This window comes from Rutidosis leptorrhynchoides, chromosome 8, assembly GCF_046630445.1.
Source record: "Rutidosis leptorrhynchoides isolate AG116_Rl617_1_P2 chromosome 8, CSIRO_AGI_Rlap_v1, whole genome shotgun sequence".
NCBI lineage: Eukaryota > Viridiplantae > Streptophyta > Magnoliopsida > Asterales > Asteraceae > Rutidosis > Rutidosis leptorrhynchoides.
The window spans coordinates 46,578,623-46,722,801 of NC_092340.1; the positions used below are offsets into that span (position 1 = coordinate 46,578,623).

Genomic DNA, 144,179 nt, shown 5'->3' on the forward strand with positions numbered 1-144,179 from the left:
CTGTAACATATTTATATTTATATTATAAATATAATTTTAATTTTAAATTTAAGTTTAATAATAATAAGGTATATACGAGGGTGTTTTTAATTCGGGTTTCAAACCGCTTTAAGCTAAGGAAATATTGAGTATTATTTGGGGTATTGTTCTTGAATCCAAGGCCAACCATACAGTCGTCTACCATCATTACGTCTACGCAATTTGCCTACAATATTGAATCGCAATATTGAACTGTGAGTTTATAGTCTCCCTTTTTATATACTTTAAATATTTTGGGCTGAGAATACATGCAATTTATTTTAAACGCGATAAGACACAAGTACATACTAAATTCTACACTGAGTTAAACCGAAAATCCCTTAGCTTTGGTAACTAGTAGCTGCCAGTACATAGGATATGGACTGGTGGACGCGAATAATTATATATGGATCCATAGGGCTTAACATCCCCGTCCGAGCTAGAGCGCTAGCCTTTTAACGGACGTATGTTATTTGAGTTTAAGACACGTTGGTTTACGTGTATTAAAACGAATGGGGTAATTATCCCTATAGCGTTAAGTTTAGTTACCAGAGTGCTCTGTTACGTAGAATCTATTGATAAACTTTTGATGAAATCTTGTGGTCTATCTTTATATATGTTTATGACTCGAGCAATTAAACCTATAACTCACCAACATTCGTGTTGACTTTTTAGCATGTTTTATTCTCAGGTCCTTAGAATGCTTCCGCTGTGATGTGCTTGTTGCCTGCATGGAGTCTCTCATGCTTTGTACAAAGTTTATTGCATTCAAAATAAAACTGCGTTGTGTAATAAATAATTGGACTGTGATGTCAACCTGTAAATTAAAGACTTATGTATTTCACGGTTTTGCTTATACCTAAGCACTCGCCCACATGTTTATAACTTTCTATGTTTAGAAAGTCACTTATTTTAATGAATGCAATATTTTATCAAAACATATCATATAGAAGTCAAAACCTCACTGTGGAATCAATGATTAACGTGCCGCGTCAATAGCGATTTTGACGGGTCGTTACAGAGACCGTCATACAAAAGTTAACAAAAGTCATCTCAAGAAGTCAACTTTGACAATTGATCAACAAAACAAAACGTGCTTTATATAGAAATTCATTTATTCGATTAGTAATATATAAAAATTCAATTTATCAATTTCATAGACAAGTTGTTTAAATATTAATTTACAGTTTCAAACACAATTTCAATTAACGTTAACCATAATTCAGTTGACCATATCTTTTAATCCGTTTATCGAAATCAAGCGATTTCTAAATGAAAAGTTATTATTTTTTCGATAGCTTTCAAACGACATGCATATCATATACTTTATATCAGTAGCATATGTATCAAATTTGTGATTCATCATAAACTATCTATAGACAAAATTAAAGCATACTAGCATGCATAAACATATATACTCGAGCACTAGACAGGGATACACTATTAATATATAAAAGATAAGATATGAATGCTCACTTATCAATATTGTGATTCAATATTGCAGGAAAGTACGTAGACGCAACGGAGATGATAAACACTAGGTTTGACTTGCAAAAAATACCCATGAACATTACCCATAACCGCCATAGCTACAACCCATAGTTACCTTAGCTCTATCCGCTCGAAAAGCTCGTTTGAAAATAATTCGCTCATGACCTCGTCGTAGTATTTTATGTATAATAATACTAATAATAATACTCCTAACTATAAGATTAATAATAATATTAATCTTAATAATAATAATAATAATAATAATAATATAAATAATAATATAAATAATAAATATAAAATATAATACGGAGTAATATAGATATTGATATGTGTGTGAGAACCAAACAGAATTCGATCGCGCTTTATAGATATTTTCTGAATCTGATGCCCATGCGATCGCATGGGCTTCTAGTGCAAATGCCATGCGATCGCATGGCCTGCCTGGACAGCTCATTTTCGTTTATTTTCTTGCTTGTCGACATATTAATATATATATATATATATATATATATATATATATATATATATATATATATATATATATATATATATAACTTATATTAATTATATATATTATATTATATTCATGTGCATAGTTGACTTGTAATTTTAGGTCCGATAACTTGTACGTTAACGCTTGACTTATGTCTCGTTTCCAGTTGTTTCGAACGTCCTTTCGTATGTTTAGAAAACTTGTACTTAACGTTTCGTGATTCATACATTTGTCAAAATATAGTCTTAAATTATCAATAAACTATATTACTTAAAGTGTATCTTGAACTTTAGAGTGTTTTGATCATTTGCTTCTTTAAATCATTTTCTCGTTATTTATCAAAGTATATTTAATAATATTGTTTTAAATCAAAACGTTTTATGACTAAGTTAATATTATATTTTATCACTTTGTAAAATATATATTCAAATTACGTTATTTAAACAAAAACATTTTAACAATCAATTCCTATTATATCTAAAAACGTTTTCGCACGTTTGAAATTAAATCAATAGAATATTATGAAATTTAGTTCTCCACTAACTTTTGTCTAAATCTCGTTATTTGACACTTTGTTCTCACTCGTATATTACTTTACCATTTATTCCGTATGCCATTAAAATGAAACGATTTCTTAAATCAACGTGGACCTCACAACAGAGGCTCGTAGTCATATCACAATGTATCTGATAATTCAATAATTTGATATTATCTTTTAATTCCTTTGATGAATATGTTAAACATATATTGAAACAAATACGTTCATGTAAAGTATTATACATCTAATACTTTGTTAACGTTTTCAATTATTATAACTATATATTGTATATACATATCTATATGTACATAAATATTCGTGAATCGTCGAGTATAGTCAAAAGGGTAATTGAATATATGAACATAGTTCCAAAATTTTCGAGACTCAACATTACAGACTTTGCTTATCTTGTCGAAATCATATAAAGATTAAGTTTAAATTTGGTCGAACATTTTTGGGTCTTCACAGTACCTACCCGTTAAAGAAATTTCGTCCTGAAATTTGATTGGGATCGTCATGCTGATAATAAGTATGTTTTCATGACTCATATGAGTTGAAAATTAGAGTTTTATCATCATTGAGTAATATGAATAAAACAATTCGTTTATGTGAAGAGTACGAGTGAAGCTATCGCAAAAGAGTGAAATGAGTAAATGCATGTTCGTCTTACCGTTGACGTAGTCACGGTGGATTTCCGGATTTCAAGGAATTTAAAGATAATCCTTGAAATCTATAAAAGATTTGATTCTCCGATAATCAAGGAAATTATGATCCTCTTTGATTAAATGCGGTAATCTGCCTCGATTGCTATGTCTGATATTTTGCTATAAATTAACCTCTTCCGTTTCATTTATTTTCACTACTCCTATAATCTTCTTCCTTATTTCATACATCCCAATAGATTGTAAAAATGCTAAATCCAGTCCTGATTCTTGACATTTTCCTGGCTATCGTATCCTTCATTCTTCTTTTTCATCTACCACCAGAGGAAGTTATTTTCTTCTACTATTACCTTGGGGTTATAATGTTTTTAATTCTCCTGTATCTTTACATTGCAATACGTATTGATATACACGGTTTGTAATTTATGTGTTGTTGTCAAGCTTTATATTTTCCCTTATATTTAGGAGCTCCATGCTTTTGTTTCTTCTTCCCGACTTCAAGTCAAGCGAATAATGGTCCAGAATTCGTAGGTATGGAGTTTCGAATGATCATAATATACAAAGTAGAATGGAAAGGTAATAACATGATTTGATTTGTCAAATTACCAGAATATTCGAAAAAGACCGAATCATCAAGAAAATATTTTCTTGATAGTTTAGTGGTTAAATAGAATGAAAGAGTTATGTAACATGGTTCATGATGAGGGTATGATCTATGAATCATCACGTTCCATTTAGAAACTCAGCATGACTTACTGTAATATAATCACGTTGATCAAATGTCATTATATTATACTAACTCATGCTTCAATTCCCAACACTACTTCAAAAACATTCATACTTTAAACTCGAAGGTTTCAAAATTTAGAAACTAAAACAGTTTTCTTTATGATATGATACAGATAACGCGAGGAGATAAATGATTTCAGATAAGAATAATTATGAAAATATCTTCAGGAATATCGAGGATATCTATAATGAAAGATACGATGATATCTTAGAATATCTAAGATCAGAGGATGATGAAGAATATTATCCGCAAGGGTTTTAAAGTAAGGAGTAAGGTATTCGCTAAAGACTTCAGCAGACACTGAATTATTTGGATTCTTTGAAGGCAGATTTAGTCGTTGTGATTTGTCCACAGCCTCCTTCATGGTTTGCTCAATCCGTTTTTCAGTTCCAAACCTTCTCTTTTTCTGAGCTTTGCCAACACACTATTCTTTATCATCAAACTTTTGACTGTTAAGTTCGTTTACGGTTTTTGTTGCTTCATCAGCATTTTTCCAAAAATTCGGAGAACTAGTTCGCAGTTTAGGGTGTTTTTCAGAAACTTCACATTCGAGGTGTGTATGTCTAGGAGATAGACGTTACATGTACATATATAACTGTTGGCGTAGAATTGCTGGGAAATTCGAGAATAATGATTGAAGTTTTTTGGTATGACAATTACCGTTACAAGATGCAGATGAGTACATGATAGGGTTTCAATGAATATAATAATTTTTCAGGAAGTTGAAGATCAATGATGTTGCTGGTAAGTTTACTGCTAATGAGGTGGAATATAAACGGTTCCCCGGTAACGATGACGAAGGGAAAACTTATATATCAAGGTTATAATGAGGCTTATTCGAATGAAAAATCGAAGTTAATTTGCTGGAGGTGTGACAAAACTGGCTACTTTGAAAAGGAATTGCAAAGTTATTTTCGGTAATAATAATGTCAAAGGATCTAGCACAGTTTTGAATTCAAAGTATGGCTTTGTAAGATGTGAAAATCTAATAGTGATATCTTCTGTTAAATCTTGACTCGGATTCTGATCTGTCAAAAATCAGAATGTGTAATCGAATTTGTATGAAAATGGTTGTTATGATTCTTATGGAAGAATATATATCGCTATGAATGTAGTGAGTATAGTTAATGATTCTTGAATCAAAATTGAAGAATGTATAGTGTAACATATTAATTGTGAACGTATATATTTCCTGGATATTGCCTACCCGTTAAAAATTTCACAAGTAATATTTTGTACAGAAGAATTTTACTACAGTCTTTATGAAAATATATATGTATATTTTCTTCGGATGTAATACGGATTTAATGAGTTAATATCATATTAAGCTCACTTGATTTTTGGCTGGATTTGAAATGAATAATCTCTAAAACATTAAAGATTTCATAATCTTCGCGGAGTATTTCACTAATGTAATCAATAATTCATTATTCAATTTTATTGATATTTTCTCGGTGAATCATGTCGGTGTTCATGAAACTCTTGCTAACTTCGCAAGGTACGAATGATGTTTTCTATAAAGTTTTGAGTACATCAAAAATGAAATAAATCAAACGTGTAATTGAATAATACACTTAGTTTATTATGAAATGGAATTTATTAAGTTGAAGTAGAGATTATAGTCGTTAAATCGTTAATGAACGATGTACATCATAGCATATTAGTAACATGAATTAACCGAGTAGTATCTACTAGTTATGATTCACACGTAATAGCTTAGTACAAAAAGATTTATTTTGATCTCAAAATTCATATATATATATATATATATATATATATATATATATATATATATATATATATATATAATATACATATAATTTCTTCAGGGGGAATGAGTTAATACTTCATAACTCGTTGATACAATATACGCGTTGTTGATTTGTGATGATGTTGGCGATTATGGAATTGGCGGAATTTGTAGTGCTACAGGTTTTGCCGGAGTTGGTGATACTGACGGTACTGTTGATGCTGCTGGTAAAACAAGTCTAGCTTGTAAATCGTGCACCATTCCGGTCAGGGTTTCTACTCTTCCTTCTATTGTTTCGGTCCACTTATCTAATTTACGGTTACGGCTGGAATAGATAATCTCTAAGACTTTAGAGATTACATAATCGCTGCAGAATATTTCTCCAATGAAGTTATGAATCAATACTTCATCGGTTATTGTTGTTGGTACTCCTTGATATCTATGGTGAGTATGACGATGATGCTCGAGGTACAGATTGTGATGTTGATGTGTAGAATGCGGATGTTGTTGTTGGTGGTGGTAATGATACTGTTGGTGTTGATGATGGTGATGGTGCTAATGTTGGTGGTGCTTGTGGTGCTTGTGATGCTTGCAAGTTGTGCATCATATTCTCTAAAGCAACCACTCTAGCACGAAGCTCATTAACTTCTCCTATTACACTGAAATGATTGGTGGTTCAGACGAGCGGGTGAATAAGATCTTTTATTCTAGAATTTGAAATAGTATATAATCGTGACGGGATACTCTGGAAATGAGAGAGAAAATGGTGCTTCGGACAGCTTCGCTGGTAAGTGCTTCAGGTTATTCGCCTAGAGGGCAATGTGGTGGATGGAAGGGATCGCCTTCTTCTTGTCTCCAATGATTAAGTAGACTACGAACCTGATAGTGCTCCAAATGAACATATATTTAGACGCAATATCCTTCCAATATGTAAAGATTTCAGTTGCAATTGTTCTATTTACAAGTGATATTCGTTTATATTAAATAAGTGCGAAGACAAAAGGCAAAAACGAAGATTCGAAGATAAAAACATCCAAAATGCTCAAACGTACAAGATACAATCCAAGTGGTTCAATTTATTGATAAGAAACGTCTAAAAATGACAAGAGTACAAGTTGCGAAACGCAAAGTACAAGATATTAAATTATACGAAAAGACGTTCGAAAATCCGGAACCGGGACCTGAGCCAACTTTCAGCACGCGACGCATCGGACCAAAAATTATAAGTCAACTATGCACAAGAATATAATATAATATATAAATAATTATATAAAATTATATAAAATTATATATATATTATATTATATAATATAACGTCGACAAGCAAATGGCCAAAAGTTGGTGAGCTGGAGTGCGTCGCTTCGCGATCTCGGAGCTGGAAGGTACATTTACTTCGCGATCTCGGAGCAGTCAAATCCCAAAATGCCTATAAAAGGCAACGAAGTCTGCCGAGTTTTAGACACCAAAAATAATAATACTCCCTCTGTAATAATAATATATATAATATATATAGTATAGGTTAGTTTTATATTAGTTAGTTTGGGTTATGTAACGGTTAATTTACGGGTTCTAAAGTATAAATTCTGTCCGTGTAACACTACGCGATAAATAATCAATGTAAGTTATGTTCTCCTTTTTAAATTAATGTCTCATAACTAAGTTATTATTATGCTTATTTAAATCGAAGTAATCATGATGTTAGGCTAAATATTAAGATTGGGTAATTGGGCTTTGTACCATAATTGGGGTTTGGATAAAAGACCGACACTTGTGGAAATTGGACTATGGGCTATTAATGGGCTTTATATTAAATTAACGATACCTCGTTAATTTAATATAAAGGTTACAATTTGACATATCTATATATAACCACATACGCTTAATCGGATACGATGGGCGGGATATTTATAAGTACTAATGATTGTTCATTTGACCGGACACGGGGATGGATTATTAGTTAATGGACTCGTTAAAACAGGGGTGGATTACATTCAAGGGTAATTGGTGTAATTGCTAATAAAGTATTAAAACCTTGGATTACACACAGTCGATAACCTGGTGTAATCATTAAACAAAGTTTTAAGACCTTGTTACAGTTCGAATCCCCAATTAGTTGGAATATTTGACTTCGGGTATAAGGTTAATTTGGCGAAGACCCTCGCACTTTATAATTATGACCGATGGACTACTATGGACAAAACCAGATGGACTTATCGAATAATCCAGGATAAAGGACAATTAACCCAGGGTAATAAATTAAATCAAAAAGTCAAACATCATGATTATGGAAGTTTAAATAAGCATAATATATTTTATTTTATATTTCCTCGTACTTTTATTTATTATCATTTTAATTATTGTTATTTATTTTATCGTTAGTTAAATATCGTCATTTACTTTACGCTTCGCTTAAAATATAAAATTGACAAACCGGTCATTAAACGGTAAACCCCCTTTTATATATTATTACTATGTATAATATATATTTTGTACAAATATAATTGTTTAAAAATATAGTGTAAAATAAGTCGTCTCCCTGTGGAACGAACCGGACTTACTAAAAACTATACTACTCTACGATCAGGTACACTACCTATAGTGTTGTAGCAAGGTTTAGGTATATCCCATCTGTAAATAAATAATTAAAACTTATGTAGTTTGTATCGCTTTTCGTACTAAAAATATATAGTATTTTCGTACCCCCACGCTACATCATCAGAACCCATCCCCAATTTATCCAGAATAGATGATGACTAATTGGTTGATCTATTCCGGTCACACTGCTTTTGGAGCTCGAGTGAAACTCCATATCGGAATAGCTGTCAGATTTTAAGGAATTTGAACTAGATATGTGATCGATCTTGTATAATAAGGGAAATGATTTTTGATATGAAATAGATTATAGGATTTAGATTGGTATTCTTTCATACATAATTTACATATGTATATATAATACCAAAATTCCATAAATCACGGAGGAATCTTTGGAAGATGTCAGGTAAAGTTTACAGTAATAGATATGTAAAGATATGAATTTGTCTGTACACTATCCATGCAATAAATGCAAGAAAGCGCATCTAGACTTAGGAATGATAAACAAGTAATGTTTGACAAAAATGACAAGCAAAACTCGGTAAAAATAGATACGATCATAGTCCAGACTCACTAATACATCCTAACAATTACAAGTTAAACACACTAATGCAAATTCTGGTTCCCTATGACCTCAAGCTCTGATACCAACTGTGATGGCCCGTCCAAATCCATTTGGAAGAATACATGATTCATCGATTTCACAGTGAGGTACTGACCTCTACATGATACATTTTGTAAACATTGCATTCTTTTGAAAAGGCACACCATAATTGAATATCAAATTCCAAATTTTTTGAGGTTTGATGATTTCTACATATAAACAATCACCGTAATTAATAGTTTACAATACTACATCCGTTGATAATGCAGTCAAAATAAGATACATGGTGATGATTTTGTGAATGCAACATTTTCTCGAATAAAGCATGTATGACTCCATGCACATAGCTTGTATAACAGATAAGCAAACAGCGAAAGGCTTCTAGGAACCTGAGAATAAACATGCTTTCAATTGTCAACACAAAGGTTGGTGAGTTCATAGTTTTAATGTTGCGCATAATCTGTATATAAAGGTGGATCACAAGATTTCAGTTGTTTCATCCAGAAACGTTTATCAAAATATTCTACAAGATTGAACACCCTGGTAACTAAACTTTAACGTCTATATATGAAATGACCCGTTCATATACATTATAAACGATTCACAATTGTTGATTACATCGCGAGGTATTTGACCTCTATATGATACATTTTACAAACACTGCATTCGTTTTTAAAAGACAAACTTTCTTTACAACGAAAGTTGACGGCATGCACACCATTTCATAATACATCCAACTATAATTGACTTAATAATAATCTTGATGAACTCAATGACTCGAATGCAACGTCTTTCAAAATATGCCATGAATGACTCCAAGTAATATCCTTAAAATGATCTAATGCACAGCGGAAGATTTCTTTAATACCTGAGAATAAACATGCTTTAAAGTGTCAACCAAAAGGTTGGTGAGTTCATAGGTTTATCATAACAATCATTTCAATATATTAATAGACCACAAGATTTCCGTTTATAAATATATGTACACTCGCAAGTATATAAAGTATTCTATAAGTTGTAGGCACCCGGTAACAAGCCTTAACGTTCATGTTTTACCCTATGAAGTATACCAGATCAGGTGTGTTTAAAATAACCTCGAAGTACTAAAGCATCCCATAGTGAGGATGGGGTTTGTCAGGCCCAATAGATCTATCTTTAGGATTCGCGCCTACCGTACATAGACAAGTAGTTTAATGTTACCAAGCTAAGGGTATATTTCTGGTTTAAACCCACGTAGAATTATTTTTAGTACTTGTGCCTATTTCGTAAAACATTTATAAAAACAGCGCATGTATTCTCAGCCCAAAAATATATATTGCAAAAGCAATTAAAAAGGGAGCAAATGAAACTCACAATACTGTATTTCGTAGTAAAAATACATATAACGTCATTTAACAAGTGCAAGGTTGGCCTCGGATTCACGAACGTATCAATATTGAGATTCAATATTACAGGAAAGTACGTAGACGCAACGGAGATGATAAACACTAGATTGACCTCACGAGCATACCCATGAACCATACCCATCACCTCCATAGCTATAACCCATAATTTCCTTAGCTTCGACTCATTCAAAAAAACTATTTTGAAATCACTCGGACAGCACTCCGTCGTAATATTTTATGTATACTAATAATATCTTGAAATAATACAGAGCAAATATATATATATATATATATATATATATATATATATATATATATATATATATATATATATATATATATATATATATATATATATATATATATATATATATATATATATATATATATATATATATATATATTGATTGAGAGAGTTTAGAGAAATATATTTTCAAGTTTCTATGAAATAATGAAACCTATTGAATTCTATTTATAATAGATTTTTGAATTATTAAAGTGAATTATTAAAATATAAATTATTAAAGTGAATTATTAAAGTATGAATTATTAAAGTGAATTATTAAAGTATGAATTATTAAAGTGAATTATTAAAGTATGAATTATTAAAGTGAATTATTAAAGTATGATTATTAAAGTGAATTATTAAAGTAAAGTAAAGTAAAAGTAAAGTCAAGATAAAGTTAAAGTATAGTAAAAGTATAAAAACTATATATGTATAATACGCGTATAAATATATATAATATTAATTTAAATCGTTATATATATTTAATGAAATAAAATATAAATATCATTATCATTATATTTATTATACTGGTTAAGTAATGAGTTGTCAAAAGTGATTCTAGATATTTATAAAAGTTATATACGTTTTAATAATAAAGTTCTTTTTAAACTGAAAACGTCTTTGTACGTTTGAAAATAGATTAATAGAATATTATGGAAACCAATTCTCCACTAACTTTTGTCTAACTTTCGTAAATGACACTTTTTGTTTTTATTTATAAATAGCTTTACAAATTATTCTGAATATCGTTAAGAGGAATAGATTTTCTCAAATCATAGTGGACCTCTCAACAGAGACTTGTAATCATAATTCAATGTTTCTGATAATTCAATCATTTAATATATATATATTTTTTAATTTCGTCGAAAATCATATTGAAACAAATACGTTCGTGTAAAGTATTATACGTTTAATACTTTATTAATATTCTCAAGTTATAATATATATATACATATACATATCTATTTATATATAACGGTTTATGAATCGTCGGAATTTGGTCGAGGTTATAATGAATGTATGAACACAGTTTAAAATTCTTGAGATTTAACTTAACAAACTTTGCTTATCGTGTCAGAATAATATAAAGATTAAAGTTTAAATTTGGTCAGAAATTTCCGGGTCGTCACAATATAATAAGTACCATTGTTTTAACATACATGCAACCAACATGTACAATACACGCAAACCAACGTGTACTAACCTCAAATAGCATACGTCTGTTTTATAGTTCAAACTAGAGTTCCTATACCTGGAACAGAAGGGGATGTCAAGCCCTATGGATCCATATTCCACTATTCGCGCCTACCAGTTCTTATAACCGGCAGTTACTAGTTACCAAAGCTAAGGAATTTTCGGTTCAAACTCGGTGTAGAATTAAGTATGTACTTGTATCCATTTCGTTTAAAATAAAGTGCATGTATTCTCAGCCCAAAAATATAGATTGCAAAAGCAATTAAAAAGGAAGCAAATGAAACTCACCTTAACAGCACATAAGGTCATTTACCAAAATGTGACCGAAACTCAGAATGCAAAATAACCGTAGATCTCAACCTATAGAACATATGTTGGTCAATACATGTCTAACAAGCTAGGTCTGGTCATAGTGTATCACAATCCTAATGCTCGAGACCGTCATACAAAAGTTAACAAAAGTCATCTCAAGAAGTTAACTTTGACAATTGATCAACAAAACAAAACGTGCTTTATATAGAAATTCATTTATTCGATTAGTAATATATAAAAATCCAATTTATCAATTTCATAGACAAGTTGTTTAAATATTAATTTACAGTTTCAAACACAATTTCAATTAACGTTAACCATAATTCAGTTGACCATATCTTTTAATCCGTTTATCATATTGAAACAAATACGTTCGTGTAAAGTATTATACGTTTAATACTTTATTAATATTCTCAAGTTATAATATATATATATATATACATATATATACATATACATATCTATTTATATATAACGATTCGTGAATCGTCGGAATTTGGTCGAGGTTATAATGAATGTATGAACACAGTTTAAAATTCTTGAGATTTAACTTAACAAACTTTGCTTATCGTGTCGGAATAATATAAAGATTAAAGTTTAAAATTGGTCGGAAATTTCCGGGTCGTCACAGTACCTACCCGTTAAAGAAATTTCGTCCCCGAAATTTGATAGAGGTCGTCATGACTAACAATGAGAATGTTATTATAACGATTATAGAGTTTTATCATGTTCAAGAAAAATGGATAAAATAATTCGATACTCGAAGCGTGTGAGTGAAGTTATCGTAAATGAATGAAATAAGATAATAGTGATTCGTCGTATCTTTTGACGTCATCACGATTGATCTTCGAAAAGAAAATCTTTGTAATCTATATTGGATTTGATTATTCGGCGATTAAGGAAATTATGATCCTCTTCGAATTAATGCGATAATCCATTTTGATTTCTCTGTCGGATATTTCACTATAAATCCACCTCATTTGTTTTCTTACAACTCACACCCTCTCAACTCATATTTTAAAGTATTTGTCAATATGCTTCATCCAGTGCTGATTCTTTATATACTCCTCACTTTCATATCTGTCGCTCTTCTTTTTCATCTGCCTCCGGAAGAATCTATTTACTTCTACTATACTCTTGGTTTTATAGTGTTTTTAGTTCTCCCGTGTCTTTATATTGCTATATGCATTGATATATACGGTTTGTGATTTCTGGGTTGTTGTTGGGTTTTATATCTTCCCTTATATTTCAAAGTCCTTGCTTCTTCTATAATCATTGTCATCCACAGTTAATGCTCTCTTCTATTTGCTATGATTTATTCTCCCATTTCTAGTTCGGAGCTTTGTCCCTTCGTTTCTTCTTCTTGCAATTAAGCACCGCTTGTAATGGTCCAGAATTCGCAGATATAAATTTCGGAATGAACATTGTTAATGTTCTAGGAAGGAAATTGTAATGGCATGATCTTGACTTGTCAAATTACCAGAATACCTCGGAAAAGGCCGAATCATCTAGAAATATTTTCTTGATATTTAGAGATCAAAGAGAATACAAGAGTCGTGTAACATAGTACATGATGACGTTATGATCTGTGAATCATCATGTTCCATTTAGAAACTCAGCATGAATTACTGTAATATAATCACGTTGATCAAGTGTCATTATATTATACTAACTCATGCTTCAGCTCCCAACACTTCTTCAAGAATATTCCTATTTTAAACTCGAATGTTTCAGAATTTAGAAACTAAAATAGTTTCTTTTATGATATAATGCAGATGGCACGAAGAGGTAAATGATTTTAGATAAGAATAATTATAAAAATATCTTCAGAAGTATGGATGATATTTATAATGAAAGATACGATGATATCTTAGAATGTCTAATATCAGAGGATGATGAAGGATATTGTCCGCAGGGGTTTAGAGTCAGGAGCAGGGTATTCGTTAATGACTTCAGCAAGTACTGAATCATTTGGATTCTTTGAAGGCAGGTTCAGCCTTTGTGATTTGTCCACAGCCTCCTTCATACTTTGCTCAATCCGTTTTCCAGTTCCAAAGCTTCTCTTTTTCTGAGCTTTGCCAATATACTATCCTTTATCATCCAACTTTTTACTGTTAAGGTCGTTTACAGTTTTTGCTGCTTCATCAGCATTTTTCAAAATTTCAAGAACTGGTTCACAGTTTAGGGTGTTTTTCAGAAATTTCTCATTCAAAGAATGTAAGTCTTGAAGGTAGACGTTGTGTGTATATGTAATTGTTGATGTAGACATGCTGCGAGGTTTCAAAATACTGATTGCTGATTCTCAATAATTGGTATGGCAATTCTTGTTATAAGGTACGAATGAGTATATGATAGGGTTTCGATAATTATAATGATTTTTTTTTAGAAAGTCAAAGATCAGTGAAGTTGTTGGTAAGTTTATTGCTAATGTGGTGAATATAAACGATTCCCCAGTAATGTTGGTGAAAGGGCAACGTATCTATCAAGGTTATAATAAGACTGTTTTAATTGAGAAGTCGAAGTCGACTTGCTGGAGCTGTGACAAAACTGTCTATTTTGAAACGGAATTGAAAAGTTATTTTAGCTAGTAAATGCCAAAGGGTCTAACACGGATACGTGTCGAACTATGACTTGGGTTTTGAGAGTTTTTTAGGTGTATAACTGTGGGTAACATGTGGTTGGATCATCATCTCGATTGTTCCTTAGTTGAAGTGTCTTCAGGAATTTCGAAGGGTTTGAGCACATATTGTAATCGTTAATACATATGATGTTCTAACACAGTTTTGAAGTCAAAGTATAGCTTTGAAAGATATAGGAATCTAAGAGTGATGATACTGGTTATATTTCGAATTGAATTATGCGATTTCAAAATCAGAATATGTAATTGAATTTGAATGAGTATGATTGTTTTGATTTATGTGAAAGAATGGATATTGTTGTGAAAGTAGGGAGTATAGTTGATGATTCCTGAATCAGTTTCAAAAAAATGTAATATATTAATTGTGAATTTATATATCTCTCGGGTATTACCTACCCGTTAAAAAAAATTTCACAATTAATATTTTGTACAAAAGAAGTTTATTACAGTCTTTATGAAAATATATGTGTATATTTTCTTTAGATGTAATATGGATTTAATGAGTTAATATTAAATTAAACTCATTTGTTTTATGGTTGGAACTAGAATTGAGTAATCCCTAAAATTTTATAAATTGCATAAGTATTTCTTCAATAATATTGAAATTATGAATCATTACTTTGTTATTTGTTGGTTTTTCGTGAAATTCTTGTGAACTTCGCAAGGTACGAATGATGTTATTTGAAAAGTTTCGAGTACATCGATGATGAAAGTGTAAAATCAAACATATATTCGAATAATACACTTGATTTATTATGAATTGGATTTTTATTGAATTGAGACAGAGATTGTAATTAACGATGGTTAAGTTGCGGACGAAGGACGTACATCATTGCATATTTGTAATATGAATTAACTGAGTAGTTAAGATTCACACATAATAGCTTAGTACGGGAAGATTTATTATGGTTTAAAATTTTATACATATAAAATATACATATAAATCTTTCGATTGGAAATGAGTTAATACTTCATAACTTGTTGATATAATATATTTGATTCGTAATGATGTCCACAATGATTCTTGAACTGACCGAGTTTGTGATGTTACATGTGCTGTTGATTCTGACGATACTGACGGCACTGACTGTGTTGATGATGCTACGGTCCTGTTGATGCTGTTGGTTAAACAATTCTAGCTTGTAAATCGTACACCATTTTCGATCAAAGTTTCTACTCTACCATCTCCGTTCACTCATCCGATTTACGGTCAAAATTAAATAATCTCTAAAATTTTGGAGATTACATAACTGCCGCAGAGATATCTCTTCAATGAAGTTTATGAATTAATACTTCATCGTTTGTTGTTGTTGATATTACTGGATATTTACAGGGCGAATGACGTTGATGTTTGAGATACAGATTGTAATGTTGCGGTGTGGGATGTGGATGTTGTTGTTGGTGGTGGTGATGGTACTGTTGGTGTTGCTGATGGTGGTACTGTTTATGCTGCTGGTGCTGCTGCTGGTGTTTGTAACCTTTACACCATATTCTCCAAAGCCACTACCCGAGCGCGAAGCTCGTTGACTTCTTCTATTACACCGGGATGATTATCGGTTCGGACGAGCGGATAGATAAAATCTAGAATTTGGTGTAGTATGTAATCGTGACGAGATACTCTAAAAATAAAAGAGAAAATGGTGTTTCGGATAGGTTCACCGGTAAGTACTTCAGGTTCTTCGCCAAGAGGGCAATGTGGTGGATGGAAGGGATCACCGTCTTCTTGTCTTCAATGATTAAGGAGGCAACGAACCCATCCCCAATTCATCCAGAATAGATGATGACTAATTGGTTGATCCATTCCGGTCACACTGCTTTCGGAACTTGAGTGGGATTCCATTTTGGAATCCGAGGGACTTGAACTAATGACGAATTCCATTTCGTACGATTGAATAAAGAATTTTTCGATATGAAATGATTTTCCGGCTATCGGGTGGTATTCTAATTATATAGAGCAAAAGGTTTCGTAGATTACGGAGGAATTTACGGAATATGTCAGGCAAAGTTTATAGTAACAGATACGCTAAGATATGAATTAGCAAATACGCTAAGATATAAATTTTGTCTATACACTATTCATGCAATCAATGCAATAAGATGTGTCTAGACTAAGAATGATAAGCAGGTAATTTTCGACAAAAATGATGAGCAAAACTTTTGACATGCAGACACGGTCGAAGTCCAGAATCACTAATACATCCTAACGACTATCAGTTAGACACACTAATGTAGACCTGGTTCGTTAAGACCACCGCTCTGATACCAACTGAAATGACCCGTTCATATACATTATAAACGATTCACAATAGTTGATTACATCGCGAGGTATTTGACCTCTATATGATACATTTTACAAACATTGCATTCGTTTTTAAAAGACAAACTTTCTTTACAACGAAAGTTGACGGCATGCACACCATTTCATAATACATCCAACTATAATTGATTTAATAATAATCTTGATGAACTCAATGACTCGAATGCAACGTCTTTCAAAATATGCCATGAATGACTCCAAGTAATATCCTTAAAATGAGCTAATGCACAGCGGAAGATTTCTTTAATACCTGAGAATAAACATGCTTTAAAGTGTCAACCAAAAGGTTGGTGAGTTCATAGGTTTATCATAACAATCATTTCAATATATTAATAGACCACAAGATTTCCGTTTATAAATATATGTGCACTCGCAAGTGTATAAAGTATTCTATAAGTTGTAGGCACCTGGTAACAAGCCTTAATGTTCATGTTTTACCCTCTGAAGTACACCAGATCAGGTGTGTTTAAAATAACCTCGAAGTACTAAAGCATCCCATAGTGAGGATGGGGTTTGTCAGGCCCAATAGATCTATCTTTAGGATTCGCGCCTACCGTACATAGACAAGTAGTTTAATGTTACCAAGCTAAGGGTATATTTCTGGTTTAAACCCACGTAGAATTATTTTTAGTACTTGTGCCTATTTCGTAAAACATTTATAAAAGCAGCGCATGTATTCTCAGCCCAAAAATATATATTGCAAAAGCAATTAAAAAGGGAGCAAATGAAACTCACAATACTGTATTTCGTAGTAAAAATACATATAACGTCATTTAACAAGTGCAAGGTTGGCCTCGGATTCACGAACGTATCAATATTGAGATTCAATATTACAGGAAAGTACGTAGACGCAACGGAGATGATAAACACTAGATTGACCTCACGAGCATACCCATGAACCATACCCATCACCTCCATAGCTATAACCCATAATTTCCTTAGCTTCGACTCATTCAAAAAAACTATTTTGAAATCACTCGGACAGCACTCCGTCGTAATATTTTATGTATACTAATAATATCTTGAAATAATACAGAGCAAATATATATATATATATATATATATATATATATATATATATATATATATATATATATATATATATATATAAATTGATTGAGAGAGTTTAGAGAAATATATTTTCAAGTTTCTATGAAATAATGAAACCTATTGAATTCTATTTATAATAGATTTTTGAATTATTAAAGTGAATTATTAAAGTATGAATTATTAAAGTGAATTATTAAAGTATGAATTATTAAAGTGAATTATTAAAGTATGAATTATTAAAGTGAATTATTAAAGTATGATTATTAAAGTGAATTATTAAAGTTAAAGTAAAGTAAAAGTAAAGTCATGGTAAAGTTAAAGTATAGTAAAAGTATAAAAACTATATATGTATAATACGCGTATAAATATATATAATATTAATTTAAATCGTTATATATATTTAATGAAATAAAATATAAATATCATTATATTTATTATACTGGTTAAGTAATGAGTTGTCAAAAGTGATTCTAGATATTTATAAAAGTTATATACGTTTTAATAATAAAGTTCTTTTTAAACTGAAAACGTCTTTGTACGTTTGAAAATAGATTAATAGAATATTATGGAAACCAATTCTCCACTAACTTTTGTCTAACTTTCGTAAATGGCACTTTTTGTTTTTATTTATAAATAGCTTTACAAATTATTCTGAATATCGTTAAGAGGAATAGATTTTCTCAAATCATAGTGGACCTCTCAACAGAGACTTGTAATCATAATTCAATGTTTCTGATAATTCAATCATTTAATATATATATATTTTTTAATTTCGTCGAAAATCATATTGAAACAAATACGTTCGTGTAAAGTATTATACGTTTAATACTTTATTAATATTCTCAAGTTATAATATATATATACATATACATATCTATTTATATATAACGGTTCGTGAATCGTCGGAATTTGGTCGAGGTTATAATGAATGTATGAACACAGTTTAAAATTCTTGAGATTTAACTTAACAAACTTTGCTTATCGTGTCAGAATAATATAAAGATTAAAGTTTAAATTTGGTCGGAAATTTCCAGGTCGTCACAATATAATAAGTACCATTGTTTTAACATTCATGCAACCAACATGTACAATACACGCAAACCAACGTGTACTAACCTCAAATAGCATACGTCTGTTTTATAGTTCAAACTAGAGTTCTTATACCTGGAACAGAAGGGGATGTCAAGCCCTATGGATCCATATTCCACTATTCGCGCCTACCAGTTCTTATAACCGGCAGTTACTAGTTACCAAAGCTAAGGAATTTTCAGTTCAAACTCGGTGTAGAATTAAGTATGTACTTGTATCCATTTCGTTTAAAATAAAGTGCATGTATTCTCAGCCCAAAAATATAGATTGCAAAAGCAATTAAAAAGGAAGCAAATGAAACTCACCTTAACAGCACATAAGGTCATTCTCCAAAATGTGACCGAAACTCAGAATGCAAAATAACCGTAGATCTCAACCTATAGAACATATGTTGGTCAATACATGTCTAACAAGCTAGGTCTGGTCATAGTGTATCACAATCCTAATGCTCGAGACCGTCATACAAAAGTTAACAAAAGTCATCTCAAGAAGTCAACGTTGACAATTGATCAACAAAACAAAACGTGCTTTATATAGAAATTCATTTATTCGATTAGTAATATATAAAAATCCAATTTATCAATTTCATAGATAAGTTGTTTAAATATTAATTTACAGTTTCAAACACAATTTCAATTAACGTTAACCATAATTCAGTTGACCATATCTTTTAATCAGTTTATCGAAATCACGCGATTTCTAAATGAAAAGTTATTAATTTTTCGATAGCTTTCAAACGACATGCATATCATATACTTTATATCAGTAGCATATGTATCAAATTCGTGATTCATCATAAACTATCTATAGACAAAATTAAAGCATACTAGCATGCATAAACATATATACTCGAGCACTAGACAGGGATACACTATTAATATATAAAAGATAAGATATGAATGCTCACTTACCAATATTGTGATTCAATATTGCAGGAAAGTACGTAGATGCAACAGAGATGATAAACACTAGGTTTGACTTGCGAACAATACCCATGAACATTACCCAGAACCTCCATAGCTATAACCTGTAGTGACCCGAAATTTTCCATGTTTATATATATTAATTGAGATTGATATTTACATGACTAAATGTTTCCAACGTGTTAAGCAATCAAACTTGTTAAGACTTGATTAATTGAAATAGGTTTCATATAGACAATTGACCACCCAAGTTGACCGGTGATTCACGAACGTTAAAACTTATAAAAACTATACGATGAGATATATATGGTTATATATATAGTTAACATGATTTTATTATAAGTAAGTATCTCATTAGGTATTTTAACAATGAGTTATATACATAAAAATGAGACTATTAAATTAATAAACTCGAAAACGATATATATAACGATTATCGTTATAACAACGTCTTACTAGGTACATATGAATCATATTAAGATATTGATACACTTGGTTAATTATGTTAAATGATAAGTAAATATATCATTAAGTGTATTAACAATGAACTACATATGTAAAAATAAGACTACTAACTTAATGATTTCGAAACGAGACATATATGTAACGATTATCGTTGTAACGACATTTAACTGTATATATATCATACTAAGATATATTATATATCATAATATCATGATAATGTAACAATTTAACATCTCATTTGATATAATAAACAATGGGTTAACAACATTTAACAAGATCGTTAACCTAAAGGTTTCAAAACAACATTTACATGTAACGACTAACGATGACTTAACGACTCGGTTAAAATGTATATACATGTAGTGTTTTAATATGTATTCATACACTTTTAAAAGACTTCAAGACACTTATCAAAATACTTCTACTTAACAAAAATGCTTACAATTACATCCTCGTTCAGTTTCATCAACAATTCTACTCGTATGCACCCGTATTCGTACTCGTACAATACACAGCTTTTAGATGTATGTACTATTGGTATATACACTCCAATGATCAGCTATTAGTAGCTCATGTGAGTCACCTAACACATGTAGGAACCATCATTTGGCAACTAGCATGAAATATCTCATAAAATTATAAAAATATGAGTAATCATTCATGACTTATTTACATGAAAACAAAATTACATATCCTTTATATCTAATCCATATACCAAAGACCAAAAACACCTACAAATACTTTTATTCTTCAATTTTCTTCATCTAATTGATCTCTCTCAAGTTCCATCTTCAAGTTCTAAGTGTTCTTCATAAATTCCATAAGTATAGTTTCATAAAAATCAAGAATACTTCCAAGTTTGCAAGTCTACTTCCAAGCTTTCTAATCCATTCCAAGTAATCATCTAAGATCAAGGAACCTTTGTTATTTATAGTAGGTTATCTTTCTAATTCAAGGTAATATTCATATTCAAACTTTGATTCAATTTCTACAACTATAACAATCTTATTTCGAGTGAAAATCTTACTTGAACTGTTTTCGTGTCATGATTCTGTTTCAAGAACTTTCAAGCCATCCAAGGATCCTTTGAAGCTAGATCCATTTTTCTCATTTCCAGTATTTTTATCCAGAAAACTTGAGGTAGTAATGATGTTCATAACATCATTCGATTCATACATATAAAGCTATCTTATTCGAAGGTTTAAACTTGTAATCACTAGAACATAGTTTAGTTAATTCTAAACTTGTTCGCAAACAAAAGTTAATCCTTCTAACTTGACTTTTAAAATCAAATAAACACATTTTCTATATCTATATGATATGCTAACTTAATGATTTAAAACCTGGAAACACGATGAACACCATAAAATCAGATATACGCCGTCGTAGTGAAACCGGGGGCTGTTTTGGTTTGGATAATTAAAAACTATGATAAACCTTGATTTAAAAGTTGTTATTCTGGGAAAATGATTTTTCATATGAACATGAAAGTATATCCAAAAATCAAGGTTAAACTCAAAGTGAAAGTATGTTTTCTAAAATGGTCATCTAGACGTCGTTCTTTCGACTGAAATGACTACCTTTACAAAAATGACTTGTAACTTATATTTCTGACTATAAACCTATACTTTTTATGTTTAGATTCATAAAGTAGAGTTCAATATGAAACCATAGCAATTTGATTCACTCAAAACGGATTTAAAATGAAGAAGTTATGGGTAAAACAAGATTGGATATTTTTGATCTTTTTAGCCACGGGAAATGTTTAACAAATATATACAAATCATATCCTAGCTAACTTATATTGTATTATACATGTATTCTAATATATTATGTAATCTTGGGATACCATAGACTCGTATGCAAATATTTTGACATATCATATCGACCCATGTATATATATTATTTGGAACAACCATAGACACTCTATATGCAGTAATGTTGGAGTTAGCTATACAGGGTTGAGGTAGATTCCAAAAATATATATACTTTGAGTTGTGATCTAGCCTGAGACGTGTATACACTGGGTCGTGGATTGATTCAAGATAATATATATCGATTTATTTCTGTACATCTAACTGTGGACAACTAGTTGTAGGTTACTAACGAGGACAGCTGACTTAATACACTCAAATCTTTAAAACATAATAAAAATGGTTGTAATTATATTTTGATCATACTTTGATATATATGTACATATTTGTATAGGTTCGTGAATCGATCCGTGGCCAAGTCTTATTTCCGAGGAAGGAAATATCTGTGAAAGTGAGTTATAATCCCACTTTTAAAATCTAATATTTTTGGGATGAGAATACATGCAGGTTTTATAAATGATTTACAAAATAGACACAAGTACGTGAAACTACATTCTATGGTTGAATTATCGAAATCGAATATGCCCCTTTTTATTAAGTCTGGTAATCTAAGAATTAGGGAACAGACACCCTAATTGACGCGAATCCTAAAGATAGATCTATTGGGCCTAACAAACCCCATCCCAAGTATCGGATGCTTTAGTACTTCGAAATTTATATCATATCCGAAGGGTGTCCCGGAATGATGGGGATATTCTTATATATGCATCTTGTTAATGTTGGTTACCAGGTGTTCACCATATGAATGATTTTTATCTCTATGTATGGGATATGTATTGAAATATAAAATCTTGTGGTCTATTGTTACGATTTGATATATATAGGTTAAACCTATAACTCATCAACATTTTTGTTGACGTTTAAAGCATGTTTATTCTCAGGTGAATACTAAGAGCTTCCGCTGTTGCATACTAAAATAAGGACAAAATTTGGAGTCCATGTTTGTATGATATTGTGTAAAAACTGCATTCAGAAACATATGTCGATGTAATATATTTCTATTGTAAACCATTATGTAATGGTCGTGTGTAAACAGTATATTTTAGATTATCATTATTTGATAATCTACGTAATGTTTTTAAAACCTTTATTGATAAAATAAAGGTTATGGTTGTTTTAAAAATGAATGCAGTCTTTGAAAAACGTCTCATATAGAGGTCAAAACCTCGCAACGAAAACAATTAATATGGAACGTTTATAATCAATATGAACGGGACATTTCAGTTGGTATCCGAGCGTTGGTCTTAGAGAACCAGAAAATTTGCATTAGTGTGTTTTATCGAGTTTGTTAGGATGCATTAGTGAGTCTCGACTTCGACCGTGTTTTTCTTTAAAAATGATTGCTTAACATTTTTGTTGGAAACTGTATATTATTAACATGTAAATATTATGTGATATATTAATCTTTTAACATGTTTGATATTGTGTGATAGATGTCTACCTCTAGCACAAATCCCATTGACTCACCTAATAATAACGAAGAGTCGAATATATATTGGAAAGATTCACAAGTTCCCGAAGAACCGGAAGAAGTGGAAACGGAACCGGAAGAAGAGGAACCAGAAGAAGAGGAACCGGAAGAAGAAGAGGTTCCGGAGGGGGGAATAGTAGGAACCACAGAAAACCGGTCAAATAAAAGAAAATCCTCAACCAATGGACCAAAGTTAATAATGGTCAATGGTGTTTCCGCTAAGGAAGCAAAATATTAGAAAAATTACCAATTTTCCGATGAATCGGATCCTGATGAGGATTTCGATGATGCTATAGAAATTACCCCGACCCAATTTAATGAGGCAAAAGAAAATAATAAGGAAAAAGGCATCAAAATAGAGAAATCTGATTCCGACCCCGATGAACTTTATATGTACCGTCAACATCCATATTTTCAATATCGTGACAATAACCCGGGAACCTCTAAACCACCAGGTTTTTCTAAACCAATGTGGAAAACGACGACTCGTATTAGAGGAACACCATATATTCCTAGAAAATTAGGAAAACGAACCAAGTCCGAAGAAGAAGAAACCAGTGATTCAGATTAGAGGGTTGTAATCATGTTGTGTATTATATGTATTGTAGTGTGCTTGTATTTTTATGTTCTATGTAAAAATTGCTTGTATTATTTGTTAATTATCTTTTACGAATCTAATCCTTGTCTATTTTACAGTATAAAAAAACAAAATGGACGTTAAGGGTAGATAACCGAATATTTTAGAAGACCTACCAGAGGATATGATTGAGGAAATCTTGTCTAGAGTCGGTCAGAATTCATCAGCACATTTAGTTATGGCGAAATTAACTTGTCAAACATTTGAAAGACTTTCCAGAAATGCCTTAGTTTATAAAAGGCTTTCCTTTGGTAGGTGGGGTATATCACATTGGGAAGACTTTAAGTTACGCCGTGTTTTCTTTAAAGCGTTAAATGCGGGGAACCCAAATGCAATTTTACGCTACGGGTTAAGAACCTATTTTGACTCGACATATCCCAACATAGGATTTCTTGAATTAGAAAGAGCTTCTAACATGCAATATAAAGAAGCATGTTATGCTTACGGGTTAGTGATGTTCGCTTCTTACCAAAGTGAGAAAAAGAACATCGGATTGCAGCTTTTAAATAAAACTTTTCCACAAGTGACGGATTCAGTAGTTGGGGTGAGAAACAAGGTTTTTAGATTATTACGGGGCTGTTGGACATTACGAAACCCTCGTCCTTTTGACAACATTACAATATGCTGCCTAGCTAATAGTCATAACGGTTATTTTCCACAAGACCAAGGATGGGAAGTCGTCTTAGTAAAACCAGAATGCATGACTTGTTTCTGGACTTATGAATTACGTGTCTTTATTTCCTTTGCTGAACAACTTGCGTATTAACTAGATTTATCTTCAAAACTGTCCTGTATCATAGTGTACTATATTTCATGTTATATGTAATATAGCGAAGTTGTAAGTTTAAAGAATATTTGTATGTGATATATTATTATAATCAGTTTTTCATATGGAATTGTAGTAGTTGAATTATATATTAGCTACTAAGTATGAACTTAACGGGTAGGTAGTACCCGAATTTAAACTTATAAAACGCTAATATGAAGAAAAAGCTTTTATAAATGAGTTCATATTATGCTACGAGATACTATTGACTACTCTTAATATTCTGTATGATTAAATTGTTTCATTTGACTCTTTTGAAGGAAATGGCACCGACTACTCGACACACCTTGAATATGAGCGAAGAGGAATTTCGTGCCTTTCTTGCTTCAAACATAGCCGCAGTACAGGCAGCGCTACATACCAACAATAACTCTGAATCTAGCAATACAGCTAACGGCGCAAGAAATCGTGTAGGATGCTCCTACAAGGAATTCACTGCCTGTAAACCTTCAGAATTTGATGGGACCGAAGGACCAATCGGATTGAAACGGTGGACCGATAAAGTTGAATCGGTGTTTGCCATAAGTAAGTGTGCTGAAGGAGACAAAGTGAAGTACGCTACGCAAACATTCACAGGTATTGCGTTAACATGGTGGAATACCTATCTAGAGCAAGTGGGACAAGATGCTGCTTATGCGCTACCGTGGTCAGCATTCAAGCACTTGATGAACGAGAAGTACCGTCCCAGAACCAAGGTCAATAAGCTCAAGTCAGAACTTAGAGGGTTACGAACACAGGGATTTGATATTACTTCGTACGAAAGACGATTCACAGAATTGTGCCTATTGTGTCCGAGAGCGTTCGAAGATGAGGAAGTGAAGATCGACGCGTTTGTGAAAGGGTTACCGGAGAGAATCCAAGAAGATATAAGTTCACACGAGCCTGCCTCCATACAAAAGGCATGTAGAATGGCTCACAAACTAGTGAACCAGATTGAGGGAAGAATTAAAGAACAGGCGGCCGAAGAGGCCAACGTGAAGTTAGTTAAAAGAAAGTGGGAAGAAAACGGTGATAAGAGTCACCAAAACAACAACTATCCCAACAATCGCAACATCAATCGCAACTACAACAAACGGCACAACAACAACAACTACAACAATCATCCCAACAACAATAACAACCGCAACAACAACAATCAGAAGCAGCTATGCCAAAGGTGTGAAAAGTATCACTCGGGGTTCTGCACCAAATTTTACAACAAGTGTAAAAGAAATGGTCATAGTGCGGCGAAGTGTGAGGTCTACGGACCAGGGGTTAACAGAACGAAAAGAACAAATGGTGTCGGAACGAGTAATGGCGAAGCAAGTAGTGTCGGAGCAAGTTATGCCAATGTAGTTTGTTATAAATGTGGAAAACCGGGCCACATTTTTAGAAATTGCCCGAACCAGGAGAACGCGAATGGATAAGGCCGCGGAAGAGTTTTCAATATTAATGCAGCAGAGGCACAGGAAGACCCGGAGCTTGTTACGGGTACGTTTCTTATTGACAATAAATCTGCTTACGTTTTATTTGATTCGGGTGCGGATAGAAGCTATATGAGTAGAGATTTTTGTGTTAAATTAAGTTGTCCATTGACGCCGTTGGATAGTAAATTTTTACTCGAATTAGCAAACGGTAAATTAATTTCAGCAGATTATATATGCCGGAATCGAGAAATTAAACTGGGTAGCGAAATATTTAAGATTGATTTGATACCAGTAGAGTTATGGAGTTTTGATGTAATAGTTGGCATGGACTGGCTGAAGGAGATGAAAGATCGTATGTTACAAAAATGCAATTCGCATTGTACGAGAAGAAGGAGAACCCTTAATGGTGTACGGAGAAAAGGGAAACACGAAGCTACATCTTATTAGTAATTTGAAGGCACAAAAACTAATAAGAAAAGGTTGCTATGATGTTCTAGCACACGTCGAGAAAGTACAAACTGAAGAAAAGAGCATCAATGATGTTCTCGTCGCAAAAGAATTTCTCGATGTATTTCCGAAAGAATTATCGGGACTACCTCCACATCGATCTGTTGAATTTCAAATAGATCTTGTACTAGGAGCTGCACCAATAGCTCGTGCTCCTTACAGACTCGCACCCAGCGAGATGAAAGAACTGCAAAGCCAACTGCAAGAACTATTAGAACGTGATTTCATTCGACCAAGCACATCACCATGGGGAGCTCCTGTTTTGTTTGTCAAGAAGAAGGATGGTACATTTAGGTTGTGTATTGACTACAGAGAGTTGAATAAACTTACCATCAAAAATCGTTATCCACTGCCGAGAATTGACGACTTATTTGATCAACTACAAGGCTCGTCAGTTTATTCGAAAATCGATTTACGTTCTGGATATCATCAAATGCGAGTAAAGGAGGATGATATTCCAAAAACTGCTTTTAGGACGCGTTATGGTCATTACGAGTTTATGGTTATGCTGTTTGGATTGACTAACGCACCAGCTGTGTTCATGGACCTTATGAACCGAGTGTGTGGGCCATATCTTGACAAGTTTGTCATTGTTTTCATCGATGACATACTTATTTACTCAAAGAATGATCAAGTGCATGAAGAACATTTGAGAAAAGTGCTAGAAGTATTGAGGAAAGAAAAACTGTACGCTAAGTTTTCAAAGTGTGCATTTTGGTTGGAAGAAGTTCAATTCCTCGGTCACATAGTGAACAAAGAAGGTATTCAGGTGGACCCGGCAAAGATCGAAACCGTTGAAAAGTGGGAAACCCCAAAAACTCCGAAGCATATACGTCAATTTTTAGGATTGGCTGGTTACTACAGAAGATTCATCCAAGATTTCTCCAAAATAGCAAAAACTTGACTGCGTTAACGCATAAAGGGAAGAAATTTGAATGGAAGGATGAACAAGAGAAGGCATTTCAGTTATTAAAGAAAAAGCTAACTACGGCACCTATATTGTCACTGCCTGAAGGTAATGATGATTTTGTGATTTATTGTGACGCATCAAAGCAAGGTCTTGGTTGTGTATTAATGCAACGAACGAAGGTGATTGCTTATACGTCTAGACAATTGAAGATTCACGAGCAAAATTATACAACTCACGATTTGGAATTGGGTGCTGTTGTTTTTGCATTAAAGACTTGGAGGCATTATTTATATGGGGTCAAAAGTATTATATATACCGATCACAAAAGTCTCCAACATATATTTAATCAGAAGCAACTGAATATGAGACAACGCAGGTGGATTGAACTGTTGAATGATTATGATTTTGAGATTCGATACCACCCGGGGAAGGGGAATGTGGTAGCCGACGCTTTGAGTAGAAAGGACAGAGAACCTATACGGGTAAAAGCTATGAATATAATTATTCGTACTAACCTTACTACTCAAATAAAGGAGGCGCAACAGGGGGTTGTAAAAGAAGAAAAGTTGAAGAATGAGATACCCAAAGGATCAGAGAAACATATTAATATTCGGGAAGACGGAACTCGATATAGGGCTGATAGAATTTGGGTACCAAGGTTTGGAGATGTGATAGAAATGGTACTTAAAGAAGCACATAAAACCAGATATTCAATACATCCCGGAGCGGGGAAGATGTATAAAGATCTCAAGAAACACTTTTGGTGGCCGGGTATGAAAGCCGATATTGCTAAATATGTAGGAGAATGTTTGACGTGTTCTAAGGTCAAAGCTGAACATCAGAAACCATTAGGTTTAATACAACAACCTGAAATCCCGGAATGGAAATGGAAAAACATTACCATGGATTTCATTACTAAATTGCCAAGGACTGCAAGTAGTTATGATACTATTTGGGTAATAGTTGATCGTCTCACCAAGTCAGCACACTTCCTGCCAATGAGAGAAGATGACAAAATGGAGAAGTTGGCGCGATTGTATTTGAAGGAGGTCGTCTCTAGACATTGAATACCCGTCTCTATTATCTCTGATAGGGATGGTAGATTTGTTTCAAGGTTCTGGCAGACATTGCAACAAGCATTGGGGACTCGTCTAGACATGAGTACTGCCTATCATCCACAAACTGATGGGCAGAGCGAAAGGACGATACAAACGCTTGAAGACATGCTACGAGCATGTGTTATTGATTTCGAAAACAGTTGGGATCGACACTTACCGTTAGCAGAATTTTCCTATAACAACAGTTATCATTCTAGTATTGAGATGGCGCCGTTTGAGGCACTTTATGGTAGAAAGTGCAGGTCTCCGATTTGTTGAAATAAAGTGGGGGATAGACAGATTACGGGTCCGGAGATAATACAAGAAAATACCGAGAAAATCATCCAAATTCAACAACGATTGAAAACTGCCCAGAGTCGACAAAAGAGCTACGCGGACAGTAAAATAAAAGATATAGAGTTTGAAATTGGAGAAATGGTCATGCTTAAGGTTTCACCTTGGAAAGGCGTTGTTCGATTTGGTAAACGGGGGAAACTAAATCCAAGGTACATTGGACCATTCAAGATTATAGATCGTGTCGGACCAGTAGCTTACCAACTGGAGCTACCTCAACAACTCACGGCTGTACATAACACTTTCCACGTCTCGAATTTGAAGAAATGTTTTGCTAAAGAAGATCTCACTATTCCGTTGGACGAAATCCAAATCAATGAAAAACTTCAGTTCATTGAAGAACCCATCGAAATAATGGATTGTGAGGTTAAGAGACTTAAGCAAAACAAGATACCGATTGTTAAGGTTCGATGGAATGCTCGTAGAGGACCCGAGTTCACCTGGGAGCGTGAAGATCAGATGAAGAATAAATACCCGCATCTATTTCCAGAAGATTCGTCAACACCTTCAACAGCTTAAAATTTCGGGACGAAATTTATTTAACGGGTAGGTACTGTAGTGACCCGAACTTTTTCATGTTTATATATATCAACGTGTTAAGTAATCAAACTTGTTAAGACTTGATTAATTGAAATAGGTTTCATATAGACAATTGACCATCCAAGTTGACCGGTGATTCACGAATGTTAAAACTTGTAAAAACTATACGATGACATATATATGGTTATATATATAGTTAACATGATTTTATTATAAGTAAGTATCTCATTAGGTATTTTAACAATGAGTTATATACATAAAAATGAGACTATTAAATTAAGAAACTCGAAAACGATATATATAACGATTATCGTTATAACAACGTCTTACTAGGCACATATGAATCATATTAAGATATTGATACACTTGATTAATTATGTTAAATGATAAGTAAATATATCATTAAGTGTATTAACAATCAACTACATATGTAAAAATAAGACTACTAACTTAATGATTTCGAAACGAGACATATATGTAATGATTATCGTTGTAACGACATTTAACTGTATATATATCATACTAAGATATATTATATATCATAATATCATGATAATGTAATAATTTAACATCTCATTTGATATAATAAACAATGGGTTAACAACATTTAACAAGATCGTTAACCTAAAGGTTTCAAAACAACATTTACATGTAACGACTAACGATGAATTAACGACTCAGTTAAAATGTATATACATGTAGTGTTTTAATATGTATTCATACACTTTTGAAAGACTTCAAGACACTTATCAAAATACTTCTACTTAACAAAAATGCTTACAATTACATCCTCGTTCAGTTTCATCAACAAGTCTACTCGTATGCACCCGTATTCGTACTCGTACAATATACAGCTTTTAGATGTATGTACTATTGGTATATACACTCCAATGATCAGCTCTTAGCAGCCCATGTGATTCACCTAACACATGTGGGAATCATCATTTGGCAACTAGCATGAAATATCTCATAAAATTACAAAAATATGAGTAATCATTCATGACTTATTTACATGAAAACAAAATTACATATCCTTTATATCTAATCCATATACCAACGACCAAAAACACCTACAAACACTTTCATTCTTCAATTTTCTTAATCTAATTGATCTCTCTCAAGTTCCATCTTCAAGTTCTAAGTGTTCTTCATAAATTCCATAAGTATAGTTTCATAAAAATCAAGAATACTTCCAAGTTTGCAAGTCTACTTCCAAGCTTTCTAATCCATTCCAAGTAATCATCTAAGATCAAGGAACCTTTGTTATTTACAGTAGGTTATCTTTCTAATTCAAGGTAATATTCATATTCAAACTTTGATTCAATTTCTACAACTATAACAATCTTATTTCGAATGAAAATCTTACTTGAACTGTTTTCGTGTCATGATTCTGTTTCAAGAACTTTCAAGCCATCCAAGGATCCTTTGAAGCTAGATCCATTTTTCTCATTTCCAGTAGTTTTATCCAGAAAACTTGAGGTAGTAATGATGTTCATAACATCATTCGATTCATACATATAAAGCTATCTTATTCGAAGGTTTAAACTTGTAATCACTAGAACATAGTTTAGTTAATTCTAAACTTGTTCGCAAACAAAAGTTAATCCTTCTAACTTGACTTTTAAAATCAACTAAACACATGTTCTATATCTATATGATATGCTAACTTAATGATTTAAAACCTGGAAACACGATGAACACCATAAAATCGGATATACGCCGTCGTAGTGAAACCGGGGGCTGTTTTGGTTTGGATAATTAAAAACTATGATAAACTTTGATTTAAAAGTTGTTCTTCTGGAAAAATGATTTTTCATATGAACATGAAACTATATCCAAAAATCAAGGTTAAACTCAAAGTGGAAGTATGTTTTCTAAAATGGTCATCTAGACGTTGTTCTTTCGACTGAAATGACTACCTTTACAAAAATGACTTGTAACTTATATTTCCGACTATAAACCTATACTTTTTCTATTTAGATTCATAAAATAGAGTTCAATATGAAACCATAGCAATTTGATTCACTCAAAACGGATTTAAAATGAAGAAGTTATGGGTAAAACAAGATTGGATATTTTTGATCTTTTTAGCTACGGGAAATGTTTAACAAATCTATACAAATCATATCCTAGCTAACTTATATTGTATTATACATGTATTCTAATATATTATGTAATCTTGGGATACCATAGACACGTATGCAAATGTTTTGACATATCATATCGACCCATGTATATATATTATTTGGAACAATCACAGACACTCTATATGCAGTAATGTTGGAGTTAGCTATACAGGGTTGAGGTAGATTCCAAAAATATATATACTATGAGTTGTGATCTAGCCTGAGACGTGTATACACTGGGTCGTGGATTGATTCAAGATAATATATATCGATTTATTTCTGTACATCTAACTATGGACAACTAGTTGTAGGTTACTAACGAGGACAGCTGACTTAATACACTCAAATCTTTAAAACATAATAAAAATGCTTGTAATTATATTTTGATCATACTTTAATATATATGTACATATTTGTATAGGTTCGTGAATCGATCCGTGGCCAAGTCTTATTTCCGAGGAAGGAAATATCCGTGAAAGTGAGTTATAGTCCCACTTTTAAAATCTAATATTTTTAGGATGAGAATACATGCAGGTTTTATAAATGATTTACAAAATAGACACAAGTACGTGAAACTACATTCTATGGTTGAATTATCGAAATCGAATATGCCTCTTTTTCTTAAGTCTGGTAATATAAGAATTAGGGAACAGACACCCTAATTAACGCGAATCCTAAAGATAGATCTATTGGGCCTAACAAACCCCATCCAAAGTACCGGATGCTTTAGTACTTCGAAATTTATATCATATCCGAAGGGTGTCCCGAAATGATGGGGATATTCTTATATATGCATCTTGTTAATGTCGGTTACCAGGTGTTCACCATATGAATGATTTTTATCTCTATGTATGGGATGTGTATTGAAATATGAAATCTTGTGGTCTATTGTTACGATTTGATATATATAGGTTAAACCTATAACTCATCAATATTTTTGTTGACGTTTAAAGCATGTTTATTCTCAGGTGAATACTAAGAGCTTCCGCTGTTGCATACTAAAATAAGGACAAGATTTGGAGTCCATGTTTGTATGATATTGTGTAAAAACTGCATTCAAGAAACATATGTCGATGTAATATATTTCTATTGTAAACCATTATGTAATGGTCGTGTGTAAACAGTATATTTTAGATTATCATTATTTGATAATCTACGTAATGTTTTTAAAACCTTTATTGATAAAATAAAGGTTATGGTTGTTTTAAAAATGAATGCAGTCTTTGAAAAACGTCTCATATAGAGGTCAAAACCTCGCAACGAAATCAATTAATATGGAACGTTTATAATCAATATGAACGGGACATTTCATAACCCATAGTTACCTTAGCTCTATCCCGCTCGAAAAGCTCGTTTGAAAATAATTCGCTCATGACCTCGTCGTAGTATTTTATGTATAATAATACTGATAATAATACTCCTAACTATAAGATTAATAATAATATTAATCTTAATAATAATAATAATAATATAAATAATAAATATAAAATATAATACGGAGTAATATAGATATTGATATGTGTGTGAGAACCACACAGAATTCGATCGCGTTTTATAGATATTTCCTGAATCTGATGCCCATGCGATCGCATGGCCTGCCTGGACAGCTCATTTTCGTTTGTTTTCTTGCTTGTCGACATATTATTATATATATATATATAATTTATATATAATTTATATTAATTATATATATATATATTATATTATATTCATGTGCATAGTTGACTTGTAATTTTAGGTCCGATAACTTGTACGTTGACGCTTGACTTATGTCCCGTTTCCGGTTGTTTCGAACGTCCTTTCGTATGTTTAGAAAACTTGTACTTTACGTTTCGTGATTCGTACGTTTGTCAAAATATAGTCTTAAATTATCAATAAACTATATTACTTAAAGTGTATCTTGAACTTTCGAGTGTTTTGGTCATTTGCTTCTTTAAATCATTTTCTCGTTATTTATCAAAGTATATTTAATAATATTGTTTTAAATCAAAACGTTTTATGACTAAGTTAATATTATATTTTATCACTTTGTAAAATATATATTCAAATTACGTTATTTAAACAAAAACATTTTAACAATAAATTCCTATTATATCTAAAAACGTTTTCGCACGTTTGAAATTAAATCAATAGAATATTATGAAATTTAGTTCTCCACTAACTTTTGTCTAAATATCGTTATTTGACACTTTGTTCTCACTCGTAGATTACTTTACCATTTATTCCGTATGCCGTTAAAATGAAACGATTTCTTAAATCAACGTGGACCTCACAATAGAGGCTCGTAAACATATCACAATGTATCTGATAATTCAATCATTTGATATTATCTTTTAATTCCTTCGATGAATATGTTAAACATATATTGAAACAAATACGTTCATGTAAAGTATTATACATCTAATACTTTGTTAACGTTTTCAATTATTATAACTATATATTGTATATACATATCTATATGACTATATGTACATAAATGTTCGTGAATCGACGAGTATAGTCAAAAGGGTAATTGAATATATGAACATAGTTCCAAAATTTTCGAGACTTAATATTACAGACTTTGCTTATCTTGTCGAAATTATATAAAGATTAAGTTTAAATTTGGTCGAAAATTTCTGGGTCGTCACAGTAAGTTATCCCGATCCTAAATAAGTTGTTTTAAGTTTTATGAGATTACTGTTATGTGCATTGAAAATAAGCAGGTACTTGTTTGTCTTTTAAATTACGAATGTGTATTTGTGTTTAAAGAACGCACGAATCAGATAAGCTGTTTATGAGTAATCTTAATGACTACAATTTGTGCAGTGTCTTGTTAATTGTTCTATGTGTCATAAAATCAGTGCCTTTTTGTTCGTAGATAAGATGTACTATCATAAAATGATGCACTAAGTATATTAACACAACATTTAGGATTCTGATCTGTATACAACTTACAAATGTATATGGTTTTTACTATCGCCTCACGGAAGTAATTTGATGACGATATGATTAGGCGGTTTGAGTTTTTACTTTAGGTTTTTACCATTTCGCCGAATTCGCCTAAAAAAATTAGGTGAGGCGATAATATAATCGTATACGTGGCGGGTTTTGATTGGTGGAAAATTACACCATATTCGCCTACACTTTTTTCGCCTAAATCGCCTAATAGTGGTAGATTAGACGAAAACTTTTTAAATTCTGAAAAAAAAAAAGTATGCAGAAGTATTGGAATGATGTGGAGGATTTTCATTGAATATTAATGGTTTCACCTAATTCGCCTAATGTTTAGGCGAAATGTATGTTTATCTATATAGTCTAATAAACCTCTAAAATGATGACATCATCATTAAGCTAAATTACCATTTACTTTTCATAATGATGATGTCATAGTTAAATATTAATTTAATTAAAAAAATAATACAAAATCTTTTATAACAGGAAATATTAATCTCTCATAAATTGTAATTTTATTTTTTTTTAAAAATTTAAAAGGCATTTGTTATTATTAATAATTATTATTATTATTAAAAATGTAAATACAAATATTCAACTTTGAGCGAACTTTATATTTGTAAAACAATGACAAGTTTCTTAGTCGGAAGCTGTGGTTTCACAGGCCAATAAACTAAATGACTTTAACATTTAAATTCACTTAATATCTAAAACATATCATTAAACTGTTACGGGTGATTTCACTAGTTTTTATAAAAAGTTGTGTGAAATTACTTATTTATGAGAGAGAAGATCATTTATGCGTATTTGAGTAATTTTCTCTTTCTTATACCACGGATAACCCGAGAGAGAACCTTTCCCACCAATCTGACCATACCAAATGATATTGAACACTTGGCAAAGCAGTGTATACAGATTACTGTAATTGCTCCTACACCGTAAACCTCCCTAGTCCCTACTGAGACATGGCCGCACCACCACACTCCGCCATCTCCGTCGCCGTCACCACTTGTCCTAATCTCTCTCTGCTCCGCTCTCAGGTCTGCCTTCCGAGACATGTTTTCCGTCCAACCACATCTGCTCTTCTCAATATACATCCATCTCCGGATCTTTCTCTTACCATTCACAACAAACGACACCGTTTTATTCTTCTCCTACCACCGCGTGCTTTCGCTGTTGATATATCAGGTCCGGTGCTCCAGGACGCCGGAGCTACCGTCATCGTCGTTGCCGGAGCTTATGCTCTAGTCGCCGGTTTTGATTATCTCACTAAGCGGCAAATCGTCGAACAGGTATCTCTCACTTACTACATATAAGATGCAAATAAGTTTTCTACATAGTATGTGGAGATATAGTTATATAATAATATTATTATATTTATTTATAAAAATATACATATACAGTAATATTATAAGGAATCGGAATCGGAATCAGATGCATTCGATTTTGATTTTAATTCTCGTTGATTCAATCTAAAATTTTATTATTCAGAAATTTAAATTATATTATGATATATAAATATGTTAACTGAACCCAGATTACATCGCCAGCTCATTTTTGTGTTTATTTTTGTTTTCTATTTCCAGATACAGATGAAGAGCGAAATTCAGTAATATATATTTAAATTTTTCGTAAAATTTACAAATGTGATATCCCTAATGTCAATATTTGATTCACAACTGTAATTTCATATTGACTTTTTTATTTAATCTGATCTGATCAGATCACTGGTATACACTATATATATATTTACAAAACAATGTTAATGTGGAGCTGATGTGAATTAGTGATGTGGATTAAAAACTATAATTAATAATTATAGTGGAGTAATATTATTGATTTTATGATTTATGATTTCCTTATCTAGATAGTGAAGAACACTACAGGCTTGCTAAATGTTACTACCAAGTTGAAAATTAATGTGTATAAAATTAGGCAGAGAGTGTGAATTACTAGTACAATTACTGCAACTGTACTACAGGACACTATTTTCACTTTGTCTGCCTTCCTTGCTACAATGACTTCCTTGCTTTTTAGTTATTGCTCATCATGTGCATATATTTAATTTCACTTTGCCATGTGCATATATTTCCTTTCCCTTGAATGTCCAATTATCTTACACCTAACCTTATAATAGTTTGGGTTCCTCATCTCCTTGAGTTAATTTTTTGGGTTGAATTAGGCTCAAGTATATTAAAAACTCTATCAGAGCCAAATGTGTGTGTGATGTTGGGAACTCATGTGTGCACGTCTCGATGTGAGAGGGCGTGTTGGGTAGTTATCCCACATCGGCCGTGGGACAAAATATTAAGTAGCTTATAATAGCTTGAGTTCCTCATCCTTGAGTTAACTTTTAAGGTTGAATTGGGCTCAAGTCTTTATGGTTATGATTGATACACCACCAAACATGCAATTAAACATTGTATCAATATACAACACTCTAAAGCACATTTATAGGTGTACCGCTAAAAAATAGTCGGGTACGAATAAGCTCCCTTGAAAAATGGATCCTGTTTCTTGGTTTATAAGAGCGAGTGGGAGGTCGGCATCGGCATTTTACGTTCCACCACTTCCCATCAGCGTCCCTCTGGTGTTCCAAGTATGACGTCTCCGTACCAACGCTGAACATCTAAATTTTTCATTCTTTTTATAAATCCTTTTATTTTGATCCACATATATTTGTCCAAAACACTAACACTATTCCCCCACTTTTACCTTCCGTGTTCCCGAAGAACACCGAGTTGAACACTGGCTTGAACGTGCTACCACTCCTTGTGCTCTAGAATGTAGCTAAGGTCTAAACTACCCATTTTTCCCCTGGTTGGGTAGGGTAATGGTTGCAAGGGTAAAATGGAGTATATTTTTCTTAAGATAAATAATTTATAATTTATAATTCTAGCGCCTTAAAATCGATCTACCAATAAGATAGGGATACGTGACAAAATCAGTACATAGTATATAAACGTTTGTGTACTCGTATTATGAGATATTGCATACATCATGTGAGCTATTTTGTTTGAACTCTCAGGCCTGTTTATGGATACTTTTCCAATGGTACATATTTATTGTAACACTTGCTTAGATGCATAGGCGGACCTCGTTGGAACAGTAGTGGTATTAGTTGCAAATCCCACAAAAGTTCTTATGGCTAGAAAATTATTAAGCACAAACCTTTATTAGTTGGGGTCAGTAAATCAAATTAAATGAATATCTTCGTCATAACTCTGTGTAAGTTTATTAGGTGTGGTTAATAAGTTAAATCTGAATATGTATTTCGGTCATAATAACTTTGGGTTGGTAGTGTATAGTTCCACATCAAGTGTTTTAATTTTAGCTTTAAACATGTGAATACGATATGTAACAGTATAGGTGGGGGCGGAGCTACAAAAGGACAGACAAGCAGGACGTCCTCCCATTAAGATGGTCATGTTAACTTTATAATTATAATTATTTACAGTAGCATTTTGGGTTGGGTTGCAATTAGATAAATTGGATTTGGCTCAAACCAAGTATAAATTTGAATTTGTCAAAACATTGACCTGTAAGTTTTTTTTTTTTTTTTTTTTTTTTTTTTTTTTTTTTTTTTTACAGTAATAAGTTGATTAGAAGGTTGTGTACATCAAATAAACGCATTTGATAACTTCTTAGACATGTTCAACCCTTTGTCAAGTTCCCTTAGCTCAAAGTTGTTTACCATGTTAATGTAGTTGCAATAAGTACATCATACAATATCGGGATTCTTTTTATATTTCCTTATTTTATTTTATTTCCATGTTTCTCTTTCAGAATTTAAGCAGAAAGCTGGTTCATATATTATCTGGATTGCTTTATATGGGTTGCTGGCCACTTTTCAGGTATTTTTCAGCTACTCATAATATCTTTTTTTTTTTTTATGTCTTTTATTATTACGTATCATGGTCATGCCAATTGGTGGCAATTTCAGCCATCTAATTATAAACGGGTTGATATGAATTACTCTGTATGTATGCTGTCAAACAGTTAAGAAAAATACATAGTTACATAGAGAATGGGTTAAACAGGTTGAAACTCAGCTGAAAATGTACTTAATGGGTAATGATATATCCACTTGTAAATTTGATATATCCACTTACTTTCATGCATTAAGTTGTACTGTACAAACCAGTAAAACATGATCATGGTGGGTTTATTAAAACTAAAAGTGGAAATATCAACACCCTTAATGGTAATGGGTACATAAACTATCAGTTTCAACCCATTATCCGACATGTCTAACCCGTTCATCTTGTCACCTCTAGTCATGCCACATTTACCAAACTTACAGTTGACATTTTAATCCTAGATTAGTACTTCAACAAATGCACGTTATTTTGCCGCTTTGGTGCCCTTGTTGAACTGCACAAGGCTTCTTGTTCACGGTTTTTCACTGGTAACCAATGAAGATCTCATAAAATCAGTAACGCGAGACGGAAAACCAGAGTAAGATACAATATTTTCTTTAGTTAATTATATTATTACCTTCAAATAAGTTCCCAAATGGGTTTATCTAGAAAATTTTAATATGATTTATATTTATTGGCAGGGAATTGCTTAGAGGACCTCTTTATTATGTTATGATGTTGATTCTATGTTCTCTATTATTTTGGCGAGAGTCGCCAATTGGTGTGGTTGCACTCTCAATGATGTGTGGTGGTGATGGTATCTTTTTTCATCCTCGTGTGTTTGATTTTTGTTTCTTAGGCTTATTTTTAACATAATATTATATTATGTATTATACTTTAGGTATTGCGGATATTATGGGTAGAAGATTCGGAATCCATAAAATTCCTTACAACTTACAGAAGAGTTGGTGCGGTAGCGTCTCTATGTTTACAGTTGGTTTCTTAGTCTCTATTGGGTATGTGCCATACGTATGTGATGTTTTTTTTTTTTTTTTCCTGTTTCAAGTATAGGAAGAAAAAAAATTGATCTCAGGGTGGCAAAATGGGCAGGGTAACTTATCAGAATGGCCAGAATTATAACAGGTAAAATTTTGATGCAAATTGACTTGAAAGTTTTTGAAACAATTTTTGTCAAAGAAAAAATATATATATTATAAATACATTGACAAAAATTGTATAGGTGGTTAAATGCGTTAAAATGCAATTTGGGTGACTTTCAACCCATTTTGACCCGAACACTTCTATGAATAGTCATTTCTATCCCTTATACTCTAGTAGTCCAGTATTATAATTTATAAATGTAATAATAATATCATGATGGACTATTTTAACCTCTTATACAGGATGCTATATTATTTTACAATGTTCGGGTACTTTGAGCTAGACTGGTATTCGACAATTGAACGAGTTGCACTGGTTGCACTAGTGGCAACGTTAGTAGAGACGCTACCAACAAAAGGAGGCATAGATGACAATATATCCGTTCCTTTGGCGAGCATATTAACTGCTTATTTGAGTTTTGGCTTCCAAGCTTAATGTTAATCGTTATTGTTGTAACTGTAATAGTAAAATTGTAAATGTATTGTTTTTGTTAGAGTTATAGACTGTCTATAAGGAATATTAGGATAATAAATGTTGAATTATATAAGTAGAAGTATTTACTGGTAACCTAAAAATGTATTTTTTGGGTATAACTTGTAATATACAAGGAGCTTCTGTAGGAAATAATAAGGCAAGTCATTTTGTCACGGCGATAATATTATCTTAACATGTACCATAAGATTATACAATTTGCTAATCTGTCATTTTAAACAACTTTCTAATCAAGAACGAGTCTACCAATTGATTACGTTAATTGAGATCTAAGATGAAAGCTAGATAGCATCGGAGAAACGCAAGTCTACAGGTCCAGGACCTAGAATCCCTTTCTGTTCGGTAATTTTGCCGAGGCAGAAATTTGAATCGGTAGGAGCATGCGATGGTCCAACTTTCTCTTCCTCCCTCCGCGTGTTACCTTGCCACTCCCTCTGATAAATTTTTTTTGAAAAATGGAAATTGTAAGTTACAAAACTGATCAGCACCGACTTTGAGATTTAATTCAATTAAGGTTCAAATAGAGCATGTTGATCAGCATAAACATGTCACGTTACTACTATTTGTAAGATTAGCTAGAATCTAGATAAATATATGTAGTCTTGGTAAGTAGAACTGTAACTATTACCTAGGCTGTAAATGAGCCGAGCAAGCTACTCGAGTCCTCGTTAAAAATTCGACTTGAGCCGAGCCTAAACAAGCTCGAGCCGGAGTTCTAGCATAAATTATGGCTCATTTAATAAACGAGACTGAGCTTCAGATGTCAAGCTCGTTTTAAGGACGTGAGCCTTAAGTCCTTAACGAGCCGATAAGCGAGCTGATAATCTAAACCATCCCTCTAATTCAAACAAAAGCACATTAAAACCGTTTCTTTAAGAAAACCGAGCTGACAATGAGCCGGGTTCAGGCTTTTTTATAAATCACGAGCCAAGCTCGGGCTATATATTTAAGGCTCGAACCGAGCCGAGCTCGAACACTACAAACTTCGGGCTCGGCTCAGCTCACTTACACAGTTAAACCACACCAAGTATTTCCTGTAGGTGTTTGATTATAATTTCCGCAAGTATTGATTATAATTTCAGCAAAATAAAGGATAATTTTGTTTAGTTTAGGATGGATGGAGTGCATGATTTAAATTCACAAAAAACAAAGTGAATTCTACTAAAGATATATTCATCGATTGAACATCCCATAAGAGCAATGCTCAATGGTAAAATTTATAAAACCAAGGTTAAACAATGTAAGCATACTAAAACTTGCCTCGTCAAGGATCTGGGTTCCGTCGTGCAACAACGGTGGGGTCATAAGTGGAGGTGTAACATCAGGATCAGGCTTTTGAAATACAAACGTAGTATACAAACCTGCAAAATAAGCGAGTTAAGTGAAGAACAAACATACATTCAAATTTGAATTATGTATCAGGTTGAAGAAAACACTTAAAAGATGGGAGAACGATAAAACAGATAGACAACCTAATACATCATAGCATTTCGGTAAGAGTCTTCCTCTTGGGTCCACAAGACCATGACCCGCTTCTAACAACATCCCCGAAAACTGTGATCTGATAAAAAAAAAAAAAAAGTTAAATTAGTTACAAGTATTGGCAATTGTTATATCTTATACTGGTATATACTAATTCAAGACCTACTCACTTGTTATCATCGTAAAATTCCAGCAAGTTTTGTATCTCTATGTATTCAAGACCCGCTTCCCTGGCCAATCTGGTAACATGATATAAACATTAATTAGCACAATTAGGGATGTTATATTGTCAATTTTTGCAAAAAAAAATTAAAATAAAATAAACGTATTCACAACTTCTGACCTAAAACAAATGTATTGAACATTATGCCTCTATAAACTTATGATCAGCAAAATAACAATATCACCGAAATAAAATGTAAACAGAAAAGTCAAAATTCACAACCTGATCAAGCTTGGAAAATGCACAAGACAATGTGTTTCATCAGCAGCATCATTTGCAAACTTCATCTGGTACTTTTTCCCAAAAAATGGAAACCTGCAATTTACCACATTATAAGAAAAAATCACGCGATTGATTATATTAATGAGAAAAAATCAAGAATGCTTGATTTTTTCGTATACTTCTCTTCTTCAACTTCAAAAGTGATCATATAGTTCTCTGATCGAATGCAATTGGGAACAAGATTTGGCTTCATACCGCCACTCCGGTTATGGTATGCTTCAACATTTTTCTGATACTTTGCCCTGCAGGATCATTCAACCGGATATGTAAGTACACTTAAAAAGTACGTACGCATATATTTTTAAGTCATATATAAACTTTTACTTCAAAATTAAATCATTAAATGCAGATTTATTTGAACTATCTAAATGTTAAGTTTTTCAATGCCAGGTATTTCATACTAATCGATATGAAAATTAAAAAAAATGATGAGAATTATAATATGAAAAAGGACTACAAGCCGTACCATATAGTAGATGAGTCCAGAGTAATACCGATAAGATAACCCCCTGGTTTCAACAAAGATGAAACGTTGTGCAGAAGTCTTCGTACTTTCTCCTCAGTTTCGAAACAGAACTGCAGTACAACAAAAGTTCCTATTTTTATCGTTACAGGCAATGGATATTTATTATCTAAATAAAACAACGAACAATTGAAACACACCTGCAAACGTTGCATGCAACAAACAACATCAGCTGTATTCTCCTTGTCCCCTAAATTTGCTTCCAGGTTCTCCTGCTAACACATGAAATAGGCTAAAATACAAATTGACAACATGAAGTTTAAGTTGTAACTTTTTTCAAGGCCACAATTTTGTAAGACCTGTACACTCTTATCATACAAGTCAAACATGAAAATGAATAAGTTAGATGTTTGTTACTCGAGTTTTTTCATGAAAAAGGGCGAAAAACTCACGATGCAGGGATCGAGCTCGTAAAAATCGGAAGTGTAAGTCTTGCGTTGACTCTCCCATGCTTCTCGAACTTCTCTTACTCCAGATGAAACTTCATCTGCCAACACAGTGATTCATATTTACTCAACTGAATTCTAAACCATCAAAAAATTTTAAAACTTCAGAAAATCATGATCAGATTTCACTTGATTTTGCTTCATCTGCCAACACAGTGATTCATATTAACAAAGCTAAAATCTAAACCATCAAAAGTTGAAAACTTTATAAAAATGATGAACATAAATGCCAAATTGACATGATTTTAGTTCATTTTGAACAATAAAGTTGTCATTATTTCACGCTATACATAATCATAATCCGTGAAAAATTAGCGCTCAATAAAAACCCTAATGTGTTAAAATAACTGATATTAGTTTTAAAAAAAAAAAAAAAATTACCGATTCCAATGAAGTGACCGATTTGAGCTTCATCCCACCTATCTTCATCTGGTACTCTTCCGCAATACAAATCACACACCTTTTTTGAGCAACAAACATAATTAAATGTGGAAAATTAATCGAATAATATGGAAACATACAACAAACATACAGTGGCGTACGGAGAGACGAAAATTTTGATAAGAGCAGTCTTGACGATTTCAAGGAGTCGATGGTGAGTTGAATCAGCGGCCCTGTTTGGGATTATTGGAGTGTGCATAATGAATGAATGATTAGTAAATGTTGTATTGTATTTTCTTTATTTTATATCTTAAAATCTTAAAATTTGTAAACCCTTTCTGTAGCAGTGTATTGTTAAAGATTTGTTATTTGAATTTTGATAAAAATAAATAATAAAAGTAAGTCGTGGTGAGTAACAAAAAAACAAACAAAACAACAACAAAAACAAAACTCAATGACCCATATGCGAGATACGAGAGAGGTATGATGTAGACAATCATTCATTTATTCTAGAATAAAGACAAATCATTTCTTCACTCGAAGTGAAACACTCCCAAAAATAGAGAAAATCATCCCTCTCAATGTTCTATGGATAGAGAGATTGCTTCTAAAAGGACCTCCGACCTATAAGTAATAAATTGTTTAAAAAAATAGTAAAAATAAAATTAAGACGCCATGAAAATGGTTTAAATCCTGTCTGAAATTCAATTTAGACTCTAAACGGCAATCAATACGCCAATAAATTGACGCTTGTTGTTGACTCAAAAATAGAGCCGACGACCAAGCCACCAACAAATTAAAAAAAAAAGTGTGCTTCAAATTAATTACAAGACGACAAGGTATTCCTCGATGAATGCTGGATTCTATAGTCGAGAAAAAGAAATGAAAATCATAATGGAAATAGAAATTAGAATTCAAAATACACTCCATTTTCAATATTTATTTCAAGATCAAAAATGGACTTAAAATTGATTAAAGTGGAGTGTTGTTCGGTATTTATTTCGGTGTCAAATTCAAGGTGTAGACCAATAAGAAAATATAATAATTTAAAAAGAAAAAAAAACAACCACCGTCGGTAGAGGAATGATGGGAGTGGATGGTGGAATCGACGGTGGGGCGGGGAGGTTTTTTAGCCCATCAATTTGATCGACGATGAAATGGATTCCGCACACCTAATGCTCGAAAATAACATATTACCTGGTTACCTAATTTGTGAGAGGAAAAATAAGAGATTCACGATTTATTATTTTTATTTATTTTATTATTAAATTAAATATTGATATGTGTAAAAAGTAATTTGATGGGTCAAGTTACTGAATCTCAACCCATAAAAAAGGTACTTTATTCCTAACTTCGTATTCTTTTAGGAAAAAAACGAATACCATATGAAACTAGTAACCACATCAAACATGAACGAACACAAGAAAAGAGATTACAATGATAACTCAGTTGAATCTCGTAACTAGAAAATAAGACTAAACAAAAACTGCAATTATCTAAATACAAGCATTGCTCTTAAATCAAACACAACTATTTATTGATAATATTTATTTTTAAATTCTAAAGGTTTTAGTCTTTTGTTCTTTTTCTTTTCTTTTCCTTTTTCATGTCAACTTGGAAGAGATCGGGAGTAGAAATAAAAATCAAAAGAGTAAAAAATAATTGGTGGTGCATCATCAAATAAAAGGGTCTATTAACCTAAATATTCATTTCACTAACGAATTGTAATGATTCACTCTAAAAAAATTGTCAAAATGCTTTAGCAAGTCGCAAGGTACCTTTGCAACCTTACAACATGGTCATGCGACTTTGCGATCGCCGGGTCGCGAGGTGGTCTTGCGATTGAACACCTTTAAAATATATATAAAATGGCGATGACTTTTATTCCATAAGCTCGTATTTAAGCACACCTTTTTAACAATGTTTAATTCTTAGAGATCTATATGTTTTTAGTAAAACCTAAGCCCTAATTTTGTATGCAAAAAAATGATCAAATATTGCGAGTTTGCGATTTATATACAAATATATGATTTTTGAGTTGTGTAACGTAGTTCAATTTGATTGAGATGATTCATTTAGTTTTAGTCAATAACGGTGGAGAATAAAATGAATTACAAATTAGAATGCTATATTACAACTTATAAGCAGTCAAAGTGCGTTTAAAAGTAAAAATTAACAAAAAAAGGGCAAAATTAAAGGTCAAAAGATACGAGTCAAAAGTATAACTTTTGTCAACGGGTAGATCTCGAAAACATATACGATTTCAAAAAAACGATGTGTAAATTAGAGCTTCGAGTCAAAAGATATAATATTTCAATATTTACAAACTTTTTACAAAAAGTTGTCAATTTTCTATTTTTATTTATTTATTTATTTATTTATTTATTTTTAGGGTGAATAGCCCAAATATATGTTTCGCATGAAAAATATATGTTTTAGCCCAAATATATTTCGCATGAAAAATATATGTTTTTGGTCAATAGCCCAAATAAAAATTTACACGGGCTTCATTTTACAACTACGGGCCCATATCCATTACAATTATAAAAACCCTAGATACCCTTAATGGGCTTCACGTTATAACCATTTCCAAACCCTAATTCCTCATTCGTTTCAGAAGCAGCCGATTCAGAAGAAGCAGCAGGAGCAAAAATGGTGAAGTTTTTGAAACCAAACAAGGCAGTTGTGGTCCTCAACGGACGTTTCGCCGGCCGTAAAGCTGTCATCGTCAAGCAATTCGATGACGGAACACGTGACCGTCCGTACGGTCACTGCTTGGTTGCCGGAATCGCAAAATACCCTAAGAAAGTAATCCGTAAAGATTCAGCAAAGAAGACTGCGAAGAAGTCACGTGTGAAGGCGTTCATTAAGCTTGTGAATTATAATCACATAATGCCTACAAGGTACACGCTTGATGTGGATCTGAAGGATGTTGTTTCAGTTGATGCGTTGCAGTCACGTGACAAGAAGGTAACTGCTTGCAAAGAAGCGAAAGCTAGGTTGGAGGAAAGGTTCAAAACTGGCAAAAACCGTTGGTTCTTCTCGAAGCTTCGATTTTGAAGTGAAAAAGATGAGTTGTTATTTTTATGCTTTTTTCAGATTTTGTTATAATTTGGATGATGGTGCTTGACTTATGTTAGTTTAATTTCTATATGAATGGATTGTTGGTTGGTTTTGAATTTGAATGTGTTTTGGAGGATTCAATCTTTATATTTGCTTTTGATTGGTTTAATATTTAACTATTTGAATTGCTTAACTATTTACAGATTAGGTATATGGTTAATGAGTAAGTTGAGCTAATTCTTACATTTTTACTATTGTTTTAGGGTTTTAGGAGTTAGGTGTTACTGAGTATTATTTAGGCATTTAGGAGATTTATCATGTCATAGGTTTTAATCAACATAAAGTTAGCAACAAATAGTGGTAAATTTGTAGTATGATTAAAGGTTTTGAAATATGAAATGAATAGATCATCTGATTTTTTGTTACAAATAGGCATGGATGGTTATGTAGATGAACTCGTGTTCTTTATAGATGAATGAATGAATGTCAACGTCTCACCTCACATTTGTGGGATGAGGTGGTGTTGTGTTGTGTGGATGAACATGAACTAGTTACATGGCTGCAGCAATTGATGATTGTGAGTTTTGTTTGCTAGGCGTGTAGGTTTGAGATAATAAAGAGGATTTTATTTTGTGTAGTTAAGAAATAAGATCGAATATTTGCCTTCATTATCAACTCTGTATGTGGTGTATGCAACTAGTGGTCTCTGCTGGTGTTTTTTTGTATTTTGAATTAAAGTTGGTTGCAGCAACTAGTGGTCTTTGTGGCTTGGTTTGAGCTGAGGGTTATGTATTTTTAGGTTTGGTTGCAGCTTATGGTTTGTTGTTGCTTGTTTAAACGGTATTTGTCTGTATTGGTTGTTCAATGTGTAGTCTGCTGCACGTAGCTGGTATGGTTCGTCCTGTTGTTTATGTTGAACTTAGGTTTTTGTACTACAAATCGTTTGGATCTGCACTATCGGATCTGCACAAATTCTGGTTTATTTCATATGTATTCTGTTGCTGTCTTGGTTATATAGTATATACTATCAATATGAATATGAATATGAATATGAATATGAATATGAATATGACTATATGAATGAATGAATATGAACTGACCTAATCTTTTAATGAATTTACTGGGAGTAATCCTGTGTGAACTACTAACTAGGTCTCAGAGATGTTTAAAATATGTCACACTAGTTGCGTGGTGTTATTGTCTATAGATACACAACTGAAGAATCAAACAAATTTACTTTCGAAAAACATAACTTGCGGCAAGTAAAAAACGACACCACAAGATTAAATAGAAATCAACTAGAAAGCTTCATATTCAAGCTCTTCTCTGAATGCATTACATTTCTCTTTTTAAGGTACTGAATAATAGTACTCCGTATTTGGTTTATATATTTGAATAATAGTACTCCGTATTTGAATAATAGTACTCCGTATTTGAATTCCAGGTAGGATTTAAAACACATGTAAATTTGATTCTACCATTTTCATGGCGTCTCAATTTTATTTGTATTTTTAATTTTATTTTTAATTTTATTTTTATTTTTATTATACTATTTTTTAAAAGAAATTTTCTACTTATTGGCCGGAGGTCCACTCGGAAGCAATCTCTTTATCCGTCGAATAGAGATAGTGATGACTTTCTCTACTTTTGAGAGTATTTCACTCTGGGTGTAGAAATGACTTGTCTTTATTCTCGGGTATGTGAAGGATTGTCTACATATTACTTCCCCCATACACCACTCATGTGGTATTGAGTTTTGTTGTTGTTGTTGTTGTTGTTGTATTTTTTGAACATGAAAAACTAATTAGTTAAACACTAGCATAGAAGTAATAGCAATATGCACTCGAGTTTAGTATATTTTTTCGGTGAAAACGAGTATGTGAAAATAGGTATATATTGCCAAATGAGAGTTAGATAACTAAATGTGAAAATGATAAGCCTTGATTTTTTTAAATATTTCTTAGAAATGAAATACCAACAAACTAGATATTGTTGTAGTATATAATATATGGATGGATGTAGATATAGATGTATTGCAAAATAAGAATTGTATTTATATTATAAAGTTATGTATAAAAATAGTAAGTCTTGACAGTAAGATTTTCACACAATATATATGAATATCTAGTTTGGAGGTTCGTGCTTCGCTACGGAGATCAAATCCATATACACATATAATTTCAATACTTTTCTTAACCAATAATAAATAAACGAGTTATAAAATAAGGTAAATTATAAGTCGACTTTCAAAAATAAATAAAAATAATCATTACCTTTTGTATATAAGATAAAAATATAGGTAAAAAGTAAGTGGTTAAATGGTAAAGTAATTAAAAAGCATAATATAATGAATGTAATGTTTTAAACTGTGTATTTTTACCTAAAGACTTAATATTGGACGGAGGAGTAACATATAACAATATTTTATAATACTTAAAAAAGTAAACAATTTTTCTATTTTGTATGTAATATTTGTATATGTTCGGTTTCATATTGGCCGGTGGTCTTCACTTGGGGTTGAGAAACGACTTTTCTTTATTGAAAGATAAATGAAGGATTATCAACGTCTCACCTCTCCTATAACCCATACATGTGAGATTGAGTTTTGTTGTTGTGTTGTTGTGTACACCAAATTTTATATTTTAAAGAAAAATCAAAGAAATCATTTGTTCAATTACTCAACCAACGTTTTAACCTCCAAAACCCACCAATGGGCCTCTGGGCTGACCCGTCTTATATATTATACAAACAAAATCACTTTTTCATTAATTAACTTATTTCTCCAGTGTTCTTTCCCCCTTCTTTCATCCCATATACCACATTCTCCTTCTCATTCTTTTCTTGTTATTCTTTTACTTATCATCTACTAAATGTCTAATATCTAATATCTAATTAGGTAATTAAAATTAGTTCGTTATGAATACTTGAAATATTGAAGTTTTCTAGATCTGTTGTATAATCCTTTTAGCCACACGACTTCATTTTAGTTAATCTAGTTCATTTAAAAATTATGCTATGGTGTGTGTGTATATATATATATATATATATATATATATATATATATATATATATATATATATATATATATATATATATATATATATATATATATATATATATATAGTTTTCCGACTCAAATTTTTGTTTGTATATCGATATACATAATATGTATATTTATAGTTGCAAAATACAGAGCAACTGTGTTTATCTATGGATTTATATTTTATACTCTATTGTGATAAGAAAAAAAAAATTCAGAGCAACTGCGTTTATATATGGATTTATATTTTATACTCCATTGTGGTAAGCGAAAAAAAAAAAAAAAATCAGAGGAACTTTGTTTATCTATGAATTTATATTTTTATACTCCATTGTGGTAAGGGAAAAAAAAAAATGCTACAGTGATTTTGCTACAGTGCTACAGTAGCTACTACAGTAGCTACAGTGAATGCGGGGTAGGTGGCAGGCATGGTTGGTGGGTGTTGTCCATAATTAGTATATACAGTAGCTGCTACATTAGCTACAGTGAATGCGGGGTAGGTGGCGGAGCATGGTTGGTGGGTGTTGTCCATAATTAGTATATAGTATAATATAATATAATTAGAGAGGATATAAATACCAACCAAATGATCATCAAATGGGTGGTACTTGTCATGTTGAGTCTTGACAGTACGTATCTCAAAAAAATCTTCATTTCACAACTTACAAATAATAATTGTATAACTTCAAAAACTAACTATTAAATATAATAAAAGTCTCCAATTAACTATTATTTATTGATTTTGATTTATTTGTTAATATTTAGTCAAATTTATCTTAAATATAATGATAAAAATGACAGTAATCAAACATTTCATGAATCTAATAACAAATTTTTAAGGGATAGTTTTTTGGACGAAGAGAGTAGTTAAATGTTTTTATTTTTCAGTTTAGAAAACCGTATTTCTAGGAAAGCCTTGTATGAATATGAGTTTATACCAACCACTCTTGTTATATTTGAATACACAAAGTATCACCATCTATGACAGTTTTAAAAAAGTTGGCACCAAACAAGAGTTTGACCCCTAGAGCGCAAAGTTGGAGGATAAACGTCTATTTTTTTTGAATGCAATACAATATTTTCAGAACAAACAAGATAGCAAGAGGCATAAGTATTATAAACATAATGGCATTATGGAGTTGATGGTTAACATGCATTAAATTTTCCTCAACATAAGCCCGTGGATTTGTATTAATTTGGAGAGATACTAGTGAAATGACCCGTGAAATCACGGGTTTGTTTAAATGAAACAGTTTAATGATATGTTTTAAGTACTGGTTATTTTAATTCAAATATATTTAACTTTTGAGAAAATGATATTACATTCTGTATATTCGCAATAACTTATATAATTCTGTTAATTTGAATTTGACAGCATATAAATTGGATATGCACATAGGTGACAATTAAATATAAATAATGCAGGTGACAATTAAATATAAATAATGCATTTTAAAATGTAAGAAACGTATAATATTTTTAGATAAAATTAGATTCTATCATTCCGCATAACCCTAGTACTGCAGTAAATTGTCTATAGTTTATACTCCGTTATTCTCAATTAATCACCTGCGAAATTCTTTTTCTTCTGGATAAACATAGATAATCTCAGAAGATATATACAACCAATTGCCCCTGATCTACCATCTTAAGTCCTATTCCAATTTTGGAACCATTATGACACTAAGTATTACATTACATAATATATACATACTAACGACATTGGCCCCTGATTTTCATAACAACTGCATTTTCAGATCATTAAGCTTTATAAGAACCGATAACTACCTTTTTCAAAGCATAGAAAGTGATGTTTAGATTCTATTTCATAAACAGAATTAAACACTCATGTACTTTCTTACAATACAAACTGATTCTTAATCTTATCGATGAGTAAACATTTCACACATAAATACATAATTGTTAAGTCTCAAATGCAATGATGAACTTACTTAGAAAATATCTAAACATATTGCATACACTATAAACGACTTTTGAACAGCTGACCAGTTTCATGTTAAGTTATTTCGTATAATACCCATTTGGCCCAATCTTAATATATCTCGAACCAAAACATTTATATAATCATACGTAAATGGGTCGAAATTACACATTTAAACACTACGAAAAGAACACAATTCAAAAAGGCATACCTTAAGACTTGATGATTACGTCAATATTGTTGTTAAGTAGGTGACTTCTTTGAGTTGCATAGTCAGTGTGCATGGGTCTGCTTGAACAAAAACGGTCATTCATACAAAAATAACATTTATTTCTACAAAGTTTAAAGATAGCAAAATTCAAAGAACTTCAAATCCATCAACTTATCAACCTCATATAAATATGTACTCCGTGCGAATTAACTATATAAAACATAAATAGCAAATGGACAATAAACAACAACTAACATACTAATTATGGAGCCAGGTATTGAAATATAGCTCTTACAGAGCTTGGTAGGAATAAAGAGTATTGGAAACATGAATAAAAAGATATGTTTTCAGCCAAATATTGTTAAACATCAATGAAGAAGCGTAACTTTTAAAAAACATTTACATGATTCCAAATTAAATGAATCACTCGGAATCTACGATTCAAAAACGAAAAAAATGAACCAAGAATTAAGCAAACGAAACTACTGTACTAATAGACTATAGACTGAATATATATCATTTGTACAAAGAATAATAATACATACAACATACAAACTAACAAACTAAATGTTTTGTGTCATTATAAGATATGAAAGCATGTTCAAAAACCTAGATTTTCAACCAACATCCTTAAAGCAAAAGTAACAGATACAAAAAAGTAGGATACTAACCATTAGATGTCAATGCATTCATAACAGCTGATTTTCAAGAACAATTTAGCAGTATTCCTAAAACTTGATGAAGATCTATATCCCATTAGGCTTAGCAAAGGTACTGTAACATAAATGTTCAAGAAATATAAATCAAACCGAATGGAATTCCATGTAATGTCTTTGCAAAATATATTCATTTGAAAGATGTATTATTTCACACCTTAATGAAAATGTGAAATCCAATTAGCCTAAGTTCATACCATAGTATGTTAAACTAACCTTAAGAAAGAACGCCCATGTCATAACACATGGAAAAAAAGTTATCAGCATCATGCTCATGTTGTCTCTCCCACATTGCCTCTGCCTTTTCACACCTTTCTTCAAACTAAACCCTAACATGAACTACCTATAACAACACACACAAACACCAAAATCAAGAAACTAATCAAAACGAAAAGAATTGGAACAAATGATATTCCTAGAGGTGGCAACTACAATTAGTTAAGAGTTATAAACAAATGATATTGCTAGAGGTGGTCAAAACATATTGCCTATATTTTTTCTCACCACAACATCGAGCAACGAATTCTTGTTTTTTTTATTCATTATCCAAGTTGAGTAGTCTCTTAACAAAGAGCAAATGCACTACGTCATTTCATCGAGCGCATGGTGTGCGTCCAGCAAATATGAAGCTGATGAACATTTTTAAATGAGATCTGATAATCGAAGAAGAACGTAGATTAACAAATTCAAAGATGAAGAAGAAATATTAATTAAGATGTAATGAAAAGAAGATGAAATGATGAAATCTTGACAAAATGATATAGTCGATTGGCTAAAAGGCTATGAGGTAAAACCTGCAAAATCAATCCTGCAATCTACAACTCATTTTTGATGAGGAAACGAACTAACAAAATTTGAACCTGTAAAAAAATTAAGTGAAAATAAAAGCTTAAAATTATCAAACTCAGATCTCACATTATACACTTCCGAATCGAAGTTAGCAACTTACCTATAAATGTTATAAACAGAACAATAAAAATTTGACAATCTATCTAATTAGAAACGAAACATAGACAAACAAAAAGTTACCTTCATGAAATTCTTGAAGACATATGGAAGAACCCAGAGAAATATTTTTGAGAAGAGGCGAACGGTGGCAGTGGGAAGAAGAAACAAAGATGAAACTGAGGAAGATGGAATTGACTGGGTTTTTAGGGTTTATTTTGATTTGGGAGAAAGGAAACTGTATTATACGGAGTAATTACTATTTAAATTATATTTTTAATTATAAATTAAATGATTAATGATGTCATACCTAAGTTGCTTAGATTTTTTTCTTTTTCCTTTTTGATTTTTTTTAATGAAGGAAAAAGCATATTTACGATGTCATCATTTTAGAAATATAATAGAATCTATAGATGTTTTTGGTTTCACGGGAGATAATGCCCTTGTTGCGAGTGTTTATTTTTTATTTTTGAAAAGCAAGCATATATTAACGAAAAATATACAAGAATACATGACGGGTTGGATCTTCATACAAGCATAAAGAACCAAACAACACCCGAGCATTGGCGAAGCCAGATTTTTATATCGATGGTGTCAAAAAATGTCATCTTTAAGCCCATTTTTTTCCCAAAAATAAATGACGGCGTATTTGAAAATGCCTTAACTGCAAATAAAGTTTGATGATTTTTTCTTCATAGTTCAATACAAAATTTGAACTACATAAATATGTTAAATGACTTATAAATGAATATTCGTTTACAACAAACTTCAATTACATTACATAAATATATATGTTTGGTTGGACTTGTGGGTAAATTGGTTCATGGGCCTATCATTATAAAATGGGCCTATCATTATAAAGTATCCGACTTATGTTTAGATAAAAGAATTCTGAATGGGGTCATGAATGAGGTTAAGTACAATAGTATGAAACTTACATTGAAATATTTACATTTCATAGACCAAATAGAAAATATTTCAATGGGGTCATTTGACCCCACAAACCTCCACTTGCCTTCGCCTCTGCACCCGAGACCAATAACTGACTTGTTGCGAGTGTTTATAGGACTAGAATGGAAAGAACATCTTTATAAACACGTTTTGTGCGTATGCCTTACCTCTGTCTGCAATGATACCTCTCTTCCAGTTGCGACAATCGACCAGGGTTGCACGTACTTTATCATGACCACCATAATATTTTTGTAAGAATCCAATGACATGCAGTTGGACCAATTCCTGCCGGTAGAAAATTATGTAACATGGTCTTCGTGGAAATATTGAGTCTCATATATGTCTTTAAATGTAGAGAATAATAAGGATGCGTTGTATTGCTCTACAAACCGGTATAGTTCATATTTTCCATCTTGAACTAATTGAAGCTTGAAACTAGCTCGACAACCGATACGTTGTGAAGATCGCGTTCTTTTTTTCTTTTGCTTATTGTTCGCTTGCACATTTCCATCAACATTTCCATTACTGTTGTTTTGCTCCTTGTTACTCTCGTTACCATCTAAGCTTGTACTGTTATTTTTTTTGTGTGTCCTTATACCCTTGCCTACTGCAAACAAAATATTTCAACGTAACTGTTTTTGACACATCTACACCCCTTTGACGTTTATCTGATTTATTTGTCGATTTTCTAATTTCAAAACCGCCTTGTTGTGTATACCGTTGATAAAATTGGTATGCAACATCGATACATTCAAATATAGAAGCTGTTACCGGTTTGTAAGCATTGGACACTTAGAGATAGCCAATGTGAAATGACATCACCAGCACTATATTGGTCCCAACAGCGTATTGTTTAGGGACAAAATCAAACCCTGATATATCTACGGTAAAAACGATCAAAAATGCAAGTGTATACGATTAACCGTATGAGTACGAATTGTAATTGTAAATGACGGTAATAAAATGCATAAAATTGGATACATTCTGAACAATGATTTATAGCACACACGTTAAATTGAATATGCATTGTGTAGCTGTCAGATTCAAAAAATATCAAATAAATATATACATCATAACCATAACGTGTTCAATTGCTATCGAAATATGGATACAAAAATAATTAGAGTGATTACGTACCTTCATCTTCGACTTCTTTAAGTTCTTCAACGGCTTCAATTTCTTCATAACCTGACATTTTTTCATTAGTATCTCCAGAAAATTTTGATACAGATGAATGATCTGGAAAACAAAAATCCTATGTTTTTTGGGAGTTTGAAAATGGTGTATTTCTTTTGGGCTGTCAAATGCATATATTGGCATATAACTGGGTAACTTAGCCAAGCAATTCAAATGTACAGTATCACTAAGTGGGAGGATAAGACCATTTTTAACCCTGCCTGTGACGTCACAGGCATGTTGTGCACTTTTTGCCAAAAAATGCAATCTGCCTCTGACGTGGCAGTGTCACCCTCTGACACCAAAATAACCCTGACGCCCCTCCAGTGTCAAACAGGTCCCACCAGTTTTATTTTTTCTTTTTCTTTTTTTATTTTATCATGCATACAAATTATATTACATATAATTAAAAACATATAAAAATTAACCATTACATAAAATTTAACCATTACATAAAATAAAATATACATATTATATATTACATAAAATAAAATATACACATAATATATAAAAAAGACTAAATGATACGGAGTACTATTTGTTAAATAATTAAAAAAAATATATGATTTAAATAAATGAGTTCGGCCCTTTTAACTCAAATGGGTTCAACCCAAAAAAAATTTACAAGCCCAAATAAAAGAGAAGTTAAAACCAAATGCTTTAACCTAAAGCAGCTTCTTCCTCATCTGTGCAGCCACTTCTTCTTCTTCTTCATATTTTCTACTTTTCTTTTTTTCCCCAGAAAATTGAGTAACAAAAAAAAAAAAAAAGTGAAATTAGTAACAAATGGGTTCAACCAATAGCAAGCTTCCATTAATCCCTGACGCCATCTCCTTCCTCCGTTAGATAACCAACTAACGCCGCTGCCGCGTCACCTCTGACGCTGTGTTAATGGCGTCAGAGGGTGTTAAATCTTGCCAGCTTGGGTGACGGATGGTGGGTGACGCTGCGTTGCAAATGGTCTAATGGGCCTTCCGTTTTATACGCAACAATGACAACGCCCATGTGGCCATGTCTAGGATTTATAGAGCCGTTGTGTTGTGCAAAGGTGGAGGGCAAACCACAAGTTCTTACAAACGTTATATTAGATTCTTATTGATCCATAATTAGATATTAAACTTTGTTATCTTCTTTTTATTCAACCACCAATTATATTTTACCATATCATCCACAACACCACAACTAGGGATGGCAATGGATCTGATATGGATCGGGTGAGGCCGTATCCATATCCATATCCATTTATTTTTTTTTAGTTTTCATCCATCCATATCCATATCCGTCGGGTGAAGCGGGTTAATGGATAATTATTCATATCCGTTTAAATTTATATTATTTTTAACAATTATAAGCGGTGGTTCATTATATACGATCAAAAGTAATATTTTTTAATAGTTTATGCGACCGAAAGTCACATTTTTACTAATCTATATAACAAATATTCAATAAATAGCCTATTAAATGTGTAAAGATATCGACATGTAAGTTGCTTACTTTTAGTTACATGGAATCACATTTAAACCACCAAAGTACGATAAATACATTTAAATTAAACAAAATAAAATATAAGAATAAAGTTATATTTTTAGAGAAAATATAACGAAAGATGAATATGAATATAATTAATGAAATATCACTACATAAATGATACTAATTTGAGTGATAAATTTATATATATAGTTATTTCGGGTGGAAGCGGGTTCATCAATGGATGAAATTTTTTCGTCCATATCCATATCCATATCCATTTAGATCGTCCATATCCACGAATAATCGGGTGAATCTGATGGATATCCACTGGATCGGGTATCCATTGCCATCCCTGTCCACAACAGTTACCATAAAGGCCCCCATTGTTATATTACTGACACGTCAACGTAATTTCTTCCAACAACTTTACAATATTACAACATTTTATTTACCACAACTAATTATCTAATAACCCACTTGGGCCAAACCTAGACACTTGTGCGGTCGTTTTAGGATACCTAACGGCTAACATCTATGCAATCTGGAAGCCCATTTAAATACCTGCCCATAACTTAGCCCATTGTACACCTACTTTAAACAAGTCACTCCGTTTTGACCCAAATTTCTAACTCACGCGCGTTGTACTATGGATTAACACCACGCGCTTTAGCGATCCAGTTAAGTTGACTATAATTTGCAATTTCCATTGTAGTTTACACCAACACAGAAATGGCAGAGAACAAAGCTTTGACTGTGCACAAAAATAACGACGTTTCGTTCAAGTTTCAGAATCCGTTATCTTCACTGTTCTCGAAGTTCACTCAAGTACTCTCTAATTTACCGTTACCGCAGCTGCCGTCGGTGAAGAAGGATGTAGTGAAAGTTGAAACGGAGAAGAAAGCGGTGGTTCGTGACGGTGAAGTGGTGGAGGTTTCGAAGACGGCGACAGTTACGTATCCGGATGGCCGTACGAATACCGTTAATTCGTTGAAGCTTGAATCTGAAGATGCAGAGAAAGAAACGCATCCGGTTCTTCTTTGGCAGGTATATATATTTCTGTATCTATTTATTTATTTATTTCGATGTACATATGCTTACGATTTTTGTATTTGTATTGATTGAATTTGTTTTAATAGCTAGGACTTAATTTAATCTAAAATTGTTCTCAATATAACTCATTTTCGAGATCGAATCTGGTTATGATTTAATATAATCTTAATTGCTTAATTAATACTCTTTATGATTTTCGTACATTTTGTTTACAAACAGGCTTGTTATAGTTTCAATTCGTTGTTTATTGGTTATTTAGTTGGTGGTTAGATTGAACTGAAAATGTGTGGTGTAGTGTAGTTTATTGTTGATAAACTGTAATAGGAGAAAATTTAGGGATTTTGACTGTATGTTGACCGAGAGTGAAATAGTTAAAGATTATGTGCTTAACAGAAAGTGGTTACAATGAAATTTGGATCAAATTAGGCACGTGTGGCTGAAATTTGGGTATAATCGATTGTGTTTGTGTTCTTGATCTCTAGGTTTTATTTTGTTTATGATACCAATACCAATTTCTAGGTGAATTAATAATTATGTACATATAGAGAGGATAGTTTGATGCACCGAAGTACCAGAAGTGTAGGGTTGGATGGGGTAATAAGACCACCCCCTATGGTTAGTTACCCGCCCATTACCCGCTCATTACCCGCTCATTACCCGTAACTAACCATAGGCACCACTTAGTTACCCGCGTTAGTTACCCGCTTTCACCATAGATTTAACGGAAGAGTTATAGGAATTGCGGGTCCCAGTGCTTTTTATTGTTGGATTTGATGCTTTATTGCTTGTACGTTGTATATTAAGAGGAATATTGTTTTAGCCATGATAGGGAGTGTTTAGTTATGAGTTAGTTATAGGATATTGGTGTTGATGTGGCGCTGATGTGGAAGGTTAAGAGGATGAATAGTTTAGTTACGATAGGGAGTGGCCTAAGGTGGATGGTGATACTTCAGTTAAAGTTTAGCTTTGCCTAAAGCAATGTTCCCTAAGAGCATATTTATATGTTGGAGGACCAAGTCCGGGTAGGAGCATTAGCGATAGAGGGAGGGGTGTTTTTGTAGCACACACTATTTCTTGTGACCATTTTCTGCGGCGTAGTAATTGGGCTTAGTAATTGTCACATGCAGCACTTGTTATATACAGTGGACCATGGTCCTTTTTATGTATACTCCTTTTGCTTCCATTTCCTCCGTTAGACATGAATTAAATAACTCTTAACAGTTATAGTATGATGTGATATTGTGATACACTCAAAACCAAACTTGATGGGAGCTCTGTGCTAAATCATAAAAATCCCGTTTGATTTATTTTACTTGGAGAGTCAAAAATATAGCTAACATTATCTAAGTGTTTTCAACGAGTTCTCTCATGTTTTAACGCACAGTACATTTTGTACAAATATGTTATGCCTTATATTTACTTGCTCTACTTGGAGAGTTTAAAAAGACGCTCACGTCATTTCAAGTGCTCTCAGTAAGTTCTTGCATGTTCTATGACACATCAATATGTACAAATATGTTATTATGATGTATATGGGGTGCACAATTCTTCATTTAAAAAGTGGCAAGTAGCATTGACAACCTTATTTTGAAAGTTGGATGAGTGTTTTACAATAAACTAACGATATAGGAAATGCAAGTGCCTATAGTCAACTGTGTGCTCATAGTCAACTGTCTTACTCCCTTCGTTTTTACCCTGTGGAGCTGGTAACGATGTTAACTTTTGGCACATACCATATTGAATGTGGTTTTCTTACTGCTGTATGATTCAAATCATATATTCGTTTTTACCCTTCGTAAACCGTCAAAAAATGTTTTCGATACTATTTATTCCACAGGTTATGTGTAGTTTTTTTAATTTATGGAGGGGCATAGTAAACATTTAATGACTAGTCGGTTGATATTTGTCAAACTATGTGACAAGTTAAAGCGGTACCCAAATGTATATGAGTAGCCCCATCAACCAAGAAGTTATGTGACAAGTTAAAGTGGTACCCAGATGTATATAAGGGGCCCATCAACCAAGTAGTTGTAAGTTGTGGGTTGAAGTTCCAACTAACAAGCATCAAGGCTGTGTAAGTTTGCCGCACTCTGATAAGTCGATCAATTCTTCACTTCAAAAGCAATTATGTTAGCATTTTCCTAATTGATTATATATATAGTGTCTAAATTAGTTAATTTTATGTCGAATTCATATTTTAGCAACATCCTTCTCCTTACCATAGCGAAGACTGGAAATGGGTTTTTTAGACGTTCTTTTATCTTTCTTTTATGTGATTAAATAGAACACTAAAATAGAAAACACGTGAGCTTGTTTTCTAACTAACATCCGTGCTGGTTGTTTCTAGGTTTACGCGATTGGAGGTTTCTTCATCTTAAAGTGGGCTTGGGGACGATGGAATGAGCTCAGGGAAAGGAAAAAGCCATCAAATGAAGACCCACCATCTTCAGAGCCATCAGCTAATGAGGATAAGTAGTGCCTATGAAATGTTGCTAATATTCAATCTTCTTACATATGGCATATAATTCACATACTCTGTCTTAATCTTGTCTAAACCTGATAATTACGTTGAGAATACAGGGTTAGAATTTCACTTGTATGTATCACTTTGCGCTTACCTTCATTCTTTCACACACATGTTACAAATATATCTACTTGCGAAGATCCCTAGCAAATTAATAGTGGCTCTACCATGAACATGACATAAATTAGAACACATTTGGTTGTCTTACTAGGCTTGTTAGGAACACCCTATCCTTAGGTTCAAGTGACCAGTTGTGGTCTTAATAAACCCAATGACCAAACCTTGAAATTAATAGACCAAACATTAAGGTAGCAGACATGTGTCGCGTTATAGAATGTGAAACCAGCCGCTCGTTGGCCTACCGTTAGTTCTAAGTAAGGCATGTGAGGTTTCTTATATGTTGTTGATCAGTGGCTGTTAATAACTTTTCTGTGTATGAAAGTTGCCCACAGGAATCTTTCACTATGGTTTTGATGATTTAGAAGTTATTAGTCTAGTTTCTTGATGCAAAGTAGGTCTGTGTCTTAGCAGCTTAGCTCCTCTTGTGTTGGCAATGACAACTTTTTGTCTTAGCTCCTCTTGTGTTGTCAATGACAACTTTTCAAAGGATGAGGCAGAAGAGCGGGTTGGGTTACATGTCAAAAGATGGTTTTTTACGAGAAACTTGTTAGAATTTGGTGACACGATGAAATATATGGAAGCAAGATTAAACCGATAATAAATCGAATTTTAATTATGTTCGATTTTGTTAAAATCAAAATACAAAGAAAATATTTATATCATAAGCTAACTATAATAACCATAAAAATTGATCCTGAATTTGACTTTTAGTTTTGCAATTGGTTTGTAGTCTATATAATATGGTTGCAAAATTCGCTATTCGGGGATTAATCGGCCGGGACTTTAGAAAGATTAATTAATCATTAATTCGGAGATTAATCGGGGATTAATGTATACATTTAAATATTAAATTTCGAAAATTATACGTGTAAATATAGAAAAAAACCATAAATATAAAAATAAATTTTAACATAACTGTCTAAAAGTATTCATTTTGCTCAAAAACTATAAGTTCTAGTGTAAATTCATGTTAAAATGTTAATTATTTTTTAGTTTGACCGACTTTGATTATCAAATTCGATTTTGACCCATCAACTGACGATGAACGTTTAATTAAACGGATTTTTGAAAATCGAAACGGATTGCTCTCAAAAATGATTAATCGGAGATTAATCAGCGAGTAATCGGATTTTTTACATATCAATTTATGTGTGGATATAAAAAAACTTCACGTCTATTTTTTCCGCCGAAAAGTTAACTGACGCCCTTTTACTTTCATAGTAACCCCCTTAAAAGGGTTAAGAGTGTCAAATTTTGACACCTCACGTGTCACATCAGTTTTTGAGGGTGAGTTTTGGAGTTCTCATGCCCCTTTGAAAACAATATAAGACCACCATTAACTCTGACTGTGACGTTAGAGGCGAATAGTGTACTTTTTGTTGATGTGACAAAGTTAGTATTTTTGACATTTGTTAACTCAAAAGGTTAAGTTTTTGTGTCAAATATTTGTGGAGTGATGTGATAAAATTTGATTGAAAATAGAGCGGGAGAAATAAATTAATAATAAAAATATAATAATATTTCCTTTTGACTGGTCCTTTAAATTGCTCATGCCTGGTTCAAAGTTAGTCACAGTTGTGACTAACGCATTTAACATATGCCCCATTAGGGTTGACATTTGCCGGCGACGGACACGGGTCCTTAGTACACGCGACCCGCCCGTCAAGATTTTTCTTTATCTGCGGGTACCCGTTTACCCGCCAACGGGTAAATTTTTCTACCCGTACCCGCAACCCGCCAGTACCAGCGACCCGTGGGTTTACTAAATGTACACTTTAAATAATTTTGTCACGGATACCCAATACCCGCGGGTTTTATCCGCGAATAACTATAAAAATAAATTAAAAAATAAATAAATTATATAATATACAACTAAGTATATGTACGCGGGTAACGAGTATACCCGCGAGTAGTTCAAACGGACATCACAGATTCACGGGTCAGTGTTTACCCGCGACGGGTATGAAATACCCGCAACCCGCCAACGGGTACAAAATTTTACTCTACCCGTGTCCGCGGATACATTTTTTCATAAATACCCGCCCGTCACGGGTACGGGTACCCGCGAGTCACGAGTTTTTTCCGTCATTGCTATCCCTAGCCTCATTGTATCAGTTTCTATCTGTCAAAAATAATCCACGTAATGTGACTGAAGAATTTCACGCCGGGTTAAGTACGGTCTAACAATAAAACTCTGATGGAAATTTTTATCCGTTTATCATATACACTTTGTTAGGAAGGATAAGAATGTAGTTTCCAAAGTTAACATGCTTAGGTTTAAAGAGTAAAAAAAAAAATAACGCAACGTGAAAGAATAGCAAATAAATAAAAATTGTTTAAAATCAAAATAACAAAGCGGTCTAAGCGCGGGAGCCGAGCCGGAGCCGGCAAATTGGGCAAATACGTCCGGTGTGTCGGGTTTCAACTAATTAACCACAATGACATCCCACGTGTCATTATCAATCCTTTTCCTTGACGGCCGACTTCTCCGTCTCGCTTCTCTCCGTTTATCTCCGTCAACCGATAAATTTATATTTCTATATTATCGTAAAAAACGCCGGTCAAATACCCCCTCTCTCTAAAAACCCTAATCTCCTCTCCCTTTCTCTCTCTACAAAAAGCTTTTGTCCTTCTCTCTCTAAATTTCAATTCCTTTGTATCGCCGTTAATCAGATCCGTTAGGTGTCAGGTGACGATATGGAAGACAACGAAGAGAATCAATCACATCCGTCTACTGGATCAGGATCTAGATCTGGATCTCCAGATTCACCTCATACGAATAACCGGATCTCGGTCACGGTCGCCTCCGCCGCGCCTTCTCAAAACACGTTGACGTTAGCGCTACCGATTCAACAATCTAGATCCATCTCCGGTAACGGCGGAACCACCGCCGGCGGTGGTGGAGGAGGAGGAGGTCGTGAGGATTGCTGGAGCGAAGGTGCAACCGCTATTTTGATTGATGCGTGGGGAGAACGTTATTTGGAGCTAAGCAGGGGGAATTTGAAGCAGAAACACTGGCAAGAGGTTGCGGATATTGTAAGTAGCCGTAAGGATCATGTAAAAGTTCCTAAAACTGATATTCAATGTAAAAATCGGATCGATACAGTGAAGAAGAGATATAAGCTTGAGAAATCGAAAATTGCAGCTGGTGGTGGTTCGAGTTCCTGGAGGTTTTATGATCAGTTAGATCACCTGATCGGACCGAATGCTAACGCAAAAAGCGGTTCGGCATTGTTAAACACTCCTCCTTTACGAAATGTTCCGGTAGGGATTCCAGTTGGTTTAAGACCTGCACCTGTTCAAAGCCTGCGGGTAAAACAACAACAGGAACGGCAACAGCAACAACAACAACAAAAGCAGCTTCAATTGCTGCAATTACAGCAGCAATATCGACACGAACAACAGCAGAAACAGTTACAGCTGCAGCAGCAACAACAGCTGCAGCAGCGTAAGCGACTGCGTCCACCTCCTGCATATTCAGAATCATCAGAATCTGAACCAGAAGCGGCTCCTGACTCGCCTGAAATGGGATCGTATGAGCAGAAACGTATTAGGGTTCCGGTTCCGCCTAACGTAAGACAGCAGGATAAGGATAAGGGGAGAGCGGCTAAAGAGAAGAACTGGGGCGATTCTGTTAGGGAATTGACTAAGGCGATAATGAGATTTGGTGAAGCGTATGAACAAGCTGAAAATGCGAAGTTGCAGCAGATGGTTGAGATGCAGAAACAAAGCATGAAGTTTGCAAAGGAGCTTGAATTGCAAAGGATGCAGTTTTTCATGAAAACACAGATGGAGTTGTCACAGTTGAAGCAGAGTAGACGTGATGTTGGTAACAAGAGCAATAATCATCATCAAAATCATAATCATAGCAATCACTGAAGTAATAAACAACAATAATTTAATTATATTGATGATAGTAATAATTAAACTAAGGTGTTTATTAACATTAGAATTCAGAAACAATTGGGTTAGTAATTAAAAAGGGGTAATGAACTAATGATGACCCTGTTTAGAGAGATGTATGTAATTTGAAGTTGCTTGTTTTAATTATAGTTGTTCTCTGTTTTCTTTCTATGTCAAATATTTGGAGTTACATTATTCAATGCTTAAGCAAGATTTGTACTTTCTCACTATCTTAGATTGAAAATGTAATTGGTGTTCTTATGAAGCCTGTGGAAAATTATGTGCTTAATATATTCAGTTATTAGGTATTTTCTTTAAAATTCTATACATTACTGTTTTTTTTGTTAGTATGATGTGAACTCTTGATTTTGATATATGTTTATTTGTGAGTATTTTGAGATTCAAAATCAATCAGATGTTTTGTGTATGAACTGGCAACAATTTTAACAACAGCAAAATCAAAATCATTTGCACAGTTTGGAAAATAAGATAACCTTAAGAATATATAGCATACCATGTCATAACAGACCAATGTAGCGAATATGCATAACAATATGTACGCCAAAACTAGAAATGTAATGTCTACTATGTACTTGATCTATACACTTCAAAGAATTTGATAATTTCCACCCAACACAGAGCAGCTTTTTGCCTATCTCACGTGGTGTATACATATATAACTCCGACTGTTGCGCGTTTTGCGGTTTTTTGTCATTCGGGTTGGAAGTAACTATCATGGATACATAGCTTGTCAAACGCATCATAATTAGCTTTCAAGCCTATGAATTGGCTCCCAAGTCGAGCACAACCTCCATCGGGCCACCTACAACATTCATCTCGTGCCCAAAGTGGGCACAAAGATTCACAAATACGGTCAGTCGCGTTTTCATGAATACCTGCATTATCTGCAGTTACCACAATAGAAACGGACATATCAGTCTTTTCATCTCCACTGTCATCTCTTTCTCTTGGAGAGGGCATATCCGTCTTTTCAGCAGGACGATTTTCAATATCTTCTGTATCTGAAACATGCACTTTACATCCGAGTGATCCAATTGCTCGTATTATGCTACAATTCTCCCTATTTGCTTTTTTAGCCAATGCCACAGCGGAGTTGCTGACCTGGCTCTCGTTAACTAGTTCAGCAGTCAACGACTCAACTGTTTTCGTTATTTCTCTGACACTACTCTCCGCCAAATCTTTGGCCTGTTTATTAATACATAATAAAATAAAACAAGACAACTTACAAATTTTATTGTTTAGCCTTTTTCATAATAAATAATTAATCTATGGTGTTGATTACCTTTTGCAGTTCAGAGTACTTGTCCATCATGCTTCTGCATTGATCTTCAACCTGACCAGATTCAGCTTCTGAAGGACAAGACCATCGAAGATGAAATTGGGGCCATATTGTCGGAGCCAAAGCTGCAGCTGGTGGTAAAAGTGGGCCATCATGTTTAGACGGATCGTAAAACACGTTGTAGTGTACGTGAGAACTCCCCTCCGATGTACGCATATCATCTAAATATTCCCACACGCATTCAGTCACCTCATAAACACAAGCTTTATCTCTTTCATTGTCACTAAAATATTATCAAAAATAAAAGATTGTTAGGGAAGAAGAAAAAGTATTGTTGTAGGAGCTAAATTATTGATGCATATTAGAAGGCGCACCTGTTGCACAAGAAGTTACCAAACCGACACGAGAGCACACAATCCAGAAAATCAACCAAAAAAGCCTGCATCAGTGCATCACCCAATAAATCAATACACGATAACATAATCATCATATGTAATACTCATTTCGTCCTAAAATAAGTGTTTACCTTACTATATATATTTGTCCCCCAAATAATTCATATGTAACAGTAACACTCCCTTAGTCTCAAAATAACTGTTTACCTTAATATTAATTAATATCTGACCCCATATAATTGTCTAATTACAAAAAATAACTATTAAGTATCATTAAACTTCCCAATTTAACCTTATTCATTCTTTCCGGTCACTCATATTTTAAATAAATTTAGTCAAACTTACTTTAAATATGGGCAAAACTGACATTATTCATACATATCTTAAATTTAACAAAAATATCCACGAGACTTATTGGAATGGAGGGAGTGTGTAAATCTAAAAAGAGGAAATACTTACCGAAGAAAACTCAAATGCAAAAGGGTACATCCGTAATAATTGCGAGACACAATCAACCCACTGTCGGATCAAATTAATGTTAACATAAATAACATAATCTTAATAAACACATTATTATCTGCTGACTGAATGAAATACCTGAAGAAATATCGGAGAGTAATTGTTTGAATGCTGTGTGTTCGAGGATACTGGAGCTTGAGATGAGAATGATACCGACGATTGTAACAAAGAAGATGATAAGATGTTCGGACTTGAAGAATGCCTCGACATTTCTACTGGTGTGTTGCCACTCCCTGAAAAATTCGGCATTCCTGCTCGGTCTGAAAATGGATGGCCAAATGCAAGCCAATCTTTTTCAACAAGAGCCTACATAAAAACCATAAAGAGTAAATACTAAAAAAATAAATAAATAATCATTTAATTATTTTTAGTAATTTATGCATGAGTAATTATACCTGGAATCCTTTTATAGTGCGATAATATGGATCAAGTAATAAACTTGCCAGTGCAACAAGCTGGGATGTTCTATCCCATCCATCACTGTAAGACACAATCACATAGCATTGAAATTTGTTACAAATTTAAAAACTTCCTAAAAAATAAAAACACATTTAACTATAAGATTATATGAAATGCATATATATGATATCAGATATTAAGTTAACCTGCAATGAACAAGCATAGATGCTGATTCTAGTGCAACACGAGCTGCGATCCAAGCAGAACCAGCCAGAACATTTTGAATATGTGATAACCAACCACTATCACCGAGTGTTGATACTGAAGCAGACATACTGCTCAGATTACCTCCACCCCATGTCCATCCGCCAGTTCTCTGTCAGAGTACGTTACAAACTTAAAAACACATTAAAAAATAATGTTGCGGTTCACCTTTTTTTTTTCTCTTATTAACTGCAAGGGGTAGTGGCGTTCCTAGCCTGCCGATAGGATTACCTAACCGCAGGTCTCAGGTTCGAACCACAGGGAGGTGTAAATTTATTTGCAAAGCGAATTTCCCATTGTGGCCATGAAGGTTCACATGATGAGTCCTGGCAACTCGCAAAGCGAATTATCGCCTCGAGATTAGTCAGCTCGCATAGCGAGTTGGATCACTCGGGCCCGAAAGGAAGCATAAAAAAGATGATGTTAGGGGTTCAGAGCTTAATTGTTCTTACCAAATATGACGACATTCCATCCGAAGATTTGCTTCCATGAGTATCCAAGTAGTCTCTGAGACGAACAAGACTGTCTCTCATAGCATGGATATTGTCTATCCCCAAAAATACAATCTAAACTAACATATATATTTATATTAGAAAAAGTAAAAAGAAAAACATAAATAAGGCGAGTAGAAGTAGAACACATTATTATAGGTCAAATCTTTGACAGACCTCACACTGGAAATAATTCGAAGATGACTCTGAACCCCCACCCATCGCTCCGTTAGCTAAAGCATTTTTCCGGGGTCTTGCATCTGCTATATATAACTTCCTATAAAGAAAAAAACTAATCAAATTATCCTATCTCATTACCTTATATATGTATAATGGGCACTAATCTTTACACCACAATTTTTTTTTCTATATACCACTAAAGCTGCTTTAAAAGGTTGTACAGTACAACATCATAATGCTTGTTTATTGGTGTACATATATTAATTTTGGTGGTTTACGGATCATAGCGTATAATTAAAACAATCACGAGTCCAAAACAACCATTAAAAGAACTTAATACCAAAACTAATTGGGGTAGAAGGATGATTACCTTTGTCCTCCTTTTCCACTAGGAAGTTGGGTACAAAGAGCACCAACCAGATTTTCATCAGCATTGCTGCATTATGTCATCATAAGACAATTATGACCAAATTAAATGTAATTAAAGATACAAAACTTCTCTTTGGCTACAAAATCCATAAATATGGAGTTAGAAAATTACTTGCCTCCTCATATTCCTCATGAGCCCAACTAATGGTTGTGATGACCGAGCAAGAACAGCTCCGGTTCCTACATATCATATGAAATAAATGTTAACATAAACCACATCTTTATAATGCTGTCGTTTAATTACTAACAACAAAATTTCCCGTGCTTACGTCTATCACACCATGATATTACAGGCAGTCTACACCGGGCACGAAATGTACAAGCTTTCAGCAGATCTTTATCACTAAAATCATCAACACGAGTGTCAGCTGTGTTAGAAATAGGAGGTTATGTATATTATTTGTGGAAGAGTGAATTGATGATTTTTAGAAGTTAGATTGATCTTGAAAGCTTTTCTTTTATTGCTTATTGCTTGCTTTGCTTGATTACAAATGAGGGGTGAAGCCCTCTATTTATACTACTCAATGGAGTAGTCTAGATCACTCCATCATCTACTACTATCTAGATATTTCCTAGTATTTCTAGACCTAGATATTTGACAAGATTATTCTACACACATTCTACACACTTTCACTACTACATATTACAAGAAGCTTCTACATAATGGGCTATAATCTTGATCCAAAATATTTGTATACTTGCAAGCCCAAATCTAAAACACATAGCCCAAAATCAAGTTTAGTTTCCAACAGCCCCCCTTAAACTTGATTTCGTCACTCCGAGCATATTCCGTAATCTCTGAAATGTCTCGTGTTTTAGGGGCTTTGTGAAAATATCAGTAACTTGGTCAAGTGACTTCGCGTACTTTATCTGCACCTCTTTATTTGTAACACACTCCCTTATGTAATGGTATTTTGTATCGATGTGTTTGCTTCGATCATGGAAGACTGGATTCTTTGCTAGAGCAATCGCAGACTTGTTATCCACATATATCTCTGTAGGTTCCTTTTGAAAAAACTTAAGCTCATTTAGTAACTTCCTGAGCCATATTGCATGACAGGTGCACGATGTTGCTGCAACAAACTCGGCTTCACACGTTGACAGAGTCACAATGGGTTGCTTCTTCGAGCTCCATGTGAACGCCGTATCTCCCATATAGAACACGAAACCACTCGTACTCTTACGATCATCTTTGTCTCCAGCCCAATCACTATCACTATATCCAACTAGCTTGAAGTGATTAGAAGGCGAATAAAACAGGCCATAGTCAATCGTACCTTTGATGTAGCGAAGTATCCTCTTGGCTGCCTTCAAGTGATTTATTGTAGGTGCTTCCATGTATCGACTTACTAGTCCAACTCCGTAGAGAATATCTGGCCTCGTGCAGGTTAGGTATCTCAGACTTCCAACCAAACTCTTGTATTGTGTTGGGTCCACCAAGTATCCTTCATCATCTTTTGACAATTTGAGATTGCAATCCACCGGTGTGTTCATTGACTTGCATTCATTCATCTTAAACTTCTTGAGCACCTCATTCGCATAACCTTCTTGGGATATGAATATTCCTTCTTTCTTTTGTTTTACCTCGATCCCAAGATAGTAAGCCATAAGTCCAATGTCGGTCATCTCGAACTCCCGAACCATTGCTTTCTTGAACTCCTCAAACATTTTGGGATTACTGCCAGTGAATATCAAGTCATCCACATATAGGCACACAATCATAACATCTCCTTCCTTGCTTACTTTGGTATAGAGAGCATGCTCATGTGGGCATTTTGTAAAGCCATTCTGTTGGAAATACTTGTCTATCCTGCTATTCCATGCTCGAGGCGCTTGCTTCAACCCATATAAGGCCCTTTTCAATTTCAGCACCTTATTCTCTTGGCCTTTCACGATGTATCCCAAAGGTTGTTCTATATAGACTTCTTCTTCTAAGTGGCCATTAAGGAACGCGGATTTGACATCCATTTGATAAATCTTCCAATTATGCTGAGCCGCAAGTGAGATTATTAATCTTATAGTTTCTAGACGAGCGACGGGAGCAAATACTTCTTCATAGTCTATGCCAGCTCGTTGACTATATCCCTTCGCCACCAACCTTGCCTTGTATCTTTCAACTTCACCTTTGGAATTCTTCTTGGCCTTGTACACCCACTTTACACCAATAGCCTTATGCCCTTTTGGAAGTGTAGCAAGATCCCACGTATCATTCTTCTCGATTGCTTGAATCTCCTCGTCCATGGAACGTTTCCACTTTTGGATTTTTGCTGCATCTTCGTAACTTATTGGCTCACAATCGGCAAGAAGGCTGAACAATGTTAGATCCTCCATAGGTTGAGTTACCTCGTACAACTCCTCAATGCTCCTTGTGTGATGTTGTAGCCTACTTGATTCTCCTCCTGATGTTGGTGTCACTTCATTAGGTGTAGTGGTTGGAGTACGTGGAGAGTGCGGAGATGGTGTACTAGAAGGTTCTTGAACTTCTAGATATTCTTCGTTCCTTGCAGTACTCTCGAATGGATAAGGGAGAAAGTCGTAGTTCTCCTCTTCGGGAACATTCCAATCCCATGTTGCTTCTTCATCGAACACCACATCTCGACTTGAGATTACTTTACCGGTCTTGGGATTGTATAACTTGTAACCCTTCGAACTTGAGTCATAGCCCACGAATATGAGTTTCTCGCTTTTATCATCGAGCTTCGTCCTCTTCTGATCTGGCACATGAACATATGCCACACTTCCGAACACTCGAAGGTGTAAGATGCCGGGCTTCCTTCCACTCCAAGCTTCAATGGGCGTTTTGTTCTTGACGCTTCTAGTGGGCGAGCGATTTGCTAGATAGATCGCACAGTCCACTGCCTCAGCCCAAAACTCCTTAGGCATCCTTTTGCTCTTTAACATACTCCGGGCCATATCAAGAATGGTCCTATTTTTTCTTTCCGCAACACCATTTTGTTGAGGTGAATATGGAAGAGTTAGAGGACGTCGTAAGCCATTGTTGTCGCAAAATTCCTTGAATTCCTTGGATGTAAACTCTCCTCCACGATCGGATCTCATCGCCTTTATGGTGAGACCACTTTGATTCTCCACAAACGCTTTAAACTTCTTGAACATTCCAAAAGCTTCCGACTTTTCTTTTAGAAAATAGACCCATGTCTTTCGACTAAAATCATCAATGAATAGAAGAAAATATCTATTTTTACCAAAAGACGGTGGGCTTATGGGTCCACACACATCCGTGTGAATAAGTTCTAGAGGTTTCTTCGCTCTACTAGAAGCCTCTGTTGGAAAACTGTTTCGGAAGTGCTTTCCTAGAAGACATCCCTCACAAATTTGATCCGGGTGATTAATTGGAGGCAAACCCTTCACCATTCCTTTACTTGATAATAATTTTAAGCCTCCAAAATTTAAGTGCCCGTATCTCATGTGCCAAAGCCAAGAATTATCTTTGAAACATGCTTTTAAACATCGTGGAATGTCATGTTGAATATTTAGCAAGAACATCCTATTCGTTGACATTGGCACCTTAGCAATCAAACCTCCTTTTTGGTCTCTCAAATAAAGACTACGATTTATCATGTGAATATCATAGCCTTTATCTAAGAGTTGTCCAATACTCAGTATATTTGTCTTCATATTAGGCACATAATACACGTTAGAGATAAATTGATGCCTTCCATTTTTCAAGCGGATGAGGATCTTACCTTTGCCTTTAACCGGGACTTTTGAGGAATCTCCAAAGGTGATATTTCCACTTATTACCTCGTCTAACTCCACAAACATGTTTTTGTCACCGCACATATGGTTGCTTGCACCTGTGTCGAGATACCACAAATTTGATTCTCCGTTATCTTCACCTTTGCATGCTAGTAACAAAGTGTTTTCCACGGCTTCAGTATCTTCTTGTGCAAAATTTGCTCTTTCTTGCACGTAATTGTTTGACTTCTCGCATTCCGAGGCATAGTGGCCAAATTTATGACAATTATAGCATTTGGTTTGAGAATTGTCATACCTTGGCCTTCTACTTGTGTAGCCTCTCCCGCGACCTCTTGTCGGGTGAAAATCTTGACTTCTTTCTTCATTTTTATAAGAACTATAACCTCCACGTTTGGAATATCCTTGCCCTCGTCCTCGGCCACGTACTTGACCACGACCTCGTTGACTCGGTTGAAGAGTCTTTTCACTACTCTCTTCCTTGAAAGACAGTTTTGCTTGTAAAGCTTGCTCCAAAGGCTCCTTATTTTTCTTATTGAACCTCTCTTCATGGGCTTGTAGTGAACCCATGAGTTCATCTATAGTCATTGATTCTAGATCTTTAGATTCTTCGATGGCTACGACTATATAGTCGAATTTTGAATCTAATGATCTAAGAATCTTCTCAATGACTCTTACATCACTTAGAGTTTCACCATTCCTCTTTAATTGATTGACAACCGCCAAGACTCTTGTAAAATAATCAGAAATTGATTCTGAGTCTTTCTTATTTAAGGATTCGAACTCACCTCGTAGTGTTTGTAGTCGAACCTTTTTCACCTTTTCAACTCCCTTGTGAGAATTCTCCAAGATCTCCCATGCTTTCTTGGCGGTGGTTGCACTTGCAATTTTCTCAAAAGCTCCATCATCTACACTTTGTTGGATGATGGAAAGAGCCTTTTGATCGTTCGTCTTCATTAATTTTTTCTCCTTGCCGAGAGGACCTTTTTCTGCAGGTTCCTCATAGCCTTCCTCCACAATCTCCCATAAGTCTTGTCCACCTAGGAAGGTCTTCATTTGGATGCTCCATCGATCATAATTATCCTTTGTGAGGCGAGGAAATGTGATGACATTGTTGGCCATCATCTTGTCGAACCAAGCTCTTGATACCAATTTGTTAGAAATAGGAGGTTATGTATATTATTTGTGGAAGAGTGGATTGATGATTTTTAGAAGTTAGATTGATCTTGAAAGCTTTTCTTTTATTGCTTATTGCTTGCTTTGCTTGATTACAAATGAAGGGTGAAGCCCTCTATTTATACTACTCAATGGAGTAGTCTAGATCACTCCATCATCTACTACTATCTAGATATTTCCTAGTATTTCTAGACCTAGATATTTTACAAGATTATTCTACACACATTCTACACACTTTCACTACTACATATTACAAGAAGCTTCTACATAATGGGCTATAATCTTGATCCAAAATATTTGTATACTTGCAAGCCTAAATCTAAAACACATAGCCCAAAATCAAGTTTAGTTTCCAACAAGCTGTCCGTGGAGAATTAATAAATGAAAGAAGAAAGCATATAAATAAAGAATTAAAGATAACGTCACCTGATTGCTTTTGGAACGAGTAAAGCGAATGGGTAAGTTGTACACATGTTATAGTTTGCATTGACATCACTAATCCTCCACCAATCATTAGATAATTTAAACGAGCCATCTTCTATACTTTCGATTGATGACTGAAGTGACCCCATACCAAGAAGCCGATAATATTCATTAATTAGTCTCACTTTCGGATTAGTGTTACTGTCTTTGGAAGGACTAATAGTAAAGGCATAGAAATCCCAAAGTAATGTAGGCTTTGTCCACCTTACTAACGCATTAAACACATCCCGTCTCTGTAAATTACAAAGCGAGTCGTATTAATTAATATCATTTTCTGGATAAACACAGTCATCATAGATCAAATGTTGACTTAATCTGACCTGCTTAGTCGTAGGGCGAAAAGCAAATATGATGATTCTCATATCTTTGCCTGCAAAACCAACTTGTCTTGCTAAGTTTAATTAATTTTTTAGATTCATTCAAAATAATGACATATTACCTAACTAACATGACATAACAGAAATGAACTACCATACCGACGACCTGAAGAAGCCTACGTGTAGGAGTCTTCTCCGACGGCGGCTGCTTTACCACCTACATTCTCATTATTTATATAACAAGGAAATAGTCAGAACATTATAAAGTAAACTCGGAGAAGAAAATTATCATGATATTGTGAAAGAACAAATTTAAGACACATATAAAACATAAGTAACATAAGTACATAACCCATAAATTACAAAAAATACCACATTAATTAAAGCCACAAAAGTATTCCTTCATATTTGAAGATTTAAAGAGAGGTTTATTTGAAAGATATTAATGTACTTTTCAATTTGTCCCGAATAGAAAAAACTTACTCTTATTGTGTGCAAAGGTTCTTTTACAATGACTCAAATGAGAAAACATTAAAAGGACAATCCACTAGACAAAAGAGAGTAAGCACTATTTGGGACAAAACGAAAAGTACGTGAATATTTTAGATAAATAAACCTGAAAGTAGTAACACAAGTGCTAATATCAACACGAACTTGTAAAAACATATTAACAAAACTTACGATCTTGTTAAACTTTTCAATGGTAGTCAATGGTATTGTTCCTAGTGCGACAACATCCCTGGATTCTTCACTCTAAAAAAATACAGACGAATTTTTTGTCAGATATAGGATAAATTAACATAACATTAATGATTAGAATCATACCAAAAGTATGATGAATTAATTATATTACTCAAAATCAAATCAGTAATCAAAAAAGTTCTTAATGTATACAAATAGCTTGTGCATGTATTTGTTAGTTCAGCCCATATGATAGAAATCAACTATTTAGTTGCAGGAGTAACCAATATACTTGAGTGACAACAACTTTATATCGATCCAACAATAATTATATGATTACTGGTTACCGATATATATATCAATAGATGGAAGACGTACCAAAAAAAGAAGACGAAAATTGGTGACAAACACGGTACCTGCTTCATCGGTGTTAACAAGAACAGCAAACCCCTGAACAAAAACTCATGAGAACCACATTATTTTGTTTAAAAAATATTAAACAATTCACATCTCATTCAGCGAAATATGATCTTATAGTCATATAAGGAGTAAAAGTGAAGCAGATGTTAGATATTGTTAGTTGTATACTTTTCCTCCAACTTAACATTCTATATAACAAACTTTTTATAATTAACAGTCATTCAAACAGAAGTTAACATAAAACTAATAATATCTAGCTCTTATATCAATCTAGGATCGTATTTTTAAATTAAAGAGCATGAGTTGTTTGAATTTTTTAACACAAAAATGTAGCTTTGGTTAGGTTCCAATATTCAAACTTGCTCATGTGGTAGTGGTTTTCGTCTCTTAGCGAGATATCAAGAGTTCGACTCCCGTGTGATGCAACATTCCACACAAGGTTGCCCTTTACCCTTGAATCAGGACCGGATATTGGGGCGTACAAGGCATGCGGCCACACAGGGCCAACATCTATAAGGGCACAAAAAATATATCCTAATGATATATACATGGGCTCATTTTACTTACATATGTCCATTTTTGACTAATAATTTAAACATTTTAAAAATAAAATATATAATCTATGTCGAAAACTCCGTTATCTAATACTCCGCTCCAATACTTTTCATTTGGCTCCAATACTCCGACATCGATATCACCAATTTATAGGTAAACATTAAAAAATTGCAGTTACATGTTTATTAACGAGCCCACTTTTATGTTTCAAATAGGCCCCAGAAAATTAACAGGACGCTGCCTTGAATTCCACCCTAGGGACCAAGAGTGCCTTTCGCACATCGCGTTGCGGGGGCAGTGGGGGAGGTTTTTTTTTTTTTTTTTTTACCGCCCATTCCTTCGGATTGGGCCGGGTTTCCTCCTGAACAGCAGTTGAGGGCGGGTTATACAACTGTGAGAGATGAACGTGTGGGTAGTTAAGTGTCCCTAGGTGATCCCGTACTGCTGTTAAAAAAAAAATAATAATAAAGTTCCAAGATTCAAGTTGTATACATGATGACAATCACACATTCCTTTCCTCAATTGTAAATTTAGGTGTACTACTTTCAAAAATTAAGTATAAAAGGAAAGAAAAAAGAAAAAGAAAAAGAAACTTGCCTCAGCTACAACATGCTCAGCTTTCAACAGAAAATCAGATGATCTTCGAGAAACTGCCTCCTCCTATATATAAACTCCACAAATCAAATACACAAAATACATACAGAATCACATTATTATATCTAATTCTAATCTAATCACATATGAATTTAAACACACAATTGTGACATTGAGAAATTGAAAGTGAGTATTTACATCAACATCTGCAGACTCAACGGCCTCAAAATCGATTATGGTATCAACGGTTTCTGATTCAGTTATTTGAGTTTCCTCTAATTCACCGGAAGAAGACGATCTCCTCCGTGTCTCCATATATATATATATATATATATACACGTATATATGTACAACCAAACTCCGGTGGTTAATTGTTTACGACGGAATTGAATGCATGTGATATGATGATGGCCGGATTGAGAGATTACGATTTACGTGCTTTAATTTCTTCACTCGGCTCATTTTACGGTAATTAAATACGCACGTTAAAATTAACAACACTTTTGTTATGCCATATATATATAACGGGTATGTTGTAGCCTTATATTTGTAAAAAACCATTAAATAATGCTTTTGATTTTGGTTATATTGATTTTTTTGACTATAGCATAGGGGTATGCAAGACATTTTTTATTTTTATTTTTTACGTCTGTTTGAGATCACCCAGGAAACTAAACCACACATGCGCTAATCTATTGTAGTCGCATAACCCTCCCCAAACTACTGCACATTCGTTTTTACAGAGATATCCGACTTGATTTACAGGTCGACTAATATCAAAATGATTAAAAGCTTTGCAAGCTATTCGGAGTCATCTGAGTGAACCTACATGGTCATGAGTATTTTTTTTATAGGATTGGTGAAATCAATCAAACATAAATATAAAAGAATAAAGTATTTCCAGATATGGTTATTTCGGCGAATGTAAGTTTCTATACTCAAATGTACACTCTTGAGTTATCTCCTAATTTTTTTCTCACACAATCAAGATCGAAGTTAAAGCCATGTATCTATTATAACATCGTCACTTGATAATTCAAACATATTTTCACATCTAGAGTAAAGATACATTTGAGTGCAATACTAATGGATTTTTTTAGAGGTTAGCAGGTTTAACTCTCCTGCGTGTCACCGTGAATAACCATGTACCGAGAGATTCAACGATCTCGGGGTTGGTCAAAGGCTAAGTGTCGGCTAATGATTGGAATCAAGTGGTGGCTTCGCAAAAAAACTTGTATAATAGCTCTATAGTAAAAACTCGATTATAGATACTCTTGAGATAGTAGATCATTTGGAGTACTAGTGTATCTGCAAGATCGTGGTGAAAACGGTGATGAAGTAGTGAATCTATCAGCACCATAGCTGTGGGATACAACTTTGGACCTAACGATCGGCCCAGTAACCTTTCGGAATGGCGGAGCGTGATGAGAACATATGGAAGAAGGTCGTATAAAGTGCTTAACAAGGTGTCTTTTGTGTAGAGAGTTTCCCCTTAAAAAAAACTAGGGTGAAGAAAAATTAGGATTTAAAACTCATGACCCAAGCCCAAGTAAAACCCTAATTAACCGAACCCGATAAAGTCCCCACTTCGGTATGATATCTTTATTAAGTATCACATTGAACACTCCATTGCATCACGATAATAACAGTGTGAAGAACAACTACGTGGAAAAATGTGCGAAAAGCTGTGCGTAAAATCAATCTCGCAGATGGCTTCGCAGACATGTGTGCGAAAATCTCGCAAATGTCTATGCGATAAGCTGCGTGGACATCTGTACGAAAAACCGAAGAACCCGTCGAAATAATGGATCGTGAGGTTAAAAGACTTAAGCAAAACAAAATATCAATTGTTAGGGTTCGATGGAATGCTCGTAGAGGACCTGAGTTCACCTGGGAATGAGAAGATCAGATGAAGAAATCCCAAGAACAACTGCGCAAAAAACAACGTGCATAGTTGCGCATAATTTTTCTTAAACCGCATATAAATTGATAGTTCAGCAAGAAAAAACAAACCTTCATAGACCGAACATGGTAGGAAAACGAGACATTTTGTCGTGCGTCTCACAGATGACGCCATTTGTTCAAACATATTTTAGCAACTAGGACAAAGATACTCATGAGTGCAAATAATAATGATTTTTTTAGAGGTTAGCGGCTTTAACTCTATGGTAGGTCATCGTGAATAACTCTGTCCTGAGAGATCCAACGATCTAGGGGGTGGTCAAAGGCCAAGTGACAAGTAATGATCGGAATCAAGTGGTCGCTTCGAGAAAAAACTCGTATAATAGCTCTACAGTAAAAACCCGAATATAGATACTCTCGGGAACATTTTGATATAGAATATAAAAAAAATGATGAGGATAAATATCAATTAAAACTTATTATTAATATATTACTATTACTATACTATTTATTAGACAAAAATTATGAACAGTACCGATGGTGAAACAACCCCAAATCCGTTTACCAAAAACGGAGTACACATTTTTTATATATATAATAAGTTAGGTCCCAATAACATCCAAGTATACAAACCATTTCAAAATAGTTATTCGTATACAATTTATCATAATAACACGTTAAACGTTTTATCTCGACTCTTGGTTTACAAATGACACCATACATCCTTACGAGAATGTATTTCACATACAAAGTTTGACTCGACACACCAAACGATGCGACCTCGAAACATTTACTCAACACCACGGTTAAGACACAATAGCCCAACCCGATACCAAGAGCATAATCCCGAGAATCTACCAAAACCCCAATCCACGTCCAATATCCAATAGCTACCCCATCAAGCCCAAGTGCTCCTACGCATCTAGTCTAACAACTAGATAGCTTCATAACACAATACCTGTAAAAAGGTAAACAACGAGAGGGGTAAGCTTACGCTTAGTGAATGCAATAATTATACATATATAATTTACCTACTTGCAATCACTTACACAATTACCGCATACACGCTAGCATTTTAATTAGCATACCATCGCAAAGTATAACGCTAAAATCTCTAATACACAAGCTAGCACAAACAATAGCATATAATCCGAACAATATAATATGCTACACTACAACACATAACACATTGATGTTCACAACATCCATTAGTAATCAAGATTTCAAGGCTAGCCCAACGAATGGTATCATCAACATCGAACTTAATTCCCATTCGTCCTAATAAATGTGGTATCGTCAACATCGAACTTAAACCCTCATCGAATGAATTAATGTGGTATCGTCAACATCGAACTTAAACCCACATATGAGGTATCGTCAACATCGAACTTAAACCCTCATCAAATGTCACTACAATAGTGGTATGGCTTCGTCAACATCGAACTTTAAATCCATACATGAGGTATCGTCAACATCGAACTTTAACCCTCATCAAAACAAACAATATACTCTAGGATATGGTATCGACAACATTGAACTTCAACCCATACCCCACAAGTAAATAAATCATATACATACATATATAATTATTCCACTCACCTTGGAAAGCCCGCACAAGTCATGTATGTAATTCGCCTTTAAACGCCACCGAGCAAACCTTTACCTATAATACGCATATAGGTATACACATAATCAATATACATTCTCTACAAGAGAATTTCGACGCCAACACCCTTAACCAAGGGTTTATACCTACCTCCACAATCCGCCCATTTAGACACCTAAAGTGGACTTCACCAACTACCACTACGGGTGGTAATTAAAACCCCACAACAAAGTATAATTTAGCCCAAATCATACTTTACACCAATTAGACCAAACCTAGGTCTTAACATTAAATTACTACTTAGGTAGTAATCATTTCAAACGCCAAATACACCAAAAACCCCAACACGTGCAATATTGACCCATATTGCTTTTGACCACGTTTGACTTATGTTAAAAATATGATTTTAACCCAAAATCACTTCCCACGTTTACTTTCATTCAAAAACGCCATTTAACACTTAACAAAAGTGTTTAAAATCCCTTTGACCAAAACTATTGTCATCATCAAGTTTGACCCAATTCAATTTACCCATTTTGACCAAAGTCATGAAAATGCTCAAACTAACCAATAATCACTAACACAAGTGAAAATGACCCTAATACACAAATTAAACCAAATCACAAGTGTTAAACCCTTAGCTTACCCAATTTGACACATAAACCCTAATTTTGACCCATTTCAAAATTAGTCAACCCAAATACACCCAAAAGGGTTCCAACACTTCCAAAATCACTAAATTAAGTGATTACGCCCAAAACCAAAGCCTAATCATGGCCAAAACGTCAATCAACCCAAAACCCGCCATGTATCAAAAATAACTAGTTTCCATAAACCCACTTCATCATCTAAATGGTTTTTACAACTAAAAAGCTCAAAACCCTAACTTGAATATCAAATCATAAAGATGAATTTCGGAGTTAGAACTTACCATCACTACCACAACGTAGCCGTGAACGAGGAGAACAACATTAACTCTTGTGACCCAACCCAAAACACTCTTCTTCTTCCCCAATTCGAGCTTTCTCTCTCTAAACCCTTTACTCTCTCTCTAGGGTTTGGTGTGTGAGTGGGAGGGAAGGAGAATGAATAAAATGAGGTTTGGATAAGATTGGGATCAGTTTTATGGCCAAAAACCGGTCCACATGTGAAATACCAACTTTGCCCTTCATTTAACTCATTAAAAGGCTGAACAGCATCAGATCGTGCCTATTGTCGCGCCGCGGAGTAAACCCTCCGCGCCGTGGCCCAAAGGGTGATTTTAGATCACATTTTCAAGCTTTCTGACCCACAAAATAGGCATTTGTCGCACCGTGGCCATTCTGGTCGAGACGTGACAATAGCCTATTTCATCCGAACTTCAACAACTTGTTTTGGCCATAACTTTTTGACCGTAACTCCGTTTTCGATGAATCAAGTATCGTTGGAAACGTAATAAGATTTCCTTTCTAATGGTAAGGTTTTGAAAACATCAACTTAAACTTTATTTGGGGTCAAAAAGGTATGTACCCACCTTGTAACTCAAACAACGTCCAGTTTTCTTCGACATTCGAACAAGCAACACGTACATGCTTGGTACCCTTCATACACGAATCGTACAAATCCTCTTTATACAATTATACAACCAAGTATGAACATTCTAAAGATCAATCACGTACCTCGAACATGTATGATGAAAAACGGGATGTTACAACTCTTCCCCACTTAAATTGGATCGCGTCCTCGTGATCCTAGTCACTTAACCAATCCGAACCTACACGCTACGGTCCTCCGACACACATCCAAACTCGATATCCACAACGATTTCCATTAACCCGAATGTCTCACCACACGCTAATAACCATTAGCGTGCATTACCGCAACAAACGGTATCTCGTACACTCAACACCCAAATGCCCACTTAGGAAAAATACGAAAAACACCATTATATTCCTTCAAATTCTCCCGGTTACAACTCGCAACAAGCTACATCCATAACCATATCACCCAACGCGATCTGCTAAATTCACTACGCCGTGAACTAAGTCTTGCATTAATCCAAATCGAGAAGGATCCATGCCTCATTAAAACTCCGTACTTCGTCGGTTCATAAACACATCACTCAACTGGTCAGTCACAAATGTTCTCCGAATCAAGAACCAACTTCCCCTGTCTGCACCACCGGGTCATTCCTTCAACGAAGAAATCTCGGTATCGCCAACTAATCACACTAGGGATACAAACTTTCCCATAAATTGATCCGGACATGAACATCAATCTCTGGATTAATCTAGGACGACAATAATACACCACGAGTTAGACAAACATCAACACTTGACATAGGGTTTCTCTCCTAAACCCTACAACACAACCACGCAAGACGATTTCCTAGTACTAGCATGGAAACTATTCGTATACTAGAATCCCATTAACAGTAAATCATCATCACTACAATTTCGCAATTCGACACACGAACCATAAAATATTCACCGACGCCGGGTGAATCCTCCTACCTAGACCGTCCATTAAGGATGGCCTCGACATTTCAATGCAACCAACGGGTTGCATTACTAGGGAACACACGAACCATAAAATATTCACCGACGCTGGGTGAATCCTCCTACCTAGACCGTCCATTAAGGATGGCCTCGACATTTCAATGCAACCGCGTGTCTCTATGTGAGACAATCGGAACCGACACTCCCCGCCTCATAATCAGCCATAAAGTGGAATAATTCACTGACAATTTCCACGATCACGTTTCCTGATAGGGAAAAATACAACAACCACCACGATATCGAACTCCTTCCCATTCAATAATACTGTCTGAGTTTCAAGACAATCCAGATTTTCACTACGAGAGCACCCGCAAATACAGCTTCACTCTCTCACTTCTGTGATCTCAAACTTCACATTTGGTCTCATACTGCACTTTGGTGCTACACGATCACCTTGCATAAGAAGTCTTACACTTCACTTGATCTAACACCACCGGAGCTTCCTCGGGCGGTAGTAAAAACTCCCCCACTTAGGATTAAGCTCTACACTCTCACCGCTAAGATGATAACATCCCACGGTATTGTCATTCCACGACACACATGATCAATCTCATCATTGGTCATGAACATCAAATCACCACGAATTCACTTAAGGCTCTCAGAGACGACATACTCATTCACTTGAAATGTCGTACACGCGACGACATTGCACCTTCATACCACAAATCACAACTAACAGTCCTTCATCGTTCGCAAAGCGAACTCCACCCAAGTCTTACATACACCTCTAAGCATAGGCATATGCCACTCCGCTTAATCAGTCGTGCATCTCAGTCGAGATCACCCGACCTTCCACTCAACGATCCTTTACCAACAATTGCTCACTCTCATGGAGAAGAGTGACCAATCTGTGACATCCTGCCTTTTTCTGTTAAATTTTCGTCTAACTATTTAAAGTCCGTTATATATTTATAACATCTCCCGTTGACACGCGTTTTAAAATTATCTCGTTTAGGTAATTCACGCACCCGTTTCCAAAGTTGAGGGACTAAGATTGTCAAAAGAGCAAAGAGGTGATTAGGTCAAAGAGTCAACACTCTTCCTCATCCATTCATTTATCCATTTTCATTTCCCTTTTCTTTTCATACTTTCACCATTTTCTCTAAATCTCCAATACAAAGATTCATCATCTAAATCAAATCGAGCAAGCATCAATCCAAACAAATTACATATTCAGAATCCTTGCATCTTCCTCTTCGAATCCATACCGATTACATCTCATTTGGGTAACTTTTTAAAATCACTAGATTTTGTGTTCTTGATGTTTTTAACTTATAAAATTGTTAATTAGTGTCTATGGCTCAAGTCTAACATGAATATATGATTTATATGCTTGATCTCATTATTTAAATGTAACTAGCATGAACTTGAAAAGTGTGTGTTTGATTTTGAGTTTTGGATGATTTAATGTTGTTGTTATGATAAAGTGCAAGTATTAAATGTGTTCCTAGCATCATTAGCTTCAATTTGATGTGTAGGTTGATTAAGAAAACTTCACTAATATGATTATTGATTTTGTGGTTCTTGAGTTAAGGTTTGATAGAAGTAAAATGGAATTTAAATGCATTGAATGCTTTGGAATGTTAATTGTGAGTGCATAATAGTATTGTATGCATAATTACCTGCAAAACGGCGTATGATATGTATGCATTTAATTCCTGAACCATAAATATGCATTTATGGACTTGAAAGCATTAATGGTAGATATTTAATGAGCTTTCCACTTGGTTTTGTTTATTGCAAATGATAATTTGATTGATGAAATGTGATTAGTTGTGTTCCTCATCAAATTACCTTTCCAACGATATATGGTATGCGTTTTGAATATTTTCGGTTCATGAATTATGTTAATTTGGGTTTTGGTTCGAGACTTAGCCAATTTTCTGCAAACCAGCATTTTTCCAGGTATGCGCGCCGCGCACACCTCAGCGCGCGGCGCAAATCAAAAAATCCAGATGATTGCCCCTTTTAGTAGATTTCTGACCTGGTTCCACGTTGAAGTGCGCGCCGCGCAACCCTGCGCGCGCTGCGCATCTGCCCAGTTACTTTTTATTTGTGTTTTGTTCTTCATAAAAACTTTTCCGCTTAACTGTAACTCCGATTAACATGAAATTTGACTAATGTGCTCATATATGATTCCTCATCATGGGAAAATTGTCAGATGCCCGACCCAACCCCGTTGACTTTGACCAAGTTTGACTTTTAGTCAAACTTAACCAAACATTTATACGATTGTTCTAACATGCTTAACTACTTGTAACGTGCATGAAACTTGACAAATTGATTCACATGCTATATAATCGAGTCGTAACGAGCCATAGGACTAATTGAACATCTTTGACCAATTGTGATTACCGTTATTGATACGACCTATTTGTTTAGGTCAAGACTAGCATTCGTTCTTGCACACGTTACTTTGTGAAGTACCTTATTTTACTCGTGCACTCAAGGTGAGATCATAGTCCCACCTTTTCAACAACTTTTACTTTAAACTATGGGATGAGAAACATATACGTATCATACTTTTATGTTTTGAACACAAGTACGAAAACAAACATTCCACGTGCGAGTTTGAACAAAAAGCCTCAATTCAATTATCATTAGTTACACTTGCAGGGTGTAAACGAGAACTTATATTATGTGATCACATGGGCTTGACGAGCCTCATTCGGACGGTTCGCTACCGTTAGCGGATGAAATATATTTTCGAGTATAGTGTATGTTCTAACACTACGTAACAGGGTACAAAACAGTTAAGTCTTGATAATTGGGTGCTCTCGAACATACTTTTGGAATACAAACGATTTGGATAATCAACTATATTTAAATCTTGTGGTTCAAAAACAACGTTACTAATACACCTATGATTTCACCAACGTTTTTCGTTGACAGTTTTCTATATGTTTTCTCAGGTCCTTAAACGCTATGTGATACATGCTTCTGCACTCTTTTTGATACTTGCTTGGATGTCGAGTATATATGAATATATGGAGCATCTTTTGGATTACTTTCAAAATTGTGTCGCATAGGTTTCATTTGTACGTTAAACATTGTAATGTAACTAGTCGTGGAACTACCTTTGTAAACTTGAAACACTTTTACATTTGAAAAGAATGCGACATATTTTGGTCAAACGTCATTTTAAAGACTTATGACCACGTAACGGGACCTAAGTAGACGGCGAGGTCAATGACTATTTTGTCGAGTCGCTACAGATGGTATCAGAGCGTTGGTTGTAGGGATTTAGATTTCATTGGTGTCAACCCCGAGTCATAGGGTACATTAGTGAGTCCAGACTACAACCGGCATATAGATTTGAAGTAGGAATTACCTGACTACTTATGCATTTATACTCGAACGTTTATACTCATATCTACTCTTATTTCATCTTAATCTCACGTTGTTTAATTTGATTGACACGCCACCTTGACTATATGAATTAATGTCGAATGCACATATGAACTAGGGTAATATAATTTCCGGGATTATATTACGGTGACTCATATGAATGTTCCGACATTATGACATAAAGAATTTAAGGCGAGTCAAGGAAAATTTTCTCTCTATCCTTATTCCATATCATGATTAGTATTATTGAAAATGCTAATCAACGGTATTCTTGTGTTTTAAAGGGAACAATGCCTCCTCGCCGTGTACCACGTCATGAGACTCCCGAACAAGCTCTACAACGAATGATAGCCACCGCCGTGGATGCGGCCATGGCCGGGCACTCATCCAACAACAACAACAACAATAACAACAACCACAACAACAACAACAATGGAGCTGGTAACTCAAACGAGGGATTCTCCTATAAAGCTTTCATGGGGTGCAAACCTCACACCTTCGATGGAACCGGGGGACCGGTTGTGCTCACCCGATGGTTTGAGAAAATGGAAGCCGTCTTTAGCATAAGCAGTTGTCGGGACCAAGACAAGGTTAAGTACTCCACTCACACTTTCGCCGGTGTAGATCTCACTTGGTGGAACACCTATGTACAATCGGTGGGTACCGATGAAGCCCACACCCTCTCTTGGGCCGATTTAAGGGAAAAGATGATCATTGAATATTTCCCTCGTGAAGAAACCCGAAAGCTCGAACAAGAGCTAAGAACCTTAAAAGCGGTCGGAAACGATCTCAAGGCTTATAATCAACGATTTTTCGAATTAGCCTTGATGTGCCCAAACCTTGTGAACCCCGAGTCTTCAAGGGTTGAACTTTACATGGATGGTCTTCCAAAGAGCATCAAACACGGAGTAATGTCATCCAAACCCACTAATCATCAAGAAGCTTTGAACATGTCCCGCAAATTGATAGAAATGGTGGACGAAATCGTAGTACCGGCACCTAAAGCCGAGGATAAGTCGGGTAGCAACAAAAGAAAATGGGAAGCCACCCCATCAAACAACTACAACAACAACACCTTTACCAAAAAGCCTTTCACCTTCGACGCCAAGAAAAGTTATGGCGGAAATAAACCTTTTTGCAACAAATGCCACAAACATCACTATGGTGAATGTGACAAATCATTTTGCCACCGGTGCCAAAGGAGTGGTCATGTGATCAACGATTTTAGAAGTGCAGCCCCGTTCGCTCAAAAGGGGCCCAATGCACCAAGACCGGGTGCTTGTTTTGAATGTGGCCAAACGGGTCATTTTAGAAATGCATGTCCGAAGAAGAAAGCTAACCCCAACACACACGGCCGAGCTTTCAACATTAACGCCCAAGAGGCCCGAGATGACAATGAACTAGTCACGCTTACGTTTCTTCTCAACAAAACTTATGTTTCTTGCTTATTCGATTCGGGTGCCGATAAATGTTTTATATCCAAGAATTTGGTTCATACTCTTAGCACTCCATCACTCCCCCTAGATACTACTTATGCCATTGAGGTGGCCAACGGGAACCTATTGAGTGCCGACACATATTATCGGGGGTGTACGTTAAACATTTTGGGAAATGAGTTTGAAATTGACTTGATACCCATGGAACTAAGGAGCTTCGATGTAATAATCGGTATGAATTGGTTAGTCAAAATGAAATCTCATATTCTTTGCGATCTTAATGCAATCCAGATTCCTATCGAGAACGGTGAATCCTTGATTGTCTATGGCGATAAGAGTTGCACCGGACTCAACCTCGTCTCGTGCCTTAAAGTTAGAAAACTACTCCGTAAGGGTTGTTTTGCGATCCTTGACCACGTTAAGAAAGTCGAGTCCGATGAGAAGCATATCGATGATGTGCCAATTGTTAGTGACTTTTTTGATGTATTTCCCGACGAATTGCCGGGTCTCCCACCTCATCGACCGGTTGAATTTCAAATCGATCTTATTCCGGGAGCCGCACCTGTAGCACGTGCACCCTATAGACTTGCCCCATCCGAAATGCAAGAATTGCAAAGTCAAATCCAAGAACTACTTGATCGTGGTTTTATCCAACCTAGCCATTCACCATGGGGCGCTCCGATTTTGTTCGTTAAGAAGAAAGATGGATCCTTACGAATGTGCGTTGATTACCGTGAACTAAACAAATTGATGGTTAAGTACCGATATCCTCTTCCTCGCATCGATGACCTCTTTGATCAATTACAAGGATCTCGTGTATATTCGAAAATCGATCTTCGCTCGGGTTATCATCAATTAAGGGTTAAGGGGGAAGATGTCTCCAAAACCGCTTTCCGGACTCGTTATGGTAGTTATGAATTTCTTGTAATACCATTTGGTCTCACTAACGCACCAGCGGTGTTCATGAACCTTATGAACCGCGTGTGCAAACCGTATCTCGATAAATTCATTATTGTGTTCATCGATGACATCTTGGTCTATTCTGAAAGCGAAGAAGAACACGAACAACACCTCCGACTTGTACTCGAACTCCTTAGACAAGAACGACTCTACGCCAAATTCTCCAAGTGTGAATTTTGGTTGACGGAAGTTCAATTTATTGGTCATGTTGTAAGCGATCAAGGTATTAAGGTCGATCCCTCAAAAATCGAAGCCATCGGCGAATGGGAGACTCCTACTACTCCTACTCACATACGTCAATTCTTGGGTCTCGCCGGGTACTATCGTAGATTCATCGAAAACTTCTCTTTGGTTGCACGTCCTCTAATCGCGTTAACTCACAAGGGAAAGAAATTCATTTGGGCGACCGAGCAAGAATCCGTGTTTCAAGTCTTGAAGACAAAGCTAACCACCGCTCCTATCTTGTCTCTTCCCAAAGGTAATGATGATTTTGTTGTATATTACGATACCTCGAAACATGGTTTTGGGTGCGTATTGATGCAATGAAAGAAAGTCATTGCTTACGCCTCTCGACAACTCAAAATTCATGAAAGAAACTACACGACACATGATCTCGAACTTGGAGCCGTTATCTTCGCACTTAAAATGTGGAGACACTATCTTTATGGAACCAAGAGTACTATCTTCACCGATCACAAAAGCCTTCAACACATTTTCGATCAAAAGCAACTAAACATGAGACAACGACGGTGGATTGAAACCTTAAACGATTATGATTGTGAGCTTCGTTACCATCCCGGGAAGGCAAACTTAGTAGCCGATGCCTTAAGTCGAGAGGAAAGAGCGGTGCCTCTTCGTGTTCGAGCTTTAAACATCACCATTCACACCAACCTCAATAGTCAAATTCGTGTAGCCCAAGATGAGGCTCTCAAGGATGAAAACATCTCTCTCGAACACTTGAATGTCCTCACCTCTCGATTCGAAGTTAAAGAAACCGGACTCCGATATTTTGGCCGAAGAATTTGGGTACCTAGTTATGGGGACCTACGAAGCCTTATTTTAGACGAAGCCCATAAGTCAAGATATTCGATTCACCCCGGTGCCAATAAGATGTACCACGATCTCAAGGAACAATATTGGTGGCCGAACATTAAAAAGGACGTCGCTACTTATGTTGGAAAATGCCTAACTTGCTCCAAAGTCAAAGCCGAACATCAAAGGTCATCCGGGTTACTTCAACAACACGAAATCCCGTAATGGAAGTGGGAAAGAATAACGATGGACTTCATCACCAAGCTACCAAAAACGACGGGCGGTTACGATACCATTTGGGTTATTGTTGACCGTCTCACCAAATCTGCCCACTTCCTAGCCATGAAGGAAACCGACAAAATGGAAAAGCTCGCATAACTTTAAAACAGAGAGATCGTAGCCCGTCACGGTGTACCTTTATCGATTCTTTCCGACCGAGATGGCCGTTTTGTTTCTAGATTTTGGCGTACCTTACAAGAAGCGTTGGGAACGCGATTGGACATGAGCACCGCATATCATCCACAAACCGATGGGCAAAGCGAACGCATAATTCAAACTTTGGAAGATATGCTACGAGCTTGCGTTGTCGACTTCGAAAAAGTTTGGGAAAAGCATTTGCCACTAGCCGAGTTCTCTTACAACAATAGCTATCACGCGAGTATTAACGCTGCACCATTCGAAGCACTATATGGCCGAAAATGTCGTTCTCCTCTTTGTTGGATTGAAGTAGGCGACGTGCAAATCACCGGACCCGAACTTATTCACGAAACAACCGAGAAGATCGTTCAAATCCGAGATAGACTCCGGACGGCCCAAAGTCGTCAAAAGAGCTATACCAACAAAAGACACAACGACCTCAAATTTCAATTCGGTGAATGCATAATGTTAAAAGTCGCACCTTGGAAGGGTGTGATCCATTTTGGGAGGTGCGGGAAGCTAAATCTGCGGTATATTGGTCCTTTCGAAATCTTGGAGTGTGTTAGAACCGTTGCTTATCGTTTAGATCTCCCGCCTCAATTGAGCTCCGTTCATCCTACCTTCCATGTATCCAACTTGAAAAAGTGTCTTGCCGAACCCGATATCGTCATCCGTCTCGAAGAACTTACTATTGATGACAAACTTCATTTTGTGGAGGAACCGGTTGAAATTGTGGACTCCTCCGTCAAAACGTTAAAACAAAGCCGAATCCCGATTGTTAAGGTCCGTTGGAACGCCAAAAAAGGACCCGAGTTTACTTGGGAAAGGCAAGATCAAATGCAAAAGAAATACCCTCACTTATTCGCGGATCCGAAAACGCAAGATCTCGAGGAAGAAACAACGACTACTACGCCTACTTAAATTTCGGGACGAAATTTCTTTTAAGGAGTAGGTAATGTGACATCCCGCCTTTTTCCATTAAATTTCTGTCTAACTATTTAAAGTCCTTTATATATTTATAACATCTCCCATTGACACGCGTTTTAAAATTATCTCGTTTAGGTAATTCACGCACCCGTTTTCAAAGTTGAGGGACTAAGATTGTCAAAAGAGCAAAGAGGTGACTAGGTCAAAGAGTCAACACTCTTCCTCATCCATTCATTTATCCATTTTCATTTCCCTTTTCTTTTCATACTTTCACCATTTTCTCTAAATCTCCAATACAAATATTCATCATCTAAATCAAATCGAGCAAGCATCAATCCAAACAAATTACATATTTGGAATCTTTGCATCTTCCTCTTCGAATTCATACCGATTACATCTCGTTTGGGTAACTTTCTAAAATCACTAGATTTTATGTTCTTGATGTTTTTAACTTATAAAGTTGTTAATTAGTGTCTATGGCTCAAGTCTAACATGAATATATGATTCATATGCTTGATCTCGTTGTTTAAATGTAACTAGCATGAACTTGAAAAGTGTGTGTTTGATTTTGAGTTTTGGATAATTTAATGTTGTTGTTATGATAAAGTGCAAGTATTAAATGTGTTCCTAGCATCATTAGCTTCAATTTGATGTGTAGGTTGATTAAGAAAACTTCACTAATATGATTATTGATTTTGTGGTTCTTGAGTTAGGGTTTGATAGAAGTAAAATGGAATTTAAATGCATTGAATGCTTTGGAATGTTAATTGTGAGTGCATAATAGTATTGTATGCATAATTACCTGCAAAACGGCGTATGATATGTATGCATTTAATTCCTGAACCATAAATATACATTTATGGACTTGAAAGCATTAATGGTAGATATTTAATGAGCTTTCCACTTGGTTTTGTTTATTGCAAATGATAATTTGATTGATGAAATGTATTTAGTTGTGTTCCTCGTCAAATTACCTTTTCAACGATATATGGTATGCATTTTGAATATTTTCGGTTCATGAATTATGTTAATTTGGGTTTTGGTTCGAGACTTAGCCAATTTTCTGCAAACCAGCATTTTTCCAGGTATGCGCGCCGCGCACACCTCAGCGTGCGGCGCAAATCAAAAAATCCAGATGATTGCCCCTTTTAGTCGATTTCTGACCTGGTTCCACGTTGAAGTGCGCGCCACGCAACCCTGCGCGCGCCGCGCATCTGCCCAGTTACTTTTTATTTGTGTTTTGTTCTTCATAAAAACTTTTCCGCTTAACCGTAACTCCGATTAACATGAAATTTGACTAATGTGCTCATATATGATTCCTCATCATGGGAAAATTGTCGGATGCCCGACCCAACCCCGTTGACTTTGACCAAGTTTGACTTTTAGTCAAACTTAACCAAACATTTATACGATTGTTCTAACATGCTTAACTACTTGTAACGTGCATGAAACTTGACAAATTGATTCACATGCTATATAATCGAGTCGTAACGAGCCATAGGACTAATTGAACATCTTTGACCAATCGTGATTACCGTTATTGATACGACCTATTTGTTTAGGTCAAGAATAGCATTCGTTCTTGCACACGTTACTTTGTGAAGTACCTTATTTTACTCGTGCACTCAAGGTGAGATCATAGTCCCACCTTTTCAACAACTTTTACTTTAAACTATGGGATGAGAAACATATACGTATCATACTTTTATGCTTTGAACACAAGTACGAAAACAAACATTCCACGTGCGAGTTTGAACAAAAAGCCTCAATTCAATTATCATTAGTTACACTTGCAGGGTGTAAACGAGAACTTATATTATGTGATCACATGGGCTTGACGAGCCTCATTCGGACGGTTCGCTACCGTTAGCGGCTGAAATATATTTTCGAGTATAGTGTATGTTCTACCACTACGTAACAGGATATAAAACAGTTAAGTCTTGATAATTGGGTGCTCGCGAACATACTTTTGGAATACAAACGATTTGGATAATCAACCATATTTAAATCTTGTGGTTCAAAAACAACGTTACTAATACACCTATGATTTCACCAACGTTTTTCGTTGACAGTTTTCTATATGTTTTCTCAGGTCCTTAAACGCTATGTGATACATGCTTCCGCACTCTTTTTGATACTTGCTTGGATGTCGAGTATATATGCATACATGGAGCATCTTTTGAATTACTTTCAAAATTGTGTCGCATAGGTTTCATTTGTACATTAAACATTGTAATGTAACTAGTCGTGGAACTACCTTTGTAAGCTTGAAACACTTTTACATTTGAAAAGAATGCGACATATTTTGGTCAAACGTCATTTTAAAGACTTATGACCACGTAACGGGACCTAAGTAGACGGCGCTGTCAATGACGATTTTGTCGGGTCGCTACAGATGGTATCAGAGCGTTGGTTGTAGGGATTTAGAGTTCATTGGTGTCAACCCCGAGTCATAGGGTACATTAGTGAGTCTAGACTACAACCGGCATATAGATTTGAAGTAGGAATTACCTGACTACTTGTGCATTTATACTCGAATGTTTATACTCATATCTACTCTTATTTCATCTTAATCTCACGTTGTTTAATTTGATTGACACTCCACCTTGACTATATGAATTAATGTCGAATGCACATATGAATTAGGGTAATATAATTTCCGGGATTATATTACGGTGACTCATATGAACGTTCCGACATTATGACATAAAGAATTTAAGGCGAGTCAAGGAAAATTTTCTCTCTATCCTTATTCCATATCATGATTAGTATTATTGAAAATACTAATCAACGGTATTCTTGTGTTTTGAAGGGAACAATGCCTCCTCGCCGTGTACCATGTCATGAGACTCCCGAACAAGCTCTACAATGACATTTATCATTCTAGTATTGAGATGGAGCCGTTTGAGGCACTTTATGGTAGAAAGTGCAGGTCTTCGATTTGTTGGAATGAAGTGGGGGATAGACAGATTACGGGTCCGGAGATAATACAAGAAACTACCGAGAAAATCATCCAAATTCAACAACGCTTGAAAACCGCCCAGAGTTGACAAAAGAGCTACGCGGACAGGAAAAGAAAAGATATAGAGTTTGAAATTGGAGAAATGGTCATGCTTAAGGTTTCACCTTGGAAAGGCGTTGTTCGATTTGGTAAACGGGGGAAACTAAATCCAAGGTACATTGGACCATTCAAGATTATAGATCGTGTCAGACCAGTAGCTTACAACTGGAGCTACCTCAACAACTCGCGGCTGTACATAACACTTTTCACGTCTCGAATTTGAAGAAATATTTTGCTAAAGAAGATCTCACTATTCCATTGGACGAAATCCAAATCAATGAAAAACTTCAATTCATTGAAGAACCCGTCGAAATAATGGATCGTAAGGTTAAGAGACTTAAGCAAAACAAGATACCAATTGTTAAGGTTCGATGGAATGCTCGTAGAGGACCCAAGTTCACCTGGGAGCATGAAGATTAGATGAAGAAGAAATACCCGCATCTATTTCCAGAAGATTCGTCAACACCTTCAACAGCTTAAAATTTCAGGACGAAATTTATTTAACGGGTAGGTACTGTAGTGACCCGAACTTTTCCATGTTTATATATATTGATTGATATTGATATTTAAATGACTAAATGTTTCCAACGTGTTAAACAATCAAACTTGTTAAGACTTGATTAAATGAAATAAGTTTCATATAGACAATTGATCACCCAAGTTGACCGGCGATTAACGAACGTTACAAATTTGTAAAAACTACATGTTGTGGTATATATAGACATATATATATGGTTGACATGAGATTATGATGAGTAATTATCTCACTACGTATATTAACAATGTGTGATATACATAAGAAATGAGATTACTAAGTTAAGAAACTCGAAATGATATATATAACGATTATCGTTATGATAACGTCTACTAAATACATATGTATCATATTAAGATATTGATACACCATATTTAACATGATAAAATGATATTTAAATATATCATTAAGTGTATTAACAATGAACTACATATGTAAAAACAAGACTATTAACTCAAGAATTACGAAACGAGACTTATATGTAACGATTATCGTTGTAACGATATTTTAATGTATATATCATATTAAGAGATATTCATACATCATAATATCATGATAACATAATAATTTAACATCTCATTTGATATAATAAATATTGGGTTAACAACATTAATTGAGATCGTTAACTTAAAGGTTTCAAAACAACACTTACATGTAACGACTAACGAAGACTTAACTTCTCCATTAGAATGTATATACATGTTGTGTTTTGATATGTATTCTTACACTTTTGAAAGACTTCAAGACACATATCAAAGTACTTCTACTTAACAAAAATGCTTACAATTACATCCTCTTTCAGTGTCATCAACAATTCTACTCGTATGCACCCGTATTCGTACTCGTACAATACACAGCTTTTAGATGTATGTACTATTGGTATATACACTCCAATGATCAGCTCTTAGAAGCCCATGTGAGTCACCTAACACATGTGGGAACCATCATTTGGCAACTAGCATGAAATATCTCATAAAATTACAAAAATATTAGTAATCATTCATGACTTATTTACATGAAAATAAAATTACATATCCTTTATATCTAATCCATATACCAACGACCAAAAACACCTACAAACACTTTCATTCTTTAATTTTCTTCATGTAATTGATCTCTCTCAAGTTCCATCTTCAAGTTCTAAGTGTTCTTCATAAATTCCATAAGTATAGTTTCATAAAAATCAAGAATACTTCCAAGTTTGCAAGTATACTTCCAAGCTTTCTAATCCATTCCAAGTAATCATCTAAGATCAAGGAACCTTTGTTATTTACAGTAGGTTATCTTTCTAATTCAAGGTAATATTCATATTCAAACTTTGATTCAATTTCTACAACTATAACAATCTTATTTCGAGTGAAAATCTTACTTGAACTGTTTTCGTGTCATGATTCTGCTTCAAGAACTTTCAAGCCATCCAAGGATCCTTTGAAGCTAGATCTATTTTTCTCATTTCCAGTAGTTTTATCCAAAAAACTTGAGGTAGTAATGATGTTCATAACATCATTCGATTCATACATATAAAGCTATCTTATTCGAAGGTTTAAACTTGTAATCACTAGAACATAGTTTAGTTAATTCAAAACTTGTTCGCAAACAAAAGTTAATCCTTCTAACTTGACTTTGAAAATCAACTAAACACATGTTCTATATCTATATGATATGCTAACTTAATGATTTAAAACCTGGAAACACGATGAACACCATAAAATCGGATATACGCCGTCGTAGTGAAACCGGGGGCTGTTTTGGTTTGGATAATTAAAAACTATGATAAACTTTGATTTAAAAGTTTTTCTTCTGGGAAAAATGATTTTTTATATGAACATGAAACTATATCCAAAAATCTTGGTTAAACTCAAAGTGAAAGTATGTTTTTCAAAATGGTCATCAAGATGTTGTTCTTTCGACAGAAATGACTACCTCTTTAGTAATTGACATGTAACTTAAATTTCCGACTATAAACCTCTACTTTTTATATTTGGATTCTTAAATTAGATTTCAATATGAAACCATAGCAATTTGATTCACTCAAAACGGATTTAAAATGAAGAAGTTATGGGTAAAACAAGATTGGATATTTTTGATCTTTTTAGCTACGGGAAATGTTTAACAAATCTATACAAATCATATCCTAGCTAACTTATATTGTATTATACATGTATTCTAATATATTATGTAATCTTGGGATACCATAGACACGTATGCAAATGTTTTGACATATCATATCGACCCATGTATATATATTATTTGGAACAACCATAGACACTCTATATGCAGTAATGTTGGAGTTAGCTATACAGGGTTGAGGTTGATTCCAAAAATATATATACTTTGAGTTGTGATCTAGCCTGAGACGTGTATACACTGGGTCGTGGATTGATTCAAGATAATATATATCGATTTATTTCTATACATCTAACTGTGGACAACTAGTTGTAGGTTATTAACGAGGACAGCTGACTTAATACACTCAAATCTTTAAAACATAATAAAAATGATTGTAATTATATTTTGATCATACTTTGATATATATGTACATATTTGTATAGGTTCGTGAATCGATCCTTGACCAAGTCTTATTTCCGAGGAAGAAAATATCTGTGAAAGTGAGTTATAGTCCCACTTTTAAAATCTAATATTTTTGGGATGAGAATACATGCAGGTTTTATAAATGATTTACAAAATAGACACAAGTACATGAAACTACATTCTATGGTTAAATTATCGAAATCGAATATGCCCATTTTTATTAAGTCTGGTAATCTAAGAATTAGGGAACAGACACCCTAATTGATGCGAATCCTAAAGATAGATCTATTGGGCCTAACAAACCCCATCCAAAGTACCGGATGCTTTAGTACTTCAAAATTTATATCATATCTGAAGGGTGTTCCGGAATGATGGGGATATTCTTATATATGCATCTTGTTAATGTCGGTTACCAGGTGTTCACCATATGAATGATTTTTATCTCTATGTATGGGATGTGTATTGAAATATGAAATCTTGTGGTCTATTGTTACGATTTGATATATATAGGTTAAACCTATAACTCACCAACATTTTTGTTGACGTTTAAAGCATGTTTATTCTCAGGTGAATACTAAGAGCTTCCGCTGTTGCATACTAAAATAAGGTCAAGATTTAGAGTCCATGTTTGTATGATATTGTGTAAAAATTGCATTCAAGAAACATATGTCGATGTAATATATTTCTATTATAAACCATTATGTAATGGTCATGTGTAAATAGTATATTTTAGATTATCATTATTTGATAATCTACGTAATGCTTTTAAAACCTTTATTGATAAAATAAAGGTTATGGTTGTTTTAAAAATGAATGCAGTCTTTGAAAAACGTCTCATATAGAGGTCAAAACCTCGCAACGAAATCAATTAATATGGAACGTTTATAATCAATATGAACGGGACATTTCAGTTGGTATCCGGTCGTTGGTCTTAGAGAACCAGAAAATTTGCATTAGTGTGCCTTATCGAGTTTGTTAGGATGCATTAGTGAGTCTGGACTTCGACCGTGTTTTCTTTAAAAATGATTGCTTAACATTTTTGTTGGAAACTATATATTATTAACATGTAAATATTATGTGATATATTAATCTCTTAACATGTTTGATATTGTGTGATAGATGTCTACCTCTAGCACAAATCCTATTGACTCACCTAATAATAACGAAGAGTCGAATATATATTGGCAAGATTCACAAGTTCCCGAAGAACCAGAAGAAGAGGAACCAGAAGAAGAGGAACCGGAAGAAGAAAAGGTTCCGGAGGGGGGAATAGTAGGAACCACAGAAAATCGGTCAAATAAAAGAAAATCCTCAACCAATGGACCAAAGTTAATAATGGTCAATGGTGTTTCCGCTAAGGAAGCAAAATATTGGAAAAATTACCAATTTTCCGATGAATTGGATCCTGATGAGGATTCCGATGATGTTATAGAAATTACCCCGACCCAATTTAATGAGGCAAAAGAAAATAATAAGGGAAAAGGCATCAAAATAGAGAAATCTGATTCCGACCCCGATGAACTTTATATGTACCGTTAACACCCGTATTTTCAATATCGTGACAATAACCCGGGAACCTCTAAACCACCAGGTTTTTCTAAACCAATGTGGAAAACGACGGCTCGTATTAGAGTAACATCATATATCCCTAGAAAATTAGGAAAAAGAACCAAGTCCGAAGAAGAAGAAATCAGTGATTCAGATTAGAGAGAAACCAGTGATTCAGATTAAAGGAGTGTGAGCATGTTGTGTAATAAATGTATTGTAATGTGCTTGTACTTTTATGTTCTATGTAAAAATTGCTTGTATTGTTTGTTATTACGAATCTAATCCTTGTCTATTTTACAGTATAAAAACAAAATGGACGTTAAGGGTAGACAACCGAATATTTTAGAAGACCTGAGGATATGATTGAGGAAATCTTGTCTAGAGTCGGCCAGAATTCATCAGCACATTTAGTTATGGCAAAATTAACTTGTCAAACATTTGAAAGACTTTCCAGAAATGCCTTAGTTTATAAAAGGCTTTCCTTTGATAGGTGGGGTATATCACATTGGGGAGACTTTAAGTTACGCCGTGTTTTCTTTAAAGCATTAAATGCGGGGAACCCAAATGCAATTTTACGCTACGGGTTAAGAACCTATTTTAACTCAACATATCCCAACATAGGATTTCGTGAATTAGAAAGAGCTTCTAACATGCAACATAAAGAAGCATGTTATGCTTATGGGTTAGTGACGGATTCATTAGTTGGGGTAAGAAACAAGGTTTTTAGATTATTACGGGGCTGTTGGACATTACGAAACCCTCGTCCTTTTGATGACATTACAACATGCTGCCTAGCCAATGGTCATAACGGTTATTTTCCACAAGACCAAGGATGGGAAGTCGTCTTAGTAAAACCAGAATGCATGACTTGTTTCTGGACTTATGAATTACGTGTCTTTATTTTCTTTGCTGAACAACTTGCGTATTAACTAGATTTATCTTCAAAACTGTCCTGTATCATAGTGTACTATATTTCATGTTATATGTAATATAGCAAAGTTGTAAGTTTGAAGAATATTTGTATGTGATATATTATTATAATCAGTTTTTCATATGGAATTGTAGTAGTTGAATTGTATATTAACTACTAAGTATGAACTTAACGGGTAGGTAGTACCCGAATTTAAACTTATAAAACGCTAATATGAAGAAAAAGCTTTTATAAATGAGTTCATATTATGCTACGAGATACTATTGACTACTCTTAATATTCTATATGATTAACTTGTTTCATTTGACTATTTTGAAGGAAATGGCACCGACTACTCGACACACTTTGAATATGAGCGAAGAGGAATTTCGTGCCTTTCTTGCTTCAAACATAGCCGCAGTACAGGCCGCGCTATATACCAACAATAACTCTGAATCTAGCAATACAGCTAACGGCGCAAGAAATCGTGTAGGATGCTCCTACAAGGAATTCACTGCCTGCAAACCTTCAGAATTTGATGGGACCGAAGGACCAATCGGATTGAAACGGTGGACCGAGAAAGTTGAATCGGTGTTTGCCATAAGTAAGTGTGCTGAAGGAGACAAAGTGAAGTACGCTACGCATACCTTCACAGGTATTGCGTTAATGTAACGACCCGACTTTTTCGACTTGCTTTTATGCCTTGTATTTTAGCGAAACTGCGTATCTGTGCGTACTGTGTTACTTTATTACTCCGGAACCTTGGCACACGTGTTTTATATTCATATATGCTTAAAAACATGCCTTGGTGTATGTGGAATGCTTAACTTGTCCATTGGATGCTTTATAACCGTTAGTGTTACTTGCCGTTACGAATAAACCGCGGACTGCGCGTACGTTTGACTTTTGTCGGAACCGGAACTTTTGGGCTGCGAAATATTAATTATTATTTTATAATAATAATTACCCGGGCTTTTGGATGCTTAATTTTATTTATTTAATTACTAAAGCCCAATAGTTAGTCTTGTTGGACTTTCTACCTTGTTGGGCTCAAGCCCACCCTACTCTAGCTAGTGACCCAATTAATTAGCTCAAGTATTATTACTAGTGACCCATAATAATAAATAAATAAATAATTAATTAATTATGAGTCATACTAGCATAATGGATAAGGTTTATCTAATTGTCACATGGGATTCTAGCAAAAGGACACACTTTAGACAACAATGATCCATAAAGCAACATGGTGTCTCCTCCTCCCCTCCTCAAAATTTCGGCCAAATGGCCTTGCCATGTCATCAATCCAAGTGAAATTATGCCTATAAATACTAGCCTTTAGTCTCTTATTTCCACACTTGATCATTTTGGTTTTTCACACACTTGTTCTTTCTTTCTTTCTTTCCTTTCTAGCATTACTTGTAAGTCTTCTTTTCCTTCTTCTTTTTCTTTTCAAATTCATGATCATCATCATCATTTTATGGAGATCAAAGTTCCTTTTAGCTTTGATCTTACTTATATCTTGTTGATTCAAGCATGAATCTTTCAAAAACATGGAAGATTCAAGCTTTTTAGCTTGAATCTTCATATCTTTTGTAGATCTACTTCTTTTATACTTTAATCTTTCTATATTATGATAAAGATTCAAACTTTTGTTTGTAATCTTCATGCATCTTCAAGATCCAAGCTTTATGCTTCAAGATCTTCAAGAACAATCAAGATGCAAGCTTTCTAGCTTGAATCTTCATATCTTTTTGTTAGATCTAAGTTCTTTTTGCTTTGATCATGTTGTTTTGTGAAAAAGATTCAAACTTGTGTTTGTTATCTTCATGTATCTTAAAGATCCAAGCTTTATGCTTCAAGATCTTCAAGAACACTTAAAGGTTCAAGCTTTCTAGCTTTGCAACCTTGTAACTTGTGTGAAATGGATCCAAGCTCTTTAGGTTAGGGTTCCATCACCTCATTTGACTTAGATTGTTCTATTACTTGTTGAATTAATGTAAAGTTTGTAACTTTAGTTGTTATTGTGAATTGAAATTGTGTTAAGACTAAGGATATGATGTAACCTTGGTTCATTATCCATCTAAGACTCATGAATGAGTTGTGTTCTTACTTGGTCTTAACATATTGTGTATTGATGGTGAATCTTGGTCAAAAGTGATGCTAAACCATCAACGAGTTGTACACTTGAAGCTACAAGCATCAAGGATGAGAACCGTGATGAGCATCAAGCACCAAGAACATCACCGAAGCACTTGTCCACTGATTTTCGTATCTGATCAAACCACCTGGGCTACTGGAAAGTTGATTTTCAGTTAGTTCGGTTCGATTAGATGATTTTTCGTTTAGGCCTCGTCTTAATCCGAGTTACGGTTTAGGATTTATGGCCCTCCGATAGTCACTACACCCTATTAACGTTGTGCTGAAAATTCTGACCTACTAGTACTTAAACCGTCGCCACGGTCAAACAAAGACGAGTTATGTTCTGAAAATTGGTCAGCTGTTAGGGGACTCATATACGGAGCCATAGCCACTGACCATGCATCTTTTTGATTTACGTAGAGGTCATAGCAGCTGACCAAAGTCAGCCTATTGTTTCGATCTCTATTCTCGTCAAACTTACTTAGCTTTTATGATGATGAATGATGATGATGATGACATTTAAACTTATTTTATGCACTATTAGAATTTATAAAGACAACCTACTGATCTAGTAACCTTTGATTTAGGTTGATGACCTTTCGGACCGACTTACTACTTGCGTACTTTCATTACCGACTTTACCGCTTTTATCACTGTGAGTTATAGCATCCCTTTTTACTTTAATTATTTTGGGACTGAGAATACATGCGCTTTTTACGTTTTACATACTAGGCACTAGTACTTAAACTTTATATGTGTGTGGGTTATACAACGGCATAAACATTCCCCTTAGCACGGTAACGTTTAGTCATTGGTTTTTGAACCGGTGAACGCGAATCTTAGATATGGATCCATAGGGTTTGACATCCCCACTCGGGCTAGTCGCGCTAGCATTTAATGGGTGTTTAATACTTCGTGAACATACGCACTCGCCAAGTGTACTTTCAGGGAGTTATAAACGTTAAGTCTAGTTACCAGGTGCCCACGGTTATGCATATACTTTTCATACTGTTTCGATACCCTGTTGCAGCACTGAAATCTCGTGGCCTATCTTACGTTACTATTACAACTTACACTATAGCTCACCAACATTCGTTTTGACTTTTTAAGCGTGTATTTCTCAGGTGCCTAGAGGTTTATTGCTTCCGCTGTTACACTTGATGTCATGCTGTTATTGAATTGCTGTTAAGGACCTGCTGTATTAGTTATCCGCTGCATTACTAGAGATGTCTTAAATTATGAAACTTATGTTTTGCATTAGTAAACTTATGTTATTTTGGAACAATAGTTTGTAATAAGTCTTATGACATGTTATCTTTGTAAAACGTTATCTTTTTAATGAATGCAAATCGGTTTTCAAACAGCATATAGTGGTTGACCTTGTGATGATCCTATTGTTGATGATCCGTACACGATGGTTTTGTGAGGGGCGTCACAGTTGGTATCAGAGCATTGGTTGTAGGGAATTAGGTTGCATTAGTGAGTCTAGACCGGACCTAAGTAGGATTCACTAATAGGACTAATCTACAACTTGCTAGTTTACTTGTTTCTGCGAGACTTACTGCATGCTTTGCCAACTTTCTGCTGTATGATCTTACTGCATGCTATTGCTTATCTTTACTGCCATGCGAACTTGCTGTATGTCTATTTCTGCCTTGGCATGACTACTATCTGCTTTCACATGTTATCTCTGATTAGTACTGATTGCCATGCTAGGTTGCTATAGTGCCTAATACTTGCTTGCTTATGACTTACTGATATGAGAAATTTATTTTCCTTGTTCAGATGTCGGATATTCCACCTGTCATTATTTTGGGCAGCGATTCAGATTCGTTAGCCACCTCACCTACTGCTGCTACCGACACACAGATCCCGTTAACCAGTAACCCCGGCGCTTCATCCTCTGGAACCAGCAGCCATACACCTGTACCAGTGGTTACCGCAGTCGGAACCCAGGACCCTCCGGAGATTCCAGCTCCAGTTGCCCCGGTACCTCAGGAGCCACAGCCCCGCCCCGATGGTGTTGTGATTCCCGGGGAATACGGGGACGTTCCGTTCCGTAATGAGCATAACCATTGGTGCCGACGCCTTCTTGATGGACGTGTCATACCGATCCCACCTTTCAGATACCGGATCATGACTACCAGTCGCCGATCATCGCCACCCCCAGCTGATTCATCATCCGACGACTCATCCACAGACGACACTAGTGACGACGACTCCGATGAAGAGAACCTTGATGATGCACCTGTGCAGGCACCCTCCACCCCGCCGAAGAAGCGGTACCGTTTCGATGGCACCGTTATTCCGGGGATCAACGGAGGTCGAGCATTCACTGACGCACATGGCCAACGTCGTAGGGTTACCGCTCGTAAGCGGGTCGTGCCTTACCCGGCTGATCCGTTCGTGCGTAAGCCTTACCGCCATGCAGCATCTACCTCTGGAGCCGGACCATCTGCACCACCAGCACCATCTGCACCAGCAGCACCGCCTGCTCTGCCAGCCCCTCCCTCTGTCGAGGACCTGGCGAGGGAGGTGGAGATCCTCCGTACTCGGGTGACTGAGCTCGAGGAGCAGATGTCCCATGTGCTGGACATCCTTTACCCACCGTCACCATAGAGCTTTGTAGTAGGTTTCATTTTGTAATCTCGTTGTAGTTCCATGTTTTCCTTATGTAATGTACGAACTTATGTATGCAACTCTTTATTAATGGAACTTTGTATTGTTAAATTCTTGCACAGTGTTCTATTTACATTACTGTATGTTGGTTTTGCGGTATTTGTGCCTGGTTGCATTACTTAATTGGCATGCGTTATGTTGTTTCCCTGTTTACTATATACTATATTATTATATATTAAATGCGGGATTTTGACTTAAGTCAAAATTTCTATTTCGAAGGGCAATGGCAAACACACGAACAACACCCACAGTAGCTCAAATCGAAGAGATGATTAATGAACGATTCGCCACAGCCTTGGCGGAAATGAACCCTCAAGCGGAACCACCGCCGGTTATCCAACCCGTTCGAAAAGAGTGCACCTACAAGGAATTCCAGAGTTGTAAGCCACATAACTTCAGCGGAACTGAGGGGCCTGTTGGTCTCACAAGATGGTTTGAAAAGCTTGAATCAGTATTCCGAGTCAGCAACTGTTCTGAGTCTAACAAAACCAAATTTGCTTCCTGCACGCTATCTGATGGCGCCCTCATGTGGTGGAACACCATGGCTCAGGCACAAGGTATTGATGAGGCATATGCTACGTCATGGGAGGAGTTCAAAGCGGCTATGATTGATGAGTATTGTCCGAGAACCAAGATATAAAAGATGGAAATAGAGTTTATGCAATTGAAAGCTGTTGGCAACGATCTCGATGGTTACAATCTTGAGTTAGCTCTTATGTGTCCTACCATGGTCACCCCGGAATTCAAGCGTATGGAGAGATACTTCAGGGGACTCCCTAAGTCCATCAAGGGTAATGTCACCTCGTCCAAGCCACCGAATGTTCCCAAAGCAATGCGCATGGCGCATACACTCATGAATCAGATTCTCATCGATGAACCAGAGAAGGCTAAGTCTGAAGTGGGTAGTAGTGACAAGCGAAAGTGGGATAATAGTAAGGGGAGGGCCTATGATCAAACCCCCGTTAAGAGACACAACAACGGTGGAAACCCCAACCCCGGCACAAGCTCCAACCCGAACTACAAAGGTACCCTACCGCAATGCAAGAGGTGTTATAAACACCACACTGGGTATTGTAATGCGGTATGTGAAAAGTGCAACAGGATCGGGCACGTTGGCAAGAACTGCAAGATTCCCGTCCCAGCTGCAAGAACAAACCCAAATGGGCCAAGGAAATGCTATGAGTGTGGACAGCAGGGCCACTTTAGGAATGATTGCCCTAATAAGAAGAAGGACGGCGGACCACCGCGTGGTAGAGCTTTTAATGTTAATGCAAGGGATGCACGTGAGAACCCCGACTTGGTGACAGGTATATTCACTATCAACAATCTTTTAGCTTCTGTCCTATTTGATACCGGTGCCAATAGAAGTTATGTATGTAGACACTTTTGTGATAAGATAAATTGGTCATTAGTTCCTTTAAAAGAAAGTATGCTTGTCGAGGTAGCCAACGGTAAACTTGAAAAGGTTGACCAAATTGGCCGAGGAGCTATTATTAACATAGCTGGCGTGGATTTTGAAATTGACTTGATACCCATCAAATTGGGAAGCTTTGACGTGATTGTCGGCATGGACTGGTTGACTAAAGTAAGGGCCGATGTTATCTGTGGAGATAAAGCTCTTCGTATACCACAAGGAGATGGTGAGCCACTGGTTATATAAGGAGAGAGATGTAGTTCGAAACTAAACCTCATTAGTTGTATGAAAGCGCAGAAGATCATGAAGAAAGGATGACATGCCGTTTTAGCACACGTGAAGGCTTTAGAATCAGATGAGAAGAGTGTGAATGACGTGCGAATCATGAATGAATTCCCCGACGTCTTTCCGGAAGAGTTGCCTGGATTACCGCCACCCAGAGCAGTGGAGTTCCAAATCGATCTAGTGCAGGGAGCTGCACCCGTAGCTCGTGCGCCGTATCGTCTGGCACCTTCAGAACTGCAAGAGTTGTAGAGTCAACTGCAGGAATTGCTTGACTGAGGGTTTATCCAACGGAGCTCATCGCCTTAGGGCGTACCTGTTTTATTCGTGAAGAAGAAGGACGGATCTTTCCGTATGTGTATCGACTACCGCGAACTCAATAAATTGACGATCAAGAATCGATATCCTCTTCCCCGAATTGACGATCTTTTTGATCAGCTGCAAGGATCAAGCGTTTACTCTAAGGTCGATTTTTGATCCGGTTATCACCAGTTGAGGGTGAAGGAGAGTGATGTGATGAAGACTGCGTTTAGAACCCGCTATGGTCATTATGATTTTCTCGTGATGCCGTTCGGATTAACCAATGCACCAGCCGTGTTCATGGACCTCATGAATCGTTTCTGCAAGCCTTATCTGGATAAATTCGTTATCGTCTTCATAGATGATATCCTCATCTACTCCAAGAGCGAAGAAGAACATGAGCAACATCTTCGGTTAGTGCTTGAACTCTTGAGACGAGAGCAGCTTTATGCCATATTCTCCAAGTGTGAATTTTGGCTGAAGGAAGTCCAATTTCTGGGTCATATCGTGAGTGATCAAGGTATAAAAGTTGATCCCATCAAGATCAAGGCTATCAGCATGTGGGAAACCCCCACTACTCCGACTCACATCCGCCAATTTCTAGGTCTTACCGGTTATTACCGAAGGTTCATTGAAGGTTTCTCTTTGATTTCGCGTCCTTTGACTGCGTTAACTCATAAAGGGAAGAAGTTTGTTTGGGAAAAAGAACAAGAAGCAGCATTTCAAACCCTGGAGCAGAAGTTAACCACCGCACCTATCTTATCTCTTCCCGAAGGCAGTGACGACTTCGTTGTGTACTGTGATGCTTCGAAGAATGGTTTTGGTTATGTATTGATGCAAAGAACGAAGGTCATTGCCTATGTATCTCGTCAACTGAAAGTCCACGAGTGAAACTACACTACTCATGATCTCGAACTTGGAGCCGTCGTCTTCGCATTGAAGATGTGGAGACACTATCTTTATGGAACAAAGAGTACTATCTTTACCGATCACAAGAGTCTCCAACACATCTTCGATCAGAAGCAACTAAACATGAGATAGCGTCGATGGATTGAGACGCTAAACGACTACGATTGTGAACTTCGCTACCATCCGGGCAAGGCCAATGTTGTAGCTGACGCCTTAAGTCGAAAGGAGAGGACGGTACCTCTTCGCGTTCGGGCTCTGAACATCACCATCCATTCGAACCTCCACAGTCAGATTCGAGTAGCCCAAGAAGAGGCTCTCAAGGAGGAGAACATATCTCGCGAATACCTGAACATTCTCGTCTCTAAATTCGAGGTTAAGGAGTCTGGACTCCGATGTTATGCCGGAAGAATTTGGGTTCCTCGTTATGGAGATCCACGGAACCTTATACTTGATGAAGCCCACAAGTCGAGATATTCGATTCATCCAGGAGCCGAAAAAATGTACCACGATCTCAAGAAACAGTATTGGTGGCCAAATCTTAAGAAGGATGTTGCAACTTATGTTGGAAGGTGTTTAACTTGTTCGAAGGTTAAGGCTGAACATCAGAGGCCATCTGGATTACTTCAGCAACCATAAATCCCACAATGTAAATGGGAAGCAATTACAATGGATTTCATCACGAAGCTACCAAAGACGGTGGGCGGATACGATACAATCTGGGTTATCGTTGACCGTCTTACCAAATCTGCTCATTTTCTAGCGATGAAAGAAACAGACACAATGGAGAAACTTTCTCAACTGTACATCAAAGAAGTTGTATCTCGTCATGGTGTGCCTCTATCAATTATCTCAGATCGCGATCCCCGTTTTGCTTCCAGATTTTGGCGTTCCTTGCGAGAAGCCTTGGGAACCCGTCTCGACATGAGCACCGCGTATCACCCCTAGACCGACGGCCAGAGTGAATGAACGATTCAGACATTGGAGGACATATTGCGTGCCTGTGTTATTGACTTCGGAAAGTCTTGGGAAAGGCATCTGCCACTAGCCGAATTCTCTTACAACAACAGTTATCATTCGAGTATTAAAGCCGCACCTTTTGAAGCATTGTATGGCCGCAAATTCCGTTCTCCCATTTGTTGGGCTGAGTTAGGCGAAGTGCAAATCACCGGACCCGAGATAGTCCATGAAATGACGGAGAAGATTTCTCAGATTCAGGCAAGACTTAAGACGGCCCGCGATCGCCAAAAGAGTTATGCTAATCTTAAACGTAAAGACTTCGAATTCAACGTGGGTGACCGAGTAATGTTGAAGGTCGCACCTTGGAAGGGTGTAATCCGTTTTGGAAAGCACGGAAAGTTAAACCCGCGATATATTGGTCCTTTTGAAATTTTGGAACGTTTCGGACCGGTTGCTTACCGTTTGGATCTTCCAACTCAGTTGAGTGCTGTTCATCCTACCTTCCATGTATCGAATTTGAAGAAGTGCCTTGCTCCACCGGAACTTGTCATACCATTGGAAGAACTTACCATTGATGACCAACTCCATTTCGTGGAAGAACCTGTAGAAATTATGGACCGTGAGGTCAAAACCTTGAAACGCAATAAGATTCCAATTGTCCGAGTTCGATGGAATGCCAAGCGTGGACCTGAGTTTACCTGGGAACGAGAGGATCAAATGAAGCAGAAGTAGCCTCACCTTTTCCCGACTCCAACACCTTCCTTAGCTTAAATTTCGGGACGAAATTTCCAATAACAGGTGGGTAATGTAACGACCCGACTTTTTTGACTTGCTTTTGTGCCTTGTATTTTAGCGAAACTGCGTATCTGTGCGTACTGTGTTACTTTATTACTCTGGAACCTTGGCACACGTGTTTTATATTCATATATGCTTAAAAACAAGCCCTGGTTTATGTGAAATGCTTAACTTGTCCATTGGATGCTTTATAACCGTTAGTGTTACTTGCCGTTACGAATAAACAGCGTACTGCGTGCACGTTTGACTTTTGTCGGAACCGGAACTTTTGGGCTGCGAAATATTAATTATTATTTTATAATAATAATTACCTGGGCTTTTGGATGCTTAATTTTATTTATTTAATTACTAAAGCCCAATAGTTAGTCTTGTTGAACTTTCTACCTTATTGGGCTCAAGCCCACCCTACTCTAGCTAGTGACCCAATTAATTAGCCCAAGTATTATTACTAGTGACCCATAATAATAAATAAATAAATAATTAATTAATTATGAGTCATACTAGCATAATGGATAAGGTTTATCTAATTGTCACATGGGATTCTAGCAAAAGGATACACTTTAGACAACCATGATCCATAAAGCAACATGGTGTCTCCCCCTCCCCTCCTCAAAATTTCGGCCAAATGGCCTTGCCATGTCATCAATCCAAGTGAAATTATACCTATAAATAATAGCCTTTAGTCCCTCATTTCCACACTTGATCATTTTAGTTTTTCACACACTTGTTCTATCTTTCTTTCTTTCCTTTCTAGCATTACTTGTAAGTCTTCTTTTCCTTCTTCTTTTTCTTTTCAAATTCATGATCATCATCATCATTTTATGGAGATCAAAGTTCCTTTTAGCTTTTATCTTACTTATATCTTGTTGATTCAAGCATGAATCTTTCAAGAACATGGAAGATTCAAGCTTTTTAGCTTGAATCTTCATATCTTTTGTAGATATACTTCTTTTATACTTTAATCTTTCTATTTTATGATAAAGATTCAAACTTTTGTTTGTAATCTTCATGCATCTTCAAGATCCAAGCTTTATGCTTCAAGATCTTCAAGAACAATCAAGATGCAAGCTTTCTAGCTTGAATCTTCATATCTTTTTGTTAGATCTAAGTTCTTTTTGCTTTGATCATGTTGTTTTGTGAAAAAGATTCAAACTTGTGTTTTTTATCTTCATATATCTTAAAGATCCAAGCTTTATGCTTCAAGATCTTCAAGAACACTTAAAGGTTCAAGCTTTCTAGCTTTGCAACCTTGTAACTTGTGTGAAATGGATCCAAGCTCTGTATCTTAGGGTTCCATCACCTCATTTGACTTAGATTGTGCTATTACTTTTTGAATTAATGTAAAGTTTGTAACTTTAGTTGTTATTGTGAATTGAAATTGTGTTAAGACTAAGGATATGATGTAACCTTGGTTCATCATCCATCTAAGACTCATGAATGAGTTGTGTTCTTACTTGGTCTTAACATATTGTGTATTGATGGTGAATCTTGGTCAAAATTGATGCTAAACCATCAACGAGTTGTACACTTGAAGCTACAAGCATCAAGGATGAGAACCGTGATGAGCATCAAGCACCAAGAACCCCACCGGAGCACTTGTCCACTGATTTTAGTATCTGATCAGACCACCTGGGCTACTGGAAAGTTAATTTTAAGTTAGTTCGGTTCGATTAGATGATTTTCCATTTAGGCCTCGTCTTAATTCCGAGTTACGGTTTAGGATTTATGGCCCTCCGATAGTCACTACACCCTATTAACGTTGTGCTGAAATTTCTGACCTACTCGCACTTAAACCGTCGTCATGGTCAAATGAAGACGAGTTAGGTTCTGAAAATTTGTCAGCTGTTAGGGGACTCATATACGGAGCCATAGCCACTGACCATGCATCTTTTCGATTTACGTAGAGGTCATAGTAGCTGACCAAAGTCAGCCTATTGTTTCGATCTCTATTCTCGTCAAACTTACTTAGCTTTTATGATGATGAATAATGATGATGATGACACTTAAACTTATTTTATGCACTATTAGAATTTATAAAGACAACCTACTGACCTAGTAACCTTTGATTTAGGTTGACGACCTTTCGGACCGACTTACTACTTGCGTACTTTCATTACCGACTTTACCGCTTTTATCAATGTGAGTTATAGCATCCCTTTTTACTTTAATTATTTTGGGACTGAGAATACATGCACTTTTTACGTTTTACATACTAGGAATGAGTACTTAAACTTTATATGTGTGTGGGTTATACAATGGCATAAACATTCCCCTTAGCACGGTAACGTTTAGTCATTGGTTTTTGAACCGGTGAACGCGAATCTTAGATATGGATCCATAGGGTTTGACATCCCCACTCGGGCTAGTCGCGCTAGCATTTAACAGGTGTTTAATACTTCGTGAACATACGCACTCGTCAAGTGTACTTTCAGGGGGTTATAAACGTTAAGTCTAGTTACCGGGTGCCTACGGTTATGCATATACTTTTCATACTGTTTCGATACGCTGTTGCAGCACTGAAATCTCGTGGCCTATCTTACGTTACTATTACAACTTAAACTATAGCTCACCAACATTCGTGTTGACTTTTTAAGCGTGTATTTCTCAGGTGCCTAGAGGTTTATTGCTTCCGCTGTTACACTTGATGTCATGCTGTTATTGAATTGCTGTTAAGGACCTGCTGTATTAGTTATCCGCTGAATTACTAGAGATGTCTCAAATTATGAAACTTATGTTTTGCATTCGTAAACTTATGTTATTTTGGAACAATGGTTTGTAATAAGTCTTATGACATGTTATCTTTGTAAAACGTTATCTTTTTAATGAATGCAAATCGGTTTTCAAACAGCATATAGTGTTTGACCTTGTGATGATCCTGTTGTTGATGATCCGTACACGATGGTTTTGTGCGGGGCATCACAGTTAACATGGTGGAATACCTATCTAGAGCAAGTGGGACAAGATGCTGCTTACGCGCTACCGTGGTCAGCATTCAAGCACTTGATGAACGAGAAGTACCGTCCCAGAATCGAGGTCAATAAACTCAAGTCAGAACTTAGAGGGTTACGAACACAGGGATTCGATATTATTTCGTATGAAAGACGATTCACAGAATTGTGCCTATTTTGTCCGAGAGATTTCGAAGATGAGGAAGAGAAGATTGACACATTTGTGAAAGGGTTACCGGAGAGAATCCAAGAAGATATAAGTTCACACGAGCCTGCCTCCATACAAAAGGCATGTAGAATGGCTCACAAACTAGTGAACAAGATTGAGGGAAGATTTAAAGAACAGGCGGCCGAAGAGGCCAACGTGAAGCTAGTCAAAAGAAAGTGGGAGGAAAACGGTGATAAGAGTCACCAATACAACAACAACTATCCCAACAATCGCAACATCAATCACAACTACAACAAACGGCACAACAACAACAACAACAACAACAACAACTACAACAATCATCCCAACAACAATAACAACCGCAACAACAACAACAACAATCAGAAGCAGCTATGCCAAAGGTGTGAAAAGTATCACTCGAGGTTCTGCACCAAATTTTGCAACAAGTGTAAAAGAAATGGTCATAGCACGGCGAAGTGTGAGGTTTACGGACCAGGGGTTAACAGAACGAAAGGAACAAATGGTGTCGGAACGAGTAATGGCGAAGCAAGTAGTGTCGGAGCAAGTTATGCCAATGTAGTTTATTATAAATGTGGAAAACCGGGCCACATTATTAGAAATTGCCCGAACCAGGAGAACACGAATGGACAAGGCCGCGAAAGAGTTTTCAATATTAATGCGGCAGAGGCACAGGAAGACCCGGAACTTGTTACAGGTACGTTTCTTATTGACAATAAATCTGCTTACGTTTTATTTGATTCGAGTGCGGATAGAAGCTATATGAGTAGAGATTTTTGTGTTAAATTAAGTTGTCCATTGACGCCGTTGGATAGTAAATTTTTACTCGAATTAGCAAACGGTAAATTAATTTCAGCAGATTATATATGCTGGAATCGAGAAATTAAACTAGGTAGCGAAATATTTAAGATTGATTTGATACCAGTAGAGTTAGGGAGTTTTGATGTAATAGTTGGCATGGACTGGCTGAAGGAGATGAAAGCAGAGATCGTATGTTACAAAAATGCAATTCGCATTGTACGAGAAGAAGGAGAACCCTTAATGGTGTACGAAGAAAAGGGCAACACGAAGCTACATCTTATTAGTAATTTGAAGGCATAAAAACTAATAAGAAAAGGTTGCTATGCTGTTCTAGCACACGTCGAGAAAGTACAAACTGAAGAAAAGAGCATCAATGATGTTCCCGTCGCAAAAGAATTTCCCGATGTATTTCCGAAAGAATTACCGGGACTACTTCCACATCGATCTGTTGAATTTCAAATAGATCTTGTACTAGGAGTTGCATCAATAGCTCGTGCTCCTTACAGACTCGCACCCAGCGAGATGAAAGAACTGCAAAGCCAACTGCAAGAACTATTAGAATGTGGTTTCATTCGACCAAACACATCACCATGGGTAGCTCCTGTTTTGTTTGTCAAAAACAAGGATGGTACATTTAGGTTGTGTATTGACTACAGATAGTTGAATAAACTTACCATCAAAAACCGTTATCCACTGCCGAGAATTGATGACTTATTTGATCAACTACAAGGCTTGTCTTTTTATTCGAAAATCGATTTATGTTCTGGATATCATCAAATACGAGTAAAGGAGGATGATATTCCAAAAACTGCTTTTAGGACGCGTTATGGTCATTATGAGTTTATGGTTATGCCGTTTGGATTGACTAACGCACCAGCTGTGTTCATGGACCTTATGAACCGAGTGTGTGGGCCATATCTTGACAAGTTTGTTATTGTTTTCATCGATGACATACTTATTTACTCAAAGAATGATCAAGAGCACGAAGAACATTTGAGAAAAGTGTTAGAAGTATTGAGGAAAGAAAAACTGTACGCTATGTTTTCAAAGTGTGCATTTTGGTTGGAAGAAGTTCAATTCCTCGGTCACATTGTGAACAAAGAAGGTATCCAGGTGGACCCGGCAAAGATCGAAACAGTTGAAAAGTGGGAAACCCCAAAAACTCCGAAGCATATACGTCAATTTTTAGGATTGGCTGGTTACTATAGAAGATTCATCCAAGATTTCTCCAAAATAGCAAAACCCTTGACTGCATTAACGCATAAAGGGAAGAAATTTGAATGGAAGGATGAACAAGAGAAGGCGTTTCAGTTATTGAAGAAAAAGCTAACTACAGAACCTATATTGTCATTGCCTGAAGGGAATGATGATTTTGTAATTTATTGTGGCGCATCAAAGCAAGGTCTCGGTTGTGTATTAATGCAACGAACGAAGGTGATTTCTTATGCGTCTAAACAATTGAAGATTCACGAGCAAAATTATACGACTCGCGATTTGGAATTGGGTGCTGTTGTTTTTGCATTAAAGACTTGGAGGCATTATTTATATGGGGTCAAAAGTATTATATATACCGACCACAAAAGTCTCCAACATATATTTAATCAGAAGCAACTGAATATGAGACAACGCAGGTGGATTGAACTGTTGAATGATTATGATTTTGAGATTCAATAACACCCGGGGAAGGCGAATGTGGTAGCTGACGCTTTGAGTAGAAAGGACAGAGAACCTATACGGGTAAAAGCTATGAATATAATTATTCGTACTAACCTTACTACTCAAATAAAGGAGGCGCAACAGGGGGTTGTAAAAGAAGGAAAGTTGAAGAATGAGATACCCAAAGGATCAGAGAAACATCTTAATATTCGGGAAGACGGAACCCGATATAGGGCTGATAGAATTTGGGTACCAAGGTTTGGAGATGTGAGAGAAATGGTACTTAAGGAAGCACATAAAACCAGATATTCAATAAATCCAGGAGCGGGGAAGATGTATAAAGATCTCAAGAAACACTTTTGGTGGCTGGGTATGAAAGCCGATATTGCTAAATATGTAGGAGAATGTTTGACGTGTTCTAAGGTCAAAGCTGAACATCAGAAACCATCAGGTCTACTACAACAACCTGAAATCCCAGAATGGAAATGGGAAAACATTACCATGGATTTCATTACTAAATTGCCAAGGACTGCAAGTGGTTATGATACTATTTGGGTAATAGTTGATCGTCTCACCAAGTCAGCACACTTCCTGCCAATAAGAGAAGATGACAAAATGGAGAAGTTGGCGCGATTGTATTTGAAGGAGGTTGTCTCCATACATGGAATACCCGTCTCTATTATCTCTGATAGGGATGGTAGATTTGTTTCAAGGTTCTGGCAGACGTTGCAACAAGCATTGGGGACTCGTCTAGACATGAGTACTGCTTATCATCAACAAACTGATAAGCAGAGTGAAAGGATGATACAAACGCTTGAAGACATGCTACAAGCATGTGTTATTGATTTCGGAAACAGTTGGGATCGACACCTACCGTTAGCAGAATTTTTCTACAACAACAGTTATCATTCTAGTATTGAGATGGCACCGTTTGAGGCACTTTATGGTAGAAAGTGCAGGTCTCCGATTTGTTGGAATGAAGTGGGGGATAGACAGATTACGGGTCCGGAGATAATACAAGAAACTACCGAGAAAATCATCCAAATTCAACAACGATTGAAAACCGCCCAGAGTCGACAAAAGAGCTACGCAGACAGTAAAAGAAAAGATTTAGAGTTTGAAATTAGAGAAATGGTCATGCTTAAGGTTTCACCTTGGAAAGGCGTTGTTCGATTTGGTAAACGGGAGAAACTAAATCCAAGGTACATTGGACCATTCAAGATTATAGATCGTGTCGGACCAGTAGCTTACCAACTGGAGCTACCTCAATAACTTGCGGCTGTACATAACACTTTCCACGTCTCGAATTTGAAGAAATGTTTTGCTAAAGAAGATCTCACTATTCCGTTGGACGAAATCCAAATCAATGAAAAACTTCAATTCATTGAAGAACCCGTCGAAATAATGGATCGTGAGGTTAAGAGACTTAAGAAAAACAAGATACCGATTGTTAAGGTTCGATGGAATGCTCGTAGAGGACCTGAGTTCACCTAGGAGCATGAAGATTAGATGAAGAAGAAATACCCGCATCTATTTCCAGAAGATTCGTCAACACCTTCAACAGCTTAAAATTTCGGGACGAAATTTATTTAACGGGTAGGTACTGTAGTGACCCGAACTTTTCCATGTTTATATATATTGATTGAGATTGATATTTAAATAACTAAATGTTTCCAACGTGTTAAGCAATCAAACTTGTTAAGACTTGATTAAATGAAATAAGTTTCATATAGACAATTGATCACCCAAGTTGACCGGCGATTCACGAACGTTACAAATTTGTAAAAACTACATGTTGTGGTATATATAGACATATATATATGGTTGACATGAGATTATGATGAGTAAGTATCTCACTAAGTATATTAACAATGTGTGATATACATAAGAAATGAGATTACTAAGTTAAGAAACTCGAAATGATATATATAGCGATTATCGTTATGATAACGTCTACTAAATACATATGTATCATATTAAGATATTGATACACTATATTTAACATAATAAAATGATATTTAAATATATCATTATGTGTTTTAACAATGACTACATATGTAAAAACAAGACTACTAACTCAAGAATTACGAAACGAGACTTATATGTAACGATTATCGTTGTAACGATATTTTAATGTATATATCATATTAAGAGATATTCATACATCATAATATCATGATAATATAATAATTTAACATCTCATTTGATATAATAAACATTGGGTTAACAACATTAATTGAGATCGTTAACTTAAAGGTTTCAAAACAACACTTACATGTAACGACTAACGAAGACTTAACAACTCCATCAGAATGTATATACATGTTGTGTTTTGATATGTATTCTTACACTTTTTAAAGACTTCAAGACACATATCAAAGTACTTCTACTTAACAAAAATGCTTACAATTACATCCTAATTCAGTTTCATCAACAATTCTACTCGTATGCACCCGTATTCGTACTCGTACAATACACAACTTTTAGGTGTATGTACTATTGGTATATACACTCCAATGATCAGCTCTTAGCAGCCCATGTGAGTCACCTAACACATGTAAGAACCATCATTTGGCAACTAGCATGAAATATCTCATAAAATTACAAAAATATTAGTAATCATTCATGACTTATTTACATGAAAACAAAATTACATATCCTTTATATCTAATCCATATACCAACGACCAAAAACACCTACAAACACTTTCATTCTTCAATTTTCTTCATCTAATTGATCTCTCTCAAGTTCCATCTTCAAGTTCTAAGTGTTCTTCATAAATTCCATAAGTATAGTTTCATAAAAATCAAGAATACTTCCAAGTTTGCAAGACTACTTCCAAGCTTTCTAATCCATTCCAAGTAATCATCTAAGATCAAGGAACCTTTGTTATTTACAGTAGGTTATCTTTCTAATTCAAGGTAATATTCATATTCAAACTTTTATTCAATTTCTACAACTATAACAATCTTATTTCGAGTGAAAATCTTACTTGAACTGTTTTCGTGTCATGATTCTGCTTCAAGAACTTTCAAGCCATCCAAGGATCCTTTGGAGCTAGATCTATTTTTCTCATTTCCAGTAGTATTATCCAAAAAACTTGAGGTAGTAATGATGTTCATAACATTATTCGATTCATACATATAAAGCTATCTTATTCGAAGGTTTAAACTTGTAATCACTAGAACATAGTTTAGTTAATTCTAAACTTGTTCGCAAACAAAAGTTAATCCTTCTAACTTGACTTTTAAAATCAACTAAACACATGTTCTATATCTATATGATATGCTAACTTAATGATTTAAAACCTGGAAATACGATGAACACCATAAAATCGGATATACGCCGTTGTAGTGAAACCGGGGGCTGTTTTGGTTTGGATAATTAAAAACTATGATAAACTTTGATTTAAAAGTTGTTCTTCTGGGAAAATGATTTTTCATATGAACATGAAACTATATCCAAAAATCTTGGTTAAACTCAAAGTGAAAGTATATTTTTCAAAATGGTCATCAAGACGTCGTTCTTTCGACGGAAATGACTACCTCTTTAGTAATTGACATGTAACTTAAATTTCCGACTATAAATCTATACTTTTTCTGTTTGGATTCTTAAATTAGAGTTTGATGTGCTGGATCGAGACCTTTATTTATGAACGGATTTGAGTTGTTTTGTTACACGAATTGATTTATTGTATATGTGGTATTTTATAGATTTTAGGTTGATTTCACACATATATATAGGCAACTAGTCCTATCCGTGTAGTTTAGTTTGTTGGTAAATCCGATTCGTTCCACAGGGAGATGGAGCGTTTAATGGTTTTCTTTTTAATAGTCTTTGATGTCAAACTTAATTAAAGTGGGGTTTTGGATTAGGCAATTTATAGTAACAGTAAAAGCAAATAACTTAACTAATTTACTAATTAAAATAAAATTATAATATGACAAGCATTATCTTAAAATGATACTAAATGAAATTATACTTAATTATGATGCATTAATTATGCTACTAAATGGTAATTAGTAAAATAGTAATTTTTAATAAAATTATATATTTAGATTTTTGTTTTAAGCAAAAATTATATAAACTTAATTAATTTAACTAAAATGCATTTTTAATAAAACTAATACAAATTAAAATGAATTTAATTAATTTACTAATTATAAACTAATTACAATTTATAAACCTATAATGATTAATACTAATTTTAGGATTAAAACATGTATTTTTGTATTTTATACTTAATTAAAACTAATTATATAATAAATAACCTAATTATAATAATTAAATAACTAATAACCTAAATTATAAATAATTAATTAATCAAAACCCTAATTTTTACCCTAGCTGGTACTGTAGCCGCGTCAAGGCCTACACGATTCGTGTGACCGTACACGATTCGTGTAAGGCTAAAAGTATGTGACAGTTTACTGTTCGAAAAATTAAATGTTTTTATGTATTTTTATATATTTTAAACTTATAATTCGTAAATAAAAATGATAAAACTTTTATAAGAAGTATAAATAAGATAAAATGGGAGTGTTTACTTAATTGTGTCACCCCTAGATCCATGGATTGTTTTAAGTTTTACGCCTTATTAAAATGTTCTAGTATCAAACTTTACATTTTTCTCTCGAATAAATATAAAGTTACAACTTAACTAAATAAAATCTAATTTTCATTGGATTCTTTTTAGAAAGCTACTATTCCCTAAGTATTTAAATTGAGACCTAGCCTAGTTTTGACCTTCGCCAATACCCAAATTATAACGGTTTCCCTTTTTATAATTTCACCTTCATATAACTTAATGATATCACCCAAACCACCGAAGTTTATTTCTAAATTGGTGTCAATAACTTATCCATAAATTCGTCTAGATCATTTTTAATGTTGAAGCTTAATTTAGGTAAATAAAAACAACTTTCGTTATTTAAATTTACTAAATTAAGTGGCAAGGGTTAAATACCTAATTACATAAAAATGGTTCTTTTAACTAGGCTCAATATTAAAAATACTAAAGTTACATTTTAACTTTACTAATGGTAACAATCCATTTCACTAGGGGCTCTACATTTAAGCAAACACTAGGGAAATTTAGCTATCCATTACACTAAGATAGACATAAAAATATAGATATGCAAACATAATAACAACGCTAATTTTAACAGAGTAAACTTACTAAAATATCTTCACTTGCATTAACTTCAAATGGTAGAAAAATTACAATAATAACACCCCTTTCACGCGTACAATAATACCCTTAATCACGAACAATACCCCCTTAATGTTACAATTATTTTTAACCTTGAACTAAAAAATTACAGAATGATAATATGTGTGTATAGTAATTGTATGAAAAATATGTTCTTCCCTTTTCTCTGTGCGTACTCCGTATTTAAACTGTAATAGAAGTAGTAGGTGATATAGTTGGTTTCATGCTGTATCTCCATTTTCTTAAAGAATTGTTTTAAAAATAAAAAGCTAGCCGCCCCATTTGCAAGTGGAATCTGAATTTGGGCCAAACATTACACGATTCGTGTAGTTGTACACGATTCGTGTAAGTACAATTCTGGGCAGTTGTAGATTTTTGAGTTACGGACGTCTGGACTCCTGATTCGCCTTTTTTCGAGTCCGTATATTAGTTATGATTTTTCTCGTGCGGGCGCGCTGATTTCGTGATTTCGATCATTTTGACTTGTAGTCTTGAGGCGTGATGTTGTAGTCTTTTGTTGCTCATTATAAGTCTTCATTTTATCTTCATTTTGATCTTTATATCATTGAAAATCCATAATAACATTTCATTCGACGCTTTGGACATTTTTACCAATTACAAACCGAAAACTACTCGAATACACATAAAAATCATAACATTTTGGATTGATATTGCGACGAAGTATATGTATATTTATAGCAATATCAAATTACCCCACACTTGAACGTTGCTTGTCCTCAAGCAATTACATCTTTTAACAGAGTTAGAACATTATATATCTTTCTTATCGAACATTTAGATCACACAACACACACTACACGAAATGAAACACACGCTATATGAAATATATTACACAACACAGTATTTATTGGATCACACGCACACCACACGAAATGAAATTCTGACAACAGAAACAAACATGAAACTCGTGATTAGGGTTTAAAAATTTGGATCCTTAGGGAAAATTGGACCTTGTGAAAACGTTTTATGATTTTTATAAAATGTCATGCTAGTTTTTACACTAGACACGTTTTCCGGTTTTAACCTCAAATTCCGGTTGAGGGTAACTGAAAACCGAAGTCTCAGTCGGCGATTAGCAAGCTATTCGCCCCCATGATTGTAGTATCATGGAACTTGAAGCCAAATGTCCAAAAATAGTTTTACACAAATATAATTCATAAAATAGCATAAGTTTTAGAACAAAATTATATCGTGTCCAAATATCATCGGTGAACCATGAGTTTGCACACCTCAATTTGTTATGGCATATGTATGTTGACCGCGGTCAAACATAGATGCAGTTGATCTTTACGGAGATCATCCATCTGGGGATTAGATTCATTAGTCTTAAAAGCTAATTTGCATTGTGCCCCCCATTGTACGAGACAGATCCATCTCATGGTTAGGATAAGTCTGACCACCAAAAACCCTGTTTGATGCTGAGGTTAGGTGGATTTCCAGCCGATTTTAGGGATGACTTTTCAAGATTTTTCGTCAACCTACAGCTGTTCTGGACTACATCTTCTAACATAAGTTAGCAAGTGTGTCAATTCGGAAGACTTTACTTCCTTACGGGATGGACTTGATTCATCCTCTATTACTCGTGATAATGGAATATTCAGGTTTATACGTTCCTTAGCAATGATATCTGCAATAAACTTCAAAGAAACATGTGATAAATGGTTCTCAATATAAGGATTTATAAATTCTTGTTATAAATGGTTTTCTTTTATAAGTTTTAAACAAATAAACTTATGTATTTTTAATGTATGGAGACAACAATTTCGGTTTTTACACCTGATCTTTAATTGCTCGTAGTAACCTTAAAAATTGATTAGATACATTTGTTTAAAAATTTTCAAATTTTCATAAAAATCACCAAATTATAAGATCTCGAAAATTTATATATTCCCACCCCACACTTAAGATTATGTAATGCCCTCATTACATAAAATCAGATAATAATGTATAAATTTGAGAGGACAAAAAGTGTAGAGTATTTGGAACTTCCTTTGTTAACCGATTTGGATTTTCAAATTGTTTTACCTATGATCATATCCAATGTTTGTATCACAATGTAATTCGGCGTTTCGTATCGTCTAATTGCATTTTCGTCTGTACCTGTCAAAACCATGTTAAAAACACACAAAATATGGGGTTTTAATTCAATCGTACAACACATTTTTTATTTTTTATTTTTTTTTTTATTTTTTTTTTTTTTTTTTTTTTCATTTTAATAACTTATAATTAATTAAGTTTTAAAAATATCCTTTATAGATTTATATTTGTAATGGAAATTCGGTTTTTACACCTGTTCTTTTATCCGTTTATAAATCTTAAAAATAAATTTATAAAATTTAATTAATTAATAGTTAAAATTTTTATAGTTTTTCAAAAACAAATTAAAAATAAAATAAAAACACTCTATTTTTGTGTTAAAAAGATTAACATTTTTAATTTTAAAATCAAGTTCATGAAAAATAAAAATAAAAACATAAAATACACTCTTTTTTTTTTATTTAACTTAAAATCAATTGAATTTTAAAATATTTTTTTAAAAATTCATATTTATAACGGAAATTCGGTTTTTACACCTGATCTTAATCCATTTATAAATTTTTAATTTCAATTTATAAAATTCAATTAATTAAAAGTTTAAAATTTTTTATAGTTTTATCGAAAATAAGTAAAATAAAAACAAGTACATGAAAAATAAAAATTAAACAAATAAAAATTCACTCTATTTTTGTTATATACCCTTTAATCAACTAATTTTCAAACTTAAAACTTTGTTTCCTATCGTCTAGGTAGAGATTAATGTCGGTCGTCAAACCTATCATTATCCGCAACAAAGATTTACAAGTTATATATTTTTACGGTTATTGATAAAAGAGTATATTTTTTACAATCTACTACAGACTTTTAGAGTTTAATAAATATTCTGTACAATTTTTAAAAATGAAAATTCAGTTGTGACACCTAACATTTTCATTTTCAAAGAAACAAGTTAAACTCAAGGCGTTTCACCTCAATTTAGTAGAAAGAATTTTTCTGATTTTTATTTTGTTTTCGTGGTTTACTATTTAAAAGATATCTTAACAATTTAACAATTAATTTCGTGCAATTTGAACAACAATAATTCAGTTTTAACACTTTAACATTATTGTTTTCAATGAAAACAGGTTAAATTCAAGTTTAATCAATTTAAATTAAATAAACCCTCTTTTTTTTTTTTAAAAACACACGGCAAACAATAAACACACAAAAACATAAACACACAAAATAAAAACAAAATATGCACATACATACAATGGACGAGAAAAAGAATTAGATAGTGAACCCACGTTGACTCGCTTCGTAGTCGAGTCGCGAAATTTCACTTCCCATCGCCTCGTAGGCGTAACCACGTGGGTTTAAAAGGTTTTCGTCTAAGCATTTGAAAGGCCCTTCTCGGCATAAAGTTACGTACTCGAAATTAGAGTCCGTTTGGTTCTTTGGGCAATCTCCGGAGTGAGCCGGTTTTCCACATTTTCCACATTTACCCAATTGTCGTGCTCGACGTCTCTTAGCGCATTTTGATTTACCTTTTGCATAATTTTTTTCATTATAATCTTGTCTTTCTCTTTTTCTTATCGCATCGCATCGTTTCTTAATATCTAATACCACATCTCTTGGTAGAATTTTATCGCACATTAAAATGAAGTGGTTGTAGGTATATTTACCTCGCATCTTGAAAATAAAGAAATAAAAACAAACCAAAAGAAATTAAAAAGGTAGAATGGGGGGAGAAGACTAGTTCTTTAGGGTCTGCTAGGGAAAGACCAATCGAACTCCACTCTTGAAGATAAAAATGAAAAGTGAGAATGGAGTTTAAAACCTTAGAGTTACCCTGAATTTACTTGTCCTTAGGGTAGAATGTGACTTCGTCTCTTTCCGTAGTGTTGATCCCTTCAAAGTATAGTTTTAGTCGATGACCGTTCACCTTGAAAGTTCCACCGTCTTTACCGTACAATTCTGCATATCCAGATGGAAAAACCTGTTTTATTATATATGGCCCAGACCATCGGAATCTTAATTTCCCAGGTGAAAACTTAAAACGTGATTGGAAGACTAAAACTTTATCTCCCTGTTCAAATTCTTTTGTTTTTAGTCGTGCATCGTGCCATCTTTTAGTTTTCTCTTTATATGTTTTAGAGTTTTCATATGCTTGTAGTCTTAATTCATCTAATTCATTAATTTGTAAGAATCGGTTTTCCCCGGCTTGCACAAGGTCGGTGTTACATTCTCTTAAAGCCCAATATGCCTTGTGTTCGACTTCGACAGGTAGATGACATGCCTTACCATAAACTAATCGGAAAGGTGTAGTACCAATGGGCGTTTTAAATGCGGTTATAAATGCCCATAGCGCATCATCTAGCTTTCGATGCCAGATTTTCGGGTTGTTATTTACCGTTCTTTCTAAAATTCGTTTAAGACCTCGATTAGTGTTTTCAACTTGGCCACTCGTTTGAGGGTGGTAAGAAGTTGAGAAACGATGATTAACTCCATACTTTTTGAGCACTTTCTCGAGTAATTGATTTGTAAAATGAGTTCCACGATCACTGATTAATGCCTTTGGAATCCCAAAACGTGAGAAAAGGTTTTTAAGGAAGCTAACAACAACTCGAGCATCGTTAGTGGGTAGGGCTTTTGCTTCAGCCCATTTAGAAACATAATCGACTGCTACGAGAATGTATTTACATTTGTTAGAAGCGGGGAATGGACCCATGAAGTCAATACCCCAAATGTCAAATATTTCGCATACTTGGATGCTTTGTTGTGGCATTTCGTCTCTCTTGGAGATATTTCCCGATCTTTGACAAGAATCACATGTTTTAACCATGTGATATGCATCTTTGAAAATAGTTGGCCAATAAAAGCCCGAGTCAAAAACCTTTTTGGCTGTATAGCTAGGTCCGAAATGACCACCTGCTGGGCCTTGATGACAGTGCTCTAATATTTGTTGAGCTTCTTTACCATATATGCAACGGCGGATAACTTGATCCGCTCCTATTCGAAAAAGATTAGGACTCTCCCAGAAGTAATACTTTAAATCAGCAAAGAATTTCTTCTTTTGCTGGTATGTTTGATTTTTAATTAATACTCCTGTAGCAAGATAGTTTGCAAAATCAGCAAACCATGGAATTTCAAAGTCGGTTTCTATTCTCATTAGAGATTCATCAGGGAATGTATCTTTGATGATTGTATCATCAAGTTTCTCTAATTCGGGATTTTCAAGTCGAGATAAGTGATCGGCAGCTAGATTCTCAGCTCCTTTCTTATCACGTATTTCAATGTCGAATTCTTGTAGTAAAAGAACCCAACGAATTAGACGGTGTTTTGCGTCTAGCTTCTTGAATAAGTATCTAAGTGTTGAATGATCTGTGTAAACAATGGTTTTAGACAACACTAAATATGACCGAAATTTATCAAATGCATAGACAACTGCTAGGAGTTCCTTTTCTGTGGTGGTATAATTAATTTGGGCTCCTGTTAGAGTTTTACTTGCATAATAAATCGGACGAAAATGATTATCTGAGCGTTGTCCTAAAACAGCACCTAAGGCATAATCGCTTGCGTCACACATTAACTCAAATGGTTTGGACCAATCGGGAGATACTATGATAGGTGCATTCGTAAGTTTTTCTTTTAGGATGGAGAAAGCTTGTAGGCATTCGTCATTGAAATCGAATGTACTATCTTTCTCAAGAAGTTTAGTCATGGGTCGAGCGATTTTGGAAAAATCCTTTATGAATCGTCGATAGAATCCCGCATGACCTAAGAAACTACGAATTCCTTTAACGTTAGTTGGAGGAGGAAGCTTTGAAATTACATCAATCTTAGCTTTGTCTACTTCCATTCCATCTCGAGAAATCTTGTGTCCTAAGACAATGCCTTCCTTCACCATGAAGTGGCATTTTTCCCAATTTAAAACAAGATTTGATTCTTCACAACGAATTAACATTCGTTCGAGGTTTGAAAGGCATGAATCAAAGGAATCTCCAAAAACAGAGAAATCGTCCATGAAGACTTCCATACTTTCTTCTATCATGTCATGAAATATTGCCATCATACACCTTTGGAAGGTGCCTGGAGCATTGCATAATCCGAACGGCATTCGTCGGTATGCGAAAGTACCAAATGGACAAGTAAAAGTTGTCTTGTCTTGGTCTAATGGATCAATGGGAATTTGAAAATAACCGGAGAATCCATCAAGGAAACAATAGTATTCTTTTCCCGCTAAACGTTCTAACATTTGATCAATATAAGGAAGTGGGAAATGATCTTTCCTTGTGGCGTCATTTAAACGACGGTAGTCTATACAGATTCTCCAACCAGTGACTGTTCTCGTAGGAACGAGTTCATTTTTATCATTAAGGACTACAGTTGTACCTCCTTTCTTGGGTACAACTTGAACAGGACTAACCCATGGGCTATCGGATATAGGGTATATTAACCCGGCATCAAGTAACTTGATAACCTCCTTTTTGACAACTTCTTTCATGTTGGGATTTAGCCTACGTTGTCTTTGTACTACGGGTTTGTAATCATTCTCAAGGAGAATTTTATGTGTACAGTAAGACGGGTTTATTCCCGGAATGTCGGTTGTTTTCCAGGCTATAGCTTTTTTATGGGTTTTTAAAACAGAAATTAACCTATCTTTCTCATTATCGGAAAGATGTGAAGCGATAATTACTGGTAATTGATATGTACCTTCGAGATAAGCATACTCCAAGTGTTTGGGTAGCTCTTTAAGCTCTAGTACGGGTGGTTCTTCCAAGGAATTCTTTATACGGAATCTATCTTCATTATTGATTTCCTCAAATGTTTCCTCTTTATTGGGAATTTCTTCGTTAATGGTCTCGTCATCCGTGACTACCTTCATTAACTTATCAAAATCTTCATCAATATTGAAGTATTCATCTTCACTTACCGGGGCTAATCCCGGGATATCAATTTCTAGTAGTTCTTTTAATTCATTTTCGACACATAGATCTATAACATCAATTTGAAAACAAGAGTCATCGGTAGAAGTGGGTCTTTTCATGGCTTTGTCAATGTGACAAATTATTCTCTCGTTTCCTACACCTAGACTTAATTGTTCTTTTTGGACATTGATGATAGCATCTGCAGTATTTAGGAAAGGACGTCCTAAAATGATAGGAACTTTTGTGTCCTCTTGCATTTCTAGAATAACAAAGTCGACGGGGAAGATGAGTGAGCCAACTTTTACAAGTATATCCTCGGCTATACCTATGGGAGTATCAAATGATTGATTTGCTAATCGAATACCCATTCGGGTTGGTTTTAGGTCTCCCAAGTCGAGTTTTAAATATAATGAGTAAGGCATTAAGTTGACACTTGCACCTAGATCGGCTAGTGCATCGTACACTACCGAATCACCCATCATACATGGTATGATAAAACTACCAGGGTCTCCTAATTTTGGAGGTACATTTTGTTTCTTTAAGATAGCCGAACATTCTTCATGGAGGAATGTGGCAGAAACATCATGGTATTTACCCTTTGAAGATATTAGATCTTTTAAGAATTTCCCGTAGTTGGGCATATCCCTAAGAACTTCTGCGAGTGGCATGTTAATGCTAATTTGCTTAATCATGTCCGCAAATTTCTCATATCGCTTTGCGAGTCTATCTTTCTTTAATGCTTTTGGGTAAGGAATAGGTTCCTTATGCACTTTTACTGGTGGTTCTTCAATTTTCTTTTGTATGACCTCCGGTAGATCATTTTTCTCTTGTTCTTCGTTATCTTGCTCGTTTTCATCAACCGGTATTGGTGAAATAGTAGGAGATAAAGGAACTTCCGGAGATTTTGGAGTCTCGGGTTTAGTAGTTAAACCACTTCTAGTAGTTATAGCATTTACATGCTCGTTCCTTGTTTGGGGATTGTTGGGATTCACTTGAGTATTTGAGGGGAGAGTACCTGGTGGTCTCTCTGATAGTAACTGTGAGATCCTTCCAACATCTCTTTCTAAGTTTTGTATTGTAGCTTGTTGATTTCGAATTTGCTGAGTTTGGAGCTCTGCATTTTGCTCATGCTTAACCATAAAATCTCTTAAGAGATCTTCTAAACCAGATTTCCTCTCGGGTTGAGGTTGCATAATTGCTAATGGTTGTGGTTGCATGAGTGCTAATGGTTGCGGTTGATTGGGTTGGAAATTATTTTGATAATTTCTTTGAGGTTGATTTCGGTTATTATATCCTGGCGGTGGATTTCTTTGATTTTGATTTTGAAAATTCCGGTTGTTTTGGTAACCTTGATTTCCACCTTGATAGTTGTTGTTATTTTGATAGTTATTATTCGATCCTGAAGGTCCTCCTACTTGATAGCTGTTGATAGGAGGATATCTTCGGTTGTTTGCTTCTATAGCTGGAAAATCGCTAAAGTTCATTTCACCTTTTCGTAAGTAACCTAAGAAATTTGCTTGCTCTTCCATTGTTGCTTGATTACAATCTTTAGTAAGATGGGGACCTTGGCATAGTTCACATCCTACTCTAATAGCATGCATTTCCTTGGTTACTTTCTCGATTTGCCTTGCTTGATTTGCTATTTGAACTTTTAAAGAAGCAATTTCATCATTGCTTTCGATACTAGCAACATTTGATGATCTAGAAAATTCTATTTCTTGATGCCAGTTATGAGAATGGGACGCTAAATCAGCAATGATTGTATGAGCGTCTTCAGGTGTTTTCTTCATAACCGAACCTCCGGCTGCAACATCTATATCTTTTCGAGTTGCTACATTGACTCCTTTATAGAATATACAAACTTTTTGGAATGTACTCAACCCGTGTTGAGGACATATTCGAAGCATTTTATTGAATCGAGTCCAAGCTTCATAAAGAGTTTCATTAGGCTTTTGTTTAAAGTGATTTATATCACTTTGTAATTTTGCTGCTTTTGAAGCAGGAAAGAATTCTGACAAAAATTTGTCCATCATATCATTCCAGTCTTCAATATAGCCTTCAGGTAATGAGTCTAGCCAATCTCTAGCTTCATCTTTTAATGACCATGGAAAGATTTTTAAACATGCGACATCATCGGTGACATCCTTAATTTTGAATAGTTTGCAAATGCTTACAAACTTACGAAGATGCTCGTTAGCATCCTCATTTGGAGCTCCACCGAATTGGCATGTATTAGTTACCATGTGTAAAAATTGACCTTTTATTTCAAAGCCATCAGTCATCGGGGGTTGGATGATTGCGTGGCCTTGACCTTTTCTTGTGGCCTTCATTAATGCTTCCATCGTTAAGTTTGTTTCAGTCATTTTATCTTCTTCTTTAATAATTGGCTCTATGATTGGTTGAATTATTGGTTCAGAGTCGGATTCTAAGGAAAGTGACTCTAAATTTTTAGCAAGAGTATCTACGTCTTGAGCTCTTAAGCGTTCGTGAAGTTTTCTTTCGGGTTCAGGATGTGAAGGTGTTAATTCAGCGTTGGATGAACGCAAGTTCATACATTAATTTCTTTTATGAAATCACAACACTGAAGGTTTATCTAGGGTTACCTATTTGTTTCTCTTTTTTAGTATTTTTCGGTGTTTTAAAATTACTAGTACTTCCTATTTCTTTTTGTTGTTTTTTTTTTCTATATTAATTCTTTGAGGTTCCGGATTAAGTTTAATGAGTTTAGGATTGAACGGATCATACAATTTGGGAAATTGTACAAAGAACTAAAGGATTTATTCAAAAACTTTGAACTTTCTTGGAAATGAATTTCCTCGAGAGGATCGAATAACATAAAAACAATGATAAAAACCTTTAAACAAACAGATTATCCTTCTGATTTTTGCCCACGTTTCGAATAGCCAAAAGATGCAGCAGAGGGGCAGGATCCTTCAAAGACCAATAAAATTGGTGATCCAACAACCCGTTCCACGTACAAATCCAACTATTACTACGAACCAGAAAAATTATCTATTTATTTACTGCCAACTCCCCGGCAGCGGCGCCAAAAAGTTGATGTGCTGGATCGAGACCTTTATTTATGAACGGATTTGAGTTGTTTTGTTACACGAATTGATTTATTGTATATGTGGTATTTTATAGATTTTAGGTTGATTTCACACATATATATAGGCAACTAGTCCTATCCGTGTAGTTTAGTTTGTTGGTAAATCCGATTCGTTCCACAGGGAGATGGAGCGTTTAATGGTTTTCTTTTTAATAGTCTTTGATGTCAAACTTAATTAAAGTGGGGTTTTGGATTAGGCAATTTATAGTAACAGTAAAAGCAAATAACTTAACTAATTTACTAATTAAAATAAAATTATAATATGACAAGCATTATCTTAAAATGATACTAAATGAAATTATACTTAATTATGATGCATTAATTATGCTACTAAATGGTAATTAGTAAAATAGTAATTTTTAATAAAATTATATATTTAGATTTTTGTTTTAAGCAAAAATTATATAAACTTAATTAATTTAACTAAAATGCATTTTTAATAAAACTAATACAAATTAAAAGGAATTTAATTAATTTACTAATTATAAACTAATTACAATTTATAAACCTATAATGATTAATACTAATTTTAGGATTAAAACATGTATTTTTGTATTTTATACTTAATTAAAACTAATTATATAATAAATAACCTAATTATAATAATTAAATAACTAATAACCTAAATTATAAATAATTAATTAATCAAAACCCTAATTTTTACCCTAGCTGGTACTGTAGCCGCGTCAAGGCCTACACGATTCGTGTGACCGTACACGATTCGTGTAAGGCTAAAAGTATGTGACAGTTTACTGTTCGAAAAATTAAATGTTTTTATGTATTTTTATATATTTTAAACTTATAATTCGTAAATAAAAATGATAAAACTTTTATAAGAAGTATAAATAAGATAAAATGGGAGTGTTTACTTAATTGTGTCACCCCTAGATCCATGGATTGTTTTAAGTTTTACGCCTTATTAAAATGTTCTAGTATCAAACTTTACATTTTTCTCTCGAATAAATATAAAGTTACAACTTAACTAAATAAAATCTAATTTTCATTGGATTCTTTTTAGAAAGCTACTATTCCCTAAGTATTTAAATTGAGACCTAGCCTAGTTTTGACCTTCGCCAATACCCAAATTATAACGGTTTCCCTTTTTATAATTTCACCTTCATATAACTTAATGATATCACCCAAACCACCGAAGTTTATTTCTAAATTGGTGTCAATAACTTATCCATAAATTCGTCTAGATCATTTTTAATGTTGAAGCTTAATTTAGGTAAATAAAAACAACTTTCGTTATTTAAATTTACTAAATTAAGTGGCAAGGGTTAAATACCTAATTACATAAAAATGGTTCTTTTAACTAGGCTCAATATTAAAAATACTAAAGTTACATTTTAACTTTACTAATGGTAACAATCCATTTCACTAGGGGCTCTACATTTAAGCAAACACTAGGGAAATTTAGCTATCCATTACACTAAGATAGACATAAAAATATAGATATGCAAACATAATAACAACGCTAATTTTAACAGAGTAAACTTACTAAAATATCTTCACTTGCATTAACTTCAAATGGTAGAAAAATTACAATAATAACACCCCTTTCACGCGTACAATAATACCCTTAATCACGAACAATACCCCCTTAATGTTACAATTATTTTTAACCTTGAACTAAAAAATTACAGAATGATAATATGTGTGTATAGTAATTGTATGAAAAATATGTTCTTCCCTTTTCTCTGTGCGTACTCCGTATTTAAACTGTAATAGAAGTAGTAGGTGATATAGTTGGTTTCATGATGTATCTCCATTTTCTTAAAGAATTGTTTTAAAAATAAAAAGCTAGCCGCCCCATTTGCAAGTGGAATCTGAATTTGGGCCAAACATTACACGATTCGTGTAGTTGTACACGATTCGTGTAAGTACAATTCTGGGCAGTTGTAGATTTTTGAGTTACGGACGTCTGGACTCCTGATTCGCCTTTTTTCGAGTCCGTATGATTTAGTTATGATTTTTCTCGTGCAGGCGCGCTGATTTCGTGATTTCGATCATTTTGACTTGTAGTCTTGAGGCGTGATGTTGTAGTCTTTTGTTGCTCATTATAAGTCTTCATTTTATCTTCATTTTGATCTTTATATCATTGAAAATCCATAATAACATTTCATTCGACGCTTTGGACATTTTTACCAATTACAAACCGAAAACTACTCGAATACACATAAAAATCATAACATTTTGGATTGATATTGCGACGAAGTATATGTATATTTATAGCAATATCAGAGTTTAATATGAAACCATAGCAATTTGATTCACTCAAAACTGATTTAAAATGAAGAAGTTATGGGTAAAACAAGATTGGATATTTTTGATCTTTTCTTAGCTACGGGAAATGTTTAACAAATCTATACAAATCATATCCTAGCTAACTTATATTGTATTATACATGTATTCTAATATATTATGTAATCTTGGGATACCATAGACACGTATGCAAATGTTTTGACATATCATATCGGCCCATGTATATATATTATTTGGAACAACCATAGACACTCTATATGCAGTAATGTTGGAGTTAGGTATACAGGGTTGAGGTTGATTCCAAAAATATATATACTTTGAGTTGTGATCTAGCCTGAGACGTGTATACACCGGGTCGTGGATTGATTCAAGATAATATATATCGATTTATTTCTGTACATCTAACTGTGGACAACTAGTTGTAGGTTATTAACTAGGACAGCTGACTTAATACACTCAAATCTTTAAAACATAATAAAAATGGTTGTAATTATATTTTGATCATACTTTGATATATATGTACATATTTGTATAGGTTCGTGAATCGATCCGTGGCCAAGTCTTATTTTCGAGGAAGGAAATATCTGTGAAAGTGAGTTATAGTCCCACTTTTAAAATCTAATATTTTTGGGATGAGAATACATGCAGGTTTTATAAATGATTTACAAAATAGACACAAGTACGTGAAACTACATTCTATGGTTGAATTATCGAAATCGAATATGCCCCTTTTTATTAAGTCTGGTAATCTAAGAATTAGGGAACAGACACCCTAATTGAAGTGAATCCTAAAGATAGATCTATTGGGCCTAACAAACCCCATTCAAAGTACCGGATGCTTTAGTACTTCAAAATTTATATCATATCCGAAGGGTGTCCCGGAATGATAGGGATATTCTTATATATGCATCTTGTTAATGTCGGTTACCAGGTGTTCACCATATGAATGATTTTTATCTCTATGTATGGGATGTGTATTGAAATATGAAATCTTGTGGTCTATTGTTACGATTTGATATATATAGGTTAAACCTATAACTCACCAACATTTTTGTTAACATTTAAAGCATGTTTATTCTCAGGTGAATACTAAGAGCTTTCGCTGTTGCATACTAAAATAAGGACAAGATTTGGAGTCCATGTTTGTATGATATTGTGTAAAAACTGCATTCAAGAAACATATGTCGATGTAATATATTTCTATTGTAAACCATTATGTAATGGTCATGTGTAAACAGTATATTTTAGATTATCATTATTTGATAATCTACGTAATGCTTTTAAAACCTTTATTGATAAAATAAAGGTTATGGTTGTTTTAAAAATGAATGAAGTCTTTGAAAAACATCTCATATAGAGGTCAAAACCTCGCAACGAAATCAATTAATATGGAACGTTTATAATCAATATGAACGGGACATTTCAAAATTACTATCACCCATCGATCACTATCGTAATCTCCACTGCTTCCAAGGGCATCTCACGGTCACCCTAAGCACAAAGTGATCACACCACTACCGGAGTTGAACATTACACTAGCAGGTATAAAGAGGCACCTGCCGCAGTGCCATGTAGACTCCCACCACAATCAACCGAATTCTAGAAACTCGATCTTTAGGTTCCATACACCCGATGTCACCCGTCTCTCTATAATAATGACCCGAAGTCATACCTACCCGAAAAACCTTACGGGTTATTATCTCATCAAAAGTTACTAGAAATTACACGCTACCCGCAATTTCCGCAAGTCCAAGATATATATCCTAACGAACCCTTCCGTCTAACACTAAGAGGTGCTTGGAAACACCAAGTCTTACACCCTTCCACATATCGACACAACTACTACAACAATGGATATTCCGTTCAGAATGTTACCCTATAATCCACAACACGCTAACACATTAACGCAATCATCATCATACGGGTCCCACTCTCATGAGTTTAACGACCCAAAGACTCCTCGATTCACCAATTTTTAGGCAACCCACAACTAGAATCCTTACATGATTCTCCAACCACACACTCTACCGAGTGTGACCCAATTCTACAATCATTAGACTTGATACTGTAGTGACCCGAACTTTTCTATTTTTATATATATTAAATGAAAACTATATTTGCATGATTAAATGTTTCCAACATGTTAATCAATCAAACTTGTTAAGACTTGATTATTTGAAATGAGTTTCTTGTAGACAATTGACCACCCAAGTTGACCGGCGATTCACGAATGTTAAAACTTGTAAAAACGACATGATGATATATATATGGACATATATATGGTTAACATGAGATTATGATAAGTAAGTATCTCACTAAGTATATTAACAATGTGTGATATATATAAAAAATGAGAATATTGAATTATGAAGCTCGAAACGATATACATAACGATTATCATTATAACAACATCTTACTAAATACATATGTATTATATTAAGATATTGATATACTATATTTAACATGATAAAATGATAATTAAGTATATCATTGAGTGTATTAACAATGAACAATACAAGTAAGATGAGACTACTAACTTAAGGATTTCGAAACAATATATATATATATATATATATATATATATATATATATATAACGATTATCGTTGTAATCTTATTTTAACATATATATATATATATATATATATATATATATATATATATATATATATATATATATGATGTTAAGATATATTCATACACCATGTTATCATGTTAACATAACAATTTAACATCTCATTTAAGTATAATAACAATGAATTAATTACATTTAACAAGATCGTTAACTTAAAGGTTTCAAAAAAACACTTACATGTAACGATTAACGATGACTTAACGACTCAGTTAAAATGTATATACATGTAGTGTATTTAGATGTATTAGTACACTTTTGAAAGACTTAAAGACACATATCAAATTACTTCTACTTAACAAAAATGCTTACAATTACATCCTCATACATTTTCATCAACAATTCTACTCATATGCAACCGTATTCGTACTCGTACAATACCCAGCTCCTAGATGTACACACTATTGGTATATACACATAAAAATCTGCTCCTTAGCAGCCTTAAATGATTAAGGAACATGTGGAACCAACCATTTGTCAACTAGCATGAATTATTTAGCAAGAAAACAAACTTAAGAATCTTTTCTTTCTTTATAATGAGTAAAAACGTTTTTATGATTTCACCTCATTTTTCCATTCTATTTTCTCATACTTACACTCCAAATTCTCTCTCAAAATACTCCTAACATCATACTTGATCATCTCCAAGCATTTTCACCATCTTTTATCTTCAATTACAAGCTTTAATCATCATAAAAACAACCATTCAAGAACACTTCAATAAATCTTTCAAGTTTACTAGCTTACTTCCAATCTTGCAAATCCATTTCAAGTGATCATCAAACCTCAAGAAATCTTTCTTATTTACAGTAAGATATCTTTCTAATTCAAGGTAATACTCATATTCAAACTTTGATTCAATTTCTATAGCTATAACAATCTTATTTCGAGTGAAAATCTTACTTGAACTTGTTTTCGTGTCATGATTCTACTTCAAGAACTTTCAAGCCATCCAAGGATCCTTTGAAGCTAGATCAATTTTTGTCACTTTAAGTAGGTTTATCCACAAAACTTGAGGTAGTAATGATGTTCATAACATCATTCGATTCATATATATAAAACTATCTTATTCGAAGATTTGAACATGTAATCACTAGAACATAGTTTAGTTAATTCTAAACTTGTTCGCAAACAAAGTTAATCCTTCTAACTTGACTTTTAAAATCAACTAAATACATATTCTATATCTATATGATATGCTAACTTAATGATTTAAAACCTGGAAACACGAAAAACACCGTAAAACCGGACATACGCCGTCGTAGTGAAACCGGGGGCTGTTTTGGGTTAGAAAAATAAAAACTATCTTAATCTTTGAATTGGAAGTTTGTTTTCTGGAAAAATAATATTTCATATGAATATGATACTATATCCAAAAATCATGGTTAAACACAAAGTTGAAGTATGTTTTTCAAAATGGCCATCAAGATGTCTTTTTTTCGACGGAAATGACTACCTCTTTAAAAAATGACTTGTAACCTGTATTTCTGACTATAAACTTATATTTTTTCTATTTGGTTTCATAAATTTCAGTTCATTATGAAACCATAGCAACTTGAATCACTCAAAACGGATTTGAAACGAAGAAATGACGGGTAAAACAAAATTGGATAAATTTGCTAGTTTTAGCTACGAAAATTTTGTAACAAATCTAGACTAACCATAACTTAACTAACTTATATTGTATTATACATGTATTCTAACATATATTATGTAATCTTGGGATACCATAGACACGTATACAATGTTTTGACATATCATATCGACCCATCTATATATATTATTTGGAACAACCATAGACACTCTATATGCAGTAATACTTGAGTTAGCTATACAGGGTTGAGGTTGATTCCAAAATAATATATATACTTTGAGTTGTGATCTAGCCTGAGACTTGTATACACTGGGTCGTGGATTGATTCAAGATAATATATATAGATTTATTTCTGTACATCTAACTGTGGACAACTAGTTGTAGGTTACTAACGAGGACTGCTAACTTAACAAATTTAAATCATAAAAACGTAATAAAAAATGTTGTGAATATATTTCAATCATACTTTGATATATATGTACACATTTGTTATAGGTTCGTGAATCGACCAGTGGCCAAGTCTTATTTTCAACGAAGGAAAAATCTGTGAAAGTGAGTTATAGTCCCACTTTTTAAATCTAATATTTTTGGGATGAGAATACATGCAGTTTTATAAATGTTTTACAAAATAGACACAAGTACGTGAAACTACATTCTATGGTTGAATTATTAAACCGAATATGCCCCTTTTTAGTCTGGTAATCTAAGAATTAGGGAACAGACACCCTAACTGACGCGAATCCTAAAGATAGATCTATTGGGCCCAACAAGCTCCATCTAAAGTACCGGATGCTTTAGTACTTCGAATTTATCATGTCCGAAGGGATTCTCGGAATGATAGGGGATATTCTATATGCATCTTGTTAAGGTCGGTTACCAGGTGTTCACCATATGAATGATTTTTATCTCTATGCAGTTTGCAAAATACCTGATACGAGATGTGTATTTATGAGAAATGAAATCTTGTGGTCTATTATTATAATTTGATAAATATATAGGTTAAACCTATAACTCACCAACATTTTTTCTTGATGTTTTAAGTATGTTTATTCTCAGGTGATTGTTAAGAGCTTCCGCTGTTGCATACTAAATAAAGAACAAGATTTGGAGTCCATGCTTGTATAATATTGTTTAAAAAATGCATTCGAAGGCATATATTGATGTGTAATATTATTGTAAACCATTATGTAATGGTCGTGTGAAAACGCTATATTTTAGATTATCATTATTTGATAATCGTTGTAATATTTTAAAAGTTATGGTTTGTTTTAATATCGAATGCAGCCGTTGAAAAACGTCTCATATAGAGGTCAAAACCTCGCACCGAAATCAATTAATATGGAACATTTATAATCAATATGAACGGGACATTTCAGTTGGTATCAGAGCGTTGGTCTTAGAGAACCAGAAATTTACATTAGTGTGTCTTATCGAGTTTGTAGGATGTATTAGTGAGTCTGGACTTCGACCGTATATTTTTCTTTAAAAACGATTGCTTAACACTTTTTATTGAAAACTATATATTATTAACATGTAAATATTATGTGATATATTAATCTCTTAACGTGTTTGATATTGTGTGATAGATGTCTACCTCTAGTACAAATCCCATTGACTCACCTAATAATAATGAAGAGTCGAATATATATTGGAAAGACTAACAAATTCCCGAAGAGGAACCGGAAGAAGAGGAACCGGAAGAAGAGGAACCGGAAGAAGAGGAAACGGAAGAAGAGGAACCGAAAGAAGAAGAGGTTTCGGAGGAGGAAATATTAGAAACCACTGAAAAACAGATAAATAAAAGAAAACCCTCAACCAATGGACCAAAATTAATAATGGTCAATGGTGTTTCCGCTGAGGAAGCAAAATATTGGGAAGATTACCAATTTTCCGATGAATCGGATCCCGATGAGGATTCCGATGATGTTATAGAAATTACCCCGACCCAATTTGAAAAGGCAAAAGAAAATAATAAGGGAAAAGGCATCAAAATAGAGAAACCTAATTCCAACCCCGATGATCTCTATGTTAACATGAAATATCCCGATGGGAAATACCGTCAACACCCGTATTTCTTAAGTTTTAGCTATAATCCGGGAACATCTAAGCCACCAGGTTTTTCTAGACAATTTGTGAAAAGAACGGCTCGTATTAGGGGAGCACCATATATCCCTAGGAAATTAGCGAAACAAACCAAGTCTGAAGAAGAAGAAACAAGTGAGTCGGAATAAAGAGTTGTAATCATGCGATGTAATATATGTAATATAGTGTGCTTGTGCTTTTATGATATATATAAAAATTACTTGTATTGTTTGTTAATTATCTTTTACGAATCTAATTCTCGTCTGTTTTACAGTATAAAAATACAATGGACGTTAAGGATAGACAACCAAAAATTTTAGAAGACCTACCCGGTGACATGATTGATGAAATCTTGTCTAAAGTCGGTCAGAATTCGTCGGCATAATTATTTACGGCAAAATTAGTTTGTAAAACATTTGAAGAACGTTTCAGGCATGCCTTAGTTTATAAAAGGCTTTCATTTGAAAGATGGGGTATATCACATTGGGGACACCGTAAGTTATGCCGTGTTTTCTTAAAAGCGTTAAATGCAGGGAACCCAAATGCAATTTTATGCTACGGGTTAAGAACCTATTTTGACTCAACATATCCCAACGTAGGACTTCGTGAGTTAGAAAGAGCTTCTAACATGCAACATAAAGGAGCATATTATGTTTATGGGTTGGTGATATTCGCTTCTCACCAAAGTGAGAAAAAGAACATCGGATTACAACTTTTAAATAAAACCTTCCCACAAGTGACGGATTCAGTAGTTGGGGTGAGAAACAAGGTTTTTAGATTATTACGGTGCTGTTGGACATTACGAAACCCTCGTCCCTTTGACGATGTTACAACATGCTGTCTTGTCAACGGCCACAACGGTTATGTTCCACAAGACCAAGGATGGGAAGTAGTCTTAGTAAAACCAGAATGCATGAATTGTTTCTGGACTTATGAATTACGTGTCTTTATTGCCTTTGTAAACGACTTGCGTATTAACTAGGATTGTATTCGAAACTACTTTGTATCAAAGTTATTGTGTGCTATATTTTATGCTATATGTAAAATAGCGGTATTGTAAATTTGTAAAATATTGTATAAAAGTTTGAACGTGAAATTTGTTATAATCAGTTTTTCATATAGAATTGTAGTAGTTGAATTGTATATTAGCTAGTAAGTATGAACTTAACGGGTAGGTACTACCCGAATTAAAACTATAAAATGCTAATATGAAGAAAAAGTTTTTATAAATAAGTTCATATTATGCTACGAAATACTATTGAATACTCTTAATATTCTATATGATTAACTTAATTCTGTTGAGCTATTTTTGAAGGAAATGGCACCGACGACTGTCAGAATTTGAACATGAGCGAGGAAGACTTCCGTGTTTTGCTTGCAGCAAACATAGCCGCGGTACAGGCTGCAATGCAAAACAACAACAATAACTCTGAATCTAGCAATACAAATAACGCCACAAGAAATCGTGTAGGACGCTCCTACAAAGAATTCATTGCCTGTAAACCTTTGAAATTCGATGGAACGGAGGGTCCAATCGGATTGAAACGGTGGATCGAAAAGGTTGAATCGGTGTTTGCCATAAGTAAGTGTACTGAAGAAAATAAAGTAAAGTACGCTACGCTTACCTTCACAGGTACTGTGTTAACATGGTGGAATACCTACCTAGAGCAAGTAGGACAAGATGCGGCGTATGCACTACCGTGGTCAGCATTCAAACATCTGATGACTAAGCAGTATTGCCCCAGAAACGAGGTCAATAAGCTCAAAGTAGAGCTTAAAGGATTACGAACACAAGGTTTCGACATTACCACATACGAACGACGATTCATGGACTTGTGTTTATTGTGCCCAAGAGCGTTCGAAGATGAAGAGGAGAAAATCGACGCATTTGTAAAAGGGTTACCAAAAAGGATCCAAGAAGATATAAGTTCACACGAGCCCGCCTCCATACAAAAGGCGAGTCGAATGGCTCATTAACTCATAAATCAGATTGAGGAAAGAGTTAAAGAGCAGGCGGCCGAAGAAGCCAACACGAAACAAATCAAGAGAAAGTAAGAAGAAACCAATGACAAGGGTCACAATTTTAACAATCAACACAACAATCACAACTACAATCGCACCAATTTTTGCAACAACAAACGCAACAACAACAACCACCCCAGCAACAACTTCAACAACCGTTTCAACAACAATAACAACCGCAACAACAACAATCCCAACAATAACAACAAGAGGCAGAAACCATGTCAGAGGTGTGAAGGATACCATCCGACTGGGCTCTGTATGGCAGTGTGTACTAAGTGTAAAAGAAAGGGCCATGGTGTGACAAAGTGCGAAATCTACGAATCAATGGCTAAGGGAACAAATAATGCCAGAACAAGTTATGCCAACATTACCTGTTTCGGATGCGGGAAGAATGGCCATTACAAAAATGCATGTCCAAATCAGGGGGATAATAATGGGCAAGGCCGAGGAAGAGTCTTCAACATTAATGCGGTTGAAGCGCAGGAAGACCCGAAGCTTGTTACGGGTACGTTTCTTATTGACAATACATCTGCTTATGTTTTATTTGATTCGGGTACGGATAGAAGCTATATGAGTAAGGATTTCTGTGCTAAAATAAGTTGTCCATTGAAGCCTTTGGATACTATATTTTTACTCGAATTAGCAAACGGTAAATTAATTAGAGAAGATAAGATATGTCAGAATCGAGAAATTAAACTGGTTAGCGAAACTGATGTTAAAAGCGGTGTATACGAAATAGTTATTATTTTTACTACAAAATACTATTAAATACGATACAATTTTACACAAGTTATTTATTTATTTATAGAGTGGATATACCTAAACCTTGCTACAACACTTATATGCAGTGTACCTAATCGTACAGTAGTGTAGTTTTTAGTAAGTCCGGTTCGTCCACAGGGAACTAGCTGAGTTTAACGCTATATATATATTTTAAACTATATTTGTATCAATATATATATAAGTAATATTATTATTATTATTATAAAAGGGGGGTTTACCGTTTAAAGACCGGTTTGTCGATTTTATATTTTAAGCGTAAAGATAAATGACGATAATATAAATGACAGAATTTAAATTGCGATAAAGTAAATTGCAGTAATTAAAATGACAGTAAATAAAGGTATGATGAAATATGAAATAAAAGTATTATGCTTATTTAAACTTCCGTAATCATGATGTTTGACGTTTTGATTTTAATTAATTGTTACCCGGGTTAATTGTCCTTTGTCCTGGTTTATTTGATACCTATCTGGTTTTTGTCCATAATAGTCCATCGGTCATAATTATAAAATGCTCGTCAAATTAACCTTATTCCCGAAGTCAGATATTCCAACTAATTAGGGATTCGAACTGTAACAAGGTTTTAATACTTTGTTTAATGATTACACCAGGTTATCGACTGCGTGTAATCCAAGGTTTTAATACTTTGTTAACAATTACACCAGTTATCCTTGTATGTAATCCACCCCTGTTTTAATGAGATATAAATATAAATATTAATTTACCCACTTGATCAGAATGAATAATCAATTACCCAACCCGAATAATTAATTAAATGATCGTAAAAGATGTCGTATAAACGTCACTAAATAGGACATACATAATCATTTTAATAATTATTAGATTAACTAATTTGAAGATAGGTTCGACAAGTTCCAATGAGTTGTCATTCAATTAGACAATACCCCCTACCTATTAATAGTCAATAGTAAAATGTTCACAAGTGTCGGTCTTTTGTCCAAACCTTAATTATGGTACAAAATCCAATAACCCCATCTTAATATTTTAGCCCAACATCATGATTACTTCTGCTCAAATAAGCATAATAATAACTTAGTTACGAGACATTAATTTAAAAAGGAAGAACATAGCTTACAATGGTATTTAATCGCGTAGCGTTACACGGACAGAGTTCCGACTTACAAACTTACAACATTTGCTACCATAACCTTATTATTATTAATTTAAATTAAAATTATAATTAAAATATAAATATAAATATAAATTGAGAGATAAGAGAAAGAAAATAGAAAAAGATGTATTAAAACTCGCAGAAAACTGGCGAATTTATAGGATGTGGCCTGCTACAGTAACTCATGCGGTCGCATGGGCTCATGCACTCACATTAGTTTTATGCCTATTTCCCATGCGATCGCATGGCCATCAGATCCAGCTCACATATTTTTTGTTTGCTAGTTTGTCGACGTTATTTAATATAATATATAATATATAAATAATTTATATAATTATTTAAATAATATATTATATTCTTGTGCATAGTTGACTTGTAATTTTAGCTCCGTTGCATCGCGCGTTGATAGTTGGCTCAGGTCCAGGTTCCGGTTTTTCGAACGTCCTTTCGTATAATTTAATATCTTGTACTTTGCATTTTGCGGCTCGTACTCTTGTAATTTTGAGACGTTTCTCATCAATAAATTAAACCACTTGAATTATATCTTGTACATTTGAGTTTTTTGGTCATTTGCGTCTTCAAATCGTCGTTTTCTTCTTTTGTCTTCGCACTTATTTATTTAAACGAATATTACATAAAAATAGAACAATAGTAACTAAAAACTTTACATATTGGAAGGATATTGTGGCTAAATATATGTTCATTTGGAGCACTATCAAATATCCCCACACTTGAGCGTTGCTTGTCCTCAAGCAATACAGAACTTGAAATTAAATCACACTTCACTCGAAACACTTTTTTTTATTCTCACACTTTATACATCAGTAATTTTGATACGGCGGTATAAACAATGATAGTAACGATGTGGTTTACAGTCCCATATGACTATAAAAATTTAGATCCTTTAAGGAAATTGGATCTTTATGAAAACATTTGATCTTTTGAAAATTCATTCTAGTTTTTACCCTAGATAAGTTTTACGGAATAACCCTTCACCGGTGTTTGCAAAATGTTTTTGTGGGTTTTGTGGGTTTCAGATTTTAAAATTTTAGCTCAAAACTTGCGATTTTGTGTCACCCACTTGCTAACCTTGTATTAGGAAAGCAACACGTCCAGTTTACTTGCTCCGTATATTACCTTTCAGTAAACTACCGTCCGGTTGTAAAGGAAAGTGTTGAACAAGCAACTGTTAAGGCAATGTCCCGTGACATGCTTTTGATTATGGTCTATAACGTGTCAGATGCAATTACTATCCTTTGTAGGAGTAATAGTAAAGATCACCCTATAGTTTTTCGGTCTGGCACAAGGTCCTGTCTTCGACCATGCTATGCAACCACCGTTCTTATGGTTGACACCCGATTTGGTTCAGGTGACCTAATGAATTTTAGGTGAATTCCTAGGAT

The 144,179-nt window shown here is 34.6% G+C and overlaps 6 protein-coding genes and 1 long non-coding RNA gene across 10 annotated transcripts; 4 read left to right on the forward strand and 3 right to left on the reverse strand.

Annotated features, from left to right (window-relative positions):
• The first annotated feature begins 36,127 nt into the window (after positions 1–36,127).
• Positions 36,128–40,948, forward strand: LOC139862876 (phytol kinase 1, chloroplastic-like). 2 transcript variants are annotated; one of them, XM_071851509.1, is made up of 7 exons: positions 36,128–36,571; positions 39,066–39,133; positions 39,606–39,737; positions 39,841–39,956; positions 40,041–40,155; positions 40,206–40,282; positions 40,543–40,672. In XM_071851509.1, the coding sequence occupies exons 1-6, from the start codon at positions 36,245–36,247 to the stop codon at positions 40,252–40,254; spliced, it is 807 nt and encodes a 268-aa protein (XP_071707610.1). In that variant the 5' UTR covers positions 36,128–36,244; the 3' UTR covers positions 40,255–40,282; positions 40,543–40,672. The 2 variants fall into 2 exon arrangements, with proteins under 2 accessions (XP_071707610.1, XP_071707609.1); XM_071851508.1 differs by lacking the exon at positions 40,206–40,282 and having other exon boundaries at positions 40,543–40,948.
• Positions 40,886–44,397, reverse strand: LOC139862875 (mRNA cap guanine-N(7) methyltransferase 2). Of its 2 annotated transcripts, none has more exons than XM_071851506.1 (11): positions 44,281–44,397; positions 44,130–44,208; positions 43,695–43,789; positions 43,443–43,514; positions 43,246–43,355; positions 42,899–43,021; positions 42,720–42,812; positions 42,445–42,513; positions 42,265–42,353; positions 42,053–42,153; positions 40,886–41,226 (listed from the first exon to the last, which is right to left on the reverse strand). In XM_071851506.1, exons 1-11 carry the CDS (start codon positions 44,386–44,388, stop codon positions 41,074–41,076), a joined length of 1,092 nt encoding a protein of 363 aa, XP_071707607.1. In that variant the 5' UTR covers positions 44,389–44,397; the 3' UTR covers positions 40,886–41,073. The 2 variants fall into 2 exon arrangements, with proteins under 2 accessions (XP_071707607.1, XP_071707608.1); XM_071851507.1 differs by having other exon boundaries at positions 41,068–41,254.
• Positions 44,398–46,729: 2,332 nt separating this feature from the next.
• LOC139862666 (large ribosomal subunit protein eL27x) lies at positions 46,730–47,350 on the forward strand. The gene has a single exon (XM_071851291.1). It carries the CDS (start codon positions 46,782–46,784, stop codon positions 47,187–47,189), a length of 408 nt encoding a protein of 135 aa, XP_071707392.1. The 5' UTR covers positions 46,730–46,781; the 3' UTR covers positions 47,190–47,350.
• A 5,033-nt stretch (positions 47,351–52,383) lies between these two features.
• On the reverse strand, positions 52,384–54,253 carry LOC139861195 (uncharacterized). 2 transcript variants are annotated; one of them, XR_011763681.1, is made up of 4 exons: positions 54,131–54,253; positions 53,318–53,444; positions 53,057–53,159; positions 52,384–52,462 (listed from the first exon to the last, which is right to left on the reverse strand). It is a non-coding gene; the product is annotated as an uncharacterized lncRNA (long non-coding RNA). The 2 variants fall into 2 exon arrangements; XR_011763680.1 differs by lacking the exon at positions 54,131–54,253 and adding an exon at positions 53,606–53,957.
• A 4,112-nt stretch (positions 54,254–58,365) lies between these two features.
• LOC139862350 (uncharacterized) lies at positions 58,366–61,310 on the forward strand. Its single transcript, XM_071850941.1, has 2 exons — positions 58,366–58,687; positions 61,041–61,310. Exons 1-2 carry the CDS (start codon positions 58,373–58,375, stop codon positions 61,167–61,169), a joined length of 444 nt encoding a protein of 147 aa, XP_071707042.1. The 5' UTR covers positions 58,366–58,372; the 3' UTR covers positions 61,170–61,310.
• Positions 61,311–63,705: 2,395 nt separating this feature from the next.
• Positions 63,706–65,505, forward strand: LOC139862046 (trihelix transcription factor ASIL2-like). The gene has a single exon (XM_071850594.1). It carries the CDS (start codon positions 64,035–64,037, stop codon positions 65,214–65,216), a length of 1,182 nt encoding a protein of 393 aa, XP_071706695.1. The 5' UTR covers positions 63,706–64,034; the 3' UTR covers positions 65,217–65,505.
• Positions 65,506–65,741: 236 nt separating this feature from the next.
• On the reverse strand, positions 65,742–77,485 carry LOC139862204 (phosphatidylinositol-3-phosphatase myotubularin-1-like). The gene is made up of 19 exons (XM_071850768.1): positions 77,356–77,485; positions 77,161–77,217; positions 75,967–76,038; positions 75,589–75,660; positions 75,067–75,124; positions 74,911–74,960; positions 74,534–74,823; positions 69,487–69,560; positions 69,334–69,397; positions 69,159–69,224; positions 68,786–68,885; positions 68,570–68,683; positions 68,060–68,229; positions 67,850–67,934; positions 67,533–67,760; positions 67,395–67,454; positions 66,915–66,979; positions 66,544–66,823; positions 65,742–66,446 (listed from the first exon to the last, which is right to left on the reverse strand). Exons 1-19 carry the CDS (start codon positions 77,470–77,472, stop codon positions 65,952–65,954), a joined length of 2,517 nt encoding a protein of 838 aa, XP_071706869.1. The 5' UTR covers positions 77,473–77,485; the 3' UTR covers positions 65,742–65,951.
• Between the last annotated feature and the right edge of the window lie 66,694 nt (positions 77,486–144,179).

Coding starts and splice junctions, on each gene's coding strand:
- LOC139862876 (XM_071851508.1), top strand. CDS start 36,245: ATGGCCGCACCACCACACTCCGCCATCTCCGTCGCCGTCACCACTTGT. Junction 39,957..40,040: donor AATGATGTGTGGTGGTGATG/GTATCTTTTTTC, acceptor ATTATACTTTAG/GTATTGCGGATATTATGGGT. Junction 40,156..40,542: donor GGTTTCTTAGTCTCTATTGG/GTATGTGCCATA, acceptor CCTCTTATACAG/GATGCTATATTATTTTACAA.
- LOC139862875 (XM_071851506.1), bottom strand. CDS start 44,388: ATGCACACTCCAATAATCCCAAACAGGGCCGCTGATTCAACTCACCAT. Junction 43,356..43,442: donor GTTGCATGCAACGTTTGCAG/GTGTGTTTCAAT, acceptor GTTGTACTGCAG/TTCTGTTTCGAAACTGAGGA. Junction 42,813..42,898: donor TTTGAAGTTGAAGAAGAGAA/GTATACGAAAAA, acceptor GGTAAATTGCAG/GTTTCCATTTTTTGGGAAAA.
- LOC139862666 (XM_071851291.1), top strand. CDS start 46,782: ATGGTGAAGTTTTTGAAACCAAACAAGGCAGTTGTGGTCCTCAACGGA.
- LOC139862350 (XM_071850941.1), top strand. CDS start 58,373: ATGGCAGAGAACAAAGCTTTGACTGTGCACAAAAATAACGACGTTTCG. Junction 58,688..61,040: donor ATCCGGTTCTTCTTTGGCAG/GTATATATATTT, acceptor GGTTGTTTCTAG/GTTTACGCGATTGGAGGTTT.
- LOC139862046 (XM_071850594.1), top strand. CDS start 64,035: ATGGAAGACAACGAAGAGAATCAATCACATCCGTCTACTGGATCAGGA.
- LOC139862204 (XM_071850768.1), bottom strand. CDS start 77,472: ATGGAGACACGGAGGAGATCGTCTTCTTCCGGTGAATTAGAGGAAACT. Junction 74,824..74,910: donor TTCGCCCTACGACTAAGCAG/GTCAGATTAAGT, acceptor TGTAATTTACAG/AGACGGGATGTGTTTAATGC. Junction 69,561..74,533: donor CTCGTTCCAAAAGCAATCAG/GTGACGTTATCT, acceptor TGATGATTTTAG/TGATAAAGATCTGCTGAAAG.